Source organism: Ictidomys tridecemlineatus, chromosome 2, assembly GCF_052094955.1.
Source record: "Ictidomys tridecemlineatus isolate mIctTri1 chromosome 2, mIctTri1.hap1, whole genome shotgun sequence".
In the NCBI taxonomy this organism is placed as follows: domain Eukaryota; kingdom Metazoa; phylum Chordata; class Mammalia; order Rodentia; family Sciuridae; genus Ictidomys; species Ictidomys tridecemlineatus.
Window position 1 is genome coordinate 61,134,371 of NC_135478.1, and position 143,444 is coordinate 61,277,814.

The 143,444-nt window shown below is 36.9% G+C and overlaps 1 protein-coding gene across 1 annotated transcript; it reads right to left on the reverse strand.

Annotated features, from left to right (window-relative positions):
- Positions 1 to 23,874: 23,874 nt before the first annotated feature.
- LOC120891377 (uncharacterized) lies at positions 23,875 to 107,268 on the reverse strand. The gene is given in 12 exon segments (XM_078038661.1): positions 23,875 to 24,091; positions 29,349 to 30,340; positions 32,655 to 32,813; positions 36,586 to 39,419; positions 40,623 to 40,687; positions 51,228 to 51,392; positions 51,394 to 52,119; positions 56,161 to 56,239; positions 61,030 to 61,156; positions 100,847 to 100,902; positions 101,403 to 101,463; positions 107,095 to 107,268. Coding segments are annotated over 9 exon segments (1,329 nt in total). The 5' UTR covers positions 107,098 to 107,268; the 3' UTR covers positions 23,875 to 24,091; positions 29,349 to 30,340; positions 32,655 to 32,813; positions 36,586 to 39,372.
- Positions 107,269 to 143,444: the final 36,176 nt, after the last annotated feature.

Sequence of the window (143,444 nt, forward strand, 5' to 3'; positions counted from 1 at the left end):
ATCATTGATTACTAGCATGACAAAGGGTGGCATAACACAAGCTTGTGCATAGCGGGTATGTGTATAATTTGGCACAAAGGCAAATCTATGGTCAGGATCTGGACTCAATGTAGATTCATTCATTTAGCTCACTGCTTCCCATCTGATAGGTCTAGCAGCTAGCAATATTGGCGTGATAGCCATCATGCCATACTGATATCCCACAAACTGGTTGGTAGTGGCTTGTCCTGTGTAGCAGTTACTGCAATAGCCCTATGTTTTTTGGACACATCAGATACATTCCAGGGAGCTGTGCCTGCCCAGGTCACATAGATGGTATTCTTCCCTAGAGAAATTCCTCTTATTAAGGAGATAAGTTATGGAAGTGACACATTGATTCCATGAGATGCTATCATTATCTGAGAAGGGCTTTCCAAAAAGTGTTGTTGGGCATGTTGGCAGTAAGGGTTTCTTGCATTTGCCATGGAAGAGTCTATGGCTATAGGTATCATTAACTATAACTCAAGGTCAATGAGAGACAGCCCACTGACATATATTATTTGACTTATTATAGTTAACATATGACTTATTATAGTTATCTACATTAGTTTCATTGTCAAGAGCAAAACAGAGAGGACTGCCTGGATTATAGGTTCAATATCTACTATAAAGAAACAAATGGGCAGAGTAGGTATGAAAAAGCTTGTATTCCATGGTATGGCTACCTCCTGGATGGATAGCTCAGGATCAATAATGTTGGAATTATTGGAAAAGAGCTTAGGTAAAGCCCTGTCCCAATTAGCCACTTCTAAAGGTGATGGCCTAGTGATCAAAGCTCAAGTAAACTCATGGGAGGCTTCACTGTTAGCAGTGAGCATTGCACACACTAGGACCATTGTCATAAGCCCAGGGATGGGGGTGCCACTGGGCAAAGGAGCCAGTCTCGTGGCTTGTTCAACAAGACCTTCAATATCACCCAGTTACTTTTATTTGAGGTCCATTTGCATCATTGAGTCCTTTGTTTGTGAGGTTTCTCCTCCAGAGTTAGTTCCTTCAACTTCTTGGTAGGTGGTTCTGGGGTGCAAGTTGCATGTGATTAAAACACTCAGGGGTCACTCCAGGGGAACTAGACTGCACAAAATAACCACACAAGAGACAGAAATACCTTTTTCTTTGGGGGTGCTGTGATGCCTCTTCTGACTTTAAGGTCTAAAGAGAGAGAGAGAGAGAGAGAGAGAGAGAGAGAGAGAGAGAGAGAGAGAGAGAGAGCCCACATGTCTGACCCCTTTTATTGAGGAGAAGCTATTCAAATGAGGCAAGGGGTCATGTTTCAAGGGGCTGAGTCTAGCTTCATGATGTCTGCTGTCAGCAGGTTGACTGACATTTAGGAAGGCCACACCCAAGGGCAGAGTAAGAGAAGGGGACACACAAAGGGTGTTTCCATGGAACATTCTATCCTCAACAGGGCAAGGGGTAATATTACAAAAGAACAGGTGAGTGTAGCTTTACCCCAGGGATGTAGGAAGGCAGGCCCATGAAGGAAGACACAGTTGCTATACCTAAAAATAGGGGCAATCTTCTGGGTTACCTAGGCAACTAGATCACACAGTGTCTGATAATGCCACACCAATCAGAAGAGGAGACAAACGTTGTCAGGTACTATGTCGGCCTCCCACACTGGGATTCCAGGACTTGACTTTCAGGCAAGCACCCAGATGGGGTGAGTCTCCTGTTAACATATGTAAACTCTCCACCCATGGTTAGGAGGGGCTCCAGATCATCCCATGCATTTGTTACAGGATTCTTTCATGAGACCATAGGTAGATGGGAGGGCCCCGAGAAGGGGGCCCAATGCTTATGGGCTGCTATGTTCTTACAAAATTTTGGAATTGAAAGAAACCTTAAAGCAAATATGATTCTTTTCAAGGCATCACGAGGCAACTTGTTATAATTTCCTCCCTCTGTTTTGTAGCATGGCCTTTAATTCCTTGTGTGTTCTTTCTATGATGCCTTGAGTCTAAGGGTTGTAGGGCATCCCAGTTAAGTGCTGTATTTGCCAATCTGAAATGTCTTGCTAGTATAGGCTGGCCCATTGTCAGTTTTAATAGGCATGGGAACATTAGTAATTCCAAAACATTTAAGTAGATGGGAGGTGAACCTTTTTGTGCTTTCTCCTGTTGAGGCTGTGACCATTACACAACCTGAATAGATATCAATGATTATATAAACATATTTTAAATTTACAAAAGGAGTAAAATGTGTGACACCCATTTACCATAAAGTATTGGATCTTAATTCTTGGGGATTTACTCCAGCAGGTTGTAAAGGGCCAATAGGAAAAAGGGTGCTCATATTTTGTAATCTCTGACTAGCTGTTTGCAAGCCTCCTTAGTCCTGCTTTTATGCAACTGCCATGGCTGAGGCCAGCAGAGAGGCTTGAGCTACTTGTATTTGTATATCCTATGTGGCCAAAATCCAGTCATCCAGTGTGCCATTGTACTGGTGCCACTCCTGCTTTATGTTCCATATTTACTCTATTCCAGATCAATCCCTTGGCTGAGGTTGCCCTAGTTTCTTCATGAGATACCTTCCCTTCTACCACCTTGTTTACCCTGTCAATAAATTGTGGCAAGTTCTCAATGGCTTTCTACCTTAAGCTCTGTATAGAAACTGTGCCTCCCCTAGCTGGTAACTTCCTCCAGGCTCTCAGAGCACAGAGCCGCACCTGTTTGAAATAATTTGGTGGACCTATAGCCTGTACCACAGGGGAACTGTAGATTCCCTCTCCCTGCAAGCATTCACCTGGGAGGTCAACATTCCTTGTGTGGTTACCGTCCCACTGCTGTTCACATTCATCTTAGAATAATGCCTTCCACTTCAAAAATGTTGCAGGCTCAAGAGCTGCTCTGGCTAGGTCTTTCCAGTCTTGAGGACAATTAAGTTCAAGACTGAGTGACTCAAGCATTTGCTCTGCAAATGGCCTCCTCTGGGGCCCATCCTCGTTTACTGCCTTCTTTATCTTCTTCAGGGAACCCAATGCATGTGGATACCAATTGGCAGGGTGCTCTGAAGTGGGGGCCATGTCGAATGGGAAGGCTTATATTCCCTTACTCTACTTCTAATCTCTTATCTTACATAGGTATTCAAAAGGATCTCTGGCCTCCTGGAATGAGTTTCTGGGAGACCATGGCTTGGGTCTGTCCGGAGGCAAAATTTCTAAATGTTCATAGTCCTTTGCTGGCTTTGGCATTGCCTTATAAGGAGGCAGTTGCCATTGACTCAGTGAAGAATATAATCTTTGCCTATCAGTAGAAGGCACACCTGCACCGTTTCTGGTCACTTTTTCCTGTACCATGAAGGCTATAGGTACCATTTCCCATCTGTCTCCTTCCTGAAGCTGTTGTGGTTGCTTGCTTTGAAGTAGATTCTGGCCTCCACTTTCCTATGCCTGCTTTAGTTGCTTACTTTGAAGTAGATTGTTGCTCTCACCCTTTCCCCCTATCTGTCTTTTACAACCTTATCTTCCCTCAGGGCCATCATTATATGACAAGGGTCTATTGCAGGGCCCCCTAAACTTTGCTGAATGGCCGTCAAAATAGAAAAAAAAATGTAGTGGATCAGAAACATCAGTAGCACTTATCCATGGGTTAGGGTTTATATCCCAGAACTTCTGGGCTTCTCTTTTATTCTGGATTAAACCTCGTATCTAAGAGAGTGAGAATCTTTGGCGGAACTCACTAAGTTTCCCATTTGCCTTTCCTCACCACTCTCTGAGGGGCCATACCCTGTCTTATAGGCTTATCTCAGACCCCTGCTCAGGCGCCAGCTGCATGGGCTCTCTTTTGTGCAGCGAGGAGGTCCACAGAACAGGGAAGAGGAAAGTGTGGCTTCAGAGTCACTGATCAAGACCTCTGGAGACCAAGCAGGAAGCAGGTCTGATTTTATTGCACAGTTACTATATATATACACTATACACACACACACACCCACACACACACACACTCGGGCAGTTATGGGTTACAGGAAGTCGGGCTAGCATGTTACAGGAAGCCACCAATGCAATTCTGCTAACTGCCCTTGCAGCAAACAATCAAGGAGTGGGCCATGGAGCAAGCACAGGGACTGCAACACATGGCCTCATGCCCAGGGCTGTGCTTCTGGGGTAAGCAGCCTGCTGCTCACATGCCTAACCTGAGGGGAGTGGCCTGCCGCTCAGATGCCTTTAATGTATGCCATGTATGCAGTACTTCATGCACTTGTCCTCACACCTCTGGTGATTTTCCTGGAGGGGTTCAGATTGAAACAAGCAGCCAATGGCAGGTCAGCCAAGGCTATCCTATCTTTCTGATTTGATGATTCCATGGGTTATTCCCATCCCTTCCCAGTGGAGTAGTATAGGTACTCACAGAAGTGTGAATGAGGGGACCAAATAAATTCCCTGCTTCACAGATCACCAGGATGCCATCCAAATCTTGCCCTCCTCCTACTTCAGCCAGCACTAGAGAGGGCATCACTGCCTACCTGCTGGCTGGAGTGCATCAGAGAGAAGTCTTGAAAGCCGGACCTGAGACATTGCATGTGCAGGTAGGTATGATGTCAACAGACATGGTGGTAGCTGAGAAGGAGCTGACCCCAGAGATCCACTAGTTTCTGCTAAAGATGGGGGCATAACAGGAAAGTCTGACACCAAGAAGGGAGTGCCTTGAAGGGAAGGGTAAGTGGTCACCTTCTGTTGACCACAAGGGGACTCAGGACATAGTACATGTAGATCTCAACTATTGTTTTACAGTATACTCCTACTTAAAAAAAATAAAGTTAGCTGTTCTGCAGCTTCAGGCAATTTCTTTGTGCTGTAATCCTTAAGTAACTATTATCATAGGAAATAACCTCAGGGGTTATACCCTCCACAAGGCTTTTAGTGGTATAAAATGTGGTGGTGGAAAGCAATGACATTGATGGTCCTGACCCTGTGTAAGCCAATGCTAATGTGTGTGCTTGTATTTTAATATTTCAACAGATTAACTCAAAAAGTAAAAAAAAATAATTAAAACTTGACAACAGGAAAAAGATTTTAGAATGAGGATATAAAGAGAGTAAACATTTTATATAATTATATTGATATGTTTTGTTTTAAGTATAATTGCAAAAAAGTCAAAATATTAAAATAACCTTAACATTTATAAGAAAATAGTTACATTAAACTGAAGATATTACTGGAATTAAAACAAAATGATGCAGGCCCATTGTTGCAGTAACTCAGGAGGCTGAAAGGCAGGAGGATCACAGGCTTGAGAACAATCTTCACAACATGAGACCCTGCCTCAACATAAAAGAAAAAAAGAAAAAGAAAAAGAAAAAAGAAAAAGGTGAGGGTTGTGGCTCAATGGTAAAGTGCCCCTGAGTTCCATCCCCAGTAACAGAAAAGTACCCTCTGATGTATTCATAATCACAAAACTGCAATACCATACATTTCTTTGAACATATCCTTGCCTCTTTTTTGTTTTAGTGGTGGTTGTTTGTTTTATGTGTGTACTGGGAATTAACCCAGTGGCAGTCTACCACTGAGTTACATCTTGAACTCTTTTAAAAACATTTTAGTTTTGAAACAAAGTCTTGGTAATTTGTGGGCACTGTCCTGAACTTTGAGATCATCTGCTTCAGCCTTCCAAGATGCTAAACTAGGCATGTGAAGCACATACAAATAAAATGTCAATGAGTTTGGTAGCACATGACTGTATGTCTTACAGCAACAAGAGTTTGCACAGTGTTTTTAGACTCACATGGAACAACTACCAACACAGAATAATTCTCAGCCAGAGAACACACCCTAACAAATTTATAAGAATAGAAATTATACAATGTGCTTGCACACCACAGTGAAAATAAACCAGACTTGAATATCCAAAAGGTAATTTAAAAATTCCCAAATATTTGGAGATTAAATATCATATATATAAATGAATAATAGGAGAAATAAGAGACCACAAGAAAAATTTTAAAATATTTGAACTGAAAATGCAAATATTTACTTTTATTTCTTACTTTGGGTTCTAGGGATTGAACACAAGGGTGCTTAACCACTGAGCCACATCCCTGGCCCTTTTTAATATTTTATTTAGAGTCAGGGTTTTGCTGTCTTGCTTAGAGACCTGCTAAGTTACTAAGGCTTTGAACTCACAATCCTTCTGCCTCAGCCTTCAAAGTCGCTGGGATTACAGTTGTGCCTGTCAGAACTTCTTACAGCAAAAGTAGGACTTAGAGAAAAAAATTGATAACATGGAATGTACACATTAGAAAATTTTAAAAATCTAAAATTAATACTTCAAATTTTCAACCTTGAAAACTAGAAAAAAGACAACCAAATTACATCCTTCCCAAGGACAACAGAAGAAATAATAAGAGAAGAAATCAATGAAATTGCAAAGAGAAACTTTGCAAAGCAAATCAAGTAAACAGCTGGCTTTATAAAAAGAGCATTAAGTCCATAGTATACAGCAATACAATGAAAGGAGAAATGAGAGAGAATATAAATTACTATTACAGAAATAAAGAAGAAACCTCACTATGAATTCTGTGGATACTGAAATGACCAGAAAGTGAGAGCATGAGCAATTCAGTGCCCACATAATTAATTGCCTAGATGATGAGACCAATTCTTCAAAAGACACTACATACTTACTCTCACCCAAGAAGGACCACATAATCTATTTAGGCCTGTACCTATTAAAGGGGTTAAAAATTAATCAAAAAATCTCTAAACAGGAATGACCATGTCCAAATTGTTGGGGTTTTTTTTGGTATGTTTTTGTTTGTTTGTTTGTTTGTTTGTTTGTTTGTTTTGTACTAGGGATTGAACTCAGGGGCACTGGATCTCTGATCCACAACCCTGGATACCCAAAACAGAGGATCAGGGTTGAGATGTTGTACAGACATATTTTCTGTGCCATGACTCTGCATGTAGCATGGACTGGAATGAATCACAAAGGCCTGTGAACATATTCCAGGCATGATTGAGATTCAGTGTCATAGACAAAGACCTGACAGTAAATACTAAAGCACAAATAAGCACTTCTTTGTTTGAATTAAGGGGGTGTAAAATGTGTAACACCAGCCCCCAAATCAGGATGCCTGACATCCACAAATCATGTGAAACAGAGCAAGTCACATTTCTTTATATCCAGTTTTTCATTTTTTAATACAGTATACCAATCTTGGGAAACCCTTCCTGAACTTCCAGAAAGAATTATCAGGACAGCTGTATCATAACCTATCTCTAGGTGCCACATTTGAAGACAGTGAGGTTAGGAGAGCAGAGGCACTGGAAATAATTTGGGAGGGTTGACAAAACAAACTGTGAATAAACACCACTATATTCAGACCTATCAGATGAGACAGAGTAGTTCTTCACCCCAGACCACACCTTCAAGCCCCTTCAATATGTAACAATTCCTTGGACACTGCCTATCTTCTTAGCCCAACTCACTTCTTTCCTTTAAACCTGGCCCAAACCTTCCAACATCACCAGAAATTGATGTTTAATAGCTTTTGGATAAGGCATTTATTACTCAATTATTTTCCACTACAGGGAGGAGGATCAATAATGGCTTGCATCATGCAGAGCTAAGATCTTCTAATTTCTAGTACTTTTCTGCCTCTGTTCTGAGGTTCTAGTGAAAGGGATCAGCAACAGAGGTATTCTTCAAGGTGGAATTTCTAAATATAGTGTACACTTCCTTAAACTTTTTACTATAAAGAAAATGAGATTGGTCAAGGCATCCCCCCTCCTGCTGTCTGACAATGACACAATGAGGATGAAAGTGCTGGCAAGGCCACACTTGTGGGAAACCAAAACCATGGGACAATTTTTTAATTGGGACTTTTTATTTTTACTCTCATAATGATAACAGGAAGCATGAGTATACATATTGTTAAACCAAATCAAAACCAGATGGCAAGAACATAATGGGTAGTTCATGCCTTAGGGGCTGTTCTATTATCTCTCAGGACATTGAGGACAAAACAGAAAAAAAAAATATTTATTAAACAAAATCATTCTGGGAAAAGCTACAGGAACTCTAGGCATCACAATTGATTATATCAACTAAGAATCCACACCCACATCTCAAGCCTCTCAGAAAGCTTAAACAGATAGTTATTATGACTATTGCACAAATCCCACCATATGTAGCCTATTTGATTAAGGGAAGGTTATGCTATCCATCCAGGGGAGAAAAGGATAATAAAAATACATTTCCCTCTCCAATAGACCATCCTTTACCTTACACAGAAATTTATGATAAGCATATTTAATATTGGCAGCAGGTGGACTGACGTAATAGAGCCTGCCTTTCAGTTAAAGATTACAAAGATTTAATACCCTTAAATCTTGTACCTCGGCTAAAAAACAAAGAAACTCTCTGAGAAAGCAGCTCAATCAGTTTTATGAGAATAAATGTAGACATTAATTAAAATAGGTTTTATAAGATACATTTTTCAAATAATGTTAAAAACATTTTTAGATTCTTAAGTCTTTAAGCTGTATGGGTTTTTCTTATAGATGATTTAAGAATAGTCTATATATTTAGGTTATAATAAGCATAAGACTTAAGGGGACTTTTAGATGGGAATCTTAGATTAGAAATAAAGTACAGGTGTGCTATAAACTTAAAGGTTAATGATAGGTTAGGAGACATAGAGTCTGGTTGCATAGTCTGGAACCTATTAAACAAAGAAATGTTACATTCTGGGAAAATCTGGAAATTGTAAATTAATGACTCATTTTATTAATGATTCTGTACCCATAATGGTAAGAAAAAGCTTAATACAGAAGAACCCAGAGAAAGCAGGATTAGCACGCTCTCTCTCTCTCTCTCTCTCTCTCTCTCTCTCTCTCTCTTAAATGGAACGACTCCTTGTCTCATTCCTTGTGCTGATGCCACTCATCCTTCAGGAATCCCTGGATCCACTAAGCCAGGACCTCATAATGAAATTATCAATATAGAGACCAATCTGCTTTATGGAACAACACTGCCTAGAGACCAAAAATGTCCCTGAAAATATGTCTTTTATAAACTTCTGTGAACTCAAAATAACTATGTCATCCAGTCCACAGGATGTGAGCAGAAATTCTGCTTGCTTAAGAGAAATAAAGAACACTCAAAGAACAATCATGATATAATAAGACTCTCTATGGGCTGACATTATGTTGGGTGAACTGCATGTCATATAGGCTATTGATAGAATTCTTCCATGGCAGAGCTGAAGCATAAACTCACACACATCTCCCATGTATGCATTGCCTTATACACCTGCCCCTTCTCCAGGGTTTCCTTGAACTCAATCACCAACTCATGAAACTTATTGAATGACTCTTTTTTTTTAGCCTAGAAGAACCTAGGCTGCTTCTGGCAGCCCACCAAATTGTGACAAAGAATATATTAAAGTAAATCCAAGTGGCCCTTCCCCAATCCCAGCAGATGGAGTCCAGCACCAATGCTGCCCTCCCATAGGCAGCCTAATTTCAGGTCTGACACCTTTAAGTCAGGTTCCACATACCTGATAGCCATCAATATTTCTGCCACATCAAGTAGTGAGACAACTGTCCTGCTTCCCAGAGCCCCCTAAATCCTTCAGGCCACCCTTTCACACTGGCAGCAATTGTCAAAGAAAAAGAATGCAAACCCTAAGCCTGCAGAAAAGAGACAGAATGACCACAGGGCCCAGAGTCTCAAGGGCAAACATATTGGATTGGGCAGATAAGCACTACAGAGGGAACTGGAAGAGCTTCTGCCATGGTGTTCTGCTACTGACACCACAGAAGTCAGATTACAGGTTCTGCAGTTCTGTGCAAGAAACAAAGGATGAACAATTTTGTCTATTTTCTATGTTGTAAGCAACACTGCCCAGAGACCAAGCTTTGTTACATCACCTAGTCTCTACACACCTGAGCATTACATCTAATTAGGCTTCTTTTTTAAAAAATTTCTGCATTGACAGCATAAAGGAAATAATTTATGAATGTAGATATTTGAGAGTGAATAGAGCATTTTACAGTAATAATTGATAATGGCTTTACTTGTTAGTTCTGGTCATTATATTAGAGTTTAAACCACCTCTAATTATCAGATGTGCTTACTAAAGCACTGAAAATTTACAGTGACTCTATTATCTTTAAGATACTTAAAGAATAAGAAAATATTGCAACTCACTTGTAGCCCTTTGAAAAGATGCTTGATGTCATCTACCTAAAATAATTTGCACACATCACTGGATCATATGCCATAGTTGAAAAATTATTCTTGGTGACCACATTGGGATAAAATATCTGGGTCTAAGGGTTGGGCACATTTCAAAATCTTTGTTCATGCATGTGCACTGGTGCATGAATGTAACCCCAGCAATTTGGTAGTCTGAGGAAAGAAGATTGCAAGTTTGAAGCCAGTCTTGGCAACATAGACCCATCTCAAAATGAAAAATCAAAAGGCTGGGGCGAACAGATCAGTTTAGAGCACTCCTGGGTTCAATTTTCAATACCATACATACAACATACCAATATGATACAAATTTAAAAGTCCCATTTTCTCTTAATTACTTATCAAAAATTACACATTTTTGACTCTATTTCTATGTGACCATCAGTCCATCTATCCATCTATCCATCCATCCATCCATCCAAAGGATTCTTTACTAGTTTTCTTTTTCCTGAGAGCTCTACCTGAACTTCATCTTCCACTCCCGGCATTCTTATACCTAGGCAAAGAGTTCAACATAATGTATTCACTGAACTTCTGCTTTCTATCACTGCTCCTCTCCAAATAGGAGATACATATGAGATGAACACTGAAGTGTGTTTGAGCAGTGGTGGGAACAGGGCACTGAGTTTTGGTGTATTATTTATTCCTGGTTCTCTCTCTGCCTGAGGTGTGACCTGCCTTTTTTAGTATCTTGCATCTTCTCTAATCATGTAAAGGCTTCCTCAGTATAATTATTTGGAAATCAAGGCATCTCTGCCTTGAACTTACTTAGGTACCTCTATCTCAGGACGGAGAAAATATTGTACTAAAAATGCACAGGTCTCAGGGTGTTGTACTGCAGAAATAAAGAAACCATATTGGCACAACGGTGTAGGTGTCCTCATATCTTTTCCATGAAGAAGTTGTTCTCATGATGATCATCATTGGGATCAAAGTACACAGCCCTCTACCAGAAGAAAGTGTTAACTGAGATGGAGATGTTCATTCCATGATGAGGACCCTGAGAAAAGGAAGTTGAGATCATAGTTACTATTGGGTCGCCTTAAGTAACCTATATTTTTTTTCCTCTGGGTCTTAGTTATAGTTTTTGTGCAGTCACTGATAATAATTTTCAGAACCTTTTCAGTGACAGGAGACCCCAAATTTTATTTGTACTGAAGGTGAATGAATAAATAATGTAATCCCTGTGGTGAAGATAAAAGTGGTTATGACAAGCAAGTAGAATTTAGGATTTCATAAGGTTTAGGACTTAGGGATTATCTTCTACTTTTCATTAGTACTGAAAGTGCATAGTTGGGTACCTGTGATATCTGGGGATTACTCTGTTTTTATTTATGTAATTAATTAATAGAGTTTTTAAAAGGCATGCATTTAACACTAATGTCATCTTTCTCCACAATCCTCTCAAGACCATCTCCCTGCTTTAAACCTAAATATTGATGTGGTTTACATGCTTCAAACATTTTCCCTTCCATTTATATTCATCTCTGCATATAAATATAGAATGTATAGTGCACGAGGAGAGTCACATTTTGTGTAGATTTGTGTTTGTCAGCAAAAAAATATATAAAATATTAGATTTGAAACTTGAAGTAAATTAGTGTGGACATGATTAACTCATAATCAGTATTAATCATGCTTTAACTAATTAGATAAACTGCTTCATCAAGATATAATTTGCTCACCCTGAAACTCAATGATTAAAGCTCTATAGTACAATAGTTTTAATATACTCACAGATTTGTGCAACCATCACCTATATATTTAAAAATAATTTTATCATTTCAAAATAAACTGCCTTTAGTTTTCTTCTCCCTATCAACAACCATCCCAATTTTAAGAAATTATTATGTGTGTGTGTGTGTGTATGTGTGTGTGTGTGTGTGTGTGTGTGTGTGTGTATTTTAGTGGGTTATGAGATCAAGGTGTTCTCAACAGCATTATGCCCAGGTATGCCAATCTCCATGGCAGTAGTGGGGTCTGGGTCTTACTTCTCCTATGCATGGACACATAGTTCTAGCAACAGGAACTCAGGGTCATGAGAAAAATGATATCATCTTGTCAGGGCAGGGAAATTAGTTCTCCCACAGGCAGGTGGCAGGAGAGGGTGCCCAGTGCCTTTGGAGGCCCCAGTGTGGACTCTTCCCATCACAATGAGTTAGCAAATCAAGATATAAAGCAGGCCTAAATTTTAATATCACTTAATTTCAATGTTCTTACTGAATTATAGTAAATATCCTTCATTTAACATTTTTTCATTTGCCATAAGTTTTTGAACTATTTTCAGAAAATTACTCTTCTGTTTATTTTTTGTTTGTTTATTTATTTATTCTGTTCTTCTGAGGATTGAGGCCATGGCCTTCAGCATGCTATGCAAACCCTTTGACACTGAGCTGTGCTCCAAGCCTCTTCAGGGACTTTAAAGGGTTGTTTTTGTTTCAAAATATTTTTCATAAATTTTGCCAGTGTGAGGGTTTGTGAAACTACTTAAGATGTAAAATCAGAAGTCTATCAAGAAAATGTACAATTGTAATGCCTGCATTCTCAGTGAAATTAAAATTGTTATTTTTAATTAGTAGTATTGACACATTAGAAAGAATTAAATTCTAGCATCAGTGTCCTTTTAACAAGGAACACTATTATTCATGTACATTAGAGGCTTTGAAGATGTTAACATTAATTGTGCAATTATCATTTTTTTAAAATTTTAAAATTATGTAAGAGTTACACACATGTTAATTAAATATATAAAGTTATGCAAGTACTTAAAAATTAGCACCAACAAAAATTAGAAAAAGTATTAGAAATTACAAAAGATTGATATAAGAGTGGGAAGAAAACACCATGATTCTCTATAGAGCTAATTTAGTAGATAACAATAAAAATATAAACATTAAATAAAATAGCTAATGCACTGTTGATAGATTTATGTTTTCTGGAAATCTGTCTTTCCTTTATGTCACACAGTCCTGAGTACAGTTTAGAGAAACATTAATATAAAATTTGCAAAAATTTTAGCAAAACAAAACTCATGTTGACAGGTCTGTATTGCTATGAGTTTTGTTTTGGCTTCTCGTTTTTGATGGTTTATCTTTAAAAAAATAAAAATATTAGATATCACACAAAATCTTATGGAAGTGCATTCTTTTTGTTTCATGATGACAATTTAAAAACTATAAAATCCCTCTTTTTTCCTATCATAATTTTTAATGTTTTCTGGTTTTCATGTATGGATTCCTGACCTGACTGATTATTGATTTTGCCTGTATACTACACTCAGACAATTCCATTCTTGATTTTGTGTGTGTATTCATGCATTTGTGTGCACATACATGTGGTTGCACATGTATACTTTGAGGAACTTCCTCATTTCAAGAACTAAGTTCTTCTCAAAGATGACTGCCTAGAAAACACAAACCAAAACTCTTTCTCCTTTTATGGACATAGTTGTGTCTCTCCAAAATTAATCTCTTGAAGTCCTTACCAGCAACGTGTAGAAATTTGGAGATGATGTCTTTAGGAATGTAAATGAAGTCACATGAGTTCATAAGGATGTACCCATGATCCAAATTCCTGGGTTCTTATAAGAAATAGAGACACCAGGGATGCACATGGACAGAAGAAATATCATGTCAGAATGGAACAAGATGTCTAGGAGCCAGGAAGAGAGGCCCCGGGGCAAACTAAAACTGCTAACACTTTGACCTCAGACTCCCACCTTCTAAATATGTAAGAAACAAATTTCTGTGGTTTACATCACCCTGTTTTTTATGGTAATTCTATCCAACTTCCATGTTGCATACATACATTTCCTACAGCTACCTAGATGACTCAAACCAAGAATTATCAGAAAAAAATAAAAACTAAAAACTGGCTTCAGGTGATAAAACTACTAAAAGAGAAAAAAAGAAAAATATTTGAGGCCATTAAAAACTCAGATACACAAATAAGGAAATTAAATATATATATATATATATATATATATCATATTATATATATTTTTAAAGGTCTATAAATTTCCCTGAAGGTACAGCACTTGCTTAGTACATGTGAAACCCTGGGTTCAAGGCCTAGTACCACAAAGTAAATAATTTTGTTAAAAAATACCTTTAAACTTAAGTGATAAAGTGACAAAAGAGAACTAATTTGACTTTATGGCAGCACAGAATAAATTTAAAAATATGTATGTGTGTGTGTGTGTGTGTGTGTGTGTGTGTGTTAAAATGCACTAAGCTTTATAGCTATAGTAAAAATATACCTCTAATAATAATAATACAATGTGTCCCACTGTTGATCCAGCTGCTCCAGGTTGCAGCAAATGAGTAGAATATGGTCTCTGAGGAAGGATTGCTCCAGTCCATGAAGCAGCATACTGGGATGAGAGAAGAGGGCAAGGCAGGAATCTGGTGAGTGCCTTGGGTGTGTGGTTGTGGTCCCTGATAAGTCACAGGCATTGCATGCATACAGGACTATAGCTGCTGGTCAGGCATTGGTGGAGAAACCTGGGGTGTACTTCTAGGTTGACTTGTAGATGCCACTGTGTCTTGCAACTGTAGGACAAGGTAAGGTGTTCTGCACTACCTGTTGGAAACCGCATACCACAAGCCAGCAACACCCTCAGGGCTAGGTTAACAGGTCACTTAGATGCCAAGGACAATTGTTTTCCTGATTCAGAAAGGTTACAGGGTCTCCAGGATCAGTATATTTGGGAATAAATGTGAAGTCTGGAAGTACACAAGGGGCACTTGGTTTCTATCTCCACCACTGACTATCATGGTGACTGGAATGAATTACCTCACTCCTATATTACTTAATGCCTAATGGTTATAAATTTATTTCTCTCTGAAAATTGTCTTGTCTTTTTACGTATCTTTATTTTTAATTACTACATACTACTGGTTTCTGTCAGTATTTATTTTATTGAAATTTATATATAGATAATCACATATGTACATGTGTGTGTATATGTGTGTGTATGTGTGAATGTGTATGTGTATACATGTTTTTAATCTGCGTGATTTTTTCACCAAAGGTCATATTTAGAGATACTTCTCTATTAACATATTTAGATCATCTTTTTGTACTCAAGTTTGACAGTGTGTTTCAATAACATGTCCAGGCCACAGTTCTGCAATATTCTAGTTGGTGATAATTATGATCCCTCTAAGCAGAAGCCAGATGCTTTGAGCTTCACATGCCTTTGTAGATATGTTTTTAAGTGATGTTTCCACATGGAAGTTTTGGTGGGTCAGGTCTCACTATATGATATCCTAATATTTTCTTATTAAGTGCTTCAAAATCTCCATTTTTAGCATTGCTGTGACAAAGATGCATCTTCTCTTTGCAGTTTCTGTAGTGTGCTTTTTTATCACCATGCCTGTGGATGCATTATACCTGTTTTCAAGTTCCTCCTGTGATGAACAAATAACATGTTGTTGTTTCTGGGTTTCCTAAATTTATTCCTCCATCAGTTCTCCAAAATTTTCCAAGAACTTCCAGGAGCTCCAGAAGCATTCACTTGAGGATATTCTTCCCACTGGAGAAGAGCACTATATGTTGATGTAATGCTAAGAAAAGATGAATCCTATGGTTTAGTGGAGGCATTCTGACTTTGCATTCAGGCAGAGTGGATTCTAATCCAGCACAAGTGTTTAATACTCATGGAACTTTGAAACATTCCTTTACATTAAATAGCTACATAAGCCTCATTTATAAGATAATGCAGAGTGATAACAAGTGTCACAATGTAGGTAATTCTTCACTCTAACCTTTACTGACAATCTTGATGGTGTGCGTTTACTCCTATACCTGTCAACATGCAGAATCTCTTTCCCAAACCTTGAATCTGCACTTTTCTTACTTGCCATGGTCCATATAAAGCTGTGATTATGACAGTGTGTTAGTTGGGTCCCTAGGAACAAAATTCCCTGAAAGATTTTGCTTTTACTTTCATAACCCTGTCATAGGAACAATCCACGTAAGCTTTTTGGAGGATGAGATATCATGGGAAGAGAATCCAACTGCTCAGTTAACAGCCAGCTCACTCTCTGAATCAGCTACCTTAGCAGCCATGAGTTAATCACACGCAGAATTAGGACCTCAGCTGAGCCAGTCTGAATTTATCACCAACTTAATCATGAGCAAATAAATTTGAGTATTTTTATGCAATGATCAATAATAAATCATTCATTTTAGGCAGGATGCCAAGATTCAATCACTTTTGGCTTGGAAGTTATAGCACAAACAAGAGGTGCCTGACAGGTGCTGATTTTTTTCTCTCCTAAGTAAATTTAAATTCAGACCTCTTATTAGATGGTGATGAATTACACAGAAATACATGCAGACATGTAAGCATATGATTGGTACTATAGCTTTCACAGTAATCCTCACCACAGGAGGAAACAGACATCACAGCTGAACCATTATGTCCAAGTCCAAATTACAAAATAAGATTTATTTTAATCTGTTTAAAATATAATTTAAACTGTTGAGAGAATTAAGTACATGTGGTCCCTGCTTCCATGGACATCCACCTTCATTCGGGGATGGCTCTGTGCCCAGCATGGGTGAGAAACACTAGTTGACTTCTGGACACCTCCAGGTTGGAGTTCCTGCTCACTCTAGGCAGCATCTCTCCCGGTCTTTTGACCTGGGTACAACTAGTAGAGAAGTGCCCCCACCATCTCCTGTCAGCCCGAAAAGGAGGGCTTTAGGTCTGCCTTCTCCTGAAAGTCAGGATAGTCAGAGCTCTTCAAGCTGGAGTATCTGCTGTGACCTGAGTTGTGTTGGAGGCTTAGAACAAAGTGAGTTTTCAAGATATACCTCCAAAAATATACATACTTCATTAGGGAGTTTATATTGGTAACATAATAATATTTTGGATGTTTGGGTTAAGTTATTGCAATTGATTTCATGGTTCTTTTTAATATTTATTGTGAATGTTTGAAAATTTTAAATTATACTTGTGACACATTTTATCAGTATTGAAAGTTGCTGCCTTAGGCAGTTGTTTCCCTGTTCAGAGCTCAAAATTCATCCTGATAAGACCAGAAAGCAGAAAATTTAAATTAATTTTAAAATAATGGTCATTGTGTCATTTATATTCATGAATAATATATACACATGTAATAAAGAAATTTACATAACCAAGGTTTATATGATACAAGGTTAATGCAAATATCCTCCTGGATGGGCCAGATCTCACTAGTCCGAGGAAGCTATGCTATGCCTTAACTGTCAAAAGCATGAAGCTTTGTGTTCATTTTTCAGAACCTCAGAAAATAAAAATAAATATAAAAATAAAAAGACAGTGGGGTATGACTGACAATCCAGAGACTCCAGAGGCAGCTGCATAAGGATTTCAAGTTGGTGGCCAGCCTGGGAAAACTAGAAAAAATATGTCTCATAATTTTAAAAAATGAAAAGAACTGGGGCTATTTATCAGGGACAGACTTCCCAGGATTCAATCCCAAGTACTGAAAAAAGGAAAAAAAAGAAACAATAAACAAAAAGAAAAATCAGGGATCAAGAACCACTGTCACTCAGTCCTCATTCACTCTTGGGTTGTATATACTCTACTGTCCTTAATACCTTGGCTCAATAGGCTGAGATTCAGGGGGCCTGGCTGAAGCCCTGTTAAGTAAGAGTCACATGGGTGAGATCTGTTTATTTCAGCACATACCTAGTGAGGAGGGGGTGTGCTTTGCCGTCTGCTGTGACTTTTGTCTCTGGAGCCTGCTATTCTTCTGACTCATGTCTAGACTCGCCTATGCTCAGGTCTTTTGGGTTGCTCTGCCACGTAGGTGCTAGAAAATTCACAGAAAGAATGTTAGCACCCTGACAAATGGGAAATGCTGAGTGTTGGTGGGCATTTTGAGACTTAGGAGGCTATTTGGAACTGGAAGGACCCACAACGGTGAAAACTGGAGATGATGGACAGGGACTGCACAGTTCATCTTCAGAGTTCGCCAACCTGAGCCCTCCTCTGGGCAGCTCAGCTCCCAGGCCACTCTGCCTGATAACTGAGTGTGGGTCTGCATTTGGGACTCTGCACACCCTGTCCAATTACTGCATGATTGTTTCAGTCCCCACCTGAAGCCCTGTCTGGGATCAACATGCCCATAGAGATGCTGAGGTATCTCTACAGGTTGTGTGGTAAAAATTGGGCTGTTCATCCAGAGAGGATCCCAGCTCTGTGTGTGGGGTTTCTGCATGAGAAGAGCTGTTGTCTTTAGGGACCCCAATTCCTCCTTCCTTCTGAGCTTTCTATATGTATAAGAAGCAGTGTTCAGGTCCAGAAGAAGTCAGTCCTGTAGTCTAGCTCTACATTGTCTATGAATAAATTCCTCAATTTCCAGCTTCCTGTCCATATTGTCTCTGCAAAAATTCCCCTCTCCACAATATCCACTCTTTGTTTCCCATACTGCATTTCAAATAGATGCAGTATTTTTCAATGTTTTCTTCCAAGTACTGGGTGGCACTTTTTAAATATTTCATTTTCTGTTTTGAGCATTTTGCATGAGAGGAAACCAGAGATTACTTGACCATTTGGGGAAAAAGGTGTGTGCCTTCTGGTTTTCTTCTATAGGCACAGAAAACTCACTACAATGACTTTGAGATTCCCCTGCAGACTTCACTATGTGACATAACCTCAGTTCATTCTCCCATCTTTTCCTGGCCCTGGATTTCAGAACTGCCTGACACAGGTGTCCAAAGTTTATGTCTCAAGCCTCTTGGAGTGTCTAGTGAGTGCCATTCCTGGGTCTTGTCCTCCTAGAGAGCAGTTGAAAGTGTGGGGCGGGAGCCTCTCAGGGGAATGGCTGGAGTCCCTGCCGAGATTTTCCTTTCATCCAAAAGGCATTTCCACTGTTTGTTTGGTTTTTATAAGCTACTGTGAATAGCAGAAACGATGTCAGGTGTGTAGCCATTTGTTTGACACACCGATTCCAATCTCTTTAGCTGTATACCCAGAATTATTACTACTGGATTAAGCAGTAGTTTTGTTTTGACTTTTATGAAGAACTTTATACTAATTTTTAAAAATCAGTACAAAAGCAAGCCTCAACTCCAAATGTTTCTCAGTAATGGGTGTGGGTGCCTAGTGATGGGGCTTTCTGCCTGATGGTGTGGGGACATGAAGAAACCCCAGACCCAATTCATCTTATTCTCACTTTGGAACATGGTGCCCAGCTGACTGGAGAGAGAGAGGGATGTGGAGACCTCCTCTCTTCAGGCTGATGTCCTGTGTGGTAATTGTGGGATCATAAATGCCTTTTTGAATTTAGGTCACTTCTTATGTTTTTTCAGTTTTTTTATTAGAGGATGAGAGGTGAGTAGAAGAGAATGAAAAAGGCCCTGTTGTGAATCTCATGCTACCCTCTGGTTGTTATGGTTACTGCCTAGTTGTACCAGTGCCATTGGTCACTAGGCCAGTGACTCCCTCCAGCTCTGGGTCTCAGTGCTCTATTGTTGGCACTTCATCTAGTTACTGAGCTCATGTAAAGTGTCTGAAGAAGGCAGTTTCTGAGGTTGTAGGTCATGGTGGCTGCTGAAGCTTCTGCTCCCCATTTGAAGTGAAGGCGTGCTCAGGAGACCCTCAACACTCCAGTCCTGAGAACATCAAGGAAGGGTGTGAAGGCTTTACACCAGAACCACAAGCTCATAGGAAAAAGCTAAGGTTGGTGTGAAATCTGCTGGACAGGTTACTGCAAAAATAGTGAAGAGATCACAGGAAAACAAAGTGAGAAAGAAGAAATATTACCAGTTAGATGAAGCAGCCTGCACATAGTAATTGACAAAGAAACTGACTTTCTACAGGAAACTGCCTCATTGTGCTTGGAGAGCAAGCCGGGCCCCACCTCCAGGAGTTTAGACTCAGAAGAAGGAATGGGTGTCCTGCAGTAGAGGCTAAGCCTCCCTTGGATGAAGTGATGAATGGATCCCAGACCCCACTCACCTCAATCCCACTCTCATACTAGGTGCCCTACTGACTTGAGAAGAAGAGAGTTGTGAGACCCTCTTGGCCCAAGACAGTGTGATATACTGTGTGATTATTGAAATCCAGCGATCCTAAAGACCTGTGTCACTTTTTTTTTTCACATTTGCACTCAGAGGATTGGAGGTCAGTAAAAGAAAGGTCCTCTTGAGAAACCCACTGTACTTTCTGGTGGTTATAATCACTCCCAGTTGTACCAGTGCCATTGGTCACTGAGCCACTGCTTCCTTCCAGATTTGGGGTTCTTTGGTTCACTGTTGGTTAAGGGAGGAGATGGGGGACCTTCAAGTATGGTGTCCTGGGCCAGGGTGTCCTGGGACCATGTCAGCAGTTTGGACTCATTAGAGGGTGTGGGCAGAGTTCTCTCATTTCTTGAGTGTGAGCCTAGCTCCTGTAGTTGATACACTTTCACAGGTGGTGTCCTGAAAAGCGAATGCCTTTTGCTTTCAGAGAAAGGAGAGGGAAAAAAGAAGAGACCTCTCTAGAGGCATTTCTGGGGTAGAGGACCAATCTGTGCATCACACTTGCCATAGAAACCTGATGTCATTATGGCAACCATGGAAACTATGGTGCCATTCTTTAGGAGGAGTTGTTGTGGTGAGGGCAGCAGGGCCCTGCCTCCAGGAGTTTGGACTCAGCAGGCTGTGAGTGTCCCACTGTGGGGGCTGAGCCTCCCTTGGTGTTGGAAGAGAAAGGGATACTAGACCCATGTCACACAATTTGTGCTTTGTGACAGGAGGGGGGTGGGGAGAGAGGGAGAGGGAGAGGGAGAGGGAGAGCGCATGCGCTAGGTCTGGTGTGTTCAGCATCAAGTTCTGTGGCAAGTGGGGGTGGAAAAGAAAGTGCTTAGTCATTAAATAGATCAGTCTTCTAAGGAAACATTCTGAAATTTATACACAGAGTAAATTCAGAGGATTTTCAGGAATTATAATTAAAGAGGCTATGATGTAAAATCATACATCAGAGATCATCACAATTTTTAAGTATAATTTTTGTTTCGATATTTCAATATGTTTAGATGTCTTCTGGGATTTAGTGCATGGGCTCTCTCTCATCCAGTGAAGAGGACTACGGAATAGGATAGAGGAGAGTATGGCTGCAGAGTCACTAATCAAGACCTCTGGAGACCAAGCAGGAAGCAGGTCTGACTTTATTGTGCAGTTACCATGTATATATATTCAGGAAGCAGCTAAGCAGATTATAGGCAGCCACCAATACAATTTCTGGCCAACTGTCCTTGCAATGACCAATCGATAAGTGGGCCATAGAGCAAGTGCAGGTACTGCAACATGCGGCCTCATGCCCAGGGCTATGCCTGTGATGTAAACTGTTTGTTGCTCACATGCCTAGCATGAGGGAGTGGTTTGCCACTCAGACACCCTTAATGTATGCCATATATTCAGTAGTCCATGCACTTGTTCCCACAATTTAGTATGAAATGTATTTTTTTCTTATTGGCTGAATTCCAGATGTATCTGAAAACCTCATTTTCCTCTTATCTTAGCTGTGATATGTCTTCAAGTTACCTTTTGTCTATTACCTTATCCACATCTTCCTAAGAAGGTGAAGTGTTGGTCTTAATTAGTCTCCAATATTCCTATGTGTGTTTGTGTTAGACATTCTCTTGGGTGTCTTGTAATGCTGTTGTCAACTGTTCCATTGCCCTGTGGATGGCATAAAGATCTCCATATGATGGTACTCATATACATTATTCAGATCAAATTGTTGGGAATGACATTACTGGGAATAAAGTTGACAGTGAGTTGATGCATACAATAGATTCCTGTTGCCAGTGTAGCAGGGAATTAAGGTATGGACACCAAGATCTGAAAGCAACATTTTATTAGTGGTTCCATGGGCCAAAGAGATGGTTCCCAAAGTCTGAGACCTTAGGACCATATTTAAACATAAGCATGTTTGGGGTACATCAAGGAAACAGAGTTGGTGCAATTCTATTGCAGAGTGTAGTCTACTTTTCTTTCTGGCATGAACTTGTTAACAGCCTCCAGACTCTTTCTCAAGAAGCTTAGGGTCTTTTACTGCACTAAGCCTAAAGAAGGAATGTCGCCATAGCTTTGTCTTTTGCCTCTGCTACTGTGGTTTTCTTTTGCAACTACCTGTTAACCATCGCATGCCTCTATGGGTAAATGTTAGTAATCAGAGCTGCTGTGTTAGCATACAAAACCAAAGTCTGTCACCTCTTAATCTGCTGAAGTTCCTATTTCTTAGATGCTTTGTTTTATTCTATTTTTTCTGACTACATTAGAATAATGGAGCTAAAGTATCTGAATACTGAGAATGAGTAATAGGAAAAAAAGGTAGATTTGTGGGAAGTGGTAGTTCACACAGTTTCATGACTTGGGACACAATCAGAAAAAAATTACTTCTTTGGGAGGTGAGTGAAGGGTGGGGGGAAAACAGTCCACTAATACTCAATATAGGAGAGAAAGTCCTGAACCTTGTACACCAGACAAAGCTAAGGAGCTGTTTAGAAGCTGAATTCCTGGTGGGAATTTGGAGTGGGATGGGAGGGAAAAGTATGTGTGTGTGTGTGTGTGTGTGTGTGTGTTTGTATATGTGTGTATATATATATATATATATATATATATATATATATATATATATATTCTTTTTTATAACCATTTTAGAGGGTACAATTTTATATACACACACACACACACACACACACAAACACACACACAGAAGACCTAAAAATAGCTGTAAGTTCTGGGATATTTGGCATGGAAAACCCCAGGACTGGAGGTGCAGATTGTCTTGGGTAGATCCAGAGGCTATTTGACAAAACAAACTGGTATTCGGACAGGCACAGTTAGTCACACACAGGATGCTTAGACTCAAATACCTCAATGTAAAGTGGCACAAACTTAGACTGGGTGCTTTGATTCATGAATTAAAGGCAAAAACCAGCACATAAATTGAGCAGATGCAAACTGAGAGATCTAACCTGAGCCTAGAGAATCTGGCACAGAGACAAGGTCTTGCTGAGTTGCTTAGGACCTCACTACAATGCTGAGACTAGCTTTAAACTTGCTGTTCTCCTAAATCAGGCCCTGCAAACTGCTGAGATTACAGGATTGCATCATCTTTCCAGCACAGATATTGGATTTTAAGAGAGCAGAATTGGAAATAGAAAGAAATAAATATTAAGCTGATATAAGTTTGATCTTTGTTGTTGGCATGTTTTTGTAACACTCATAGCCAGTGTGTAAATGACTCATGCTGGGTCTTATTTTGTTCAGGTTCTTCATTCTAGAGTTTGTTTCATCTAGCAGTGAGTGCCATGTGACTTACTTCTTAGGCATCTGGCTGTCCCTTTCATCAGTTGCTTCTCTGTAAAAACACAGTTGCTTCTCTATAAAAAGATGGATCCTCATTATTCCAACAAAGTCCTCTGTCTGGAGCGCTAGATGCAATCACACAACCTGCACTAGCACACGAAAGAGAGCTAAAGCAGGAGCCGGGAAGCCAAGGCAGCCAGGGAACTGAGCTCCTGGGGTGCTAGAGCACACTGGTATTCAGGGACTGTAAGGTTAGACTACAGATGAAATACAGAGGAGCGCATCCATTAACACATGAAGCCTGTGTGTGATTTCCAATCTGTCAAGGAAACAGCCACAGCAGCAGGGATCACCATCACAAAATGCCACTAGGATGTGACAAAGTTTTATTTCAACCATAAGAAATATAAGAAATATACACACTAAAAATTAAAAAAAATGTGGCATTAGATGACCTTTCATAAACAGACAACTAATCAGGACTAGAGATCAGATTCACTCCAAGTGTGGCTCAGCGGTGAAAGGCTTGCGGTACTTGTGCCTGCCCCTGTACTTGATCCACAGCTCTGCAAAACAAAGAAACAATGCATATTTAAGTATACTGAATTATGTAAATATAGTAAAAACTTGGCAAGTTTCAAATATTGGTCATGATAGAGATAATACTTGTATGTATTATAATAAAATACACACTGAGGAAAAGAACAATTAACTGACTCTCATACACATATAGCAACAGCATGTTCATGTAAATAAATGTACTTACATTCAGCTCAACCAGCTGCCATCATTTATGATTTATTGCCTTATTTTATGGGTTGGGGCCTTGACTGCTTTATTCTTTAAAAACTGCATGATTTTTTTTTAATTCTGGCAAAGAATTTAATTCCTTCATTTCTTAGGTTTATTTATTTATTTTTTAATAAAACTAAGTTTACTTTTGTAACCAACTTTAGAGGGTACGATTTTGTAACTTTTTATATTTTACATGCAGATCCACCAGTTCCCACCAGCAGTTATTCCTTGTTTCTGCTCCACTTGGCTCCTGGCATTTTTCATCAATTGATTTTCTTACTCTCAAAATAGTATATCACATATAAAATACATGGCACTTTTTTTTTCTCTGATTCATTTCCCTTAGTGTACCGTTCCCCAGCTACATATCCATTGTAATATTTTAGTGCTCTCACTAACCATGATTGCTGGATGTGACTGAAGTTGTATCTCAGAGGTAAAGTGCTTTCCTAGTAGGCACAAGACCCTGAGTTCAGTTCTAGAACTGCCAAATAATATTGCTGAATAATATTACAATGCAGACATACCAATTTTCTATTGTCCATTAATATTGTGTTGTTTTCACCATTGAGTCTCATTCAGTTATAAATACTCATGTGTTAATGAGAACTCATCTGAGCACATGCTTTCAGTTATTTATGGAACTTTTTAGGGGAGGGTTCTGCTTATTTTAGTATTTTATCAAGAAACCATCAAGGTATTTTCCATTGCGAATGCAAGATTTTATGTTGTTATCAAAGGGGTCTGGAAATTTTTCTACAATCTTCACATTTTTTTCCCTTCATTTCTTAGGTTTATTTATTTATTTTTTAATTGGACACTTTATTTGTTCTCAGGACCCAACACAATGACATTTGTACAGACAAAAGTCACCCCTACTTGTAAGTTATGATATTGAACACACAAGATTTCTGCCAGGGGGTTTTAGCCAGTGACAGGGTAAAACAGATCTGTAGAGGAAATATAGTTTGTAGGAGGTCAGCTAGTCAGTAGGGCTTGTTGTTGACTGATCAGTCTCAATAATTTTGTGTGTCCTGGGATGTACACAGTTTCCCTGTATGTAGGGTTCCTTGCTCTGGGGCGATTCTGGCGGGTACAAAGTGGCAGTGCACTGTAAGAGCCAGAGAAAAGAGGAGGCTGGGCTTTGAACTCAACTGGCTTCTTAAAAAACGTCAGTGAGTGCTAAAAAGTGAGTATAAACAGATCTTCAAAACCACACAAACCAAAACACCTAATGTAATTGTCTTTACTTTCCTTTTTCTTTCTGCACAGAAAAAAATTGTGTATTGCCCTGATTTAATCATTACACAATGTATACTTATGCCAACATATCAAACTGTATGCCATAAGCATGTTCAATTGTTATATTTCAATTAAAAACAAAACATTTGAAAAACAGAAAAGCCTTAAAAGAACAGACCTGCTAATGATTCAATTATATTCTCTAAGTAATTTCTAGTCATTTTGGACTCCAAATAAAATTGTAATGCTATTCCAATTTTCTACTGAATTGATTAAGAGAAAATAGCAGTTGAATCTTATGGAATATTAAGTGTCAAGTTTTCCTATAAAATTATAATTGTAGTTTATATTTTATACAATGAACTGTGAGTAGGAACAATCTACAGTATCTTTAAATAGAATAGGAACAATCTACAGTATCTTTCAGAGAAGAGAATTATAGCAATTTGACAAATTGGGAACCTGAAGCAAGGAAATCACATAACTTATTCATTCTCTGAAATCTCAATGATGGTACTACAGGAACAACTATATTAATATCATTTAATCTGCAGCTATTTTGATTTATATCACTAATTTAAAATCTATGCATTCTATTGTTTAGTATAAAATTTCACAGAAAATTTTTAAAGTCAAATTTATTTAATTATTTGTGTGTATGTATTTTTGAAGCATATCTAAGGCTCCACTGGTCAGTCTAATTCAAGAACATTTGATTCAGTACTATTTTTATTTTTTTAAATAATTTTAGCTGTTATATTTAAGTCCAGAATGATTCTGAGTTAATTATTTATATAATCCCATGTAAAATACATTATCACTCTTTTGCATTAAATATGCAATTTTATTCCTATCTTATTTGTGGAAGATGCTATTCTCACTTGAATTAACTTGAGAACCTTGTGAAAAATAAATTTGCCAGAGCTGTACTTTGTGATGCATGCCTGTAATGCTAGTGGCTTGGGAGGCTGAAGCAGAAGGATTATGTGTTCAAAGCCAGTCTCAGTAACTTAGTGAGGCCCTAAGAAACTCAGTGAGTCCCTGTCTCTTAATAAAATATTAAAAGGGTCTAGGGATGTGACTCAGTGTTTAAGTTCCTCTGGGTTCAATCACTGGTATAAAAAAAAATAACAGAGTTAAGCAGCTTATTTTTCCACTGCCCATTTTCTTCCACTGATAGATTTCTAGAATTTTTTTAAATCAGGGATTTAACCCACAGGCACTTAACCACTGGGGCCAAATTACCAGTTCTTTTTAGTGTTTTATTTTGAGAGAAGTTCTTGATAAGTTCCTTAGAGCCTCATTGTATTGCTGAGGCTGGTCTCAAACTTGCAATCTTCCTGTCCAGCCTCCTGAGTCTCTGGGATTAAAGGTGTGCATCACCACGTCTGGCCAGGCAATTCTTTAAAACATTTACTGAGGGTTAAAATAACTGTTGTGCTTAAGGTGATAAGATATGCTAATATCACTAACTTGCACCATATGTTATAATTGTAGTTCAAATTTCATTGTTTTGTAAATAAACAGTAATTAGCAAAACAACTAAAAGTAAAATTTTTAAACATTTATAATGTTTCTATTGCTTATGGAAATATATATATTTTTTTCCCTAGGATTTTTTTTCCTTAAGATTGTTTTGAGTAGATTCTTCAAGTATATGATTAAATATCACTGCTATCATTATGGCCTTCTTGGAAATTAATATGAGTTTCTTATAAATATTTTTACTGTGGTTAACATCAAATAATGATGAATTATGTCACACTCATCTCTAAATCTTATTATTTATTTAATTTTGTTGTGCTAAAAGAGAAATTCAGGGCCTTGCACAGGCTAGGCAACTGATCTACCACTTAACTACACCCACAGCTTCATGAATCTTACTGTTCAAATATTGGTAAGTAAAAAATTATTCAAATGTACAATTAAAATAATTTGGTATGTTTATTTGTAAGTCATAAATATATATATATATATATATATACACACACACACACACACACACACACACACACACACATATAAATGCATGCATGCATGCATGAAATTCCTATATTTTCTTGTGGTAAAGTTTTTTTGAGGGTATATAAGTAAAAAGTGGAATTGAATATTACATGATACTATTATATATAAAATATGATATGTACACATGTAATATTAGCAAAATATGTAATATATACTACATGTAGTATAATATAATCTAATAAATATCAATGAATTTTATACATTGCATATGTTACATAGTATATCTATTTGAAAGCATATATAATAAGTAATGTGATACATGTTATAATACTGAAATGCATACATTTTAAACATTGACTCAAAGCTTTAATAGAATTAGAAAAAATGAAAAATAAATTTTATGAATGTAAACAATGGATTTTAGAAATCAAACAATTTGTTAGTAAGCAGCAATCTTTCTCCTCTGATGACAGTTGGTCAGTTGGTAGTACTTGATTAAACTTGGGCTTGATTAAACTCTTGAGAATTAACAGCTATCTTCAAATACGAATTTCAACCTACAAAGAGTCTCTGAGGTAGATTGCAGAAAATATAACAAGGCAACCCACACTGTTAATTTGTGAACAAAATAGGCAAGTTTTTCAGTATGTTAGACACCAAAATAAAGTATCACAAAGGGAAATTTTTGAGATTAATTTTGAAAATTTACTATCATTCTCTCAAGGCACACATAAAAAAAAAGAAATCAAACTGGTCATTGTAGCACTGATTCAACAATTGTATGTGTCTGTCCTCACACTATTTAGCAACTTAACTCTAGGTTTCTATCAGTGGAAGCCTGGGGTTCAGCTGCCCTCTCTGTAGGAATAAGGAAATGAAATCCTCCTTCCCACTTCCTAATTTCTCTGTCTGTTATTCAAAATCCTAATTAGCTAACATTGCTTTTTTATCATTCAAGGTAATATTAGAGAAGATGCCAAACTGCCATAACTAGGACAACATTTGTATAAAATTTATTAAAGTTCAACAGAATTATTATTTCCCATTCATCTAACAAGTAATAACTTTATGGAAATAGTGTTTTTGTCATTTTGAAGGAAGAATTAGGAAAACTATTTTTAAACAGGAAGAAGTTCTCCTCCCAAGTTACTGGAAATTATTCTCACTTATTAATCTAAGAAATGTCCTCAAACTATAATTACATGCTTTGGTAAAGTCATCATATTTGCTTTATAAAATTCTGAGTTTAAAATATTAGTAAAATTAAATAATATGAAGAATTCAAGTGCATTTCCAATTCTTTCTGATATGAATCATAATTTTTTAAATCTAAAATACAAAGGGAAAAATAATTGTCAAATATACAGTATAATATTTTATTTCATCATAGAAAATTCAAAACAGATAAAAAGCCACCATGGTCATTGATTTAAAATTCTACTATCTTAAAAAACAAAACATTTTAACATTTTTTATTATATCCTTCTACTTCCATTTTCCACACATTCCTATGGTATGCTAATTATTATAATTTTAAAATAAATTTATTCTACTACATGCATGTCACAGAGAATGAGAATAAATCAATGTGAAATATTCTCTAAGTGTGAACTCCTTCTCTCTGAGTCCCCTCAGTCATCCTCAGTACTTCACGTGTCTGCTTCTAGGGATCACATTCAGCTCTGTTTGCCCCCAGGATTGATTTTGAGCTGAACTGGAGGCCTCCTAGAATCCAGTTAGAACCGATAGGAAACATTCACAACCACAAACATTTACTCCCTTTCCATGAAAAGTGCAAGGTGTCCAAGGCCAGCTCCGTACCTTGCCAGTTCCCCTTGTTTTGAGGGTGTGGAAAGCTGTTTAGATCTGGGCAAAGCTGGACTGGGATTCTCCCTCTTTTTTGAGAAAGAGGGAGCTGGAACACTGGGCCCTTCAAGCTGCAGAGCTGGAACACAGGGACCACACGCTGAGCACATCCTTCTGGCTTTGGGTGTGGTATCCATAGGAGACTGGATACCTCTTGAAGAACACTTCTCCCACAAGCAGGAATAATCAGCTTTGTCACATGTCCTGCCTCATATTATCAGAGTCCTCGCATGGCTTAAAGTTTTTGCAAGCTGGTATTTATTCATTTAAAGTTCACACATCTATGCATTTCTTCAATCAGTCCTCATCAATTACTGATCTATTCATTTTAGCTTCATGTAACCTGATGTACAAAAGCTTCAGGAGATTCAGCATATGAGTGCAAACTACCATGTTAGTCCATGGCAGAGCTGGGCTGAACTGGTACCATCTTTTTTTATTTTATTTTTTTTTCCTCTGATTTCTCTCTCCTTTCCATACATACTCTCTTTGGGGGAAGCCTCAGGAGTCACAGATCAGTTGGATGGGTTGTTAGTATTTGCTTATCAACTGTTTTCCCCTTGGCCTCCTTTGTGTTGGATAATACAGTGAGTCTGAGCCAATGATGTGGGAAGAAGATTTGAGCTTCTTTACATACTGGCCCCTAAAATGTCCTGTGTGATGTACACACTGCATATAGGGGATCCCAAAGGACATTAAGAGGACTCAATGACTGAACCAAGTTTTTTTAAAAACAAGGGTCTCACACAGGTCAAGATCACCTCCTCCAGAGTTCAGGGTTACTGTGGTGAGAAGATCTTCATGGTGGATACCTGGCCAAGGAGAAGAGTCAGGTGAGGACAGGGCCAGTAGCAGGACAAGGCTGGGTGAGAATAGAACTAGCAATGCTTCCATTGCTTGGAGAAGTCCCTTAGAAAATGTGACCAGGAGCTGGTGTACACAGATGCCTGGGAATCATATGGAAAGAACACCCTGTTGTGAGTTATGAGGAAGAGATGATGGCAGAGAAGAGATACATGTCCAGGATTCTGACAGCAGTCTTGAGAAGAACAAGATATTGCCCGAGGTCTGCAGGCTCTGCTGTCATTCACCATGGTAAATCATGACAACAAAGATTCCTCTAAGCACAGGGGCTCATGGTAGAGTTTGTCCCCAAGAATGATTTAGGTGCTGCTTTGTGGGATTGCCAGAGATTTCCAAGCATGAGCACAGAGGTAGAGTGCACTCAGTGTTTCATGGGAAAGTGGTCCCTGAGGATGAGGGTATAGACTTGGGGGAGAAATGAGAGAGAGGGAAAGAAAGTGCAACTAGACACTTTCACTGGAACCTGAATTACTTGAACCTGAAGTGTACTTGGAACAGGAAAACATCAATCCTCACCCACAACATGGATATGTAAATTCAGAATGGATTTTCAAAGGAAATAATGAAGAAAATATGAAAAGTTTCTAAAAGGACAATTTTAGTAGTCTCAGCATCATATTTTAACATTTCCTTAAAAATACACCAACTGTATAGATGACAGATTTTATTAAGATTAAATTTATTTTATATAAAAGCATACACATGTACAAAGAGACAGCAGATAAAGACAATATGAGGCAAAAAGAAACACACAGTATGAGACAGAGAAACTGAAATGATAGGAAATGAGACACTTGATTATGTTAGGTCTGGAATTTAGATTTTTCTATTTCCATTTTTTATAGTTATGGTATGTCTTCTAACAGATAGGGATGAACCCAAGGTTTGAAATTAAAGTCTTCTCAGTCTCTCCTAAGATGGTGCTTTATCCATGCATGCACTATTTCACTATATATGCAAGTGGTCTGGAATGTTCTAGATATTAAAAGAGTGATGAGAAAATAGGAGAGGGGGAGAAAAAATGCAGAGTTAAAAAAAAAAAGACATGAAGATTCGAAAAGGAATCTCTGTGAAGTGAAAATGATAACTACTTTGTGATGATCATTTAATATATACATATATATGTAAACATAGACATATATGTGTATATATGTATATATACACATATGTGTGTGTGTGTGTGTGTGTGTGTGTATATATATATATATATATATATATATCATTGCATTCCTTAAACACACGTTAATGATATTTCAATAAAGAATAAAAACTAAAATGGCACACAATATTTAAGCTTTATCAGCTTCAATATCTATCTATCCATCCATCTATATCTACATATATATAATATTATTATAAAAATAAAAGACAAGCTAAAAGTGTAAGTCTAATCCACCACCTCTGTTCTTTCTTTTTTTTTTAAAAGAGAGAGTGAGAGAGGGAGAGAGAGAGAATTTTAATATTTAGTTTTTAGTTATTGGCGGACACAACATCTTTGTTTGTATGTGGTGCTGAGGATGGAACCCGGGCTGCACGCATGCCAGGCGAGCGCGCTACCACTTGAGCCACATCCCCAGCCCCGCTGTTCTTTCTTTTAGTAAATCATCACAGGGATCATCTATGAGGGTTCTGTGTTTGGGATTGGGGTCTCTGATAAACTTCATGATTGTGGCATGATTGCTGGGTAGAAAGTTTCTGTGCAAAGGCACAGAAAGCCTGGCTGCTAGGAAGTTTCTCTGTAAAGACACAAAATGCCTGGCTGCTGGAAAATTTTGTGTAAAGCCATGGGATGCCTCTCTGCTGTAGCAATGTCCTTTACGAAGAAGCTCTGTGTTAGAGTCTGTTCAGTCTCAACCTTGATTTTAGGCATATAATTCCTGAGAATAAAGGAATTTGCTTGCTGGGATAACTACAATGTTTCAATAAGCTCCCTTGTTCCTGGATCTGCCCGCTTAAAAGTTACTTTGTACAATGAATTTCTTAAGAGCTGCAAAAAGCTCCTGACTTTGCATATTGTAACTGTGGAATATAACTGCAGAATAAACTACGTTACTGGTACTCTAAGCAATAAAAATGTAATTATGGTCCTAATTACCTAATGTAACCTATCGGTGTAAATAAATATTGTCACTTGGAAAAGCAGCCATTTTTCTTCCTGCCTCTACATCTTGTTTCTGTGTCCTCTTATTATTTTTCCTAATACTCATTAAGGGTAAATTTTTTGTAGGTATATTTACAATTTCTATGGTTTTTAAAATTCAAAACATGCCATAGAAAATTCCCAACCCCAGATATTATTTAAAGCACATTCACTTTGGACTGGAAATCAACTTCTTTTAGTCTGATGAAACAGAACATCCACACACCCTGGGTACATGAGACAGGTTTGTTACTTACGGACAGGGAACAAAGGCATGCAGAAGCTTTGGATTCATTCCAAGCTTGTCCCTGGCAGTCATGAAGGCTCCACACAGAGGATTCAGTTTCATCCAAGAATGCTCCACTTACACCAAAGCTGAAGGACCCCAGGAAGATGTCCACCTTGGGTTTTATGCCCTAGAACCACAACACTCTCTAAATCATTAAAGGACATACTGATTCTAGGAAAACTGGAATAGAAGTTATGTTGTTCCACTTAGTTTCTTCCTAGCTTATGGTGTTACTTTCTCAGTATATTTTGCAGTTGTCCTGAGAACTACAAGGGATAACGTGGGACTGTGAACAGGGTTGTTCCAAGACGACTTGGAGAATGCTCTTGCAGTCACTCCTGAGGTCACATTGGGTTAACTGGGGTTTAAAGACGATGCTAAGACTGCTGATTGGCAGATCATAAGAGAGGGAGACATTTTTCTCATATACACTGGTGTACACACTGGTGTCTGATTGTCCTACTCTATTTACATGGGCCCTTAAAGCAGAAGACAGAGATGCAGCAGAGGACACAGTCAGAGATATAGGGTATAAGAGGTTCTTTTTACATTACTGCTGGAATTGAAGACAGTAAGTATGTGAGCCAATGACACTATGAAACAAAAGGAAAGTTTTAATTGATTAATTTACTGTTGTTATTACTGGTAGCAAGGATTGACCCAGGAGCTGTTCACTACTGATCTGCAGGCCTTTTTATTTGTAGACAGGCTCTAGCTAAGTTGCTTAGGGCTTCACTTATTTTCTGAGACTAGTCTTAAACTTGCATCTTTCTAGCTCAGCCTCCCAAGCCACTGGGATTATAGGCATGCACCACTCTGGCCAGCCAAAAGTATTTATTATTAAATGATACTAAAAATTGTACATATTCATAGGGTATCACAAGATATTTGAATACAATGTGCACATTAGCAATCTCCAAATCAGGTTAGGCATACTTGTCTCTCAAATAGCTACCATGTCTTAGGGCAAAACTTCTCAAAATATTTTCCCAGATGTTTTAAAATATAGAATATATGATGATAAATGAGAGAAAAAGTATCTATTGTACATTTTCAGAAAACATTGAAATTTATTGTTTACTTTTTAAAAAGACTTAAATAATTACCAACACATATAAAAAGCTGATTCTGTATGGTTTTCTGATGTAAATTTTTAAGTTATTAATTGATGTCTTTGAAGAAAATGAAGAGAGAACCTCCCTATGCATATGTCTTACTATATGCATCTATGTTTAACAGAACCTATGTTATTAACATTAAATAAAGACATATAAAAGTATTTCTATTAAAATAAGAGCTTCTACTTAGTTGAAACTCATACAAACATTTGATAAACTCAGTCAGTATATTCTAAAGCCAAGAAGATGTAAACCTATAATCAATGAATCAATCACCTTTACACACATAGCAGCAGAAACTCTTACAATTATCATTAAAAACACACTGTGAAACTACAGGTGAGTCCTCATCATGATACTTCAAACTAAAAAATGACCATGTCATGTTATCTTTTTCTGTTGCAATAACCAAATACCCAAGACTGAGTATTTGACAAAGAAATTTAGTGACCTACAGTTCTGGAGATTCAAGAGTATGGTGCCAGCATCTGCTCAACTCTTTGAGGAACTAAGAGTAGGTGAAATCACAATAGTGGGAGCACATACAGAACAGACCACAGGACAGGACAGGGAGCGACAGAGCAGAGACACCAGAACTCTCTGCAAGACAGCCCAATTTCATGGGAACTGATATACTCCAGACATTACCATTTATCCCTTTAAGCATGACCTCCCAATGACCCAGCCACCTTGTACTTACATCCACACGTCAAAGTTTCTACCTCCTCCAAAACCTTCACACTGGGTGCAAAGCTTCCAGCACATGGAACTTTTTTTTTGGGGGGGAGGACTTATCCAGAGAGGAAGGCATGAAGTAATTAATATTCCTGCAGTTGAATTCTATTACCAACCAAATATAAAAATACAAACTACGATGAAAATAGAATTTTCTAAGTCAAATATAAAAATTGAAGCTGATCATTTTCATTTATAGAAAGTACAAATGAAAGTGATCTATGGTATTTAATGTCACATACTGGTCCCTGTTGAATATGATTATGGCAGAGGCACAAAGAGGAATCTTTGAGATGGACAAGCTTGTATTTTGATGTAGAAGAAGCTGAAGGCAAAAGTGTATATACTTTATAAAATTTTACTTAGTAATTTACTTTAGTAATTTATGACTGCTTTGATGGTTTATAGGTGATTTAAAAATCATTTGTAACAATAAAAAATTATACCTAATGTATATTATCAAGGTGGACATTAAATATATGAAACAGAGTAGGGGTTTTTAGTGGACAATTGCTTCCCATTCTGTCCATTTCTATATTGTAGGGATTCTGACCATGGAAATATCATAGAGAAACATTCCTCTGGTGAGCAAACTCCTGGGGAGTAACAAACTACTTAACTACTACCCATAGAATGTCCTGCAGTTTTTTACTAGGAACTAGTAAGATAACTAATACATATGAACCATCTAGCTGTAATGGCAATGCCATTCTCTGTTCTATAGTCTTATCAGCCTTGACTTTGATCTCAGGCACATAGCTCCTGTGAATAAAGGAACTTGCTTGCTAGATAACCACAATGTTTCACTAAGCTCTGCTGATCCTGGATCTGCCCACCTAACAGTAACTTCAGACAATGGACTTTCTTGAGAGCTGCACAAAGTTCCTAACATTGCATATTGTAACTGTAGAATGTAACTGCAGAATAAGCCACTTTACTGATACCATAAACAATAATGTAGTTATGGCAGTAATGACCTAATGTAACCTATTGGTATAAATAAATGCAGGTGCTTGGACGAGCAACCACCTTTCCGCTGCATCTTGTCTCTGTTTCTCTTTTTACTTTCCTTATACTATATTAAAAATAACTAAATTTACCTGCTAAAGGCAAATATCATTGGAGTACATTAACTTGGAAAAATCTTCAAAGACACAGAGCTAAGACATAAACATGAAAGTAGACAAATGAAAAATTCTTTCCACATTTTTAACACGACTAATCTATCAGAAGAACAAGAAAATATGAAATTATGTGAAATCAGTTTGAAATAGTTCTAATTAAGTATAAAATTTACATATAATTTTTCAGAATTACTATTGACAGATCATAACAATCAAGATATATGCATGTGTGCATGCTCATGTTCACAAACACACATATAAAACCATACACACACATTTATAAATACAAGGGTATGTGTCTAAACCACCACTCACAAATGATATGACTGATATTAACTGTGCTTAAATTTCTGTAGGTAAGAATTAATAAAAAACTATAAATTGTACAAAACCTTATAGAGTACATATTTTACATTTTCCTCATGAATTAGAAATTTAAGATTTTTTTATACATGCAAAATAGCCTGAATGCTGAATGTGCTGGTGTCTTTGATTATTAGCAAAAAGGGGTTGAAAGCTGGGAAGCACCCAGAGATTATTGCAGCCAAAACTATCAGGAACAATTTGGGATTATTTAAGATACAGGAAAGTGTATAAAAATACAAAAGAGCTCACTAGGACAAGAATTGTTTTGTTGGCTCTGTACTCAGGGTAGGACCTGGGCAAACATGCTGCATTCTCTGGTAATGCCTGTGCAGAATGAGCACCATGGAGCTGCTGGCCTAGAGCATGAGCACCCCTGCTTACACACACACACACACACACACACACACACACACACACACACAGCATCAGGGAGTGACAGGATTGCTGCAAGCAATGATTCTAGGGCTTTGTCATTAGAGCACCAGAAAATCTACCAAGATCTTGACATTTTTGGAGCTCCCTTTCCCAGTCATGTAAGTAAGAAAGGCATACTTACAAGGAGTTACAGGATCCGGCCCAGGTATACGGAGGTACCAATGTACCTGGGAGCTTTCATTTTAAAGCTCTGCCCATCTGAATTCACTGGGCTGAAGATGGTGGCCTAGAAGACACTCAGAAGGCATATGGTAACAATGGACTCATCACTGCCCATCCTGTTAACATTGAAAAGCAGCTTACATCCAAAATCACCAAGGAAAACTTCCAAACTGAAAATTGCCCCTGTCTGGGGACTTTCTTTATGCAGAAACAAATTGACCACAATCAAGTGCTTAAGAATCAAATTTGTAGGCCTTAACCTGCACCCAGTGAAGAAAATAACAGGTAATAGAGAAGACAGGAATTGCCCAGAACTCCAACCACAGTCTGTGACAGGAAGATGATTCCTACAGCCTCATCACTGGCTGCCGTCCTGCCAGTTCACTGTTGTTCTAGCCAGAGGGTCCTGCAGGGGAATGGGAGTTCTGGGCTACCTGTGTCCTGTAAACTAAAATCCAACATTGCCCTCTCTCAAGTGGGAACTGCAAAATTGAACTTAAGGTTTCATTCTCACTAGCAGGTTTCATGATGCTTAAATTAAGAATTAAACCACAAAGTGTGTAAAAATCCCTGCTCTAAATGCAGCACATGGTGATTTTCGAATCTTCTCAACATGAAGCGGGGGCTGAGATTACTTTCATGATTACAAGGAGAATTTGGGTACACAGAGGTTAAGTCTCAAAGTCTTACTCTGATTAGGTGCAGAGAGGGGTTTTGAAATTGTCAGTGTTTAAAGAGAGGATGCCATGAACCACCATGTTTCCCTAAAGCTAGTAAGTGGAGTTCTTCTATTAATCAAGTTTTTTTTTTTCCTATTTGTTTTTCTATATTCCTACTATCTTCTAAACTAGAAGTATTTTGGAATTTCTTATTGAAAAAAAAGGTTCCCATTGATTATAAATATTTATTCTACATGTGTAATGGTTAATTTGAATTGTCAGCTTCATCAGATTAAGAGATACCTAGGATTAAGAGGATTATGGGTGTGTCTATGTGTCTAGAAATGGTTAGCATGTAGGATAGCCAACTGAAATGGAGACCCTCCCTAAGAATGAGCTGCACCAAATATGATGATGACTTGGATGGAATAAAAGTTGGAAGAACAAGGAAGCAGCAGCAGATGCATGGTTGACTTTTTCTTGAATGGGTTCTTGATTGCTCCTACCATCATCTGAGGATATCAGACTCTTGCTTCTTTACTCTTCCAAAGGTGATTCTCCAGAAACCTTTGGTTTCAAACTAGAGTAGCACTGCTAATCTCTCTTGTTCAGGCCCAGGCTTCAGCCTCTTGGACTTTGCACCTACTGATTCTTCCTTCCAGCTGTCTGACCTGCAGATGGCCATTGTTGACTATCCAGCTTCCAGTAATATAAGCCAATCTTATAAATTCTCCTTTTATAATTGTACTTCCTGTTGATTCTGTTCCTCTAGAGAACCCTGACTAATACAATATGCAATATCAATTATATAAAGGAACATTTAAATATTTAATAACTGCAAATGCATTGAGTTGGAACTATAGTCCGAGGCACATGTCCCATGGTAAGTTATGTGCAATGGGGCAGGACTGGTTCCACATCTGTAGAGCTATACCCTGACTCATTTATTTGTGTGTTAGGAAAACAAGTACTATCACAGTAATTGTGCCACATTCCCAGGTTATATCCTCAGCTTTGGAACATAAAACATGAAAGATTGTATGGCAGAAGCAAATATTCACTGATTTAAGAAGATAAAAATGTGAGTTAATTAATACCTAAGTAAATTTGTTTCAAGGAAGCAAGGTTAGTGAATAATATTTATAACAGGAGACATTCATGCAAACTGGCACATTTGTGGCATTTGAAAGTTGAGATACTAGGATTTTTTCAGTCATCTGAATTCATTTATTACATAGAATTTGTTGTTTAGAGAAATTTAGGTGATGCTAGTTGTTCACTTTGAAAGTCACTGAATTCATCTGCACAAATATGAGTTAATTAATTGGATTCATTTGCATAATTGGATGTCAATTCATATCATAATTTTGTGAATAAATATGCTCTACCAATATTGACCTCTTACAGGAGGGAGAAACAAAACAATATCCATAAAAAATGTAGAAAAATTCTCACTCACCAATGACAGCAACAGGATAAGATGGTTTGACCTGCTTAAGCCAACATATCTAACTCTAAGATGTGCCAGGGCTGCTAACATTAATTCCACAGCAAGTATGATGGGTGAACACAGTACAAAAATCCTTTCAATTATTATAAATCCCTCCAATCCTGCAAGAACACTATTTACAATATGTCACCTTAACAAATGCTGTGAGATTTATCATACAGGTGAAAATCTGTGGTATGAATGCAGGTATGTTTTGTGTAATGGTATTAGATTGAAGTGGTACTAAATAAGAACATGGGGAATGGGGGGATTGGGAAATTTGATCGTGCAAATCCTGTGATGTAGAGGACACAGACAAAGTTCATTAAGTATCCAGGAAAAGCTCATTGGCATGACTAGGTGTAGGCACACATGGGCAAAAAGCCAAGGAACATAAAGACATAGGGCCCAGAAGGTATAAGATACATGGGGTACATGGTTTCACAGGAATTAAGGTGGTCCTGAGGATGAAGAGTGAACATGAAAAATGTTGAAGCTCACCGGATTGTAAAATTTGTAGAAGATTCAATGCCTCAGAGGCATTCATACATACGTGTGGTGAGAAGTTGTGAATAAAGCTGGGGTAGCACGTCCTGGATTAAGTACTTGTCCAAAACAGGCCCAGAATATGACAAAGAGGTGAATCTAGAGAGACACAATGTTTCTTGGAAGAGACAAATGACACAAAGAGTATTGAGGGAGGGGGGCGGGAGGGAGGGAACAAAGTAGGTAGAGAGCTAAGGAGGCCGTGATGGCCCAAAGTGCAAGAGAAACACCAGGAAAATAAAATTAAAAGATGAACACTTCTAGATATTAAGACTAAGTATGAGTCTTTACAACCATGTGGTATAACTAAGGGACACAAAACAATACCAGTGGAAAAAAGGAAAAGTGTCTTGATTTAAAACCAGGCACACAGGAAAGAAGTGATATAAAGAGGCATGTAACCAGAAGAAAGGTGGAGGATGGTGGGGTTGGTTGCAATCAGTTTGGAGTTTGAACTGTGTGTTGAGAATGCCTGAGAGTTAATCTTGGACATTTGGTTGTGTAGGACCCAGGAGCTATGGGGATGGACTGAGGTAATGGAATTGAAAGAAAATAAAAAAGAAGGAAGAGCACTGATGATGGGTCTTGGGGTAATGGGAGGAAGAAGGACTGTCCTGAGGTCCCTAGGATAGGCACCACAGAAAAACGAACATTAAATGTCAGGACACAGTTGTGCATGTGGGAGTTGGGATGTGGAATGTCTTCATGGCTGTGAGGGATGGGTGGAATTTCAGTGTGAAGGCTGCAGCTCAGAATGAAGAACCAAGCAGGCCTGAAAAATAGGGTATGTGCAGACTCAGTCCTGCTCTGCTGAGGTGTGACTGACAAATACATTTGTACACATACATGTTGTACAACACATAGAGCTTACATAAGTAGATATTGTAAACTGCTTACCAGAGCCTCTTAATTAACATATCTATCACTTAAGATGTATGTGTGGTGAGGATATTTAAGATCTCACAGCAAATATCAAGTATACAAAAATGTATTATTAACTTCATTCTCCATGTTACACAGCAGATCCCCCAAATTTATTGATGTTAGAATGGAATTTTGTGCACTTTAAACAACCTTCCTGTGTCCCTCACTACCCACCTCTTTACAACCACCATTCCACTCTATTTCTATGAAGTTGACTTATTAGATGTCACATGAGAGAGATCAAACTGTAATCTTGTCTGATTTATGTCACAATACTGCCCTCAGTGTTCACTTACATCAGCACAGAAACAAAATTTACCTATTTAGAAGGCTCAATAACATCCCATTGAACGTTAGTGGACGTTCCACATCACTTACACACAGTCATCCACTTGTGGACACTATGTCTTTCCTTGCTTCTGTCTTGCTTGTTGTGAACAGTACTGCAAGAAACATGGAGATGTAGATGTCTCTGTGAGAGATAAATTATTTTCTTTAAGATGCATTCCAGGGAGGGGGATTGCTGTATCACATGTAAGTTTTACTCTCAATTTTCCAAGGCACCTTTATGCAGTTTTCCATGGTGGGTGTGCCGATTTACATAATCTCCCAAATAACCTGCCCAAGGTTCTCTTTGCTCTATATTACTGCCAATACTTGTTATCTCTGGTATTTTTAATATTAACCCGCCCAAAATAGTGAAGTAATATCTACCCATATTTTTGAGCATTTTACTGATTATTGTCACTATGAGCATATTTAATGTATCTACTGAGCACTTTGTCTTTTTTGAAAATATATCTACTCAAGTACATGACCAAATTTTTGAAAACAAATTTTACTGTGCATTTTAAGGTAGACAAAACAATACCATAAGATAGAGTGAAATTGTCACTAGAATTGAACAAACTCATTTATCTCTTATCTTACATAGATACATATATTCCCCCATGTCAAGAAGAGTCACGATCTAATCATGCAACAAAACTCCTAACTGGAATACAGTACCTTTAACATAGTCAATATATCATATATAAGATTTTCTGAATTGTTTACCCTGAGTATTTACTATTTGGTGTGTTTTTACCTACTGCCATGGGTAGGTAGATTTTTATATGGATTTCATGTGGAGCCAATTTCTACCAAATTGATGTCTCCAGGAAAGTCAAGTCTTCCCAAGTTTATGTGCCAACTTGACTATTTCCAAAATGTGCATGTTTGAGCAGTACCCTAGGCAGCTCCATATGCCCAGGGAGTCATATGTGACCTGAGGGCAGGAATAAAAAAATGCATAGGGAGAGAAATCTCTAATAGTACGAATGTTTGAAGAAGCACTCAAATCCCAGACCTGGGATTAAGCTGTCACAAGACTTTCTGTCACAAGAAAGTTTCTCCATGGTTTCTGCCTGGGTATGTTGTTCCCTGTTTGCAGTCTAAACCTACAACCTTATTTCTCCCCCTGCATTTGTCTAGTGACTTCCCATTCTCCTGAGTACCAGTATGCTGTGTTTATCAGAAATACTTGTATGAAGCAAATTTAGTCTATGCTGAGGTTCATGTTTAGGTTTTCTGCAAAGGAATTTCTAGTTCATTCTTTTATGGGTCAAGTTCACTGCTGCCTATGCCTTTATGTCCATTTTCATAAAAATTTGAAAGTGTTGACCCTGTTATAGAAATGCATTAGTTCCCATTGGATGTGGTGTGTCTCCCAAGGTTTTTCTATTGGAATCCTGATGTCCAGTGTTGCAGTGTTAAGAGGTGATGGGGCCCTTATGAGGCGAGGCCTGTTGGAGGTGACAGGCCTTTGAGAAGTTTGCCAATTGAAATGATCAAGATAATTCTTTTGGGACCCTGGCTAATTCTGAAAGGGGTGTTATAAAAGACAGAACTTCCCCTAGTCTACTCTTTACCTTCCAAACTCACATGTGATTTCTCTCACACACATTTCTACAATGATGCCAGTCACCCCACAGGTGGCACAGGGCCACTCAGGAATTGAGCCCATGTGGGTGGCATACTTGTGAGGGCTCAAAACTGAAATAATGTTCTTCTTTCTGTAAAGTACCCAGTCTCCTGGGTTTTGTCATAGAAGAAGACAACAGGCTAATACACAAGCCTTTCTCCTACATTCAAGTAAGATGAGTAGACTCTTGCCTCTTCAGTAGGAGGTCCCAATTCCATACTCCCTCCACGATTCTGATTTCAGCTTCCTCACATCATATTTTATTTCACTTTGATCTACATTCTTATTCTGTATTTTTAAACAATAAAGTTTGGGGTACAGCTGTCCCAATGTCAATATGAACAAACACAGAACCTAGATCTTTTACCAATCCTACAGGCACAATCTGGAGATAAGGTAGTGATACATTACAGGGCACAATGTCTGTGACATGGTCATCAGAATGCAACAAATTTCCTGGGCACAGTGGTTCACACCTGTAATCCCCACAACTCAGGAGGCTGAGGCAGAAGGATCTGAATTTGAACACAGGCTCAGCAACTCAGTGAGGCCCTAAGAAACTCAGTGAGACACTGTTTAAATAAAATACAAAATAGAGTTTGGTGTGTTGTTCAGTGGCTAAGTACTCCTGAGTTCAATCCATGGTTCAAAAAAGGGGGGGGGACAAGTTTAGAGTTGGCTTTAGCTTTAAGTCATGATGTATTTCAGAAAAGAATTATCCAGGATGTTGGCAATCAATATTCATCATGGATGAAGCATGGAATGATTAATGAAACCCCTCAATGGCCCATCCATCACTTCTCTTTTGAAGTCTGTACAATTGGCTTTAAGGGCTTCTCTCCATGTAGGTTGAAGACATCAGGCACAGTATTTTCCTTGGATCTCCAAAACCTTTGATGTTTTGGGTGTTGCTCTTCCCTTGCTGAAGTCTCAATTCCCTCTGCACTAAAATGTTTTCTTAAAGTTGATGTTATCCAAGGCTCTTCATTAGCATAAACCACCTTGAACCAACAGTCCATACCAAAAACAGCAAATTCATTCTCCTATGTTTGCATACATGGAAAATGAAGAGAATTATCTTTGAACAAAGCCATCATTTTCTTTCAAAAGTAAAATGACACTAAAAAAAAATGTTCTTTGTTTGGGCCACTATTGTCCTGGAACATTTTTAAAAAATCCTTATGTGCCTTAATTCTGCCATAAAAGCACATACAAACCACACCCCCATCTTTAAAGTACAAGCCATGTGGTTGCTGTCATGTTTCGGGGCTGCAGCAGGAATATATTATGATTGGGGAGTGCCATTCCTGAGAGATGGATTCTGTTGGTTTATTGTTTATTCAGCCTTTGAATGTACCACATGTCCAGTTTCTTCGTACAACTTTTGATATTTTTGGTTGAAAATTGGATCTATAAATATATTAATATGGCAGCCCTTCAGTCTCAGAATGAATTCCTACATCTCCAGTTTTCTGTTTATATTCACTTTTTTTTTTTTGAGGGGTATACCAGAAATTGAATTCATGGGCACTCAACCCCTGAGCCACATTCCCAGCATTATTTATATTTCATTTAGAGGCAGGGTCTCACGGAGTTGCTTAGCCCCTCACCCTTGCTGAGGCTGGCTTTGAATCATTATCCTCCAGCCTCAGCCTCCCAAGACAATGGGGTTTCAGGTATTGCCACTGCACCTGGCTCTATTCATATTCTGAATACCAGAATTACCTCTTTGCTTTATCAACTATTTTTCCCCATGTTACATTTTTAAATGGTCGCAGTATTTCTAACTTTTCTCCAAGAACTGGATGGAGTTCCTAAAGATTTTGCTTTCTCTATGTGATCATTTCACAAGAGAAGAAAGAAGAAAAGTGCAACTTGACAAATAAAAAAAATAACAACAAAGATGTAATTTTAGATTTGTAATAAATATCTTCTTAGGTCTAAAATGTCTGTTATCACCATCTATCCTAGCTGGTGACCTAATGCTGGCTTCACAAGATCTGACTATTAAAAAAATTAAGAAACCAACAAAGAAGCATACAAACACACAAAAGTACCATCTCAAAATCTGTGATGGCTCTCTGACTTTAAAGGCCCATGGGAAGAGAGAGGCATTAAAATTGTTTATTCTTATATAGGAGGCATACAAGGGAAGATTCCACAAAACATTCTATCCCCCAAAGGGCAAAGGATTAAGATTATAAAGGAACAGATGAGTGTAACTCAACCTCAGTGGATAACACCTAATTCTGGAGCCACACCTTGTTTTCCGAGCTAGGGTAATGCCCAAATTACTGTGACCTGGCACTACTGTGCCAGACTAAAGACAATATGTTCAGAACCTGGTGCATCAGGACTGAAAGGGATCTTGTATCCAGGGCAGGTCCTGACATATTTCCCTTTTCTTAAAATTAAAAAAAAAAAAAAAGCAACTGGGAATTTATGTTGTAATCACTGGATTCTTGTTCTGAGAAGACCATGACCTACTCTTGAGATACAAATAAAATTAGTAGAAAACATATCATCTCAATAATATACTATATAGAATGTTTCAGCATATTTAGGATTAAGGCCATTTAATTAGCTTTGGAAGATCCAGGCTATTATGATTACTCTGCCAAACACTCATCAGAAGATTCTTAATCTTTTCCCAATTTTATTTGGAAGCATTCTGTTTGGCCACAGTAACACAGACATTTTTATTTGGCATAGCATTTAAGCCTTTCTGCAAACCACAGAGCAGAGGGGTCATTTACATTACTCATTACAGTGGCTTCTAGAGCATTTAACTTAGTTTCAATCCTTCCATTAGCACTTACCCGACTATGAAGGTTCTTGGAAGTAATTTAAGTCAAATTATTAAGAAAATTTACATGTTGTAAGTTTTAAAACATAGCCACAGAAACTGTAGTATAGGAACAATGAATAATATTTTAAGTAGTCAATTCATTGATCATGAGATCAAGAACTTGCCTAGGTCTGGTTAATTGGCAAGCACCTGTTTCAAGGCCTGAATTTAAACTGCAGCATCCTAGCTGGCAACAGGACAAAGAGACATTGATGAGGATCAATGTCCTTTTTATCCTACTATAAACAGTGATAAAATTAGGCAAGTTGTACCTTTTATAGGTTACAGAATATTTAACCATCTTTCCAATTCTCACATTTAAGGAGTCTTTTAGTTCTATCAGTAATGTAAACACTCTGAAGGTAGAAATAAACATCAAAACATCCTTTTGAGTGCTGTCTCACTGAAAATTCAGGTTTCTAAGAGTTATGTCATCTTCATGTAATTGTAGGAGACAATTTCTAGACACCTTATGTTATATTGACAATACATAGGCCAAACCTATCCATTTAGAAAATGTGTCAATTTCTATTACAGAATTATTAGGGCAATAATACATTGTTGAATATTTTATGTAAATAACTGGCCTATATAGAAAATTTCTATTTCAACTATCTTTCTATTTTGAAAATTATCCATATATATAGTCTTAATTTGTAAGGATCAGCATAATTGGCTTGTTTTGGATTCTCATATACTGTCTTTTTCTCAAAAGATACTGCCATACAGCCTGATTACCATAAAATCAACATATAGCTATAACTGACCATTACAGTGAGTATAATTCATCTAGTTGCATGGTTAGACTTTCTAGTCTTCACTGCAAGGAACATCAAAAGTGGACCTGAGAGGCTGTGTTTGTGGGTCAGTGGTAGAGCACTTGCTTAGCATGTACAAGGCATTGGATTCAATTCTTAGCACCACATAAAGATAAATAAAATAAAAGTATTGTGTCCGACTACAACGTGTGTATGTGTGTGTGTGTGTGTGTGTGTGTGTGTTTCTTTGAGGGTGGACTTGAGAAATGGGTCCATGGATATTTTTTCATAATTTTTACTTACCTGACAAGCCCATGAAGCTGCATGGCTGTAAACTATGCAGCTAGAAATTTATCTTCCTGTGTGAGGTTTTTCAACCTTTCCACAATGACCAGTTTAAACTCTTTTGAAATTTGATTTAACTTACTAATCATGTTCAGTAGCAGTAAGACTCCCAGATTCACAATTAGGAAAAATTTAAAAAATATTTTGCAACATCTATTATGTGCCGTGGGGTTCTCTTTTCCCATCTTTTTATTTAATAAAATTAAGTAGAGGCTTGGCATAAGCCATAGTATCATTAGTTTTAAGCAATGTTTAATGTAGTACAAGTATTTAAATAATAAGAAAAGATTTATTATCTTTAGCTGGTTGTGAAACTTGACAGAAGTTATTTAATGGGAACAAGGTAAATAGAAACTTACCCTTTACTAAATGTATGACTTGATTTTGACTTTAACAGAATTACCAAAAATAAAGAATACAATAAGTTGTATATAAATATTTGCAGGCTGAAATTAGCTCTAGATTAACTTAAATATTTATCTTAATTTGGAAAGAAGCAAGAGACAGAGATATTAATGTAGTAGTGGTGGTCTTTACTAGGGGCATGAGAAATATATAGAAATCTATCCAAAATAGGAAGTACATGTTAAATAAGCCTAGAGAAGATATTTTGTTTATTACCATTAATAAAGAATGAAATAGAGAAATGAATAGTCTTTTATCTATGAATCCATGAAAAACTGGCATTATGGTTATCAACTTAATGTTCACCTAAGTAGGGGGAATTAGTATCTCAAATGTTAATGGGTAAAAACAAGTCCACAGTGTGGTTTAAGACAGTGATCTAATTTAGAATTTATATGACATTGAGCTAGCAATAACATTTTTAGGGATCTATTACAAACAATCTTTGTGCATTAAAAAAAAACAGTTGTATGAGCACCCTTAATAACTTATTTAATGTAGTAAAATTGGCTAATAATTATGGTTTTATTCATTTTAAAATATCAATGTATGTAGGACATTGTCAGATATTATTAAAGTTGAGAAAAGGTCTATTATGTTAGTTTTTTATTGAAATATGCTATTGACTATTGAGCTGATTTATTTGCATAACTATTTTCAGACTTTTTTTTTTCCCTTTTTTTTTTCAGTAATAAACTGTTGCCAGGTGCTTGAAGTAAGGCCCTGTTTTAATGTTAAGGGGGTTTCAAAATCTGTAACTTAGGAGCAAACATTTTACCCAGGAAATTTATTTCTCTTGGAGCTTTGACTAGCATTTTAATCTCTGTGTTTGCCTTTCTGTTTCTTCATTTGTGCTGCATTTAACTATGCTGTAACATCTAAACATGGCTAGAATTATGTTAACCTTTGTAAATCCCTTGGAATGTCTAGGGCTAACTGGAGATAAACACATCTTTTCAAATGGGTGGCCCCCTATAATTTTAAGGTACTGTATTGTCCTTTTTAGGTCTCTCTATGAAAAATATATTTTTCCTAAAGACTTACTAAAATTATGATTTTTAAAAACTCTTTTAACTTTTTTTTTTAGTTGTAGTTGGATACAATATTTTTATTTTTATGTGGTGCCGAAGACTGAACCCAGTGCCTCACATGTGTGAGGCAGGCACTCTACCATTGAGCTACAGCCCCAGCCCCTAAAATTATATTTTAGGCATTTTGTTTATCTGTTAGATACCAATCTGTCCTGGGGAACTGTCTGCTCCAAACTGTCAGGCCTGTTGTCCCTATTCTGTGTTAGTGGGACATGGTTAAGATAAATCTCCTTTAAAACTGTTTTTAAGATGGCCTTCTATTTCATAGTTTAGCCAAGTAATAGCATAATATTTCTCTAGGTAAGATTAGACATCTGTCATACATTCTGAAACCCTACAGTACATTTATTTGGACCTTTTAAAAAATCTCTCTGAATTTGTTTTGGTCTATATTAAGTTTTAGAGGTTCCTTTGATCTTTCAATTTTTTAGGCCCTTTTTTGATGACAGTAGTTGAGGCTAGATATGAAAATTAGATACTTTTTATTGATTATTGTAATTTTCCAGAATATAGACTAGCTGATTCATCCTAACAATTTAAGTAGAACCCCCCAATCTCTGAGAGAATGTCTTAAAATATCTCTATATCTATCTCAGAATATTATCCTTTAAGTAGGTGTCATGTACAACTTTAATTTGGAGAACACTAATCCTTATAACCTCTTATGATTACTATAGTACTTCTGCAACTTTTCTTAATAAAACATCTATAAAAAGTTTCTAAGAGAACCTGGTGAAGGATAAAGATCAGATTTTTTTTTTTTTAAGCTCGAGAACACATTAGGATACAGGCAGGAACATGAAATTGAATTTTGCCTGAAAAGGATATCTTTTGTTAGTATTTACAGGTGGGCATTCTTAAGTAAAATGTAGGCTCTCTGTAGCTTCCGGAGCAGCTGTGGGTGAAACAGAAAGTATAGGTTAATGGTTGCAAGCCAGGACCAAAAAGCCCTGTTTGGGTGACAATGAAATGAACAATAGGAAGACTGCTAGAGGTAGGACTTATCTGCCAAATTTCTCTCTTCGTTGGGCTACAGAATTTTTTGTGTAAAGGCATGTAACCACAATGTACCACGAGGCTCTGTTTGAAACCTTGTGTAATCGCATGTGTGATTACCAGCAGTCCTGGCCAAACCCCCTGGTAGCTTGGCGTGTACTGTCTGCTTTTGCCAGTGGTTGTCATGGTGAGAAAACAGCATATGGCCAGTGGGCATGGCCATTGCCAGCAGCTGTGGCTGCACCTCACACTGTGGCAGTGCAAGACATGGGTTCTCCCTACTGGGGCGGGCTTTGCATCCACATTCACCCCGTGGGGGCTGGGCTTGTTGCCCACCATAGTATCCTGCTCGGGGTAAGTGCCCTGGAAACTTCTCCAATGGTCATAATTCCTTCAATCAGTCTGCCTTCCCCCACCTGTAGTCCCTCTGCGACCCACATCTTGCAGCACTTCGTCATTCCCCCAGGGTCCGGGAGGTTGAAGCGGTGACCTTGTGTTCCCCTGGCTGATGGGCCAGTTGGCATGAGGCAGGAGAAGCGGGGCTGATGGTCATGGCTGCAGCTGCTGACTCCAGCTTGGGTTTGCCCTGTGACCCCGCCCTTGTGTTTGCTCCCCAAATTTCCCCAGATGTCCAGGTCTTACTTGGTCTGTTCCTGCTTGGGATACAGCCAGGGAAGTGCCAAGAGTTTATGCTGGTGCTAATGTGCCTGTGCTTGGATGGCCATGCCAAAATTTTGTCATTTCCCACTCTGTGAGCTGCGCAGCCAGGGTAAGCGGATAGTTTTCTCTCTCCTGGGAGCACCTCAAAAACTCTTTTAACATAAAAAATGGGCCCCTCAGCAGATGATGCCACCATTACCAAATTCTAAGGCAACATGTGCCCAGTTAAACTAGGGTTTTCAAGTGGCAGAATTATCTGCTGCTCCACAGGGGGCAGCGGTCAAAGCCCTGTATGTGCCCCAAAACAGCTGGAAAAAACAAAAAAAAAGTCTCTTTAAAAGTAGACAAATCCACCCCCCCACCTTGTAACAATTTACCATTAAACAAACAAAAACCAACAACAATAAAAAACAACTTTTCTTTTGTTTTCTCACTCTCCAAGTGTGGATTCCTGACATATAACCCAGAAAATCTTTACCTAATATTTCAAAATATAAAAATTAAAAAAAAATCTATAAATCACTTTTCCCATGGAAGAGGGCAAAACTTAGCAACATATTCCTTATCATCGTAATTTCTGTGGTACTTTGAATTTTCTAATTTCTCATTTTGTATGTCTATTAATTTTACCCAGAGTTGCAGAAAATTTTTGCTGTTTCTAAAGGAAAAAAAAATGCAGATATTATACGTTTAATGTTACATTGTTTTTCTTCTAATTCACTTATTTTCTCCAACTTAACTGATAATACCCTAAAATCGTAAGTGGGCTTAACTTCTGGAGAAAAATACCAAACCCACTAAATTTCTAAAATTTATGCTGGAATCCCAATGGGGCCTTCATTTATTGCCATGTACCCTAACTGGAGACCCAATTGTGGCTTCACAAAATTCGACTATTCCAATAACTTAACAACAACAAAAAAAATCACAACAAGCACACAGTAGTAACTTCTCAAAGTCCGTGATGGCTCTCCAACCTTAAAGGTCCATGGAAAGAGAGAGCCACTGGAATTATTTATTCTTATATAGGAGATACATAAGGGGAAGTTCCATGGAACATTCTATCGCCAAAAGAACAAAGGGGTAGGATTACAAAGGAACAGGTGAGTGTATCTCAACCTCAGTGAGTAACACCTACTCCTGGAGGCATACCTTGTTATCCTAGCTGGGGTAACTCTGAAGTTACTGTGACCTGGGACTACCATGCCAGACTAAAGACAGTAATTATTCAGAACCTGGTGCATCAGGAATTGAAGGGATTTGCATCCAGGGCAGTTCCTGACAGTCTGTACCATGGTGTGATCTAAGAATTTCTTTACTTCTATGACATTAACTAGTTATGCCAATTAAATTTTAAGATACTGCAAAAGTAATATCACATTCTTTATTAATATATAATCTCCCTGAAAATTATTATATTCAGAAGAATATGCAATATAACACCTTGCTATATTTCTCATAGATCAAAATTTTCCTCAATAATGTATATTTTCCTGATATGCAAGGCATGCAAGTTACAGGGTTTTCTGCACACATTGTATGCATTAGGTTTTGATAGAGTATGCTTTTTTAAAAAAATTGACTAAAGCTCTGATGTATCATTGGCGTTTATAGGGCTTCTCTTTAATACTCAATCTGTGGAGATTTTTTTAAGACGTGAACCTTCATTAAAAGCTTTTTCACATTGTTTACATTTGTAGGGTGTAATCACTACTATAATGTCTTTGATAATTTTTAAATGGTGAATTTTGATTAAAACTTTGCCACATTTCTTTTTAGTATAGTAAGTTCCTTTCTAGTATAAAATGTCTGGTGATCAATAAGGTGTGATTGTACATTGAATGACTTTTCATTTTATAGATTTCCAAAAATTCTCAACTATGAATTCTCTGGTACTTCATAACACTTGAAACATACTTAGAAACTCTGCCACATTCTTCACATTTGTATGGCTCTTCCCCAGTATAAATTTTCTGGTCAACATTGAGGCTGGAAATTTGACTAAAAGTTTTGCCACATTCTTTATATTTATATGGGTTCCCTCCAGTATAAATTCTCTGGTGACCTATAAGGCTTTGCCAAGAATGTAGGAATATAAGAATCTTTGCATTCTATGTCTTCTCCAGCATGAATTCTCTGGTGTTGTATAAGACGTGATCTTTGATTAAATGCTTTGCCACATTCTTTACAATTGTGTGGCTTCTCTCCAGTATGAATACTCTGGTGTTTATTAAGATGTGATCCTCGATTAAAAGCTTTGCCACATTCTTTACATTTGTATGGCTTCTCTCCAGTATGAATTCTCTGGTGATCAGTAAGGGTTTTCTTGAGAGCAAAAGCTCTGCCGCATTCTGTACATTTGTATGGCTTCTCTCCAGTGTGAATTCTCTGGTGACGGGTAAGGGATGATGGTTGATTAAAAGCTTTGCCACACTCTTTACATTCATATGGCTTCTCTCCAGTATGAATTTTTTGGTGATGCATAAGGTGTGATTTTCGATTAAAATCTTTACCACATTCTTCACATTTGTATGGCCTCTCTCCAGTATGAATTATTTGGTGACGAGAAAGGTGTGCTCTTTGATTAAAAGCTTTGCCACATTCTTTACATTCGTAGGGTTTCTCTCCAGTATGAATTATGTGATGTTCAGTAATGCTTTCAAGTTTATTTAAAGCTCTTTCACATTCCTTACACTGATAATTCTTTTCTTGGATATGAAAGTTTGGATGGATACATTTTGAGTCTTTCTCACTTTTATTGTGTTCATAAACCTTCTTTTTTAAATGGTCACATTGATGTTTTCTAGGACTTAAAAAAAAGTATTAAATTTTGATGAGTTTCACACAATTATACTGATTTACACAAAAATAAATATAGTGCTAATTACTTAGGGTACAGACCTGTCAAAAGATCTTGAATGATTTATCATAAATGTAAAGATCTAATTATCTATATCTGAATTTATCTTAAGCAATAGTAGATAAGTACAAATCTTCCCACATTCATTAAAATTCCATGTTTTAGCACAAGGAAAAACTACACATCAGTCTTTTTCTAAAATAAGAATGACATTGATCACAGTAAGAAATATGTTCTTTATTTTTTAACCTCTTGTCTATAGAAATGTTTAAGTGAATGTTTACTCAATGCTATATTTCAAAGTATTCCAGTAACTAAATGAAACATAAACCGGACTAAGTAGCAAATATTGTCATTTATTTAGAGAAAGGGTATAATTCTAAGTAACTCTGTGGAGAAATATTTAAAGGTACACATATATCCTCAAAAGTGACTAACATATTTTCGGCTGCTTTCTTGGGTTCAGGGGAAGTTTCACGTTCCCATAGCACTGCCACACACACCTCACCCACTAGCACCTGCTTCAGGCTGGTGGGGGCCTTGTTGAGCATGAATATGCTTTGGGTCATGGTTATGGCCCCATGAAGGGCCACAGCCAACTCCATGAAGCAGAGTATTGATCCACTGCTGAGTCGGGCTGATGTACCCCCCTGTTCATGGCACTGATGGTCAACCATGCTCAATATACAGAAGAGCTACAGCTACATATTGCAAGACCTGCATTGCCTAGAACTCTAGGACAACCTGTACCTGGACATTCCTGAATGCTTTTGTTTTGTTATTGTCTACAGCAGAATCACTGTGAACTACCCAAGCTACTTGTCTTCCACCAAAGAGTGCTTTATAAATGAGAATCTGTGAAAACCACATTTAAACAGTGTTGCAGGTTGTAATACCAAGTGATAGTTCGTATTATACTGCCACTAAAAACGTGTCAGAGAAACTTTTATAAAAGCTTTAGACAAATCAGGAAGAAAAACTGATTTTTGAGTTGGAAGATGATTGCATGCCCTTCCTTTAGGGACTGAAGTAGTGGAAAGCTGTGCATGACTGGGTTGCCCAATCAGGAAAATTAAAATACTGTTTTCTTGTATGCATGAACACACACACACACACACACACTGTTGGGTTTGGCCCCTGGAAAGAACAATCCTATATTACATTGGCTTTAAGAACAAAAACATCAATAATTTTCAGAGTCTTTCTTACCACTATGGATTATTATTTCTGAGTAATCAGGTTAAAGCCATCCCAATGACAGTTGTTGCTTTTGGACTTCAGTTGTTTGCAGTGATGGCACTCACTTCTGCCTTTTGTCAGACACTACACTAGTAACTGTTGAGTGCCTCCTGCCTTCAACCTCCTGGAACACAGCCAGGTCTGTGATGCACAATAGTCACAGAAACAATTTATATGCTGCTATAACAAACAAACAAACAAACAAACAAAAAAACTGGTTCCCATAATTAAAGAATGTTTTGCAAGTATCTTGGTTACTTTCCTAAGGACTAAGTAAGCAGTTTTGCTATATGGTAACCATGCTTTCCTGTCCTAGTCTGCAATCTGGAGAGAGGTTCTATTGGAAGGAAGTACCAGGCAATGCTTTTTTTCCAAAGACAAGGTGAATATATGGGGAGAATTGTATGAACAGAGCTTCCTTTTCTTTTGCAGTTGGAGTAAGACAGGATAAAGTCTTCTACCTGAAGAGAAATGTGATAGGAACTGAGGGCAGTGATCAGATACCAGTGTCTTTAAATACATTTCTTTCCCCAGCAGGCTATGAGGCCATCCTAATGACAGTTGTTGCTTTTGGACTTCAGTTGTTTGCAGTGATAGCACTCTCTTCTGCCTTTTGTCAGAGAGTAACACTAGTAACTGTTAAGTGCCTAAGGATTCAGTTTCAAAATTCTGGTGACTAGATCACAGGAAGCAGTAGTTTTCTAACCCTGGAGGATAAAATACCTAAAATCTGGGTGGAAGGTGAAACACTCCATTTGCTATGTCATGCTGACACAATGTTAACCCCTTGAGCTATGCCCAGGAATATACTATTGTGTCTCAAGTCCACCCTTGTAAAGGCCAGCTCCTCCCTAACTAGCCCCAGTGGTTGCCAATCCACATGTGCATCTGAATCAGGCTTTTTCCTTTACCAGAATGAGTACATGTGCTGCACACCTTGGCTCATGCCAAGTTTTGGCCCCTCCTGGTGGACAAGCCAGTTGGTATCTTGGCCAAAACCTTTAGTAACCACAGTGCTTTTCTCTCAGTTGCCTTTCTGTGTTGGATTCTTAACTTTCTAGCAAAAATCATTATCACTATGACTCTTGCTAAAAATCCCTATGTTTAACTAGCTAACCAAAATGAGAAAGAAGTCACTTTGCATTTGTTGAAGGCACATTCCTTGGGATCGCCAGATAATTAGGGCTATGGACTCAGAAGAATCTCATAACAACAGTATTAAGCTTACTGGAGACATGGATGTGATCCAGGAAGTCTCTGGATTTGACGCTTCAAATATTTTCCTTCCTATGTATAAGAGCAAACCCCATCCTACAAAACAAACAAACAACAACAACAACAACAAAAAAACCAGAAACCAAAAAATACGCAAATCTTTTCAGATTCCAACTTGGAGTTCTATTGAAAATGTTGTTGCTATGGAAAGTGAAGCAATCAAATGGAGGATTTTGCTAACTTATGAGCCTTTAAATAGCACTGAATGTACACCAAGATCATTTCCAGTGGAATTAAAATTAGAAATGAATTTATACATGCACTTGACTCAAATTATCAAAAGTCAGGGAGAGTCCCAGAATGGAGTGTCTTTAAAAATGTGCTTCTGAAAGTGTAGAAACACTCATGATATGCCAAAGAGAGACTAGAACACTGTTCCCTACAGGAGAGATGGTTGACGGTGAGCCATGCCTCCTTCAAAGGTCACCTTACCTGCTAAGTATGGTGGTTTTAATTTTCTGCAGAATTTTCCGATTTACAACCTTTAGTCTTTCACCTCCCCTAATCTGCCCCAACACCCATCCTGCTACTCCTTACCCAGAAGTGTTTTCTACCTCTTCGCTTGCACCCAGACTTATCTCAGAAGCCTTCCCAGTATTTTAATAAGGCCCCCAAGTCTGCTTTTGGGGCTTGATGCAGACCTGTAGGCCACAGGGACTCTGGATATTCTGGGAGCCTTGTGCCAAGAATTCCTTGAGTCTTTCCTTTGCTTGAATTGCCATCCATGACAGATAAAGAGTGCACTATTTGGTGTTTTCTAGAAAGACCTAGTTGCTTCTCCTCCTCCTCTTCTTCGTCTTTTTTTTTTTTTAATTCTCATTTCATTTAAAAAGCAATGATTATCAAACTTCCACCTAAAAAATATTTAATTACTGAATAGTTCTTGTCAACTGAAATGAACTAGTGAAACTCGCTGTTATTCTTCCATTTTTCCATAATCTGAGTGTTTTCCACGTCTGTAAGTGGAAATACTATAGGTGTGTTTAAAACAGAAACAATTCACCTATACTATGCAGAAAATTACTTTTTTATCACACCATAGAATTTTCAGATTGGAGTACTGCAGTATTATATTAATAATTTGCAGACATTAGTCTAATGTGAACTCGTACAGATTAGTAATCATTTTAAAAAATAACTAATTAATCAGTATTTAATCATTGTTTTGATTTTATTTAAATAAATATTTCTAATCATATTCTTAAAGCTGAGAGAACTGGCTGAATGATTATTTTTTTGAAGGTATTTTGAAGATAGTTTCATAATGGCCTGAAATGTTGCTTATATACGTAGACTGACACATATTGTCACTCTGAGGAGTCTTCTAAGATGTTATATAATAAATAAACTGACTTCATTTTAAATAATCATCATGCATTTGTTACGTTCATTAAGATAAATTACTGACCTTCCCTCTGTCCCACAATTTTCCATTTCTTCTTTAAAAGTAAATTTTTATTGTCATAGTTTCCATACCTTTCATTTTTCATGGTTTGCCATAAATAGTTTATTCCTTGGTCTGCTGAAATTTCTAGTATTTGATGAGGAGACATTCCTGAAAGAAATTAAAATAACAAATTATTCCACTTATTAGACTGTGTTGAATATACTCTGCAAATATATAAAATTTTACCAAGGTCAGGAAAATATCCATAAGCAGTATAATCTAAGCCCATTATTACTAAAGAAATATAGAAAATCCACACTGAAATGGTGACAAACTTGTGAGCACTTCCAAAATGATCTTGAGATTTCACAGGAACACAACACTCAAACTTTGACTATACTGTGATAACACTGTCAAATTACAGCCTCTCAGACCAACTTTTTCAGATTCCACATGTGACTCAAATGTTGCAGAAAATGACTTTCTCCTTTATTTCTTTTATGTTTGGGGGAAATGTAACTTAAAATAAAACACAGGGGTGTTTTATCACTGAACTACATTCATAGACTTTCTATATATACATTTTTATATGTTTTGAGGCAGGATGTCACAAAGATGCAGAAGCTCATTTTAAAGTTGCAATTCTATTGCCTTAGCCTTCAAATTATCTAAAATTACAGTTATATATCATTGCATCTAACCAATTTTTGTTTATTTAGTAACTTTCAAACCTTTTGCAAAACGAGTAGAATCATGTATTTTTAAAGGGATTTTAAGTGGAAAAACATCAATGAAACTAACAACACACACACAAAAAGAGAAAATTGACTCAAGCAGAGACACTATATAACACTATAAATTGACACTTGGGAAATTGAGAGTTGTTAATTATCTAAAGAATGCCAAGTAACCAACTGATTGATAATTATTGAACTAATTAACAATGAAGAAAAGTGACTGAAATTTAGTTTAAAAAATTAGCAATAGAAAAATGGAAAATTGTGTATTAGAAATATTCTTTAAGAAACAATGTCTGATAAATTAGAAATGTGGGAGAAAAAATATCAAATTTAACAATCTTAATTAAAAGATTCAAGATAAAGCATTTATACTCAACTTTTTAAAACTCTTCAAGAAAAATTTTTGATAGAACCCAGAAAAATAAATGTCATCTGTAAAGATACTTCTATTTGTTTAATAGTTGAATTCTTAGCAGACGTCTTCCAGAAAGGAATTGGAGCATTTAGTCATGTGTGTTTAAAGACAAAAGACTCTAATCTAGAATTCTGTATACACAAATACTATTTTTTGAAGCTAAAGAAACATACATGTTATCAAGATATGTAAATGCTCAAAAATTTCCTCAGTTTTAGACCTGTTCTAAGAGAAACACTAAAGGAAATTCTTTCAATAAAATAAAGTTACACAACAGTATAAATCATAAAAATTTGAAAGGGAGAAAAGCAAAGTATACACAAATATAAATTCCATTTTACTGTCATGGTAGTGCATAAAACATTCAATTCTGCTACAGAATTTGAAAGACTAAAGGATAAAAATTATCATAAATCTCTGTTAATTGGTATAGATTATAAAAAACAGCTATGATATCAATAACAAATCATGACAAGACATATAAAGTCACTGATTTTTATAAGAAACCAAAGTTAGTTCAGTTTAGAATAAAGTGCAAACTAAGTAGTTTTATTTCTTATTTGTTTATTTTTGTTAATATGACAGTGTAATGTATCTTGACATATCATACATACATGGAGAATAATTTACCAATCTTTTGGTTGTACATGATGTAGAGTTACACTGGTCATAATTCATACATGAACATGAAAACATTATGCTCAACTCATTCTACCATCTTTGAAGAACTTTTATGTGACTTCAAATTTATAAAAAAAATTGTCATAGAAGATATAAAGAAAAATAGGGAGGTATCAAAACATTACTCTAAAAAAATATATAAACCACAAATTAAAGTGTTTTTTTAAAGTAGGAAAAACTATAAGAAATAACCCAAACTTCAAAAGCTTAAAGTAGTAAGTTCTTCCTCATCAGTAATTTAAGTACAAATAATCTATTATAAAAAACTAATCAGAACACATAATGTAACCAATAAGATTAAACCTAAATATATGTACTTATGTCAGATCTAAGTCTACAGGAGTTTTCCTTTAGATATAAGGTCACAGATATACTAAAACCAAAAGGATGAAAAGAATATTACATTCAAAATTATGCAGATGATAATATAAGAAATAATTAGAGGCAAAGTAGAATATTATATAATGGTAAATGTGGTCAATTTCTAGAATACAATAGTAGTAAGTACACATGTAGCACAAATCATATTTTCCAAACATAGAAGGCAAACACTGAAAGAATTCAACATGATTGAAAGCAACCAAGTAATACTAGGGGACATCCATCCCCAATTAATGCAAAGGAATAAAATAGTATTGGAATAGTAAACAGGGAATAGAAAATTTAAAAAAGTATTTTTTACATTAAGAGTCAATTACATTAAGAGTCAATCTTGCTGGGTGTGGTGGTGCATGCCTGTAATCCCAGTGGCTTAGGTGGGTGAGATAGGAGGACTGTGAGTCCAAAGCCAGCTTCAACCATAGTGAGGTGCTAAAAAACTCCGTGAGACCTTGTTTCTAAATAAAGTACAAAATAGGGCTGGCAATATGCCTCAGTGTTTGAGTGCCCCCAAGTTGAATTCATTATACCACCAAAAAAAAAAAAAAGAGAGAGAGAGAATCTTTTCAATAGTTTATGGAAATATACTCCCAAAGGGACCAGGTAAAAAGAACAAAAAAAAAATGTTAATAATTATTAAATACTGAAATTTTTTTCTATTATAATTAGTTGGGACTCCAAAGGAAATTTGTAACCAAAAATTCATCAATGTGACTTCAAAGCCAGATTTAGAAACTTAGCAAGACTCTGTCTCAAAAATAAAAATTAAAATGGATTGTGCATGTGACTCAGTTGTTAAGCATCCATGGTAGAAGAAAAAAGGCCCTATACCATACAAAGTGATTTAATAAGCTAAGAATAACAAAAAACAACTATCAAATACTCAATATTATTTTAGCAGGAAAAAATAAGTTACTTTAAAAGTTGTATGGAGTATCCAGGGTACATAAATAACTAACCATTCAAAATAAAGAAAATGTATCCTGATATAAAAATAATGAAAGCTACAATATTCAATAGTTTTATTTCAACATGAAGTTAGATGAGTAAGACATATGTAACAAAACTGAGAGTAATTAGCCCTCAATTTTAGGGCAAGCAAGAAGGAATGGTGTCTGAGATGGAAGGGTGACAGACATGTGAGCACTTGTTTTGGGGATAAATGAATTTTATTTTTGTGTAAAAATAAACTTTCTAGAAATATGTTACAAAACAATTTGAATGTAAGACTATAGGTTTAAGTATAAGTAAGTTAGTTAATGGTTTTGATCAAAATTAAAATTTGAAAAATATATAAAAGATAAACAGAATTGTGGAAATCTTTGTAAGCTACCTTTGAAATGCTTAAGTTTTACTCTTACATAAAAGAACAAATTCATTTATGTAGAGATGATGAATATGCTAGTAATTCTAGCTGCTGGGAAGGCTGAGGCAGGGAAATGGAAATGGAAATATAAAACCAGCTTCAGCAACTTTGCAAGAATCTGTTTCAAAATAAACCTATAAAACTGGAGATGTACCTCAGTATTATAGCAACCCTGATTTCAATCTGCAGTATCCATACACATTTATATGTACTTATATAATAAAATTTAGATAAATTATATGAATAGTCAAATAAACAAAGTAAACAAAGTACTGTATATAAATCATAAACAAAACAGGGATAATAACTACTACTTAAAAAATCTCTTTAAATTACAATTCTCAGCTATATTTATATAGCCACAAGGAACAGGCATTGTGAATCATTGCTATTAATAAAATGGCAAAAATATTTCAAAGAAAATGCAGTATAAGCCTGTATAAAAATCTCTGATAAAAAAATTTGAATAGATAAACAATATTAGAGAAACTGTTCTACAATATTATGTATTACAATGGATTAACTTAGAATTATTCAGACATATGCACAGATTTTTCTAGTGATACCCCCGTGCACACCCCCACCCCGGGAAGATCAATAAACTTCTGTCAGATTATGCAAATCCTCAAAGGCATTAGGGAGTACTTTGTTAATTTTAATGTAGTGATATTATTGGAGAACAAGAGGAGCTTCTAGAATTAGGAAGCATGGTAAATACAGGGCAGGATATGCTCTTAACTGATTGCAAAAAAAGTAAATAAATAAACCAAGGTTTGTATAAAGCATTTCTGTTGAATTTTAGCTTCTCAATTAACATTTTAAACTGTGGCTTCCTCTTTGACAGTTTATTATTTTTTTCATTGATTTCTACCCATTTGGATATATCGTGTCAATTTTCTTTCAAATTCTACAGTTACTTCTTGGGACAGAACATTGACCAAGGCAGACTGAAATATAGCAAGATGGCTTTATTGGAAAAAGGAATATGACACATTTTGGTAATCTCATTGTAACTACTGATGGGTCTTAATGTTGTCCTCATTAGGAATTAAAAAAAAAACAAAAAAACAGGAGATTCCAGAAAATTATTTATTTATAATGTTTTTCCTGGGAGAAGCACTAATATACTTTGGAAGCATTTTCAGTCTCTAGATTATGAGGACTGCTTTGAACTATCAAAACTGTAAAGAAAATATAGATTAAACATAAAAAAAATCTTTAACATTTTCTTTTCTACATCAATGCCTGATCTTTATTCTAAAAAGAAGGATCTGACATTTTATCATGTGGAATGGAAGCTGCCAAGATATATTCTGCAAAGGAAGAAAAATACCTATTGATAATGAAATTAGGGATTCAGAAGGAAATTTATGCTCACCCAGAAAGACCAGGCTTCTATAAATCTCTAACATCACATCTCTATATAAATTCTGCTGAGCAGGATTCAGGTATTTCCATTCCTCTTCAGAGAAATCAATGGCCACATCCCTAAATGTTAATGGTTCCTGAAATAAAAATGAATAAATACATATAACATCAACCTTATGATCATGGTTGGCAGAGTTTTAATTTGACAAAAGTTGTAATAAATTGACAGTTTTAACTTGTCACAAGTTGTGATAAATTGATGATTTTAATTTGACACAAGTTGTAATGAGAGTTAGAAGAACTGGCTCTAACATAGGAGAGTGACCTCAAAATTCAATATACTTTTCAACAGAGTGGTATACTCTAATGTATTACCTATCTTTGAGGAAAGAAAATGCATTCAAAAGAGAATGAAATAAGTACAAAATAAACAAGCAACAAAAACATCAGTGTATATACTATACTTCCATGAAATAAAATGCAAAATTAAGGCAAACATCAGAATATATATCTTAATTGTTATGTTTATATTTTATAAGAAATTATGCATATTTCTCAGAAGAGAATTTTATACTGAGTTAGAAGAGTGCTTCTCAATTTTAATGTGTACAATCATGAATTGAAGAATTTATTAAAGAACAGACTGTGATTCTGTATTTCTGGGGTGCAGTCTAGGTTTGAATATGCATCAAGCTCTCTAGTGATGTAAATGCCAATGGTCCCAAAAAAGCTGATGAATACTACTGAAGTAGAACACTAAAGAAAAAATATTGCTCATAAATTCAAATTTTTAAAGAATTTATGCATTTTATTATTATAGCATGTTGCAATAAGAATTCTTTCTGCATTCAAATATACACATAACAATACAAGAGTTTTTCATACCTTCATGCATAAAACGCAAAATAATAAATGAAACACATGCCTATAATTCCAACATGAGAGGATGAGGCATCAAGATGGCAAGTTCAAAGCCATCCTCAGCAACTTAGTGAAGCATTAAGTAACTTAGCAAGATTCTGTCTCTAGATAAAATATAAAAAAGGGCTGAGGATATGACTTAATATTTAAGCATCCCTGGTTCAATCCCTGGTAAGAAAAAAAAAATCTATGAAACCAGGAATACTTTTAATTTTTGAGGACATTTTTTTTCAAACCTCCAGTATATGGTAGTTCCTTGGGTTTGCCCAAGTTTATCTGACCTATAATTTATCAAAAAAAGTAATACAAAGGTTAAAATAAAGTGTGAAATTAAAAGAAATTTCAGAGCAGGGTGGTCAGTTATTTTAACTAAGAAAGGAAATGGATAAACGTTAAAAAAAAAAGCAGGAAATCAGATTGATTGAACTGATTAAACACATGTGGCATATGACTGCCACATTGCAAGTGTGTATCTGAGCATTCTGGTTCCCATGACCTCAGAAAATGAAATGAAACCTCCATTCCTATCAGAGGTGAGAAAACATGTCTTCCTTCCCAAATTCCCTTCTTTGAACCAAATTTTAAGTAAATAATTTGTATTAGACACAGCACGGTGCTGAGATGAGAGTCCCCAATGGCAGGCAAAGTATCCCAACTGCTGCCTGGTAAGATTCAACTCCTTCCAGATATTAAACTATAAACAATGTGTGATGTGAACCCAAGGGAAAGGACTCTCATGTCTTTAGATCTGTCTATGACTTGACACTAAAATTTAGATGTGAAAGAAGAGATTAAAATTTCTTACTTTGCCATTGGACCTTCACCCTAGATGTGTGCTATGGTTGTCTGTTTTTGTTGTTGTTGTTGTTGTTGCTGCTTGTTTGTTTGTTTTGTTATAGAGTATGATGTGAGTTTAAATACCAGTAACATATTTTCATGTATATATACATGTCTACATAATTAAAAATCATTTAATAGGACTTTCAACATTAAATCAGGAAAAATAAAATTAGTATTTCTTGCATTCCTATTTCTACTCAGTTAATTTGAAATCAGCATGTATTAAATTCTGGCACCCTTTTTTCCATTGGGTATATTTGTTGATGAGCTATCAAATATTAGAATTTATCCCAAATAGAATAATTCAGGATTAAAATGATCAGTAAGTGGGTAAGCCCAATTTAGACTTGGGTTTAGCTGGGCTATACTTCTGATTTCATCTAGGCTCCTTTAGGCATATACTCTGCTACTAAATATGGTAGCCCTGTGGTCCACTGTGGCATTTTCATTCTCATTCATGTGAGATCTTCTCCTTCTTAAGCCTAATCTGAGCTTCTTCACCTTGAGATGTTAGGCTTTACAATAAAACATCAGGGAGAATTCAAGAAATTTTAGGCATAGGCATTATATCAGTACATTTACATACTCGCTCTATTTTGCTGGCTGAAATATATAAGCCATTCTAGATTCAAGTCTTGGCAAACATATACTTGTCAATAAGAACAAATACAAAAGAACATTGTCAATGGCCTGGATAAAGGGGAGGATGAAAAACTGGAGCTATTTTTGCAGTTCATATCCTTTTTCCTTTTCTTTTTTTTTTTCTTGAGAGAGAGAGAGAGAATTTTTAATATTTATTTAAGTTTTCGGCAGACACAATATCTTTATTTGTATGTGGTGCTGAGGATAGAACCTGAGCCGCACGCATGCCAGGCGAGCACACTATCTCTTGAGCCACATTCCCAGCCCTTTCCTTTTCTTTCAGATGACATTTATGTAACTATTCTAAATTCATAAAATTTTATAAGACCATATGTTCTAAGAAGCTAGCCAGGTTTGAGATTCAGAATCACTACAGCCTGACTCAAAAACTCAAAAAAGATTTTGCTAGGCCACAATAATCATGCAACTTTTCTAGGAATTTGTGGAACTGAAGAACGACAACTTTGTAATAGAAGCACAATTCTTTTTAGCTTCAAATCCTTTACTACTTTTTAATATTAAAAAACTTTCAAGAGAACATTGAAGACTCTTTTAAAATAGGGAAAAGTTTAGGATCATGATTTGAAAGCCAGCCTCAGCAACAGTGAAGCACTAAGCAACCTGGTGAGACCCTGTACCTAAATAAAAAAAAAAAATAAGGCTGGGGATGTTACTCAAAGGTCAAGTGCATTGAGTTCAATCACTGGTACCAAAAGATATGTGTTTGGGCGGGGTGAGAATACACCATGCACAGGTGCAGTACTTAATGCCTTTCATGAACAATATCATTGCAGAAAAGAATTTTATTGGAGAAAATTATTACAGAAAGTGTTTTAAGTGATGTGTTATGATGCATGCTCGTAATTCTGGAAACTGAAAAAGCTGATACAGGAGAATTGAAAGTTCAAGACAGGCTTGGTAACTTAATGAGACCCTGTCTCAAAATAAAATGAATAAATAAGTAAATAAAGCTATAACTTGGTGGTTAAAGCACCACTTGATTCCATTTCCAGTATGGAGAAGAATAAACAAACAATCAAACAAACGAACGAACAAATAAATAAATAATAGAATGCTTACCAAAATGTGACTGAAATAAAAAGACTTACATCCAAGTGTTAGAACACGGATAAATGCCTGAGAATATTAAAATATTAAAATCTAAAGTGAGGGCTGGGGTTATGGCTCAGTGGTAGAGTGCTTGCCTAACATGTGTGAGGCACTGGGTTCCATCCTCGGCACCAAATAAGAATAAATATATACAACTTGAGATTTGAAACAAATCACAAATTGTGCTGTTATTCTGATATACCTAATTATTTGACAAATATAACATTCAAAATTTTCACTGAAATATGACATACATATAAAAAACATACAAAGCATTTATGTAAAGGTTCAGAAATTATCTAAAATTAAACATATTTTGAAAAGACAGAATAAATCACTTTCTCCATCTATGATATCCAAAATCAAACAGGATCTTAAGAACCAGCACAGAAATGTTTTCTCACATAAATATAAAATGTATATAAATAAAGTGAATGTTATAACAGTTATCTAGATTCAACATCTGCTTATTACAATGACATATTTATTTCTTCTATGCTTCTAATCATTCCCCAACCTAGACCAGTCCCAATCCTTGTATATTCATTCTTTGGTGAGATCATATGTACATATCTTGAATGTTGCAGATATCAACTGTACAGTTTTGACAAATACATTAATAAAAACCTTCACTGCTTTTTAGCACAGAATATTTACATCATCTCAAGAAAACCATATTCTTTCCCACAAAACTTTTTGTTCCCTAGAAGCAAGTTACTATAGTGGATATTTAACCATACCTTCATTCTTCCTGAAACCATGTAGTATAATTTTAAATCCAGCTGCTAAATTATACTGTTTCTACAAGAATCAATCGGGGTGTGTGTTTCAATAATGTGTTCCTTTGTATTGATTACTACTATTATATTTTATAGATGCACTACAAATTGTTCATTTCAACATTCAAGAACATTTGAACTATTTCTTATTTTCGACTATTAGGACTACAGGGCCTATGAAACTTCTTAAACAAATAACTATACTACTCAGTTCATTCTTTACTAGTCTTTCAGTGACCCTCTATTCTATTTTTAGTTGTTGCTATGAGGATTATAATTTGCATCTTAACATTTCAATTTGATTAGAGTCAATATTATATGAGTTTTCTAAATACAAAAAATAAAAAACCTTACCACAGACTGTTTATTTTCTTGTATCCTTTGTGCAACTACTATAAATGTCTACATTTATCTATGCATTGTAAGTCCCAAAATACACTCTAAAGTTTGTGTTCAAATTAATCGTAGGTTATAAAAAAAAAAATCCTAAGAGAAGGGCTAGGGTTGTGGCTCAGTGGTAGACCACTTGCCTAGCATGCATGATGCACTGGGTTTGATCCCCAGCACCACATGGAAATAAACAAAATAAAGGTATTTTGTCCATCTACAACTAAAATATATATTAAAAAATCTAAGAGGTAAAAGTATTAATCATAAGATTGCTAATATATGTCAGGCATGGCAGCACATGTGTAAGATCCCAGTGACTAAGAAGGGAGGAGGAGGATCATGAGTATAAACCCAGCCTTAGTAACTTTGTGAAGCACTAAGAAACTCAGCAAACCCTATCTTTAATAAAAATATAAAAGGGGCTGGGGATGTGGCATAGTGGTTAAGCATCCCTTGGTTCAATCCTTGGTATCAAAAAAGAAAAAAAAATGCTAACATATTATAAAACTTAGGCAGGGAAGTAAAACTGTGAAAATGATATGCCAGGAACGAATTTAATAAATAATACTGAGAAATAACTATAAAAATGTATTAGTGATGTTTTTGCTACAATATTAGATGGGTACTTTGGAGAAGATTTTCTATCCTATATGCCACATATTCCTTAGAATAAATTTTAAATATCATTATTTACAGGGTTAGAAACCATTTAAACAGTGGGATATATTATTGATTATACTGACTGTATTATGTTCTACTGAATATTTTGGTTACATCTTTTTAAAGTTACAGGAAAATTTTACTGTGGTTTCAATGTCACTGAACACTACACAGTAAAAAGTGCAGAGATCCATGAATACCCACAGTGACAATACTCAGACAAATTAGAAATGAAAAACAGTTCTATCTGGACACAGACAAATTAATACTTGATTCAAGTTTTTATCTACACAAATGATAGCTCACCTTAGAGATCATCCAAGTAGAAACTCACCACCTTATTCAATTGGCCACAAGACCAAGAACACACACTTGGGTGGCTTTTTCATTCCTTCCCATTTTTCCTACTTTTACACAGTTCAATTTTGGGACCTTGAAAATATCCACTTTTCAAACTATTATTTCTCATTTGGGAAAAGAAAAAAATTAATACAGCAAGAGATATAAGAAAGCTAAGATACCCCTTACTTTGACCAAGTTAAAAACATTGGAAGAAATCTCAAATAGCAGTACCTACAATTTAGAAACAAAAAGACAAAACCACCAAAACATACAAACACTTTCATTCATAACAAGAGGTGAAAGAAACATAAGCCAGCAAATTTTATGTTCTCGATCAAGTAGAACATGAAGCCAAAAAGAAATCTGCCAATCTAAAACAAATAAATAAATAAAAGTCTGAAAAATTTCAATCAGGTCAGTCCTACTCTTCTGCTCACTTCAAATAATAAAATGTATTCCACTTAGTTTTAGAAAAAAAGATTTCATAAAAACCTACCACCTTAGCATGATTCAGTTTGGTCATATGGTCAATTCAACTTACAAAATAACAACAACAATAAAAAAACAAAAAACCCTGGATTCTTATTGCTACTAAATAACAGCTTAAAACAATAGAAACGCATTCTTACATGATTATAGATGTTTTCATTATCATGACAAAGGATTAATATCAAAGTATTAGCAAAACCACACTCCCTCCAGAGGCTCTTAAAAAGAATTATTCTATCTTCTGGTGGCTGCTGGTATTCCTTGCCTTGTGATCACAACTGTTTCTCTTCTAATGGTGATATAGCTTTCAAAAGCATAATGATAGACAAATTAACTTTTTATAGAACATGGTGATATTGCAACAGATTGTAAGTTCTAAACACCACAGAATCTGGGAACCATAGCACAAAAGATGGCCAATCCTCCAATGAGCTTATCCTTACACACTGTATTTGACAGAATCACAGAAAAGGAAATTTCATTCACAGAAGAATAAAGAAATAGAAGGGACCCTGGGCCAGATGAATAAAGGTTAAAGATTCACAAATGTGAGATGAATAAAGAGTGGCATCATGCACTGCCTCCAAAATCCTGAAGAAACAAAATTCGTGGACAACCAAATGTAAGCAAGCTCATTAGACAGAGTCAAACCCAGCTGTGAGCCATGTCCAGAGAGCAGGTCTTATCTGGTTTTTGCCTCAAACCATGAAAACTATCCCAAGCCCATGGAGCTTTGGATTTTTCCAACTAATACTTCATTCAACCTTTGTGCATATCCTCGGTCATCCTCTTACAATACATATGGTTGTGCTTATCTGAATACTGTGAATGGGTAATCTACAAATGTCAGTTATCTCATTTATTCAATTTCTAAGATATTTCTCTGTACGTTTTTTGTACTGATATCTTTGAAGGCCACTTTTTAAAATTTTAGATCAATGTATATCCAGTGATCAAAGGTAGATCATGAAGTGGGAAACTACATATGTAACAAAAGGTTTACAAGGCAAAATCATGTTACATTATTGAGGAAAAAGGACATACCAAAAGAATAAAGCACAGTCAATGTGTTTCTAAATCCACTTCACATGAGTAAATATTTAACTGCCACATAAATATATAAATAGAAGTATAAATCAATACAACTTAGATAAGTTAACTCTAAAGGCAGTACACTGCTGCATACTCATCAGGAAGAAAAACAGCAAATAAAAAGGCAAAATGTCTCAATTTTTAAAAAGATTAAAAATTACAAACATGTTTAGTGAATGAATTGTCAACCCCTTCTGTAGGCTATGCAAAATTCTTTAGCCACTTTGAAAATTGGTTTGGTACTATCTACTTACTTATACCTTATAAGCCATCAATTCTAATCTTTGATAGAATAGACATATACCATAATATTCTTAGAATGCTCCAATAGGTAGCTGCCACTGCTGCTTTTATCATCAAACTAGACTGCATTTGCCACCACCTTCCAAAATACAGGCCTCCTACATCAAGGTTCTGGTACCTAAGATTCCCACAAGCCTATGTCAGTAAAAAGCATAGAAAAAAGTGGCACACTTGAAAATCAAAAATCTGAAGGACACAGTGGAAGAATAGGCAAAATGGACAAAGTAGAAGAAAAACTGATGAAGGAGAAGGAGAATGGATATGAGGAGAAAGAAAAAACTGCTAAGGAAATATAAGATGCAGAGATGAGATAAAGATGGATCCCAAGTGAGAGAAGAAAGGAAATATTGTGACAGCTTGTACAGTTAATGGTACAATCAAATAACTATGCCACACATTTGGCTCTCTACTCTTAGAGCTCTACCAGAGGTGCCACACTTTTTGTTTTTTTATCCCAAGCATTGTAATTTCTTTCTCTCTAGGCACTGCTCATGCAACTTAAACCTGTTATTCTACTTTCTGATCTGTTCTATCTGAGCTCTCCAGCTTGTCACCAGTAACACATATCCACTCTTTTTTCTTTCAACCCATTAAACCAATCCTTTTTTCTCAGGTAACTTCTCATAAGTGCACTCTTAATACATCAACCCTGACATTCTGAGCTATCCCTTTGTAATAATTCATTGATCTGTATAGTTTTAATTCTGGTCGAGTATTAACATTGGTAAATAAGATCAAATTCATTAAATAAAAGGTGGTATAAAAGAGCAGGAGATAGAGACATTAAAATGGTACTAGAAAATACTTTGGGGCAATGGATATATTAATTGATTATTGAGCTAGTTTATGGATGTGCTCATATGTCAAAACATAAAATTATGCACCTTAAATATGCATAGTAATTATATCAATAAATCTGAAAATGTGTTACGTGTTTAAGTTGAAGTTAAAAAGAAACCATAAACTATTAAATGATAATTTTAGAATGAAAATAAACTCTTCTGATAGCTAACATCTCTATTAATAATTGAGAATAATTTCCAGTAACTTAAATGAACAATATCTTCATCCTTAAAAATGCATTAATTAGGGATAGAGATATAGTTCAGTTGATAGAGTGCTTGCCTTTCATGCTCAAGGCCTTGGGTTCAATACCCAGCACCTCAAACACACACACAAAACTGATCATGGTGGCATAAATTTATAATTCCATTGGCTTAGGAAGTTCAAAGACAACCTCAGCAACTCTGTGAGGTCCTAAGCAACACCAATGCATTCTGTTTCTAAAGAAACATTAAAAAAGGTTAAGAAGGTGGATCAGTGGAAAAGTGTCTCTGGGTTCAATCAGGTTAAAAAACAAAACCCTCCCTTTTTTTTTTCATTAAAAATTTCATGTTTGTCTAACTAGTTGTTTGTCTCATAAAATTAAGTAAAAAACTTTCTATTGTGACATAGACTATGTCAGTGATATTGACATATCCTATCACCTTAAGTATGATGATTATTTGAATATTCAGTTAATGTACATGAGAATAAGATCTACCAATAGAACAATGGAAGAAAAGTGAAAGTATAAAAGTAAAGCTCACCTTTTTGGTCAATTTAATTTTGACAAGTTTGTCAAGAGAAATTAAATGAAGAATAAGTAGATTCTTGCACAAGAATAATAGGTAGACTCTTCCACAATAATAATAAGTAGCCTCTTCCACAATAAGATTGGTATAATTGCAAATTCATGTATAAAGAAGTGATATTAGTTATACATGAAATTATGTACAATAGTTAACATGAATTGAATATTACACAATAATGAGAGCTAAAGTTGTAAATATTAAGAAGAAAACTATAACACATTTATGAATAAGATTTACCAGTGGATTCTTAGTTATGCTTCAAAACACAGAAAAATTCATACCTAATGCTTTATTGCATAAACAAGCAGCAAGAATTTATTTAAAGAAGAGTAAAAGATTCAGAGCCATAGATGGTGCTTTAGAGGGTCCTCAAAACATAGGTTGGTGGTTCTGACACCACTTTACCATTGAAACATCTGGATTACATTCAAAGTTGGACACTAGTACTATTCTTGCACTGAAAGTGATTTGTTGGTTATGGATATCATTCCTTCCCTGCCTCCAATAGTCTTGGAAATGTGAGGAATGGATGATATGTTTAGAATCATAATTTTGAACACACTTAGCATAGACCCATTTGATAACAGAAGACACTGATATTCTGAAAACAAAGAAAAAGACACCTCATCAAGCCCTAAAGAGCAGACAAAATAAACCCTAAGGAAAAAAACAAACAAACAAACAAACAAACAAACAAACAACAGCAGTCATTCATTAAATAGGTTTTTAAAAAATATTTTAGTTGGTAATGCATTACTACATTAGGAAAGAGTGATGTAAATGTGATTTTAATTTTTACATCTGTGACTGATTTCTTTAAAGAGAATATAAAAAGCTGGGTAGAAAGGTACATGCCTGTAATCCTAGAGTCTTGGGAGGCTGTGGGTGGAGGGTCACTGTGGTTCAAAGGCAACCAGCCTCAGCAGCTTAGTGAGGCTCTAAGAAACTCAGCAAAACCCTGTTTCTAAATTTATAAAATATATATTTTTTAATGGGTTGAAAATGTGTCTTAGTGGCAAAGCATTCCTGGTTTCAATCTGTAATACGAGAGAGAGAGAGAGAGAGAGAGAGAGAGAGAGAGAGAGAGAGAGAGAGAAAATAAAAGATAAAAAAGGTAATCAGTGACACTCTCAGTGTCAAGAATGTAAACAATTTAAAATCAGTAGTGAGTCTATGGAAAACTCATCGAGGTTTATTAACTGATGTTTGGAAAGTTAGTCTGCTCTCTAACATAGAAAAGAGAGATGCCTAATAAAAGGTGTCCCCTAAGACACAGAAGTTTCAACAGTGGTTATATTTGACCTAGAGGTCCACTTTAGTGGTTGATTGGGGTTATGCCAAAGTGATAGACTCTTGAGCTATTTGAAATGGTATGTTTCCATCAAATCTTCATAAACCAGTATTAAGACTTAATAAAGCAGGAATGTAAAATCAATGACACCTAAAGCAAAAGTGAATGAAAAAAAAAATAGAATGAATGAATGAATAACAAACTGAAATTGTCAAAGATAGCTTGTAGCCATGCAAAAGTGTAAAGGTACTTGGAAATGGTGTTTTACTACCTATTGAGGCATACCATATGAAGTATAAATTCTATTCCTAGGTGTGAAGAGATAAACAAAGAACCCATTCACCTGGCTGTCTCAATTGGGAACTGTGGCACAGTTACATTTTTCTTTCTCCCTAAATCTTATTTCTACATCCAAAGACACTGCTATTCTACCCTCATGCTCCCATTTTAGATTCATTGCATCTGAACTCCTCTACTGCTCATGTTTTTCCTTTTTCCTTCATTACTCTTTTCCTCCTTCCTCCCATGTATTCCACCAATAGTTTTTCAAGAACAGTGGCTCCTACATACTCACTATCCACTAGTCTTGCATCCTGCTCCATCCATTTCCTGTCTTATGCATGGATCAGTTTGAGATCCCCTCCACTTATACATTAATAGTCCAGAGTGGTCAGGGTTGGGGGTTAAATATGCAGAATATTATAAGTCCATTCCATAATAATAAATCTATAAAAGAATAATCCATCTAAAGCTGAGGTTAAAAGTAAATACACACTTCACTAGTTAAACTAAAGCATCTAGAACTCATAAATTTCAATAATTTGGAAAAGGCAATTTTGTAAAAAAGAGTAAAGAACAGAGCATCCTAAGTTAAAGTGAAAAATTTCAAGACATACAAAATGTACATATACACAGAGTGTCATATGTTGGTGCTTCTGAAGACAAATTAAATTGAAACAGATACGATAAATTTGAGATGTAGCAATCAAATTTTAATTGCACATAACTGTTGAGAGCCACAGCCAAAGGGGCCCCAGCAAACTTCCAGCTGCCAGCAATCTTCAGACTGCCAGCTGATGATTGGTTCACAGTGGCCCCAGCAACATCTAGCTGATTGGCTCCTCTGCGGTGATGTTCATTGGGCTGTTTCCCTGCCCTTCAGACTGCCAGCTGATGATTGGCTCACAGCGGCCCCAGCAACATCTAGCTGATTGGCTCCTCCACGGAGCTGCTCATTGGGGGACTTCTTTGGCTCCGCCCACGCGACCCAGCCAATCGGCCTCAAGAGCAGGAGGATTGTGGGAGGTTGGGAGGTTGGTGTGGGAGAGAGGCTTGTGGAAGCCGGTGGTGGCAGTTGGGCTCTGAGGGTTTTTCCCTGGAGCTGTTTTGTTTGGCGTTTGTAGTTCTAAAAATAAAGTTAGTTTCTTTTTGACAAGTGGCTCCTGATTTGTGCCAAGCCAGACTTCGGCATAACAGTAATATATATGTATCTGTACAAAATGTGCCTTATTTAATGATGGGTATACATTGCAAGAAATGTATACTCTATTTTTTTTTAATGCCATAGTGAATACTGATAATTTTTGTATTATAAAAAGCTTAGGATGCATATTATAGTTACTTGAAGTTCATCACTGACCAACAGATAATTTTACCACACATTGCTGCATACTATGAAATTATAAAAATAAGTATATACCTAATAATAATATGAATAAATAGACCTGTATAAGTAACACAGAACATTTATATATTTAAAAAAAAAACACTTGCCATTTAGACAAACTATAGAGCTTGCACACTGTGTGGAAATAGGATAATTTGATTTTTAAATATTTCTTCTACCAAAACTGGTTATTCAAGTTTCTTCCTTTTCACTTGGTACCTCTATTATTTTCTTTTTATTAAAAGTGCTTAATTATATGTGAGGTTATTAGTTGTCCCACCTTGTCACTTCTCTTTGTACCTTTTAATAGTATCATTTAGAAATACAATTTTTATTTTAATGTTGCCCAATTTATAAATTGGAAAGAATGACATTCTTTCCAAAGAACAGTGCTGAGACAAAGGAATATTTGTGGAAAATATTATTATATGCTTTTTTTAATTTTTTTTTTTTTGACCAGGGATTGAACTCAGGAGCACTCATCACCTAAGCCACATCCCCAGACATATTTCGTATTTTATTTAGAGTCAGGGTCTTTGTGAGTTGCTCAATACTTTACCATTGCTGAGGCTGGCTTTGAACTCTGGATCCTCAAGTTTCAGCCCCCCAAGCCTATGGGATTACAAGTGTGTACCACCATATCCAGCTATATATTTTCTTAACATCAGATATAAATTATTTTCAGAAATAATATATTCTTCAATGTAAAGACAGAATACAGCTGGAAAGGGTATTATGCTTGTAATTCAAAAGACTTGGGAGGCAGAGAGTGAAGGCTCAGGAGTGCAAAGACAGCCTCAGCAACTTTGCAAGGCGCTAAGCACCTTGAGGAAATGTCTGTATCAAAAAAACCAAACAAACAACAACAACATCAAAAAAAAAATTAAATGGTCTGGGGATATGGCTGTGTCTTAAGGGTATTCACCCCTAAGTTCAAACCCTGATATCTATCTTTCAAAAGTTACATAACAAGGAATTTATGCTAGGTGCATTTGTACTTGCCTTTTATCCCAATAGCTCTGAAGGCTGAGACAGGAAGATTGCGAGTTCAATGGCAGTCTAAGCAAGATGCATTGCTAAGCAACTCAGACACACTCTCTCTAAAAAAATAAAAAATAAAAAAAAATGTATAAAAAAGGGCTGGGGATATTGCTCAGTGATGACATTTCACTGAGATAAATCCTCAGCACCAAAAAAAGGGATTCATAGCAAAAATGTCATAGTATATGCATCTAATGCCATTTTTGAGAGATTGATACAGGGGGACTGAAATTTCAAGGTCAACCTGGGATGCTTACTGAAAAACTTGTTTCTACATAAGATTAACAAAATGGCTGTAAATGTAGATCAGTGAAATGGCACCCTCAGTTTAAATCTCAAGAACCACAAGCACAGTAGTTATTTACTTTAAAAAAGTTACACAAATATGTTTAAAATTATAAATTGGGCAACACTAAAATAAAAAACTTTATTCATAAATTATACTATTAAAAAGTACAAAGAGAAGTGACAAGGTGGAACAATTAATAACCTCACATATAATTAAACACTTTTAATAAAAGAAAATAATAAAGGCACCAAGTGAAAAGGAGGCAAGAGACTTGAATAACCAGTTTTGGTAGAAGAAATATTCAAAAATCAAAACTCTCAACATCTTAGAGAAATAGAAAACAACAGATACAAAATTTACATAGTATTGATGATGAAATGAAATAAATTCTCATGAATAAAGATGAAACATAAATTTCTATTATATATTTGTGAAAATTGTTTATTTAATATGCATGATATGAGTTGGGGTTTTGGCTCAGTGGTAGAGCACTTGCCAAGCATGTGTGAGGCACTGGGTTTGATTCTCATATAAAATATAAATATATGAGAATATAAATAAATGAATACAATAAAAGGTTCAGCAATGTCAAATACATATATACATATATATACTTACATACATATACATATGTGTGTGTGTGTGTATATATATATATATATATATATATATATATATATATATGGGCTATGCTACTGGTTTAGGAATATCATATATATATATATATATACATATATATATATATACACACATATATATATACACATATATATATATATATACATATATATATATATATAGAGAGAGAGAGAGAGAGAGAGAAAGAGAGAGAGAGAGAGCAGAATGTAAGGTACTCAGTTCCAACTTTAGCAACACAATAAAAGGCCAATATTAAGGGGGAATGATGTTGAAAATAATACAGAATACTAAAATTATGGACTCTCCCTGAATCTATAAATATAGTTAATAAAAAGCTATTCGTGTTATCAGTGTTTCTTTGACAAAGTCATAAATACATAGAGAGACTTAGAGAGACTATATATATGATACTCCTCAACCAGTAGCATAGGTTATAGAAACTACTGTACTTTTGAGCCAAATACATGGACCTAAATTTCTACTACATGGACCAACATAACTGTAGCCTTATGCTGTCATATAACTGCTACAGTTACGTTGGTCAATGTAATAGAAATTTGGGTGATAGGAGGAAAGTGGAGGTACATTCAAAATGAAATAAATACTCAATTTTGAAAAAAACTGTATTCTACGGACCAGACATGTTTTTAGTTTCATTTCATCTAGTTTAACAGAACAAAATATCAGATGAGTATATTATATAGAATTGATATCTGTGTAACACATAACAGGCATAAAGGCTTTCCAAAAAAATGTAGAACTTATCACAAAATAAAAATTAACAGAGAACATAAAATACTTCATTATACACACCATATATGAATAAAATTCATAAAGTTTCAAAGACAACCATTTACCTCAGTTTAAGTATAATATTCCTGCATGAAAATTTTAGCATGCTAAAATAATTTTTTCTACAATTTTTTAACTTGGGAAGCAATATATGTAAAATACCCTCAAACCTCTAATTTAGAAGCCCAAACACAGTAGTTATTTTTATGTGACATTTATATGTATTTTGAAACTATATGGCAATACTACAAACCAATGCATCATAACATGAACCAAATCTGAATCCATATGCATGTCAATTTTTGACATTTGAGCAATAAAAAAGTCTACATAAAAGCAACCATATGAAAAATATAGTGGGGAAACTATCCAATCTAAACTTAGAATTTGGAACTAGTGGCACAGTTCACTGGTAGAGTGTGTGTGCAGAATATGCAATGTACTTGTTCCCAACCTTAGCAACACAATAAAAGGGGAGATGATGTTGAAGATAATGCAGAAATCTAAAATTCTGGACTACCTCTCCATCTATAAATATAGTTAATATAAAGCTACTCATGAGTGTTTCTTTGACAAACTTATAAATAAGTACAGAGACTTAGTTAGATACATTTGACAATTTAGAAAATAGTTACCTTACATCAGCCGAAAAAATTGGGGTACAATGTCATTAGTTCTGTCTCGAGCAAAGTACCACATTTGGAACCAAATCCCTATGGCCTAACATCACCCACAGTAAACAAAAATGTGGGAGAAGTGATACACAAGTATCTACACCACAGAAATGTGGTGATTTTTAGGGACCATGAAAGTCTTTGCAAGTGTTCCATCAGCTGGGATCAAGGCAGAGAAATAGTCAAATATCAAGGCTTTCAGTTTATCTGAAGAAGACATTTGCCAGCATATTTTCCCAGCTGCTGTTGCTGGCAAATGAGCTTCTCACTAGCTTGTAGTATGGGTGTAATAGACAGAAATACAGTAGACCACTAATATACTGAGTGAGATGTTACCAATTCCTGAGTACTGCCCCACATCTGCTCACCTCAGTAATAAGGCCAGAACTACCAATTGCTCCTAGAAGGAGCTTCTGCACTGAGCGTCTCAACTATAACATATTTTTGTTCAAGTTACTATCTCCTGAAGTTCCAAGCTCTGGAAGCAAAGGTGCAGATCTCCTGAGATTGCAAACAAATAAATTTACATTGCTTTTCCAAAACTTTTATGAACTATGATACCAAACAGTGTTTCAGAAAAAGGATTAGAAACCACAGATTCCTGTTTATTCCAACAGATGTTTACATAACATTCCTACACTGGCTCCTTCATATAAACTTGCCTCTCAGATTTAATGCATTAGTCAAATAGATTTCCTGCAGACTGTGCAGTGGTTTTAGAATGCCTATTATAAAAAATTGAGACCAAGGTCAGGTGGCACATGCCTGTAATCCCAGAGGCTTAGAACTGTGTTTTAAAAGACAGACTCAAAACCTTAGCAAGTCTCTAAACAACTTAGTGAGATCCTATCTGAAAATAAAACATATAAAAAACTGGGAATGTGGCTCAGTGGTGAATACCACTGAGTTCATTTCCCAGTATCAATCCAACTAAAGCAATTAATATTTGAAAGATAATAGGAATGTCTGTTGGTAACATTATAAAATTAATAAATATATTTTGGAAAAAAAGTGTTAAGGGTTTTCAAACTCAAAATAAAAATGACATATAATCCCCTAATAATAAGTCTGTACATGCCTGTGCTCCCAGTGGTTTAGAAGGAGGAGACAGTAGAATCTTAAAACTTCAAGACAAGTCTCAGCAAATTGGCAAGGTCCTAAGGAAATCAGTGAGACCTTCCCTGTCTCATAAAAAGGGTATGTATGTGGCTGGGGTATAGCACAGTGGTAAAGTGCACATGGGTTCATCTCTAGTAGCTAAGTAAATAAAAATAGATAAATAATAATTCTAGATAAGAAAAAAGTCATAAAATCCAGTAATATTATTTCTGGCTATATATCTAAATGAATTGGAAAACTTTTGTCAAAAAAATTACTGCACTTCCATCTTCATTGTAGCTTTATTCACAGTATCTAATAAAAGAAAAAAAATAAAATAAATTGCCAGGTGGCAGTGGTGGCAGACGCCTGGAATCTCAGGGGCTGAGGAAGCTGAGGCAGGAGGAGGAATTCAAAGCCAGCCTTGGCAATGGTGAGCTTCTAAGCAATTGAGTGAGATCCTGTCTCTAAATAAAATACAAAATAAGGCTGGGGATGTGGCTAAGTGATCAAGTACCCCTGAGTTCAATTCCTGGTACCCTCCACCGCAATAAACTGCAGTTTAAAAAATACTTTCTTAATTACAGAAGAACACAATATCTTTATTTTATTTATTTATTTTTATGCACTGCCTCCCCCCAAACTGAGCCTAGTGCCTCATATTTAAAAGGCAAGTGCTCAGCCACTGAGCTATAATCCCAGTTAAACTACATTTTAGATGAAAGTTATATCAGAAGATTCCTTCCACCTTGCAGAGCAAACAACTGTTCCCCTTAGATGCTACACACTAAGAGTTCAAACTGTTCCCTAAGAGGCAAGGCTCAGATACTGATATTTTCTAAATATTCCAAGAAACTTTGATATCTGTGGGCACTTTGTCTCAGACTGTTCTGTAGGGACAAGTGCATGGAGTCTGCATACATGGCATATGTTAAGGGCACCTGAGTGGCAGGCCACTCCCCTCATGCTAGGGGTGTGAGCGGCAAACTGCTTACCCTGTAGGCACAGTCCTGGACATGAGGCCGTATATTGTAGTCCTGGTGCTTGCTCCATGGCCCACTCCTCAATTTGTCACTAGCTACTGTCTGAATATATATATATATATATATATATATATATATATATATATATACACACACACACACACATATATGTGTATATATATATATATATATATATATATATATATATATATATATATATACACACATATATACATATGTATGTATATATATATATAAACTTCACAATAGTCAGACCTGCTTCCAGACTGGTCTTTGGAGGTCTTGAGTAGCAATTCCGCAGCCAAACTCCCCTCTACCCTGTTCTATGGACCTCCTCTCTAAATGAGAGAGAGAGTCCACATACTGTTCTAAAAGTGAGGACTGGGTAATATGGAGGTTGGAATGAGAACACAACACACTGCAAATTCTTCAATGAAGAATCTTAATTCAGACATTGTGATAACTGAAACCAGAGTTGGATATAAAACTAGATTTTCTGCTTTACTGATTTCTGGGTTATTGACTTAATCCAAACAGATATTGGAAAAATGTTAAGACTACTGGTTAAAATCTATGTAAAACAAGTATTAAGACTGTACCAGGTTATTCAGTGGCTTTTGACATTCAGATTCACTATGTACTTTAGCCCTTGGGATTGAACTCCATTAACTAATTCATGTCCAATCTCTTTTTTTTTCCTGCCACATCAGGACAAAGAAGTTTGCTAGACAGTCAGAGAAATGCAAATCAAAACCACCCTAAGATACCATCTCACTCCAGTAAGATTGGCAGCCACTATGAAGTCAAACAACAACAAATGCTGGCGAGGATGTGGAGAAAAGGGTACTCTTGTACATTGCTGGTGGGACTGCAAATTGGTGCGGCCAATTTGGAAAGCAGTTTGGAGATTCCTGGGAAAGCTGGGAATGGAACCACCATTTGACCCTGCTATTGCCCTTCTCGGACTATTTCCTGAAGACCTTAAAAGAGCATGCTACAGGGATGCTGCCACATCGATGTTCATAGCAGCACAATTCACAATAGCTAGACTGTGGAACCAACCCAGATGCCCTTCAATAGATGAATGGATAAAAAAAATGTGGCATCTTTACACAATGGAGTACTATGCAGCAATAAAAAATGACAAAATCATAGAATTTGCAGGGAAATGGATGGCACTAGAGCAGATTATGCTTAGTGAAGCTAGTCAATCCCTAAAAAACAAATACCAAATGTCTTCTTTGATATAATGAGAGCAACCATGAACAGAGCAAGGAGGAAGAGCAGGAAGAAAAGACTAACATTTAACAGAGTCATGAGATGGGAGGGAAAGGGAGAGAAAAGGGAAATTGCATGGAAATGAAGGGAGACCCTCATTGCTATACAAAATTACATATAAGAGGTTGTGAGCGGAATGGGAAAATAAACAAGGAGAGTAATGAATTACAGTAGATGGGGTAGAGAGAGAAGAAGGGAGGGGAGGGGAGGGGGGATAGTACGGGATAGGAAAGGTAGCAGAATACAACAATTACTAATTGGGCATTATGTAAAACTGTGGATGTATAACCGATGTGATTCTGCATTTGGGGGAAAATTGGGAGTTCATAACCCACTTCAATCTAATGTATGAAAATATGATATGTCAAGAGCTTTGTAATGTTGTGAACAACCAATAAAAAAAAAAAAAAAAAAAAAAGAAGTTTGCTAGAATGACTGGAATGTTTCTATGGGTCATTTGAATAAAGTGGTCTTATATATGGGAAAAAAACCACAAAAACAAAACAACAGTAACAAAAAAAAAACTCAATTAAGGACCAATTACATTAAAAAAATCTTTTAATTGGGAGACATTATACTACTTTATTTAGAAGACAGTCCTTTTTGTAAATGTCACCTAATTATTCCCTGCTTTCCTCTCTTGTGAAAGACTCACAAAAATAAGACTCATAAAAATAAACCAAAGTCTTTTAAAACTGCACTCCAGTTCCTGGAGAAAAAAAAATGCAATTATGTATCTGTCTGAAATGAAACATGATGAAATAGTAATTGATAATGCTGAAACTGGAGTTTTGAGATAAAATCAAATTCCCCACTTTGCTAATTTTCTCTTGTCTCACAAATTTTGAAGAATAAAATTTAAGAACACTCAGGGAAGGTAAGAGTGAACATAATAGAATTTATTTAAGCAAGAGGAGCTAGAACTCTAACCATGTGGGAGAGGACATGATAGCAAAAAAACACATTTTGGTGTGCCAGCTTCCGAGTTTATATATGGTTTGTAGAGCATAAAGCAAAATCTATTTAAAATAAGTATTGAGGGCTGAAGTTGTGAAGTGCTTGCCTGGCATATGTGAGGCCTTGGGTTGAATCCTCAGCACTGCATATGAATAAATAAAATATCTATTGACAACTAAAAAATATTTAAAAAAAAAAATAAGTATTAAGAAGGCATCCTGGGTACCATCTGGTTTCACTTCCATTTTTTCGGTATCTCAACCTCCTTCCTGTAACTTTCATCTGGGTTCACTTTAGGAAAAAGAATTTGATTGAAGGTATTCCCCAAATTTAACCTCAAAGTTTTTTACATTTGAAATAAGCCTTATTAACATATAAATATAAGCTTATTAACATATAAATCCATTAGCCTCCAGGTGTGGTTGAAAGCTGTCCATTATACTGCTGTCTCCTCATTTTACTATCCTATTTTATCCTCATTCAGAATGAGCAGGGCACCCTGACTTTGGGAATATAAACAGAGAGCTGGAAATTTAGGGATTTACACTCAGAACTATGGAGAGCTAAGCTGGATTTCTGGATCTCAGGTATCAAATCAAATTTGAGATACTGCTTATCCTACATTTAAAAATCTCAAGAGGCAAGTTCAAAGCTAGCCTCAGCAACTTAGTGAGGTCCAAAGCAACTCAGGTAGACCCTGGCTCTAAAAAAAAAAAAAAGAAAAAAAAAATATATATATATATGAATGAATGAGCTACGGATGTAGATTAGTAAATAAACACACCTGGATTGAATTGCTGGTACAAAACCAAACCAAACAAATAAACAAAAAACCTGAGCAAGAGCTAGAACAGGAGTTCCTAAAAAACACAGCTTCTTTCATGCAGGAACATAACTAATAGAGCTGGGATTCTCTCCTGAAAATTACCCAGTCTTCACCACACAATCAGGGGACATGGTGAGCTAATGACACATGGATGCCCACAAAGGGCTTCAGGAAGGGGGTGAAAAAACCATACAATGATGGAACAGAATGTCCAGGGTCTCATTTGCTGATCTAAGTTCCACTAGACTATTCAGAAAGGACTGAAGCCTGAGTTGCCATAGAGGGGTCCTCTGGTCAGCAGACTCTGGAGAAACATGAGGAGTCCCTGGCCACCAATTATAGTTCCTGCCACTGCCAGTCATACTGGCTTCAAACAGTTTCCCTAACACAGTCTCAAATGATAAGAACATACATTTACCACTTCCTGGCTTTCAGGGTGCTGAGTGTTCTCCCTATAGTTTTTTCAGCTCCTAAGCAGCACAAAAATCTGGGGCTCTTGATGAAGGACTGGAAGCCTAGAAACAGATTTAAAGAATGGCAGGTTCCAGACACAAAAAGGAACAGAAGATTATAAAAGCCTGCCCTCATCATTGGCTGTGTGTGGAGTGGAGCATTCTCACCTAAGAGACTGATTGGAAATGGCTTTAGGCACTGCCTCCCCCAAACTGAGCCTAGTGGGCCTACTCTTTGAGAGTCAGTAGATTGCATCCAACCCAGAAATAAATAAGGTCAGAAAGACAGGTTCTTGGCTGCTTGCTCCCTTTTTGTTGACAAAAGACTGGGGATCAGACCTATACACACTCACTATAGAGCCCCAGGACCACAGATACATAGATAAATGGATAGATAGATAGATAAATGAATTCATGGAACAGGGTCTCAAATTCTTCTGCGATGGCTTTTCAAGTAACTGATATTAAAGGCATGCTCCACAGCCCTGGAATTTGTTGTTGTTTTAGTTGCTGTAAATTACAGCAAGTGTCTCAGAATGGATTTATTTTATGACAGTTTCCTCCCAACACTGAGATCTAGCCCAGACAGAAGTGCATTTACATTTAGCACTGTAGATAAGGTTAAATCAATTTGTGATATGTTTGTGCGTGTGTATGTTTGTATGTATGTACGTATATATAGAGAGACACAAATATTTATTTTATTTTTTTTTTGTGGTGCTGAGAATTGAACAAGGTGCCTCACATGTGCTAGGCAAGCACTCTACCACTGAACCAGAACCCCAGCCTATGTGTACACTTTTATTTAAAAAAAAAGATATAACAATTACTTTAATATTTTATTTAACATTTTTGTTCCCTGGTGTTATGAGAAAAAACTTGAGGTTTTAACTCAAAAGCAATTCATTGAGGCCACAATATCTCCAGCCCCACACAAAAAATAAGGCACAAGTAAGATTTTAAAGTTACTAGTATTAATATTCAAAATGAAAAAGAAATGGAATGTGCCAGGTCTTTAGATCTGTCAGTAGCCCAGACTCTATAGAGTATAAAAACATAAAGAAGAACTTATTTGCAATTTTGCCTTGAGGCTAATGGCAGGGCTGTGATGTCTGTTTTCTTCTTATGGGATACTGTGAGAATATTAGAACAAATCACAGGCATTTATGTTTACACATATTTTTTCTATAATTAAATACAGCCCATCAAAAGAGTCAACTTTAAATTTAAAGAAAAATTAAATCACTATAAAGAAGACACCAGCTGTTTTCCATATGACTTCTGTGGAACATGTGATCGAATTCTGGCATCCAGCCTATAGTGAGTGGATTAGTTATTGGTTACTGGATAACAAGTCATTCCAAATCTTATTAGTTCACTTGACCCCTGAGCCACATCCCCAGTCCTATTTTATATTTTATTTAAAGAAAGACTCTCACTAAGTTGCTTAGCACCTTGCTCTTGCTGAGGCTGGCTTTGAACTCATGATCCTCTTGCCTCAGCCTCCCAAGACACTGGGATTATAGGAGTGCACCACTGCTCTCTGCTTTGTTCATTTTTAATGCCAGCATTTCCCTCTTTGCCTTATCAACTATTTTTTTCCATGCTACCTTTCAAATGGAACCAGTATTTCTAATTTTTCTCCAAGAACTAAATGACAGTTTAAAATTTTTGTTTTCTCTTTGTATTTCACATGAGAGGAAAACAGACAAGTGTAACTTGACATTTTGAAAAATAACAACAATATATCTCTCTCTCCTCCTTTTGTCTTCCCAGGCACAGACTCCTTATCATAATGTCTGATTTGAAATTCCTCCTTGAAAACTTTACTGTGATGTGTCCTCATTATAACCTCCCATATTTGCCTAGTTCTGGGTTTCATAACTGCCTGATACAAGGTGTGAACAGATACCATGTCTAAAGTCTGCTGGAGTTTCTAGTGAATATTCTTCTCTGGGTCTTTTCCTTCTGGAGTGCAGTATGAAGTATGGAGTGAAGGCATTCAGGAGGTCTCTGGAAGCCCTTCAACTGGCACAGAACTTTTAGTGAGGGCTTAAAGCCCTCTGGGGAACTGAGGTTATGTGGAAACCACCTCTCCCACTTAAAATGCAGATATTTTTCAATCAAAAAAATAAAGTTTTCAAACTTACTGCTCAGAGTGGCAGGGAATGAGTTCATTAGAATTTTTGTGAAAGAGGGAAAAGGGGACAATCTGAAGGGAGAGAGTGGATCCTCTCTGAGAAGAACAGCATGGCTATCTTGCACTACAGTTTTATTGGGGATCTAAGAAAAAATTCCAAACAGTCCTGCCCAAGTACACTTCTTGACTTGGACTGACAGCAGGATAAAATCAAACTCTCAAGTATCCACTGCCATGACTACTTTAGGTTAATTAGGCTCATGCTCACCATTTCTAATTGGTTTCTTAACCATAAACTCTTGTGAATTTTATGGTTAGTATGGAATACCCTTATTCCGAGTTTTGGAATTTGGTCTGTAACAGTATCACAAAAGTCTCACCTTCAGGGTAACTTGGATTCCTCTTTTTGAACATTTTTGGATATTTTTTGAAACTGCACTTCTCCAGTAGCTAACAGTTTGTTAAGAAATGTGACATATCCTATCAGACAGTACACCAGATAAGGTGCAGGTAAATTGCTTTTTGGAATAGAAAGCATGATAAGCATACCCTTGAAAATAGTGGTATTAATATAGGCTGTGTCCACACCAAAGCAGGCAGCAATCATGCACAGTCCCAGTAAGCAGATGACTGATACTTATGTGGCCAAGAAAAATTATGCTGCCGATAGGGCAACCAAAAGAACCAGAAAGAAAACAAGACAATACAAAACTGTTTATCAGGGCCTTGACTATCTCAGCTTGAATCAAAGCAATTATAAACCTTTTCATACTGAGGACAATAAAAGAGGCAAATCATGGAGTTTTGACTTCTGGGATAACACTGCCAAGTGCAGATAGAAATCGCATGGACTCATTCTTCTGCCCGAAACATTTGTGTGGTCTTGATGAAACACTTCCATGAGAGTGTTCACCATGTGAAAGGTACATTGGTATATTTCACCAAGCTTCCCTTGTGAGGGCCAGGCCTCAAATGCACTACTCAGCAAGTGATTCAGAACTGCTATTTACACTCAAAACAATCCAAATATTAAAAGGCAGTCTACCATAAAAAAGATTTAATATGTAAAAATATAGCTTTTTGATGTTAGATGACTGGATTTTACTCAAATGCCATGTGTCATATAAATCTGTAGATATTTTCTTGTACTGACAGACACCTTCTCTGAGTACATCAAGCTTATTCACCAGAATGAAAAAGACTTCAGAAATAACCAGAGTCCTCTTGAAGGAACAGATCCCAAGATATGGGCTCACCTCCTCAAGGCAAAAAGCCAATGAACTCTTCCACTACAGAAGTGGCCCATGAATTATAAGACAAAATAAAAACTCAAAACTATGTTTTGGTGGCCAAAGTTAAAGAGAAGAAAAAATGGACCCCCCAAAACCCTGATGTATAAGGAAGTAGAAAGTAAAATGTATAGAAATATATAGAGAGAAATATAGAGAGAGAAATTTATAGAAATATGTGTGTGTATCCCCCCACACACACCAGTACTGGGAATTAAACCCAGGACTTTATGTATAATAGACAAAGACTCTGATACTGAGCCACATCTCCAGCTCTTCATATATTTTTGAAATAGCCATAATTTCATCCAATTGGAAGCCCAGAATTTTTTTAAAAATCTTACACATTAGTCCACTAATTAAAATAACAATAACAATAGTGGAAGATCAGCAAAGTAGAGGAAGTGAATCAGGGAAATGGATACGGAGAGGGAAAGAAAATGCTGAAAAAGAAGATTAAAGTATTTCTACATATTGTTAAGCATATGTAGAAATAGTGCTTAATATATCTGACTATTGTATATTTTTATAATGCTCCAATAAAAGTCTTAAATAATTAGGTAGTGAAAAAAAGGGCACATATTGCATCTTGTGATTGTACTGTATAACTTCTAAATTAACTTTATGTTTTTAATTGATTTTATTGTTTTTTAAATACACGACAACAGTGGAATTCATTACAATCCTTATTACACATATAGAGCACAATTTTTCATATCTCTGTATATAAAGTTTGTTCACGACAATTTATGCCATTATACATGTACTTTTATATATATATATGTGTATTAAGAATTGTAATGCTAAATTAATTTTATTATCTGATGAACTGTAGCTATCAACAAAGCTTCACTGAGATAACCAAAATGTAACTCAAATAATTTCTACATTGGCATGTCCCACTAAAAATACACAGTAATGACATTACTAGAAACAGGGAGAGCAAGAAATGAAGGAAAAGGGAAAGTACTAGGGACCAAATTGAAGCAAATTATATTCCATGCTTATATAACTATATCAAAATGAACCCTAATATGTATACATCAAATGAGCTAATAAAATTTAATAAATAAAATTACTAATATAATTTATTTATTATATATACATCATTTTGCCTATAACCTATAACCTCAATATAATAGCATTAGCATTATACCCATTGCCTTAAAATAGCCCATAGAAGCATAAATGAACTAACACAATGAGTAACAAATTATAATTAAAGATTTTCATGGTTATAAACTGGCAGTTAAAATGGGAATTCAGAGACTATCAGCTGAAATAGAAAACATGGCCTTCAATATAATTTGAAATTATACTTTCAAGAATTGAATCCTATTATGTAAGACCTAATTAAAAAAGGAGTGATTACTACCACCCTACCTCCGTTTGACATCCCAATTTTACCTATTCACAAACCTGGGAGGGAAAATGCTATTGCATGTAAGATCATAATTGTAACATTCTATCTTATCAATTAGGATACTCCATACACAATACCTAATATTATTAACAATACTGATCCCTTTTATAAATGAGTATATATTTTTTCTGTATCAAATTTGGTTAAAATGTTTCATTCAGTGCATATTTCAACAAACTCAGCTTGCCTTTATCTCAAAAAGATATAATCTGCCTCTTATGGGGTACACTCAATAGTTTTGCACACACAAAATTATTCTTGCCACACTCATAAATCATGTAAAAAACCTAAAAGCCTTTATTATGGGATAAGGTAGAAATCTGTGCTTCAAAATCGAAGCAAATTATATTCCATGCTTATATAACTATAAACAAAAAAGTTTGTTTGTGGTGCTGGGGATTGAACCAAGGCCTTACGCATTCGAGGCAAGCACTCTACCAACTGAGCTCTATCCCCAGCCCTATTTACAAGTTTTAATTTCACTGATGCTGCGTTTTAAAAATCTTACATATAGCCTGCTCAAACCAAAAGAATTTTTAGAATCTATTAAGATCAAAATCAATATACACTGCCCATTGTGACTTCAGAATATTCTTCACTTTAGAGGCTCTGGAACAATCCTTTCTGTCTTCTTGGAAACTCTGGACAAATGATGATGTACATAAGTTTCTTAAGAGATGACAAACACAAAACACATATGCAGAGGGAAGGAAGAGATGGAAAAGGAAAAGTACTGAGTTCTGAGTTACAGCAAATGTTATCCATAAATGTTAAAATACACCGTAGATTATATATAAAATTATGTATAACTTCATTCAGGCCATAGTGAGGCCTAAGGATGCTTCTCTGCTCAGAGAAGAGAAGACTCTCAAGTAAGATCAGTGAACATTGCTTTTTTGTTTTGTTTTTTTGGTACCGGGATTGAACTCAGCAGTGCTTAACACTGAGCAACATCTTCAGCCTTTTTTCATATTTTATTAGAGACAGGATCTTGCTGAGTTGCTGAGGGCATCATTAAGTTGCTTTGAATTACTCTGAACTCGAGATTCTCCTTCATCAGCCTCCTGAGCTGATGGGATGATAGGTATGTGCCACCATGTCTGGCTAATAAATACATTTTTAATGCAACTATGAACCTAGCTCTGGGAATTCAGAGATGAACAAGACATAACCCCACAATTCATACTGTGTATAGTTATTAAGTTGACTGACAACACACTATTCCTTTTGGGAATGAGGAAACTCAGTTAGTGGGAGACCACAGAACATCCTCAACACGTTGTTTCTCTCCACCCTGAACAGTGTCCAGTTCTCATTTCTCCTTTTCTGGTTGAGTTTCATTTATTTTGTTGGCTTAGAACGATTATTTTGAAAAATTTGTTGTGCTTTATTTATTTTTTTTAGATGTAAATGATCAGAATACCTTTATTTATTTTTATATTTGTTACTAAGGGTCAAACCCAGAGCCTCACAAATGCTAGGCAAGTGCTTTACCACTGAGCCACAACCCCAGCCCACCTCATTCTGCTTTCTTTAAGTTGTAAATGGACACAATACCTTTATTTATTTTTATGTGGTGCTGAGGATCAAACCTAGTGCCTCACACATGGTAGGTGAGTGCTGTACCTCCAAGCCACAACTCCAGACCCTCATTCTCCTTTTTGGCCTGTGAAGATTTTCTAGCTTACTATTCTATTCATAACAGATATATGTATATGAACATATATAATATTAAAGTTTACACTATTTTATATTAACATACTCTGACTTAATGAATTGTAAGATAATGAATTACCTGAAATAAGTATTAATTTATAATGTGGAAATAACTGCATCCACATTAATTTTATAAGGCTCTTTTTATGTTATTCTCTCAATTTTTATAAAGAGAATGTTAAAAAAAAAAAAAAAACTATTTTGCCCATACCTGGGTAGTTTATGACAAAATTATCAATGACACTGACACAGGCAAGCTTTTTCTCTTCAAACTTTGATATCAATACTGGGAGTTGAATATAATAATCAAAGAGTTCACCAATGACTCAACAAACTTGTATGTCATCCATGGCTAAGAGAAGTAACAGTGGCCTTTTGTGATGATACCCACACATTTAGATTTCTGAGAGAGTTATACAGTAGTTGCACTACTTAAAAATCACTCATACCACCTCTATCCTTAAAAAAATATTAATTTTTCTTCTTCATTTTTAATGTATATCCACATTAAAGCACAAATTTGGTGGTTACACCCATGCTTTAGACACAATATTTTTTGCTTTTATACCTAACTTTATTTTATGCATATTTTAGCATGAAAGTCTTAAACTTTCACAAAACTGTACTTTCTGGTGGTTAGCTGCCTGATTTATTGACTGATAAGTAAATGTACTCTGAGTTCTTGGAGAGTATGAGTGCAAGACACCTTGCAAGGTGCTCAGAACATAAAACCTCAAGAAACTTAAAAAGTTAATGAGGCATCAAATCAACAAAGAGAGGCAACAAATAAGATAGAAGAATATGGGCGAAAGAGGGATGCACTAAGAAAGGAACAACCTTTATAACCAGAAATAATCATATTGAACATATACTGGAATGCATCATTGAGTGCATCAGTCAATGCAGTAAGCCCTTTATATATCCCCATTTAATTTCTATCCTATATAGTATATATTATTATCATCCCCACTGTACCAACAAGGAAACTGAGTCTCAAAGAAGTTAAGTGACTTATCCAAGACCACAGTGCTATTAAAGGGAAGAATAGAAATTCAAACTCAGATCTGTTTGCCTTCAGAGCCCAAACCACCAAACACAGGGCATACAGTGTTCTTCCTCATTAATTTTTAATTCACCCATGTCTTACCACATTCCAAGGCCAATGACATCTCCTTTAGGTTTGGCACTCACCTCTCAGATCAGCTCTTTCTTCATTGCCTGCTTTCAGTGTAATGGGGAGATCAGAAATCACTGACTCTCTCTTTTCCCATATCCTCTGAAATTTGTTGAGGGCCACAACCAAGTTAAGATGGCGCCTGGCAGTTTGCAGGAGTGGTTTGTGAGCCAACACCACCAAGCCATTAAGATGGTGGAGATTCCTTATTGGCTGACTGCTGTATCTAGATGATACTAATTGAATCAAGCTGTGTGTAATCAGTTAGGTATATATACCTCTGCTGTCTCGAAATAAAGCGGCTCTCTCCCTACCTTGAGTGCCCGCTCAGTTCCCACTGAGTTTCCCTGCAATAAAGCAGTTCCCGCATCAACTTTCAAGTTGCGTGTCACCTCTGGCTATTTCGCCCAGCCAGACTGCGGCAGAAATTGAGTTTACATTTCCTATGAGTTTTATAGTATTGATTCCTTCATTTAGGACTTTGATCCATTTTCAGCTTGTGAATATGGATTGAAATGAAGTTCCAAATTAATTATTTGCATGTAGATATCTAATACTCCAGCACCACTTGTTCAAGTACTATTTATTCAAATTAGTTTACAAATGGGCTTATTTGTAGACTCTCAGCTCTATTCCATCATTCCACATTTTTATCCTTCTGCCAGTCTTGATTAATAGCAAGTTTGGAAGAATGAGTCCTCCAAGTTATTTTTTTTCTCTTCCCATTCAAGATTGTTTAGGGTTATTTTGGGGCCCTTATGATTTCATGTGAATTTTAGAATCAGACTGTCAATTCCCAAAAAGAATTTTGCATTGGAATTTTAGATCAATATTGAAATAATGGCATCTTAACAATATTTGACTTCCCAATCCATGAATATTAGATTTTTCACATTTGTTCAGATCTTTAATTTTTTTTAAACAGAGAAAGAGAGAGAGAGAGAGAGAGAGAGAGAGAGAGAGAGAATGAATCTTTTTTGTAGATGGACACAACACAATGCCTTTATTTTTATGTGGTGCTGAGATCGAACCCAGGTCCCGCCTGTGCTAGGCAAGCACTCTACCGCTGAGCCATAATCTCAGTCCCAGATCTTTAATTTTTTAAAAATGTTTCATAATTTTCATCATGTAACTTTTTCACTTGTTTAGTTAAATTTACTCTTAAACATTTTATTGTATTTTTAGGTGGACCTCTCTCTATGTTATGTACGCTGGTCTTGAACTCATGGGCTCAAGAGATTCTCCCATATTAACCTCCCAAATAGCTGAAACTATAGAATGTGCTGCAATGGGCAAGTAATATTTTATTGTTTTGATATTACTGTAAACACAATTTTATTTCAGAAAACACTTGGACACTCTTGCTAGAAATATTAACTAGTACAGACACCATGATAGGGCGAGGGGGCTGGGATTGTGGCTCAATGGTAGAGCACTTGCCTAGCTTGTGTGAGGCGCTGGGTTCAATTCTCAATACCATATATAGATAAGTTAATAAAAGTCTGTCAATGATTTTTTAAAAAATTCAAAAAAAGAACAATAAAAAACAATATATTTTTTTAAAGAATTATAAGTAGAAATACCATATGACTCAGATAGTTTTCTAAGAATATGCCTTTATTATTCAGGGTCCTTAAGAAAAACAGAATTGATAGAATACATAGATGCATATAGAAGGGGACTTATTAGATCGACTCACATGATCATGGGATGAATAGTCCCCAAAAATGTTGGCTGGGAAAACAGGGAAACTCAAAACAGCCATGACCAAGAACCGGGAAGCCTCATAAATCAAGGAATTCAATGAAGCAGCTATGGTAAAAGACTGAAGGCTTCAAAGACCACTGGCGAAGCAATGGTATATGTCCATATTCAAAGACTGAAGAATCTGATGGCAGATGTCCACAGGTGACACCATCTGAGAAAAGAAATGCATTCAAGGAGACTGGAGCACAAGTCAGTATCAGCTTTCCCTTCTGCATTTTTTCAAATCAAATCTATTGGATGGTCCTGTGTACAATCATGACAGCTCTTCCCTACTGCTTTATGACCCAACCTTCTGGAAAGATACTCAGAAAAACCTAGAGGTATTGTATACCAATTTTCTAGGCATATCTCAATCCATTCAGGTTGACCACCCAAAGTAACCATTACAATAATTACAGAAAATAAAATCCACTTTTAGGAATATCTGCACTCCCATGTTAACTGCAACACTATCCTCCACAATAGCCATTTCATGAAAACATAAATGTCCATCAAAAAAAAAAACTGGATATAAAAAACTAAATTTATATATAAAATCCACTTGTACACACTTGTTATATATAAGTATAGACATATTTGCATAAATACATACAAATATATAAACAGATTTTTTGTTTATTTTTAAAAACCATCTTAAGAAAGGATCATTTATGTTGGAGAGGTTGTAATTATGATGAGGCAGCCACCATACCTAGGTTTTAAAAGAAAGATGCTGGCAGATTTTCAAGGCCAGGCTCAGTAATTTAGCAAGGTGTTGTCTTAAAAATGAAAACTACCAAGGATATACCTCAGTGAAAAAGCAATCCTAGATTCAAACCCCCAAAATTTTATTTATTTTTTTTTATTGCCATTTACAATAACATGGATGAAGCTGGAGAACTTCATGTTAAGTGAAATTATCAAAGACACAGAAAGAAATACATTGTATACTCTGTGTGTGGAACCCAACCCCCAACCAAAAAGATAAGATGAATGCATAGAAAGAGAATGGTATGTATTAAAGGACTATAGTTAACAGTATTGCCTCACATCCCAAAAATACCAAAGACAACATAATTTTAGATATGAAGTAATTATGTGAGATGATGGACTTTATTAACATTTCAAAAGTACATATTAATGGGATTCAGTGTGATATCTTCATACTTACATTTGCAGATATTAATAATATTTATATGCCCTTATTCCATCCTTGATGCCCCAGCACCCTCCCAAGCCATAGTAATCAATATTCTATTTTCACATAAATCTTATTTTAGTTATTATATATAAGAGATGAGGGCTGGGGATATAGCTCACTTGGTAGAGTGCTTGCCTCGCAGGCACAAGACCCTGGGTTCAATCCCCGGCACCACAAAAAAAAAAAAAAAAAAAAAAAAAAAAGAGGTGATATATTTCTTTCTGTGTCAGTTTTTACTCAGCATCACATCATTCAATTTCATCTATTTTCCTTAACATTAAAGGATTTTATTTCTATTCATGTCTGGGTAATACACCCAGTACCACCGACATACACAGTATGAATATATAATATACTTTCTGATTATTAAGTTGCTCTGCTATATCACTGATATTTCTCTTTATATGTAATACTAAGCACAGTTATACAACTTAAATTTATACAATAAAGGAAAGAAGCAACAGCAATAAAATATAAGAAACTGTCCTTTGGCCCAATTTTATCAAACTGAAAAGAAGCAATCGAAAGTATGGGGAAAAAATACATGTCTCTTTTAAATTTATTAGTAAACAACAAGATAAAAATATTAATTCTCTTTGTATCTGTAACACACTAAACTAATTTTGCAGTGTTCAGTACATTATATTACATTACATAGAAAAAAAACTGCTTTTGTGAAAATAATGAAATAAAACATCAGTGTGATAGGAAATGTGTCATTCATACTCTTTCTGCACATGTATACTTTCAAAATTCCAATTATTTGGCCCAATACTCCCAAGTTCATGTCATCCATCAAAATATTTATAATTAAAATCTTCAGTTATTTGTGTGTGAGAGAGAGAGGGCGGGGGAGATGCAAAGACAGAGATGGTCCTGAACTTTGTGATCCATTCTGATTTCTACCTTAGGCTAGGCAAAGAGTTCTGCCCATGGTGAACAGTAGAGTACCACTAACACACATATTTCTCTTCAAGCAAGGTGTGATGTAAGTTGAGGTGAAAGGGGTGTGATGTTTGTGGGTATGTGGATGGGGTGGGAGAGTGAGTACAACTGACCAAGTTCTACCCATGATCATCTTTTAAAAATGTATCACTGTATTGTTTACATTCTTATATATGTTCGGCGGCTTCTACAATTAAATCTCAGGGACTCTATTCTTCATACCCCGGTAGCTCAGCACTGTTTCTTAGAGTACTCTTCCGGACACTTTGAAATACTGGTTCCCCTTCCTCACAGCCCTTGATCTTTCTCAAACGATTCTGTAGTATCTGTGGAAACTTTAAATGTTGAATAAGGGGAAGAGGGTGAATTAATACTTGGTATTCCTGTTCCAAAGATGTGGAAAGCCATATCCTCTCTCTGTGGCCTCCATCTTCTGCCATAAAAATGGCAAAAGAACTACCTAAATTTTATTCTGAGCCAATGTGTAATAATTTTAAAGTCAAGAACAAAATCCCTGCCACATTTGTGGCACACATACATAATCCCAGTTACTTGGGAGGCTGAGTCTGAAGGATCACAATTTAGAGTCCCTTCTCAGTAACTTAGCAAGACCTTACCTCAAAATAAAATAAGAAGTGATGGTGATATAGTTCACGAGTAAAGCATACTTAAGACCACTCCTTAGTACCACAGAAATAAAACACAATTTCTATTCTCTTTCTATAAATTTAAAACCCTCAAAAAGAAGGAAGGGACTTAGGAATGATACTAGATCTTCTAAAAACAAGCCATATACTCTTTATTTTAATGTTCAAGTTTTCACAACATTCTAAAAAATATTCCTAAGTATTTTGCTTTTGTCATAATTGTCACTAGAATTGTTTTTAATTTCCAATTTGAATATTTATTTTCTTTTGTACATAAACAACTGATAAATCTTGAATACTGTTAGTTTTCTGAGCACAGACCTGTAATCCCAGCAGCTTACAAGACTGAGGCAGGAGGATCATGAGTTGGAGGCCAGCCTTCAGAAACAGCTACAGGCTAAGCAACTCGGTGAGACCCTATCTCTACATAAAACACAAATTAGGGCTGGGAATGGGGCTCGGTGGTCAAGAGCCCCTGAGTTTAATCCCCAGGACCAAAAAAAAAAAAAAATTACTTTTGTCATTTTAAGTCAGTGTGTCTCCAAAGTTGAAAGTCAAAGATGTTTTAGTTAACATTTTTAGTAAAGTGTTTATAGTGCAGAATATATGAAGTGTTATTCATTTTTGGGGGGGAAGAAAGACATGCCAACAGAGTACAGCACAGATGAGAAGTTTCAAAAATAGATTTCACAAAGGAGAAAACATTCAAATGATAAATAAATATATATGTGACTAACGGCCACAGAGATGATAATTGATAGGAATTACCAAGCCTGCCATGGCAAGGTAAAAGATAAAGCCACCTGGAACATGGTGTGGTGCTATCTATTCATGCATACACTATGAATCATTAATTCTACCCCTAAAGAGAAGAGAAGTGGAAAACAAGATTCTCGGACAATGCTCTAACTGCCCCCATCACTGCTGCCTTTATCACTGGGAAAGGTCCTTCCAGCTGCCACCACACTCTGAAGTGCAGGACCTTTCAGTCTGGACACTGGGACCCAGTTTTCACACCTGTCCCAACTTTGTCCCAGTATCAACTCAGAGAAGACCAGGAGGCAGTGAGACCACATTTAGTGCCAATGCTCTGAAAAATAAAAATAAGAAAGAAAAGTATAAGGCAAGCTGGAAAGAGCAAAATAAAGACATGGAAGAGGAGGATGAGGGGGGCTGAGGGGGAAAAAGAACCTGCAAAGGATGGAGAGTGAATAAACAGGATGCAGAAGATGAGGAAGAAGATAAAGTGAACGCCAATTGGAAGAAGACAGAAATTGGGGTGACAGAAGGAAAATCTTTCCAATGAACTTGGGATGGGATGTCACTTGGGAAGTGAGAGTGGGAGGAAAAAACTAGGGTGTGAACCTTTCACCTGCTTGTAGCTTGGAGAACTGCACCAAGGATGTCACTCTCTTTTGTCACCCCTGCCTTCATATTTTCACCTCTCCAGATGCTAACACTCCCCCCTCACTGTGCCATTGTTACACCTTCTTTTCTGCTTCATTTGAGCTTACCACTGGTCCCCATTTGCCCCCTCCTCTTCATTTCTCTTTTCTTCCCTCCTCCCTCTTGCACTTTGGTAACCTCTCTTAGTAGCCCCCGCCTCACATCCTGCCTTAGCCCTCTCCTTCATCTCTGGATTTGCCTCACATCCCCTCCAATCATCGAGAAGCAGCCTGGGGTTGGGTCAATGTTGGCACCACAACCCTCAGTTGCTCCTTGTCCTCCCTTTTTTGGATTAATGAGTAAAGAGGGAGTCACACTTCTGTTTTATTACAAGTTTGCTCATTTTTTTTTAATGCTTTAAGAGTATTAGATAGGAAAAAAAAATACTTACCACTGGGGATCATGGAGTAGTAGTAAGAGGAAGAGGGCATGAAGGGGTTATTGGAGTACCATTAACGTTCTTTTTCTAGTAAGCAATAGAACATGGAATGTTTTTTTTTTAATGATAATTCAAGAATCTATATAATGTCAATATCCTCTTCTTATTGTGCTAAGTAAGATCAAATTTATTATGTAAAAGGTTGTGGGGAAGAGCAGAAAAAAAGAATGTAAAAGGGAACTAGTTTGTAATAATGGATATGATAATTTTTTGATTGTGGTGTTGGTTTCTTGGATATGTACATAAGCCAAAAGATAAAGATAGATAGATTCCTAAGATGTATACAGGTTAATGTGTGTCTGTCAAACCGCCATAAATGTAAAAAAGGGAGATGCATCTAAAGCTGAGGTTAAAAAGAAAACATGCAGTCTTAGATCAGTAAGCCATAATAGTTTGGAAAAAGTATACTTTATAAAAATAAGACTAGAGAAAAAAAATCCTAAGAAAAAGAGAAAATTTAGCAAATATTGAAAACGAACATACCACAAAAAAGAATCACCAATGTCAATGCTGGTGCTTTTAAAAAGCAAATAAAATTAAAAGAGCACTGGTAAACTTGACAAGTAAAAATCATGTCCATTATATACTATATAATGACATATATATGTATGTATACAATGATGCACAATTTTGAGACTAATCCTATCAAGTGAGCAAATCTGTCTCAAATAACTTTTAATTGAGAGACTGAGGCAGGAGGATTGTGAGTTCAAAGGCAGCCTCAGCAAAGGCAGGGTGTTAAGCAACTCAGTAAGACCCTGTCTCTAAATACAAAAATTGGGCTGGTGGTGTGGCTCCGTGGTTAAGCGCCCCTAAGTTCAATCCCTTGTAAAAAAAATAAATTGATAATAATAATAATAATAATAACAATAAATAATAATCATAAATAACGTTTAAAAAAGGGTGAAGATATAGCTAAGCAATAGGACATCCTGGTTTCAATTCCCAGAATCACAAAAGGGAAAAATAACGAAAAATTACACAGTTATTTATTTTCAAAGTTACACAAAATATTTTTAAATTAATGAATTACATAGTATTAAAATGAAAATTCTGTTAATCCAATACCATTAAAGGGTGCAAAATGAAGTGAAAGAGCAAAAGTAACTAATTTTCCTCACATATGATCAAACTATCAGTGGGAAAAAATACTACCAGTGGCGGGGGCGGGGGTGGAAGATTGCAAAGAAAATGCATGCAAGAAAATGAATAGCCAATTTCCATGAGATATCTAAGTGTTAAATAATCATAAAAAAACCAACATGGGTAATGTAAAATAAAATAAAATTATATACCCCAAATTAAAAATTGTGAATGAACATATGGAATAAATGAATAATCATGAAGGGAAGATGGAGTTTGAGTTGTTGCTATCCATGTGTGCAAACTGTTTTGCTATTGAAGAATCTGATATATCCACACCAGAAATAAACTAAAACTACAGCACATGTATATATAAGAATACAGCAGTATTTCCTGATTAAAGAGAATGAACATTAGAAATTGATAAATAATAAACTATGGGAAATAATGATTTCTAGAAGAAGTCACATTTTTTTTCATATTAAATCTAGTGGAAAAAATAGTATAAAGCACCATGTAACTTTTTATATGTGTCACATGAATGTTATATGTCATTTATAAGGTTATAAGTGACATGTTATATGCTATATATTACTTATAAGGTAAGCATATTTTAAAAGAAAATCTTTAGAATTTGAGAAAACAAAAATACATAGAAGCACAGAAAAGACTCAGTTACACACCCCATTTGTAGATGACAAAACCTGTCATTATAAAGATGACCATTTCCCCCAGGTTATTCTATAATAATACCTCATAAAAATTTCAACATGCTTTACTTTAAATTGAATAAGAGACCAAATCAAAAAGTTCTAAAATTCTGCTGGAAGGTTAAATATATATGAAATTAGCCCTGAACTCTGAACGTGAGAGAAAAAGCAGCAGCTCTCATTACCTGACACTACTGTACATTATAAAACTCTAATATTGCAATAATTTGAAGACCAAGAAATTATAATGCAGAAAATTTCATAAACTCATATGTATGAACAAATCATTGTTACTGTTAAGTGCAATAAAAGAGTCTGTACAAATGCAACCATATGACAAAAAATATTTGATATGAGTGAATGATACAACCCAACATAAATATAGATGTTAGAACCGGAGGCACAGATCATTGGTAGGGTTTGGGTGCAGATTATGTTTGGTACCAGAATTATACCCCAGCCCCCCCAAAAAACAGATGTTAAAAGGGATGATTTTCAAAATATAGCAGAAAAGGAGGCTCCTGACTCTCCCTCCAATCATGGATACACCAAATAAACACTTACTCTTGTTTTAAGTCTCTCTCAAATAAAGGCATAAATAAATTGAGAGACTTGTGTACATTGGACAACTGAGAAAATATCTACCACCAGATGAGTAGAAAAAGTTGATGGACACCTGGACACTAGTCCTGCCTTAAGAAATGTGCCACACAATTTGGACATTAAATCCTGTCACTCTGAGTAGAGGAAGATTGATTGGGATGATAAATACAACACATTTAATGCTATATTTCTTATAGGTTGAATCTTAGTTTATCTGGTGCATAGAGAGGAAAGGACTATATATATACAAGTATCAAGACCAGAGGAAAGGAAAATGGTGTCTTTACATGTCCATGCAAGATCAATGAATGGGCTACATTCCCTGGGACCAGAGCAGAGGAGGACTGAAATCTCAAGGGTCCCACTTCATCCCTGGAATGAATTTGCCAGCATACTCTGCAAAATGCTAATGCTAACAGTTGAGCCTCTATCCTGCCAGTACCAAAGAGTTAACACGGAAAACACAGTCCACCATTGGCAACCCAAGTGAGAGTTCAGCACTGCCTGAGCCCTCTCTCCTATCTCACTTCAATAATAACTCCAGTCCTAATCAATTGTTCATACAGGAATTTGCTCTTGCACTCAGAGTTAAAGTTAAAAACTTTATAACTTTTTTCATTCAATGCACTACATCCTAAACCTCCAAATTTTTGGAGAAATGGCAACTGTGCATGTGCAAATCTCCCTAGATAACAAATGAGGGGCTTCACATTGATGTATGAGTATTTCCATGGGCTGCAATCCCCACCAGGAGTAAAGAAAAAGGGCTAAAAATCCAGATCTCTGTTTCTTTCTAGAATAGGTTTACACCACCTTCTTCTAGTGAGTACATAGCAGCCTAGATTCTAACAAACTTCAATCAGGAATTTAGTCACCAGCCAAGTATGAGAACTTCTGCATCCTGAGCATAGCTATTAGAATGGCTACTATCAAAGAGTTGAAGGATAACTAGTACTCCAATTATATGGATACGGAAGAAAGAAACACTTTCACACTGGGCTAGAATATAAATTCAATAACAGTCATTTTTTTTTAAATAGACTTAGAGTTCTTTAAAAGCTAACACACTATTTCCAATGGAATTGGAATCAGTATGTTAAAAAATGGCTACATTGTCATATTCATTATAGCAGTATTCATAGAAGCCAAGATAAGGAAACAACTGAAGTGCCTTTTGGATTAAGGACACAACAGGAAATTAAGGAGATTCCTTTCAGCAGGAGGCCACTCAGCTACTTACTTCCTTAATAAACTGTACTTCCTAAACTTAAGACTGCTGTTTAACAAGCTAGGACCCAAATACTGACATTCATTAGTCACTCTAAGAGACCTCAGTTGTACCAGGTGTGGGATCCTCATGTCAGGCAGTTCTGAAACACAGCACCAGGAAAATAACAAAGACATAAATTCCATAAGGGGACTCTCAGCCCAAAGACATCCTGTCAAGGTTTCTGGCCTGGGAGAGACAAAGACAGGATACATATACGCACATTTTTACAAAGGTCAAGTGATTCTTCTCTACTTTTCTCTTATGTGAAATGCTCATAAACAGAAAACAAATCTTTTGCTTTTTATTTTTCTGTGGTACTGGGGATTTAACACAAAAGCATGTTAAATATGAGCTATATCCCCAGACCTTGTTTAAATATTTTGAGACAGGTCTTGCTCACTTGCCCACAGTCTACCTAAAATTTCGAGGTTGACATTGAAATTGCAATCTCCCTGCCTTAACCACCAGTCTATGGAAATATAGGCATGTGCTACTGCATATAGCCAGGAAAAAAAAAAAAAAAATCCCTTAAAAAGGTCCATCCAGTTCTTGGTAAAACAATTAAAAAATACTGTACCCATTTGAAATGTAGCATGGGGAAAAAATAATTGACAATACTGTGGAGAAAGGAACAGTATAATTGAGAATATGGACATGAAGCTGGCAGTTTAGGAATGTACTGACAGATGTACAGAGGTTTAGGCTGGGAGATGGGGTTCTGGATTTGATACTTTGCTTCCCATAAATTTAGAATATTCAGGGGAATCCAGGCAGGATGGCACACACCTGTAATTCCAGAAACTCAGGAAACTGAAGAACAAGTTCAAGGCCAGACTCAGCATCTGTCTCAAAATAAAAATAATAATAATGAAAAGTAAAAAGGATATAGCTCAGTGATATAGGACCTCTGGGTTTAATCCACAGTAACCCCACCCTCACAAAAAAAAGAAAGAATAGAAAGCTCAAGAGGAAGGAAGAACTGAGACTCCTGCAGAACCATAGCCCCCCTCATGCAAGAAGACACACATGGAGCTGTGACTGATGATCATCCCACTGCTCAATTCAATTCAATACACATTCTGGGAAGGTGCTGGAATGCTGCACCTTCAGATAGGATTTCTCTGCAGGAATAAGACAGGACTCTCAGGTTCCTCATTGCTGATACATGCCCCACTTGACCGGCCAGTAAGGACTCAAGGCTAACCTGGCCCAGGGAGGACCTAGGCCTGCAGATTCAAGAAACTACCAAAGGAATTCCAGTCCACAATCATCAGTTCCCATTGTAATCCAGCCAATTTCAAGTAGCCATGCCCCTTGTCTCAGGAAGTCACTGTACACTCACCACTTAATGGTTTTTGAGGTGCCCAGTGTTCTCTCAGTAGATCTTTTAGATCTTTCAGTACCTGCACAGCAGAGCAAACATGAAAAAGGAACATAAATAAGAAGATTCGAGATGAATAACAACGCTGGCAGGCTCAAGAGACAAAAGCCACACGAGATGGTCAAAGCCTGCTCCTAGTCATTGGCCATGTGCTTGATTTGACCTAAGGACTCCTAAGTGGACAGGGCTTATATCTTCACCCTCTCAGGCTAAGCATAGTGAGTCTTATGTTTGAGTTACAGGAGGTGACACCAAATGCTGAAAAGAATGAGGTCAGAATGACCTCTTGGCTGCAGTTTTTTTTTTTTTTTTTTTTTTTTAGGTATTGGGAATTGAAATCCAGAGCCTCAGGATGCAGCTGATTTAAGGTAAGGTTTCCTTGTAGTAGAGGGACCCAGCCCAGTCAAGAGGGCATTTGCATTTAACCTTTCACAGAAGACCGTTTCAATCTGTGGGTATATATGCCCGTATATTATTTATAAATGTAAATAATAAAATGACAATACTGTAAAATTTCATTTAACTTTCCTGCTCTCTCCTCTTCTGAGGAAACAGACTGAACATTGAACTGGGAAGCAATCCCATAAGGCAGCACTTTCCAATGATAAGAATATGTGAGTCACAAGCCTAATCAAAATTGTTCTAGTATTCACATAAAAAAATAAATTGTAGGACTAGAGTTGTGGCTCAGTGGTAGAGCACTTACCAGCACTGAGTTCAATTCTCAGCACTGCATATAAATAACAAAAAAAATAAAGGTCCATCGACAACTTTTAAAAATAATAAATAAACAGTAGAAATTGATTTTAATAACACAACCCAATATATTCATTATGGGAATATTACAGTTATGAAACCAATAAAATATTACTAAAGAAATGTATGTATTTTGGGGACTACACTCTCAAAACTGATATGTCAAGCCTCCAGAATATCTCAGTTCACAGAACCATATTTCAGATTTCAGAGCTATAATTCTTCTGACCTCAAGGAGACGAAGGTCCTTACTACTCCTTTTTATGCTACAGGTGAGGGATTCAATTCCTCAACAATATGTCTCCTCAAGTCCAAAAAAATAGAAGAGACACTGTCCTGGGTGAAAGCAGAAAACTTTAACCAGAATATTTCCAAAAGTAGATTTTTTATCACCAAATGCTGGCCATAGTCCCTTCCATTCCAGATATCAGATAGCAAGCAAAAGGTGAAGTTCCAGAAGGTGGGGCCCATGTCTTCAGATCTATCCACAGCCTTGAGTCTATTATTTAAACGCATTAAAGGTAAACTCCTTGGGGCTGGAGCTGTGGCTCAGCCTGAGCACTCGCCTAGCACATGCGACCCTGGGTTCAATCCTCAGCACCATATAAAAATAAATAAATAAATTTTTTTTAAAAAAAAGTATTGTGTCCAACTACATTAGACCTAATGGCCAGTCTGTGACATTCTTTTTTCCTCCAATGACCAAAGCCCCTTCAATTAATAAGCAAGTATCACCAGGTGTGGTGGCATATGCTTGAAACTTCAGTTAACAAGAAAGTTTCTAGAAGTAGACTTTTTTCCTCCAGAGGCTGAGGCAGGAGAAACACAAGTTCAAAGTGAGCCTCAGAAATGTAATGAGGCCCTAAGCAACGTAATTGAGACCCTGTCATTAAATAAAATACAAACAAGGGTTGAGGATGTATCCGAGTGCCACTGGGTTCATTCGGTGGTACCCCAAAATAAATTACAAATAGAAATGAATTGTATTTAATTTGAAAGCCCAAATACCTCCACCACATTACATAACTCATATAACTTTTTTTTTTTTAATTTTAGGACTTGGTTAGTGATATATATTTAAAAAAACAAGATTTCTATGTGTGTGTATATGTGTGTGTGTGCATATATAATGTAATGTGTGTGCGTATATAATGTAATATATCTATCAATCTATGTATATTTTTACAATATATTTACACTACATATTAAATATATTATTTATATATGTGTGTGTGTGTTTTTTTTTGCTTGCTGTCTGATATCTTTTTTTTAATACTTATTTTTTAGTTTTAGGTTGACACAATATCTTTATTTTACATTTATGTGGTGCTAAGGATCGAACCCAATACCTCCTGTGTGCTAGGCAAGCACTCTACCACTGAGTCTCAACCCCAGTCCTGTCTGATATCTTAAGTCTTTTTGTGTATGTGAGTGTGGTGCTAAATATTGAACCCAGGGCCTTCTGCATGTAAGGCAAGCACTCTACCAACTGAGTTATATCTCCAGCCCTGATATCTGGAGTGGAAAAGACCATGGCCAGAATTTGGTGGAAAAAGTCTACTTCTAGAAACTTTCTTGTTAAAAAGTTCCCTACTCTCACTCAGGACAGTGTCTCTACTGTTTTTTGAATCTGAGAAGAAATATTGGTGTGGAACTGTATCCCTCACTTCTAGCATTATATAACATCTATGCTATTATATACACAAATAAATTTTATGACAAACATTCTCATAGCTAATTTGTCATGGGGGCTCCCATTGCAGGACCCAGAGAAATTCCAGTTCAGACATAATCTCAGTCCTCCTTTAAAATCAGAAAATGATCCAGGTTTCTGTCATTTTCTAAACATAGGTGAACATATTCAAAACAGCAGGATTTCTGTGTGTATGTGTTTGTGTGTATTACTATGTATTATATATGTATGTATACTAGTATATATAATATGCACGTATAATTCATAGTATATACACACATATTCTATACATAGTATATATGTACTATGCATACACATATACATAGTATATATTTTTATATACTAAGTATATATGTTTATATACTATGTAATATATATATAATTTTATGCCTCTAAGCAAAAAAATCTTTTATGGAGGACATAGAGCAAATGGAGGGCAAGGAGAAACATGCAATTAGTTGCACCACCTTGAATCACCTGAGAAATGGAATCTGGAATTCAGATGAGGAGGACTCAACATTTTATATTTAGTCATGTGGATGACATGGGGGCCTATAATGAAAAGGTTACCACAATCTTTTGAAAGAAAATCCATGTGACTGGCAGATGATGGTTAAACTGTTAGTATCTGCAAAGTGTCTTCCAGATGCTTTGTCAGCTCTGGGCCACGGCATACACATGTATTAGTAGGCTCCCTGAAGTGCATAATCCATCTGTGTCTTCTAAAATTATTCCCATTGTAGACATGAGAGAACATAAGTTTCTGGACATCTAATGGCAACTCAGCAGCACATAGAGAACTACCCAGAAACAGAACTATATGAAATGCCTTCAAAGCTCCACAAAGACTAGTTTGCTCCTGATAGAGGGGAAGTTAGTCCAGATAAATATTATTTCCTCCCACATTTTGAAGAGAGTGCCTAGAGAAAATGTCCCAGGAGTGACACAACTATATTATCTTCCTTCATGTTAAAGGAACTTTGGAGAAACAAGACCTATCAACCCAGACTCCTGATGGGGGCAAATGCTTAGAGATTACAGGGTACAAATAGCACACTGAAGTCCCAGAGTCTGAGTAAGACACAAGGAAGAAAATAATCTAAAGGGCTTATAAGATATTGGGGGAAAAAAATGTAACTATTTCTAAAAATAAAATAAGTCTGAATATTTCTAGGATTGGCCAAATCTTATCCCATATGATTTGTATTAAACTCCAAAATCAAAGTAATAGGATACAAGATTCACTGTCAAAAACATTCAAGAAAAAAAAAAAAAACCTTCAAGAAAGAAGAATGGATGTTTTAGTGACTGTGTCATTCAAAAATTTACTTATCAGGTGTTTTGGGGAAAATATATTCATTTTTCTGCAGTCATAGGGAAGAGAGATTTGCCTTATTTCTTTTTCTTGTTAGAATTTCCCAAAAAAAAGCCCTAGAATTCCATCTGAAATAATCTCCAAAAATAAAGACAAGAAACCTACAATACATACACAAGAGAAGGAAAAAATGGAAATAAAAATTTTTAATAATTAAAAGTAAATTCATTTTTTTCCTGAAATCAAACTCCAGCTGCCTCTTTCAATCTATTTTCTTATCTTTTTAAACAAGAAATCACAAAGGAAATGCAGGCAAGAAACAAACTGCCAATTTATACAGGAGACATCTAAGTATTCAGTAAACATAAAAAATTCAACATTTTTAGAAATTAGAGAAATTTAAAATGAAATCCCATCCTGGACAAAATTAGTATTGATGAAGATATGAAACAAATTTATTCCCCTAAACTTTTTTAGAATTATTATCTATTGGTGGAAATTCTTTTGCTAATAAAGATACATAATACTCACCCACAGAAACACTGAAATTATAGTACATCTGACCATGATAACATGTAGGAAAACAGTACACATTCAAACACTTGAAACCCAGAGTGATGGTTCAAAAGAATGGAAGTGATGAGTAATAAATTGTGGGGAAACTGGTCACTAGGGGCAAGTCACATTTTTGGTCACAGTACATCCATTAAAAAATAAAATAGTATAACACACCATGTTTAGGTTTTACATAGGCTCCATATGCATGTGGTGATTCCCATGTAAACAGGTTTAAAAAGAAAGTATATAGAACTTATGAAAAAAATTGAATCATCAGAAGTACATAAAAGACTCAATTACACACCCCATGTGTAGATGATAAAACTCATCACTACAAAGATGATAATTTTTCCAAAATTAACTTACAATATTTTCCCATCAAAATTTCTATGTACATATATGAATATATCAAAGTGAATTTTACATTTATGTGCATCTATAAAGCAGTAATTTTAAAAACTCTACAAATAAATTGAAAACAGGGAAAGATAGGAGAGGGAAAAGGGAAGTACTGGGTACTGAAGAGGAACAAATTATATTTCACGCTTGTATAATTATACCAAAATGAACCTAAATATTATGTATAACTATAATGCGCTAATTTCTTTAAAAAAAAAAAAAAAAGCATGCTGGGCTGGGGCTGTAGCTCAATGGTAGAGTGCTTGCCTAGCATGCATCAGACACTGGGTTGGATCCTCAGCACCCCATAAAAATGAACAAATAAAATAAAGGCATTCTGTCCATCTACAACTATTAAATTAACAAGGCCAATCTCAGCAACTTAGCTGCAATCTGTCTCAAAATTAAAAAAATAAAAATAAAAGATACCAGAGATTTGGCTCAGTAGTAAAGCACCCTTCTGTTCAACCTCCAGTACCAAAACAAAACAAACAACAAAAACAAAAATTGAAAAGTACCTAGCTTGGGAATAATCAAGGACCCTGTACACCACAGCTCTCCTCCTAGAGGAAAACAGCATTTGGAGATAGGATTCCAACGCTCTTCACACGTGTCAAGCACCACAGCCCCGGGGCAGACGCTGGGCTGCGGCGAGCTGCCGCGCTCCTCCGCCACAGAGGACTTGAGCTGGGGCTGAGGAGGTCAGGAACGGGTGGGAGGCTGCGGGGGGGGGGTCTCCGCCACTGACACGTTCCCCATCTGGCTAGCCAGTGGGACTGTGAGGCAATGCCCCCAAGGAGGGCTAAGGCCTGCGGGGCAGAAGCTGCCCGGAGTCCGGTTCTACCAGCTCCGGTTCCCTCCACAGCCAGTCCTGCCTGAAGGCTCCTTCCCCAGCCTCCCTGCCAAGGCTCCAGGTACCGCAGCACACTCACCATTTTCTGGTGCTCAGCAGTCAGACATGCTCCCTGGGGACCTTCAGCACCTGCGCCGCAGAACAACCCGAGATCCTAAGTACCGGACCAAAATCTGGAGCTGAACTGCAGGAATGGCGGACTCCGGAGGAAAAGCCTGTACCGGAAGCGCAGAAGCCCGCCCCCTCCTCGCTGGCTGCGCTCTGGATTGGACAATACTCAGCAAGACTCCTGATTGGACGAGGCTTCAGTCAGTTTCCTGCTCCCCAGCCTGAGCCGGTGAGCCTTCTTTTTGACTGCCAGGGGATGATATCCACTCCTGGCAAGAATGAGGCCAGAATGACAGGTTTTCTTTTCTTTTCTTTTTTCTTTTTTCTTTTTCATTTTAGACTTGGGAATTGCACCCCAGAGCCTTAGGCTGCTGCTATTTTAAGGCAAGATTTTCTCTCAGAAGTGGGATCTAGCCCAACTACAGAACATTTGCATTTAACCTTATATATAAGGTAATTTCAGTTTATGGGTTATATACACCTGTATATTATTTGTAAATGAAAAAATGACAATTACTGTAAAGGTTTTCATTTAATTTTTCTGTTCTTTGGTCTTCTTGGGAGACAGACTGAACTTTGAGCTGGGAAGCAACCTCTAAAGCAACAAAGTCAATAAAACAAATTAATAAAAAAATAAATAAAGCAACAATGTCCAATGAAACAATACATAAGGCAAGAGTAATTTAAAATTTTCTAGGATGCACATTAGAAAATGAAAATTATATATATATTTCAGTTGGTAGAGTGCTTGCCACGTATACACAAAGCCCTGGGTTCGATCCCCAGCAACACACAAATATACACACACAAAAAAGAAGTTGAAAAATTTTTTAATAACATAATCCAATATATCCATAATATTACCTTTACATGACATAGTAATGAAGTATATGTATTTTTGGAATGATACATTCAAATCTTTTCTCTCCAACATATGGAAGCATAGCAGCCAAGTTCCAAATTTGTGATCTGTGGAAGCCCTTACATCAAAGAGGTAAGGGACCTGGTCTAACCTTTTATGTGCTAGAGTAGAGGGCTACAGTTCCTTGCTAATATTTCTCCTCAGGCTCAACTAGCAGTAGAGACAATGTCCTGAGTGAGAGCAGGGAGCTTTAACAAGGAAAGGCTTTCCCACTTGGTGCTGGTCAGAGGCTCTTTCCCATTCCAGATATCAGCAAATAAAAGAAGATGGGTTCCCAGGGGTTTAGGGACACATACCTTGTAATCTGTCCACAGCCTTGACTCTATTGTTTAAATACATTAAAGGCAAACACCTTATTTGACAATTGGGCCTTAGACCTAATAGCCAGGTTGTAATATCTGTTTTCTTCAGTGGACAAAGCCCCACAACTAATAAGCACCTGGGCTGGGACTTAGAATGAGCTGTGTCTGATTGCAAAGCCAAAACATCTTCACCAGATCACAAGACACAATATTTCTTATTCTCTTCCAATTTGGAAACTGAAAAGCAGGATTTGTGATATATATATATATATATATATATATATATATATATATATATATATATATATATATTCCAGTCCAGTGAATTACTTAGTATAATATGAACAGAACAATCTCATACATCTGAGTCATCTTGGGCCTCTCATTTCAGGATCCAGGTAATCCTGGTTCAGTTTACACAAGGGCAAAAAAACAACTCTAATTCATCATGTCCCCTTTGTACACAACAAAAATATATTTGATATCAAAAATGAGGTCAGTTTAATCAGGGTTTATCAATTATAGAAACAGGTGATTTAGAAGGATATAAAGGACCACGAAGTCCTATGTTTTCAAAATAAAGATGGACATGGGCTAAAATGGGAAGTAGCAGAAAATTGTATTATTGAAGACATAGAGAAAAAGGAGGCCACATAGAAATAAATAATTTTGATAGTAACATGAATCATCAGGTAATTTGCATTTGAACTTCAAACAAGGAAGAGGTGACATAGTGTATTTGGGTATGTGAATGACATGAGTGTCCATGGTGTCAAGGTTATAATCTTCTGAAAATTGTTGTGGAATGTCAGATAATGGTAAAGCAGTAACTTCAGAGTATCTTCAAGTTGTTCTGTCAGCTGTGGAAGCACAGAATCTATATATATCAAGAGAACTTATGAATCCATTATCCACCCGAGTCCTCCAAAAGCATCCAATTGTGGAGGTGAGAAAACACAGGCTTCTAGATACCAAATGGCTTCTCAAGAGCATGTGTCACAACTGAGAACTGTCCAGGACAGAACTGTGTAAAATTCCTTCAAAGCTCCTCAAAGTCTGGGTTGTTCCTAATATAGAGGATGCCCATCTGGAGAAATATGATTCCTTCCCCATTTTAAAGACAAAGCCTAGAGAAGACAACCCAGGAAGTCCTTTGACTTGAAGACTATTGGTTATCCTTCTTTCATGTGAGAGAAGTCTTCAGAAAGAGGTGTCTGTGGTAGAGGAAAATGGAAACTCAGCAGTTTAACTCAGACTGTGTTTTTCTATGTTTTCTAACAGCAGCTCTTTTTACTGACATTTAACCATAGAGGAGTGCAGTGGCTAATAAGTACCTGTAAAAGGTAATCACAGTACCAGAAGCAGGAAATAAAGCAATGGGGACAGAACAATCCCCTTTAGTTTTAATGCAGTAAAAGTACCTAAGCTCTGTGAGCTAAGAGTCTCCTACATTGTTCACAAGTTTGCATCCATGTAAGGAATGTAGACTGCACCATCCAATGGTATTGCACCAACTCTGTTGCCTTGATGTACCTCAAACTTGCTTTTGTATAAAAGTAGAAGTTCCAAAGTGCTCAGGGCTCAGACTTTGGGAATCATCTCTCTGGGATGGTGGTCATACTAATAAAGCAGTTTTCTCAGATCTCAAAAGTGTTCTGATCCTAAATTTCCCCTACATGTCAAACCAGGTTCCTCACAGGGGCAAATGTTTGGAGACTACAGGTTGCAAGAAAGCACATCACAGGGCCCAAAATCTGAGTATGGCTCAGGGAAGAAAAAATCTAAATGGCTGATAATGAACTGAAAGGTAAATCAAACTTGTCATTTGAAAAACTGGAAAAAAATGGAACAGTGTGATTTTATTTGCTACAAGTACAAGATATTAACCAATTTTATTTTCTTAAATCCAACCCCTAGGGAATCCTGGCGGCAGAGAAGCAGCTACAACCGGAAATTCCTTGTGATAATGTAACTTTAGCAGCCTTTCTGTGATATAATCTGATGGTAGCTATTAAAATGTTACATGTGTGTGTGTCTTTACTCACTATTTCCTTTCCTAAGAAAATGACTCTTTGAATATATGATTCTTAAAGGCATGATTAATGTTAACTCAGTTAATTGGTGTAAAGTCTAATCCAATGAACTTTTTCTCCTTATAAACAGCAGCAATAAAGATACACAGAAGCCCATGAAAATGTCATGGACACATGGAGACAGAAGATGACAATCTACATATCAAAGAGTGGGCCTCAAAGGAAATCATTCCAGCAAGCACCTTGATATAAGAATCTAGAAATAGAACAAATAAATTTTTGTTTAATTCCATCTGTGGCATTGTCTTATGATAGCCCTGTAACACTGATACAGCCCATTATGATACAAATACACTGTTCCTGCACTTTGGCTAAATGAAATTATAATGGAGTCTCCAATCTGGGTATTTGTTCTGGCATATTCCAGCCATCTCCAGTTCCTTCCTGTGGAGACCCTTCTCCAGTAAGCTCATCTAACCTCAGACCAGAGATACCTTTGTGGGTTGTGTGGTGCACTTGCTATTTCCCCAAGAAGATGGAATTAACAAGTAGCTCCTTGATGATATACATGGAGCTCAGCAAAGTGATTGTCTTAAATGTAGGCAATAATTAACATGTGATAAATCGCTCTTTCCACAAAGGATACTCCCACTGAAAATTTTTATGCACAGATCAGATATAGATAAACATATGTATAGGCCTCCATATACTGGATTAGAGAATAATGTCTTTGGATAAATATTTGAGTAGAAATACTAGAATCCAATATTTAAATATCCACCCTATTACCCATTTTCTGAAATAACCTAATTCTGCCATTTTAGGTCCCCTGCAATTACTGCCACTCCCCCCCACCCCAACACACACACATACACAGAACAGGAAGGTCAAAATATATTCCAGATGTGATCCCAGATGAGGACTTGCCTGGATTGGTCTTCTCTGGGCTGCTCCCTTTTACCTGTAGATGTCTCCTGATAAATGGCCATAAGGGTCTGGTGTGAGTGCTGAGCCAACATGTAGATGTGCTCTGTACATTTTTGTACCTAGAACCTTGGAAGGTTTGGCTACATCATGAAAACATCTTTTTATCTTGCATATCTCCCTTTAAATGAACTGAATAAGGCACTCTTTCTGGAATGTGTGTGCCTAGTTACCAGAGTTCTAAGTTCTGTTGAGTTCTAATGCTAAGAAATTGAGGTCAATTCTTCAAAGTTTCGTTACCTGAGTCTCTTCCTATAATAAGAACTCCCCAAAGCATTCTTTAGGGTGCTGACTTGTCATATCTTTATCTGTGCTATATTATACAAAAAGAAATAACCTTTCAGACTCTTGGGAAGTTGTCAGTGTATTGCTGCCCACTTCTGTGGAGGCTCACAGCAGGCTTGGCAGGTGCCCTGGACAAGATGCAGATGTATATGGTAACATTAGAGCCTAATTTTCCTTGAACTAAGTTTAATCTACATTTTGAGCCTGAATTCCACCTGGAGGCAAAATAAGAGGATCAGCACAAAAGAGATAACAGAGAGCACTGACCTGTGTAAAACCCAGGAGCACCTGGGCTCCTTTGCTCACTGGAAAGACATTTTTTGAGAGAAGTATCTGTGGTGGCCTTTCCCAAACCAAGGCCAACCTGGGAGTTCTCCCTGGTTTCCGCCCCTCGCCTGAATTCCAGGCAGTGGGTGCTCACCTGCTGTTTTACAAAAGTCTTAAAGGCTCTTCCCAGGTGTGCATCCTTAATTGCAGCTGGACACTCTGCATTTTACAAGAAAAAAAAAACAGCATAATTAACTGCTCACCCCTGCCTGCTTGTCTTGATACAAACTGAGCAGATCTGATTCAAAAGAGCTATGTTTCTTGCTCTCCAAATATCAGTGGAACCAGAAGTCACATAATACAAAGAAGACTTATTGTTAAGAGGGGCTAAAGCGTCTGCCTCTTCAAGAAAAAAAAACACTTGGTTTTCATTGTGAGTCTAGGAAAGCTGACTCCACATTTTCTTAATTCTATAAATAACTCCATAGACATGCCAATAAATATATACTCACTGATCCACTAAAATGCACCCTGCTTCTCTCTGTCCTAGTTATACATGGGAGGCCTGCACCCTTGGATTCCTTCACCTGCAGGTGAATGCTACAGGTGTGGGGGTTTTTCTGCGCTTCTGTGCAGTGCCCTGGACCTCTACCTTTCTCTCAGGCTCCAACACCTTTGGCAGCCACCACTGAAGAGAGATGCAGAAAATACTGGAATGCACCTTGAAGACATTTCATCATTAGGCTATGATGCCATCAATTTGGTTGCCTGTTCCTATTCAGTATTTTTTATATTTTATTTTATTGGTTCTTATTAATTATACATGATGTAGAATCCATTTTGATAAAATCATACAAGCATAGGATATATTTTATTCTATGTAGGAATCCCATTTTTGTGTTGGGCATGATGGTGGAAATCACTTATGTATTTTCACTTGCATACATAGGAAAATTACGTTAAATTCATTCTACTGTCTTTCCTTTTTCTGCTCCCTTCCTTTCATGCTTCTTTGGCTTATCTACTGAACTTCTCCTTTTTCCCTCCCTCCTTCATGGTGGTCTAGCCTCCAAATGTCATCAAGAGAGCTGGGGATATAGCTCAGCTCGTAGAGTGCTTGCCTCACATGCACAAGGACCTGGCTTCAATCCCCAGCACCAAACACTTAGCATGATAGTCTTCATCTCCATCAATTTACTGGAAAAAAGTAAAGCCATTCTTCTTTATGGCTGAGTAATTATATATATATATATATATATATATATATATATAACAATTTATTTATTGTTATTGTGTGTGTATATATAAAACAATTTATCCATAGTGTATATATATATATATATATATATATATATATATATATATATATATATATATAACAATTTATTTATCCATTCATCTGTTGATGAGCATCTAGATTGGTTCCATAGCTTAGCTATTGTTAATTGAGCTACTATAAATACTGATGTGGCTGTGTCACTGCAGTATGCTGATTTTAAGTCCTTTGGATATATGCTGAAGAGTGTGATAGTTGATTAAAAAAGCTTGTTTTATTCCTAGTTTTTTTGATAAATTTCCATACTGCTTTCTAGAGATGTTGCACCAATATGCATTCTAACCAATAATGTGTGTTTCCCCTTTCCCACATTCTCCTCAAAATTTGCTGTTACTTGTATTCTTGATAATGGCCATGATGATTGGAGTGAGATGTAATCTAAGTGTAGTTTTAATTTCCATTTCTCTAACTCCAAAATATGTTGCCTTTTTTGTGTTTTTTATTTTTCCCTTTCAACAACAGTATTCATGGCATTTTTGGGATCCATTTTGCTCTATATATTAAGTCGAAACAATATTTCTCTTGAAGAATGACTGGGAAGCTTAAGGCACATGACCATGAGTCCAGGGATGCTCAGTATCCAATTGTCCTGCCCATGATGATGAGAGAAATGGATATGGGATTAGGTGAGAGAAGAGATCCAGGGATCAGGAAAGGAATAAAACATATTGGGACCAAAGCCACACCTTTCCCCCATGAAGTGTAGGTGAATGGGAACCAGACTGTGTCCTTAGATCTTGGTAAGAGGGATGGGCATTTCCCTAAAGGCCAATTCCCTAGCTAAGCAAGGCTTTGACTGGTACCAATGTGCCCAAGATGCTCCCAGCTATGGTGTGCCATGTGTCTGTGGGAGTCCCAACTTGAGATTAGTATACTCTTGGATTATCGAGGTTAAATTAATGCAGCTGTCCCTTTGGGCATAGAGGACCAGATACTGTGCTCAATGTTGACACTGACTCTTTCATAGTAGACATGGCCCATGTTCTACTAGGATTTTCTGGCCAGTGCAGGTAGCAGCCCAAACAAGGAAGTGGACCAGGGATCTAGTTTCATCCTAGTGTTAACAAGCAGCATGTCAACATATGGCCTTAATCAGTGCTGATGAATGATCCCCTCTTATAGGATCCTGCTGATGAGGGGTGGGCAGAAGGGAGAGAGACAAAGAAAGAGACATAGAGACCTGTAACCACTGTTGGTGGAAGAGTCTGGTGACTTTGAGTTTCCTTACAATTCTAGAGGAGGAGCAAGATGTAAAGACTTCACTTATGAATATTTACCCTAAATTTTAAATTCGCTGAGGTCAGGGTGAGGTCTCAATAATCCAAGCAAAACTGACACATTCAGTCCAATATGAATATCCATTACAAGCCTTAAAATTTAGGGAAAAATTCCTCAAGACTGCATGTATTCTGTAAAATTCAGTGCTATTCCTCTCATGTGGCACTTCTCATGAAGCAGGAATGGCTAGTGTAAAGAATTATAATAAAGAGGAAACACAGACAAGGTACAGGGGCAGGGAAGGTGGCAGAGTGACTCTTTGTCCAAGTGGAAATGTTATATAATTATATGAATAGGTTACATTAGGTTATTAGTACCATAACCACATTATTGTTTATCGGCAAAGTTGCTTATGCTGCAGTTACATTTCACAGTTACAATATGCAATGTGCAATTCTCAAAAAAAAAAAGTCCATTTTCTGAAGTTACTATTAGGCAGGCAGCTCCAGGAGCACTGGAGCTTGATGAAACATTGTATTTGTCTGTCAAACAAATTCTTCTATTTCCAGGAGCTTTGTGCCTAAGATCAAGGTTGAAACCCTGGTGAAGAGCACTGCTACAGTGGTCAGGCTTCCCATGTCTTTTACATGGGAGTTTCCCCATAACCAGGCATTCTGCACTTTTTCACAGAAACATCCCAGCAGCCAGACATTCTGAACCTTTGCAAAGAAACTTCCTAGCCACCAAGCACACCACAATCACGAAGACTATCAGAGACCCAATCCTAAATACAGAACTCCTACAGGCTAGGCATACCTGGATGAGCTTCCTAACCTGACATTTCAGGGACAGCTGTGTAGGGCATGCAGGCCAGAGATGGGTGCCCCAGGCACCTCTGAGACTCTGCATGGGGACAGAGAGTGTATTTGGGTATTTATTTATTTATTATTACATACATGACAATAGTGGAATGTCTTACATTCATTATGAACCATTTACAGCATAAGTTTTCATAACTCTGCATATAAAGTATGTTTATACCAAAATTATTCCATTATACATGTACTCATTTTTTTTGCATTACAATTCTTAATACACATATATACTACAATTTTTCATACCTCTGTTTGTATATAAGATATGCTGACACCAAATTCAAATCTTCATACATATATTTTGTATAATGATGACTATCATATACCTCCATCCTTACTATTTCTACAAACTGCCCCAGAAGTTCACTAGCACCACTATAGTTGTATATGGGTTGAAACAGTTTGTTCAGGAAATGCTGCATCACATAGCACACTTGTAATCTCATCACATATGCAATTTACTATTTTTTTTAAAGAGAGAGTGAGAGAGGATAGAGAGAGAGAGAGAGAGAGAGAGAGAGAGAGAGAGAGAGAGAGAGAGAGAGAGAAAGAGAGAGAGAATTTTTTAAATATTTATTTCTTAGTTCTCGGCGGACACAACATCTTTGTTGCTATGTGGTGTTGAGGATCGAACCCGGGCCGCACGCATGCCAGACCAGTGTGCTACCGCTTGAGCCACATTCCCAGCCCTATTATTTTTTTAATTTAAGAATTATCTGTATTTAATATTCAGGTGTTGCTTGTTAGCATTTTTGGAACAAAACATTGCATGTTTTAAATCATTATTCTTAAGACTGCATAAAAGCTGTAGAACAGCTGTACCATGGTGACCCAGCCACTTTGCTCTTTTTGAATATTTGCATTCCTACCAGTCTTTAGCTATTATAAAAATAATCTGTAAAACATAAATATCTTACCCAGCTGGATGCAGTGGCCCACGCCTATAATGCCACAGTAGCTCAGGAGGCTGAGACAGGAGGATTGTGCATTCAAAGCCAGTCACAGCAATGGTGAGGTTTTCTAAGCAACTCAGTGATACCTTGTCTCTAAATTAAATACATAATAGGGCTGGGGATGGGGCTCAGTGGTTGAGTGCCCCTGAGTTCAACCCCCAGTACCCTCAGCAGAAAAAAAAAAAAAAAAAAAAAAACACCACCACTAGGTTTTCCTAAGTTAGTTGGTTTTGTCACTTGGAACCAAGAGTACTGTGCTCTGATCTATTGTTTTTCTCAATTTCCTTTAATTTGTAGTTGTGGTGTGACAGGAAATGGTAACAAGCAACACCTGAATATTAAATCTCCAAAAATGTCAAACAATCCAATTAATAATGGAACAATGAATTAAACAGACCCTTCTCAAAACAAGAAATACAAATGGCCAACAAATATATGAAAAAAACATTCAACATCATTACCAATTAGGGAAATGTAAATCAAAACTGCACTGAGATTTCATTTTTCAACAGTCAGAATGGCAGTAATCAAGAATATAAATAATAATAATATATGCTGGAGAGGATGTGGAGAAAAAGAAGGAACACTTTTACACTGTAGGTGTGAATGTAATTATAACTGATATGGAAATCAATATGAAGACTTGTCAAAACACTAGGCATGGAACCACCACATCATCCAACTATACAACTCCTCAATATATATATACTGAAGGATGAAAGTTGTCATATTACAGGGATATATCCATACCCATGTTTATAGCAGCATAATTCAAAAATCCCTGAACTATGGAACCAGCCTAGGTGTCCATCAAAGGATGAATTGATAAAGAAAATATGGTAGAGATACGCAAGGGAATTGTATTCAGCCATAAAGAAAAAAGAAATTGGTTATTTGCAGACAATTAATGGAACTAGAGACCATTAGTTAAGGGAAATTAGTCAAATTTACAGGGTTAATGGTTGCAGGTCATATATGGAGCTAGAGAGGAAAACAAAGCTGAAGGTGGAACTCCTAAAAATCAAAGAGATCAGTAGAGGGATCAAAGGGTGGAAGGTGGGGAGGAAGGGGGGAATGCTGGGGATGATACTGGCCAAATTATATTGCTATGTTGTACATATTGTATATATATCTATAATTATGTAACAACAAATCCCAGCATTATGTACAACTCTAATGTATCAATAAAAAACATGGAGAAAAAAATTAAGTCCATACAAGCCATGAGGATGACTTAATTGTGGCCATAATTTAGAGCATGACTTTTGAGAGGCCTAGAGAGTTGATTTTGCCTTCATGGGACCATTGCTATGAAAAGAAGTTTGAAAGTTACATTTTGCTCCTGGGTTGGTATGAAGATTAAGGTACTCTAGGACAGATTGTATTTATTTATTTTTTCTTAGGATTCCAAAGTAAAACATTTCCATGAAAAAAAAGACACTCTGTCTATCATGTCCAATCGATAAATTAACTCTCAAATTTCTTGCTTTTTTGCTGTATTATATACACATTTTTGTCAGTTGACATGCATTTGTAACCAATAATTTGTTTATAGATGCAGGCAAATTATTTTTTACTAGATCTACAATGCTTATTATGAATCATATCAACTGAGGTATATTTCTTGAATGAGTATAACAAGTAGAGCCAGGTTGTGGATTCCAGTTGATGGATTGTCAAAGCAGTGATCACTTTTGATTGGATAATGTACTTGTGGTTTTATTAGGCTGAACAGGATAGGAGGGAGGAGGGAGGAGCACTGTTCATTTCTAATTAGCTAATCTAAAGGTGGTCTTATCGGGCCAAGCATATACCAAAATCCTGGAGACTGTAGGCTGGAAATGGTCCTCTTATGAAATCCTGCTGTTTGTCCAGTACAGAGGCTTTCAATTTGTGTTGGTAAATCTCTAGTCTGAAACACATCACATGCGAGTTTTTGTGTAAAAGTGATGGAAATTTACATCTATCCTCTGGAGACATTTAAAACCTGGCCTCACAGACTGTGGATGATGACCATCCTGACCATTTGGATGCTGCAGTAGGAACCAAGGGCCTTTGCTGCTCAGGAACCAGATACGACTTTATTTCCTAGTGGACCTACCCACTAGAGTGTGAGGAGAATGACATTCACAGTGTTTAGATCTAGTTTAGCTTATCTTAGGTCTGTATATTGGCTTGTCCTAAAAGAGCTGGAGAGAAAGGCCTTGCGAATATGGACAGTGTAGCTGGAGCAAACTCAATGTAGATCACAAGAACATTTCAAATGTTTAGTGATACAGGGTGTTGGAGTCTGTAAACAAGTCAGGATGGCGCCTGGCATTTTGCAGAGGGAGTGGTTTGTGAAGTAACACCAGCGAGCCATTAAGTGTGGAGATTCCTTATTGGTTGACTGCTTATCTAGTTTATGTTAATTAGATAAGCTGTGTGGAATGTATATATACCACTCCTGTCCTACAATAAACGGCTCCCACTCCTGCTGTATCAATGTACACAAGTTGCTCGTCATCCCCCAGTTATTTTGCTGAAACCGGACTGCAGCACATAAACCGGGCTTATGCTTTCTGGAAAAATGAGACAGCAAGAAAACTTCCCACTTAAAACTCCAATTCTTGTAATCAGGTCAGAAAGACTTCAGATGTAATAGACAGGAGTTTATTGACAGAATAAACAGAAAAAGGGGACACTCTCAAAAGAAATAATGGGTCCTCACATAGAAAAAAGAAACAGTGTGCCTTTCCTGCACTGTACTTTTATTGGGGATCCAAGAGAAGATTCCAGAGATTCCAGTTCTACCATTTGAATTTGAACTGACACCTGGATGACATCAGACTATCAAGTCCCCACTGCCATTATAACTCTAGGTCACTTTGACCCTTAATGAGTAGTTCTCATTGGATTCTTAACAATAAATTATCACAGATTTTATGGTTAGAAAAAATTATTTTTTGTCTCAGAGTTTTTGAATCTGGTGCATGGAAAGAGTCACAAAATCTCCCTTTTCAGTGTAACTTGGATTCCTCTTAGCAGCATTATTTCAGGCCTGCTTTTCTCCTGCAGATAACAGATAGTTTGGTGAGGTATGAGTCATACCCTGTCCACTAAAGCCAGGCAGAGCTGCACATAAATTGTTTCTTGGAAAAGAAACACAAAGTGGGCCCACATTATAGAATTATTCCCTGAACCTCATGCTCCCACCACTCACATCTGTTCTCTATCATTTAGGAAGAAGCACTCCAGCCTAAGTCATACTATTGCTGAGCCTGGGTTCCAAAGAGTGTGCCCCTGACCAACACCAGTTTCACTAGAGAACTGGAAAGCAATGCAGATTCACAGGCCACACCCAAGACCTTCAACATTAGGCTCAGAGTGGCTCAGGAAACTTAATTTTAATAATACCTTCAAGTCCATGCTTGGGGCTGATCACTGATGCCCTGATTTGGTCTCTCCACCAAGAATAAGATCTTTTTCACAACTTTACAAAAATTCCTTCTATGATGACCTCACTGATTGACACCCGCAGCATACAGAAATCCAGAATTAACCAATTTCAGGCCAGATGGAAAGACCCTGAGATCCAAGAGGCTGGGACACCACATTTCCTAGTATTCAGGAGCTCAGTGAATCCTGTTGCAATGTCCCCTTTAAGACCCTCAACCACAACACTTATAGCTAATAGTCAAAACCCTGTAAATCTTTTGACCTTTATTTGTCTCCTGGAGATGGAAGCAATACCCAATCTATTATTTAAGAAGCTCTGAAACCCATGTTACATGAGTCTTGATCACTGTTCAGATGACCATGAATTTCTTTTATGACATTCTAGATCATGGTGTGCAGATCCCCGAAGTTGCCGGGTAAGACTACTAAAGGGTGAGCATGCTTTTGAAGCTTTAAAGTGTTCATTGGGAAGATATCTGGAAAGGTGGGACAAGAACTAGTATTTGAATATTGGGTCCAATTCTAGCTCTACTCTTGACTATTGTGGGCTTTTGTCTGCTCCTGGGTCTCTTCTGTGATTCACATTTACAGCCATGGCAGAAGAGAGTGTGTGTGCAACTGGAATAGTGCTTGCACACTTTCTATTTCCCAAGTTCAGCAGACTTCTTCCCATACCTCCTCTGACAGCCCTTTCCTTTCCTCAGCATTAAGATGCAGAGGGTCTAACAGAAAGCAGAGGGCTGGTTTCATCCTCATGACTCAGGCCCAGTGGTGCAGGCTATGGATCCAGTTGCCCTGGCCCTTTTGAGAAGCTTTACAGGTTTTGTGTTGTTGTAAGAGTGTCTTGGGTTTGTTTTACTCAGGTATGGGAGGCTCACAGAAACAGATTTTCATAGAGAGCAATGTTTTCTATAACCAGTAGTGCAGCACCATGTGGGAAGCACAGGGTTGGTCAGGAGGCCTAGGGTATAAAAGGTCAGGGAGAACATGGGAAAGAGGCTTTACTGTATTTGTACAGAAAGAAAAGATGAGGCAGCATAAGCAGGGTTAGCATTAGTATTTTTTTAATCATTTCAGTGGGCTCTAGGGGACAGGGGCCATCCCTGATTCTCTGGTACCCCTTCTTGCTGTAATTAGAACAGGCAGAGAATAGACTGGGAGGGTGGGAGCCCAAGAGGGAGGGGATTGATAGTGTGGGAACTAGATTGGTTAGTTTACATAATGTGAACATGATGGGGAGATGGCTGAATACCTGTAGGAGTTAGCTATTTCCAGGAGGGCATGCCTGGGTTCAGAGATACATGCCTGTAATCCAAGTGACTCAAGAGCTGAGTCAGGAAGATTGCAAGTTTAAGGTCAGCCTCGGCAATTTAGTGAGACCCTGTCACACAATAAAATTCAAAAAGGAGCTAGAGATCTTGTTTAGGTGTAGATCAGTTATAGAATACTCCTGAGATCAATCACCAGTACCTCCCGCCACCCAACACACACACACACACACACACACACACACACACACACACACACACACACACAAAGCCTAGGAAGTCATGCACTTTAGGGTCAGTAAAGTACCATTGTCAAAAAACAAAACAAAACAAAACAAAACAAAAAACAGAATCCCAACAGTAAAAAGCCTCGGCAATACATGCATTTTCTGTCCCCAGAAAGTGAGAAAGTCACTCTGCAGATTCTTCTAGCAGCCTGATCTCTGATCCCTCAGGCGAGGGCCTGTGTTTATGGTATTTCAGGTCACATGCTTCATAAACACTAAGCAGCCTTGTAGGTGACAGCAGAACAGTGGGACTTCTTGTTTTAATGAAGTATCTCCCAGTGTGACATAAAGTTTGGCCAGCAGAACAGAGAATTCAGTAAGTCAACAGCCTCTCCTATGTTCCTGGAAAGGGCAGTGGCCTAGCTTTGCATGACATTGTATTTCACTGGGGCTTTTACTCTCTCTGATGGCACCTTAAAAGGGGAAGTGAAGCATGGCACAGAACACTCTGGAGTGCAAAGGACCAGAAGTCAACAGGTTTTCACTGCAGCTGGCATGAGACTTTTCCAGGCCAGCAGCTTTGCCATGGGGCCATGGATTTTGATGCCTCATGTTAGTTTGTGTGTGTGTGTGTGTGTGTGTGTGTGTGTGTGTGTGTACATGTGCATGAAGTGTCAAGTGCTCAGTGACTAATTGTGCATGCTTGGGACAGAGAAGGAGAAAAGAATACTTTCTGAATTGGGGGTTGCTTCTTGGGAGGAATCTTGCCTGATATTCAAGGAGCAGCATCTGGCTTGATATCCACAACTGACCTTGAGCTGGAGAATTTGGGGAAGAATGGTAGAACTCTTGACAGAGAGAATGTAGCACCATGATCATGCCCAAATTAGTAATTCTCCTCCCTGCAGGTTTTAGCTTTCTTCTGATAATATGCTGTGTGTCTCCCTCTCCCCCCACTTTTTTTTGTTTCTTTCCTCCTTTACTCACTTACTATGAGATAATCAATGTGCTTAAATCACTGGGGACAAAGGGATGAACTAGAAAAGACCCAGTGCTTTCTTATGCAGCATGTATGATCTAGCCCAGGATTCTTGTGCCTCAACATAAGCAACACAAGGGACCAACACAAGGGGCTTGTCCATCAAGATGATGTGTAGCCATCCTGTATCCTACCTACTAGATGTTCTAGGACCACTCCTTGCATTTTTTTGACAATCAAAAATGCCTCTAAAGAGGCCCAGTGTCTCCTGAGCATGGCCATTTTTCTGGCTGAAAACAGCTGAGCAGTGAGGCAGACAAGTAAGTCCATGCCTGCAGTGGAGTTTGCATGGATGTCTCTTTGCCTGCTTGGTGTTTTCTCAGGGTCTGCTACTGCTCACAGAATCTGAGGTAGTGAGACTTTCAGGGGCTATTAATACATGCCTGTTGTGAGACAGCAATTGACCAGACACTACCAAATAAAACCCTGGTTAAGAGAGGCACCATCTTAATATGTTAGGATTATCATGAAGTTATTTCAGTGACAGCAAATATTAGCAATAGTCAGTGAAGGTATCTGCAAATAAATTAAAGATTAAAATGGCCTTCTCTGTTACTCCCTTTCAGCCATTTTTTCACCTTGAGATAACTTGAGCATGGGAGAATAAGTGGGTTTGGTGGCAGGTCTGCATCCTGAAGTTTTTCTTCTTTTCAAATAAAACTCCAATCCCCTTTGTGTCTTTGTGGCCCCTTAAAAATGAGGCAAAGTAAATAGTGTGAATGGCTTTCTTTGTGCCTGATACTTGGGACAGCCTCAGCTTTTGCCAAATGTTTGATCTTTCCTAACACTTGTTGAATACATACACGTGTGTTTCCATGGCAACTGAAGACACATACCATCCCACTACAGAATCCAGTATAATTTTATTTTCCCTGAAAAAATTCAGTTTGTGGCTGGTTATATCTGTGGATGCAGGGCTAGTGATATCAATGATCAATTATAATATGAATATAGTTGACCACTAAAGAGAACAGGAGGAAATTTGAGATTCTCATGCTTTGATACATTCAAAGCAAAGCTGTCTTCTGAAGTGACCTCTCTTGTATTCTGACCCACTAGAACTTGTGGTGTGACTTCTTTACCTTTCCTTCATTCTCATGGCCACTGTTTTCCCAGGATGCTTTGCATAGAGCTTCATGGATGTCTCTTTGTCTAGTGGTGTTGGCAGACCTTTCTTCTCATTCTGGTCAAAAAGTGGCATTGCATTTCCAGGATTCCTCATGATTGGGTGGTGCTAACTGATAAGTTCAGGCCAGTCACTATGCCTGGACCATCTCACCAACACAATGGCCATTTCACCACCAATAATAAAACATTTCCCCATACCACTGGTGTTTGGTGCCATTCAAGATGAACATTGTTCAGTTAACCAGAATCTCTCAGGGAAGTCCCCTTGCTGACCATCAAATGGCATGTAACATGCTTTTCAGCCCTTGGAGATTTGGGAGTTGCTTGTTTCTACAGCATCACCTGGCATACCTGGTGGTGTCATTTTTTGTAGCTTAATATTTACCATAATGTTACTTACTAAGAAGCAGAGAAATTGCCTTACATGAGTAATCATTCCACCTTCCTTGAGAAATTTTTTATTACTATTAGTTTTGTGATAGTGGAAGCAAATGTGACTCCATTTTGTTTTATGACTTCATCCTGTAAAACAACCATGCTAAGTAGAAGGGTCATGACTGGGGCAAGATGTTCTTTTTCTTTTGCTATATAAACCTTTAAGAACATGGAACTATCTAATGTAGCATTGTTTCTGTAACTAGGGTAACGGGGGCTTTATTTCTGTAACTGGGGTAATTGAACTAACTGTGATTGGTTAGGCTTCCCGCTGCTTGACTGCACTCTCCTGCTTCTGTAACCTGGCTTGCTTGCATTGGCTAGACCCCCCGAACATCCCTTTGGTAGTTTTCAGGCTTATAAGGAGAGCCCTTGCAATTGTTCAGGGCTGAGCAGGGGAACAGCTTTATGCTCTGGTCAGTGGCCATTAGTGTGCTTCAATAATGTCTTGATTTGATTATACATGAGTGGTCTGGAAGTCAGTTTATGAAACCCCTGGATGAAGCTTTAACTATAACAGTTTAATGAGGGGACAGAATATATTTTTAATGTCAATGTTGAGATGAATGCAGTTGTGGTCCAATAGCTTTGGCAGCTTAGTCCAGTTTTCTGATATCTGAGAATGACATGGTAAACTTAGTGAAATCAATGCTTCCTGCCTTGAAAATGGGTGCCTAATCTTGGACCACAGTATTTAGTTTCAGGACTTGGTAATAGCCACAACCTTACTGAGCACCAACTATGTGACAGAAATTGAGTATACCCTAATTTTGATAATGACTATAACTCTAAAGGGTTAGCTATATAATATTTCTATTTTCAGAGGATAACACTGAGGCACAAAGGGCTAAATTGCCTAAAGTCACCTTGCAAGTTGAGCCAAGTTCTGAATTCAAATCTAGATTGCAAAATTCCATGTTATTTCTATTGATCCAAACCAATTCTCCTTTGCAAATTTCTAGGAATGGGACAAAATTTTCCTGCTGGATATTATCCTTGAAACTGTTAGAAACTAGATATTCTGTGTTTGTTTAGATTTCACACTTTTATTTGTTCATTTCATTATTCCAAAATGCACTCATTCTTATAGTCATTCAGTCCTTCAGAAGGCCTTGTTGAGAATCTATTAGATTTTGAATTTTGTTTGGCACTGGATTTAGATGTGAACCTATTATGATTCCTGCTTTCATCTTTAATAGATTTATAACATTGAGGGGTGAAGCAACACACAGAGACACTCAAAAACACATGTTAAGTGTATTTCTAGGGAAATATTGCATACTGAGGAGGTAACTTCTGCTGAATACAGGATGTGGAATGGTAGTAGAGTGAGTTCTAGAGGTTTCTGCCTTCTATTTTTTATTGAGAATCTTAAACACAACCCCCTCCCCCATCCCACTAAACCCACAGTCTGGGGGTAAATGCCATTATACCTGCCATAGTCCTTATTTCTTAAGATAAATGTCATGGCTTCAATCTTCTATCCTCTTTCCTATAGGGTACTCCCTTATTTTTGTTCTCCTCTGTCCCTGTGAAGTCATCTTTCCAATTTTTATTACCCATCAGATTAGTGGTCCCTCCTAAAAATAGTGAGATAAAATCCTAGGTCTTTGAAGGGCATAATCAGAATTCCTCAAATTTGGGCCTGTTACTTGCTCTTCAAAACCTGGGGTTGTTTACAGGACTGTACAGCAGGGAAATGGTGAAAAGAACCCTTTTATTATGTGCTCCTAAGATGGATAATTTGAGTAGAAACAGCTCTACAGCTCTGGGGATTAAAATAAGCACATGTCTTATGTGTGAAAAGTGTAAGCCAGAGTTGCTGTAGTCACTTCATTTTCAAAGTCCTCACAGCAAGCTATTGTATGAGTCAGAGTGTCTATTGAGTATCTGTCAGGCCTGAGGGTAGGTGATTAACCCTACTAACCTACAGGAAAGGTGCCTCCAATGAAGGAACCCCATGATATTCACCATCCAGTTCTATAGTCTATAAGCCTTCTGTGAGGAAGTCAAAGTCAACTAGACCCACAGGTTCCCCAAATGCTTATGGTGCTTCTACAAGCTAAGTCTTTGGAAATGTCTGACTTGAAAGGAAACAAAGGCAGATTTTCCATGGTTTCTCTCAGCCTTGAAAGTGGGACATGAAAGAGGGCAAAGAAAAGATAGGAAAGGGGTATTATGACAAGAGATTTCCTGAGGAATAGAGCAAACAATTCTGTCAGGTGGTCTTAAGGATCATAACCTTGACCTGATATTAATGTTTAATCGGTTGCTTAGAGCAGAGCACTTGGGAAAAATTCTGAGAATCCACATGACTGATAAAAGTTCTTATGATGTAGGAGACTGCTGTTGCCCAGATGGATCTGCTTATGAAGCTCCCCTTATGAATCTCTTTCTACAGAGCTATCACACTGTGTTTGCTACCTTCTACTTGTATCTGCTGCATGGTCTTGTGTGAGGTTTGCATTAGCAACAGTGTCTGTCTTGAGAGCTGCAATAGCTCCTAGGGACATCAATGCAGTATCCAGTTGCCCTTTCTTTTTTTTTTTTAAAGAACCTGATTTTTATCAATTCTCCAATGGTTCAACTCTGGGAGATAGAAAATATAACTAGAAAAATCTGCACATTGCAGTCTGTGTTAAACTGAGTCCAGGGTGAGCATATTATCTACTCAGGTGCAATCAGAAAAGTCCTGAAAGTCTCTGGATGTGGGTGGGGTTCTATGTTCTTTGAGGTGAGAGTAGTTTACCTGCTTGCCCAACTGGATGATGCAGCACACCTGTTAGATGTGAGGCTGCTTCTGACAACTCTTGTTGGACCTCCAGGGCACCAGAATTATTGAAAAGTTAAGACAATTGTTGGCAGAATACTACCCTTTGAGACAATGTTGGGTTGACAGATCAATACCCTCCTGGGATGCCTTGTAATGGTGGTAATCAAATTCTGTATTTAAAACCAGATGTTATTGGGTTTTCTGTTCCTTATAAACTAGACCCCTGAGACACAGCTTATATGCTTCTGTCTCATTGAATCATATCCTAGAATACTATTTGAAAGGCTAATTGACCTCCCTGTGAGAAAGGGATTGTTGTGCAAAGAAAAGATTTGTTGTGCCTATGATGTAATCCTGGGGCATTATGCCTGAGGCAGAACCTTGGTCTTCCCTCCTAAGAGGATAGTAAGGGATATTTCATGTTGATAGCATCTAAGGCCCCTATCTAGTGAGTGGCTGCTTCTACATAAATTTTCTCAGCTTTCCCACCCTGCTTTTCTTGTATACACCAGCAGATTCAGGGAATGTTCATAGATGCTGGAGTTAGATAGCCTGGCACTGAAGTGTGGCCTTAGGCATGAAACTTGACTTCTCTCAGCCCCTGCTCATTTTCGATCTTCAGAAGGTAACCATGAGAAATACATAGCCAACAGAGAGTCTGACCAATCATAAGCACTCCTTAAATGCCAGTTTTCTTCACTGTCCTCCAGATTATAGTCATAAGGTTAAGATATTACCTGATTTGGGAGATACACACACATGACAAACATTGGACATTATCACTCTGGCTAGTCTATCTCCCCCTCACATTATCCAGAAAGTTGGGATGTCTCAAAAAGTAGTCATGGAACTTCTGTGTATGACTTCTAATTACATTATTCAGGAGTGCAATGAGGTCCCATGTGACTAAATCTTGTAGCATTGGAAGCATACCTATAACCCCAAGTCTGGTTGGTTGACATCTCAACATCTATCACACAGTTTTAAGACCTGCATGAGTTTAATCCTGCCAAGAAAACAGTACTAATTATTGTCCATGAGTTCAATGTCGTTGTTGGATCAGGTTAAACCAGTGTTTTGGACTGGCATCCTTACCAATTTTACAGTTGGCTAGGAAGTAGCTTTTGCACGGTTTATAAAGAAATTGTTCACCTTAAAAATGCCCTCATGGCCACCCACTGGAAACAAGGCTCCATCTCAATACATGTGGGACATACTGTCAAGTAAGGAAAGCACTAACAACCCAGAAAGCACCAGGGCATCTAGTAGAAGCTACGGCTCACCTAATGCAAACATCTGGGGTCCAGAGCACCTAAGAATTTCTGTTGGATCATAATTAATACCTAGGTTCTCCTCCTTTCCCTTGTAACCATCACCCCCTGCTGGACAGCCCATTTCCTACCCAATGCAGTTCTGTTTTTTAGAGCTTGGGTCCATTCATGGAGTAGAACACTATGATGAGTAATAGAATTATTATATGATTAGACTCAATTAACTTCAACTAACCCTTGAAATTTCCCTAATATTAGCCATTGACCTTCTTTGAACTGCTAAATAGTGTTCTTTGAATTTATCCTGGAATGAACTGATTTTGGTGTGTTACTTTGTATTCTGTGGGGGCAGGTGTTATATCTGGGAATTCAGGGCAGAAAATGATGGCCAGTACTGGGGCTCTGGGAACTGATGGGGGTTGTTTGGGGAGACACTGGCAATTGACTCAGGCAGCCTGTGACTCTCATGTGAATTAGTCCATGAAGTGCTGGTGAAAGCATTGAGAGTAAATTTTATCTGGGCTCAGGCAAGTTTGGTCATGTCTTCAACTTTGAATTTGGAGTCTGTTGTGAGCACTGTATTGTATGCTCTTAAATTTAATATGTTGCATACCAGGTAAGGTGGGGAATGCCTATAATCCCAGTGGCTTGGGAAGCTGACACAGAAGGATATTGAGTTCAAACCAATCTCAGCATTTAGTAAGGCCCTCAGCAATTAAGTAAGGCCCTCAGCAATTTAGTGTGATTGGGTCTGCCCCAGCAAGAATTCAGGGAGTCCTGAAGGATTAGTGTATCAGGACAGAAGAAATGAACAACAGGTTGCAAGTTTTTTGCAGCCTTCAAAAGGGTCTGCTGAATCTTGTGGGGGCCTTTATTTTTATACATTTTTTGCAGGTGTTTTTTTAGTTGGTTAATGGATAGCCTCAAGGCCTGAAAATTCTTTGGTTTACATAATTTTCAAGAGTTACAATCTTTTATGACATATATTGATTACTTAAGATATTGAGTACATTGTTTAAAATATTTTTCTCTAACCTTTGCCAATCGTGATTAACCTTTTACATTTTTACCTCAATCACTAGGTACTAGACTATGCCACTAGAATATATATCTTCTTCCTACCTATTATTAACTTTTAACTTTAAATCATATCTATGGTTATTTCATTAACCTTTAACTTTAAAGCATACCTATGACTACTGGTAAGCTTTCTTGCTTCTAATCTAAGTCCCACTAAAACACACTTAAAATACTAAAAGCCTGTTACTCTGAAGTGCCTCTAAATATATCTTTGTTAATTTTACATTATTCTGTTTTTAATCTCCAAGATAATTTTTTTTTCATATAACCTATACTGCTTTCTTAAAGAGTTTCTTTGATCTTTGGTTAAAGAACCCCAAGTCTTATATCTTTGTAATCTTTAACTAAAGGGCAGGCTCTACACCTCAACCCATTTGCCATTAATATGAACTATGTATTTTCCATTTTCATCATAAATTATTGTGTAAGACAAAAAAGGGTCTGTTAGTGGGGGGGAATGTATTTTTATTAGCCTCTTATTCTTGAGGGGGATACCATAATCTTCTTTTAAGTAAGCAAGCTACATATCGTGGTCCTTGTACTGTTGGCACAGCAATTGTTTTTCTGTAACTAGGCTATTGCATAGGTTGTTGCTTTAGAATGGGGGGCTTAATGTAAATTGTTAAGCTTGGAATAAAAAAATTCTTGTTGCTTAGGCTTTTCTCAGGAACCTTGATTTGCAGTCTTTTTCCTGTGAATTTCTTGAGAAATAACACTACAGTTTGTGTCTTGAGAGATATTGAAACACACCTTGGGGCATGTCTTAATCATGTCCTTATTCTTATTCTGGGAATTTTTCTGCAGTCACAAGCAACATTTACTTTTATTATAGACCAACATATGTCCTGTTATACATATCATGAGTATCATAAGCAAAACACACACACACACACACACACACACACACACACACACACACATATATATATATATGTTGGGAAAATTGCTCAGTGGTTAGTGCCCCTAGATTTATTCTCTGGTTTAAAAAAAGTCTTACTTCAACTTCTGAACACTCATCATCTCAAAAGATAGCTGTGCTGAAGGCGAGGGCTTTAAAAAATTAATGCTAAATAGTTGAACTCTAATCCAATATTACTTGTGTCCTTCTAAGAAGAGAGAGTTTTGGCAAAGACATGTACAGAAGACAAGAAGAAACAGGGAGAAGTAAAAAGGGACATGGGAAGCCAGGGAGATGCCTCTCTGCTAAATTCTTGGCTTTGGAGTCCAAGCTTTCAGAAGAGTAGGAAAATAAATTTTAGTTGCTTGAAGAGCTCAGATTGTGGTGATTTCTTAAGGCAGTCCTAGTTCATAAGTAAAATATGCCTCCCTCTTTACCTCTCTGTGAACCTTAAAGGATAGGCTGAGTGTTTACAACAGAGAAGGGAGGGAGGAACCCTCAGACTGATTTTGAACAGAAAGATGAATGGTGATTAAAGTAGCCCTTGGCTTATAGCAGGGAGACCAGCCCCTAATGTCCACTAATGATTAGAAAAAATGGCTAAGGACTAGCAAGGTGGTCAGTGGCTCCTCTTGCTCCCTCACAGTATGCCAGAGATGATCAGAGTGTGCCTTCAAAGGGTTGTGAGAAGCAATTAAGTTCACTGAACTTGCAGCTTCCTGGAAAAAGCACCAAGTATGATCAGTTTTATTCATTGACTGTGGCTGTATGAAGATTTGAACTGGTGGTTTCAAATGACCCATTTATGTCACCCATCATATAAGGGGTTGATCATCAATGGATTCAAACAACCTACCATGTGTCACAAATATTTGGAAAAAAAAACTGCCTCTCTGCTAAACATATGCCCACTTTTTTCTTGTCAGTATCCCATAAACCATATAGTATAAAACTATTTGTATGTAACATATGTCATTTTATTTATTATAAGGAGTTCAGAAATTATTTAAAATATATGGGAGGACCTATGTAAATATTATGTAAACACTATGTCACTTTATATAAGCAACTTGAGCATCTGTGAATTTTGGTGACTTAGGTGGGTCCTGAAATCAATTTCCTGAGGATTCTGAGGGGGCACAATGCTGTAGTTCAGAAGTCTGGATGTGGCATGGAGGGACTGTCTGCTCAGGCACTTTGCCAGGCAGCCTCCCTGCATCTGGGAAGAGTCACCTTCTGTGCTCTGTATCTAGTGTTTGCTGATTTTCAGCTGGGGAGTGCACTTATCTCCTGAGGAACACCCACATTTCTTGCCACATGTGGCCCCCTCCATCTTCAAAACTCTGAATCTCTTCATACTTGGAATATTTTTTGCTGAGAAGACACAGTCCCCTCAAATGTCCAGAGGAATAGGCCAGTCTCACACTGGACAATTTCCTTCCTTAAGGTCAGCTGTTCAGGGACCTTAATACTTCTGTGAAATTCCTTCCTCATAGCACCTAGATCAGTGTTGGATTAATTTTGTGGGAGAAAAAGTGAAAACCAGGGAGAAGGAAGCTTAAGATGATCTTGTCTCTTCATTGTCACAGCAGTTTCTGTCCTATGGTACCAACTCTGATGTTTGGGGAGCTCATCTCAGCAAAGTGCTGCTTACCTCTGAATATTTTCCCCACAACAAGGTTTGTGGTGACACAAACCATGACAGAGTTAGTCTCTTTAGCTCTTGTCTTAGTCTCTTTTAAATTGCTATGACTGAATTTCAGAGATAGACAAGGAAATTTATACAGAATAGAGGTTTTCTTAGCTCATAGGATAAGAGGATGGAAAGCCCAAGGTCCAGGGGTCAGCAAATGGTGAGGCTTTCATGCTGTTTCATGCCACAGCAAAAGGACAGGAAGTGCAGGGAAAAGAGAAAGTGGGAGGGACAGGAATTGCTTTATAAGGAATCACTCTCAAGATAATGAAACCACAGTGCAGGCACCTCTACACACTGTCACGCTGACAACCAAATTTCACATAAGTTTTTCAGTGGATACTGTAGCTGACATTTGTGTCAACTTAATGGGAAAAGGTTTATATATTACCTGATTTTAATACCAGCCATTCACCCCTCTCTTGATTATATTGTCCATTCCTGGCAGATTACGTCACCTCTCTCTCCTTTAATACACCATGCTGAGTGATTTCAATTGCCAAGTTTGGCCCCTAGTATCCTGCAATTGGATCAGCCATGGGTGTCACCTCAGGAACAAGTTCTGTGGTGTAGAAAGGAGCCCTGGGCTGGGAGTCAGTGGCCACAGACTGCCATTCTCATTAGCTCCCAGGTATTAACCCTTTGACCTCACTATTATAAAGAGGATACAATGAACAAAAATTTTACAACTGCTGTAAGAACTTAAAAAAAGGACAAAAACACATTTTGTGCATTGTAGAACATCAAACAGTTGTTAAATAATAGTTTCAACCATGTGCCCTTTTAGTCATCTAATAAATATACTTTACAGGTTTGATTAGAGGAATCCAGGCAACTTAAAAGTCCTGAAATAGACTTCATACTTGCTGCATCAGTCAATGTCTCTTTGCCAGAAAAGACCCTATCATCTGCATAAATTTTAACAATCTTCCAGATTATTTTCTTTTTCTGTACTGAGTAAAGTCTGCAATCTTCCCTAAATTAATGCTGAAGCATCAAGTTGGCTTATGAATGAAGTTGGAGAAATTTTCAATTCTCCATCTTATGGATAGGAGAGTGTGCTGCAGGTTGGGTCTGGTCCAGCTTCTCTCCTTCAGATAGTTTGGGCACTGGTTAGAAATAGTCCACTGTGTGCTAAAATGCAAGGGCCCTAAGCAGGCTTCTCACTGATCTCTTTGATGCCCCACTTTGAGGGAAAGCTTTGCAAACGGATCATGGAAGTCAGCCCCTGTTATAATGCCCTATTTCTTGGGGGACTCCAGGACACCTCCTGGCTCTGGCCAGGCAGGATCCACAGGTTCTCACCCATTTCTGCCTCCACCTTTTTTTAAATATTTATTTTATTTTATTTTATTTTATTTTATTTTAGTTCTCAGTGAACACAACATCTTTATTTTATTTTAATTTTTTTGTTTCTTTTTTATTAGTTGTTCAAATCATTACAAAGCTCTTGACATATCATATTTCATACATTTGATTCAAATGGGTTATGAACTCCCATTTTAACCCCAAATACAGATTGCAGAATCTGCCTCCACCTTCTGTTCTCTACAAGCTGAGTACATATGGCCCCAGGCTGCTGTGTTGATCCCATCTCCATTTTCTGTATGATGTGTCAACTTGTCAACAAAGATTTCCACAGGGTTTTCCCATACTTGAGAAAGGTTATATTACACCAGTGATGTGTTTTTTTGCCATTTCGAGTATAGCTATATGGTTAGGGCCATAACTGTACCCTGTTCCTGCTTGGAGAAGAGAGAAGTACTTACTTTTTTAAATGGCCCTGGATGTTCAGCCCATGAATTTACATGAAACAGGAACTAAGCTCAACAGTAATAAGAATACATCTCTGTCTTAAGAAAAAATCAGGTTTGACTTCCTTTTCTACAACCCACAGCACATCACAGCCTGATTTATATAATAGAGGAGTTTAATAAATTTGTTGACAGATTCACTGGGGAAAAGATAGTCTAGGTGTGCTTTCTGCAATTGTACAATAAGCCCCATTATTCCTGTCTGAAGTCAATTGGCATGCAATGAATACTTTGGCATTAATCCTGAAAGTGCATTTGACAGAGGGCTTTTTCATTGTCTTGTCTCTGGTCCTTCATCACATATATCTTTGCCTCATTTCCTCTTAGTTTATCCCTGGTGCAGCTGGATCTCTGATCCTTCATCACATATATCTTTGCCTCATTTCCTCTTGGTATACCCCTGGTACAGCTGGTGGATCTTTCTAACAGTCCCTTGATCTCCATTTTGAAAAATGACATTTGGGGGCTGGGGATGTGGCTCAAGCGGTAGTGCGCTCGCCTAGCATGCATGCGGCCTGGGTTCGATCCTCAGCACCACATACAAATGGAGATGTTGTGTCGGCCGAAAAATAAAAATAAATATTAAAATTCTCCCTCCCTCCCTCTCTCTCTCTCTCTCTCTCTCTCTCTCTCTCTCTCAAAAAAGAAAAGATAAGAGAGAGACACTTGAGCCCATCTTAACAATAAGTCTTCTCTGTATTATGTGACTTTTTTCATCATTGAAACCTGGGGAGCAAGCCAGCACACTTAGCTCCCTTTTGAAACAGATGAGCTCTGTTTGCATAAAAACAAGCAGGTTGGGGTGAGCAGTTCATGATGCTGCTTTATTCATTTATTTAATTATTTTTCTCTTGAAAAGCACAGAGTTTTCAGCTACAATTAAAAATGAACACCTAGACATTGCCTCTGCAGATTTTGTAGGAAGTCAGGTGAGTGCCTAGTGCATGGGACCCAGGTGACTGGCCTGAAATCAGGGCAACCACCCAGGTTGACCTTGGTTTGTGCAAGTCTGTCATCATGTGGCCACTGCATATATTTCTCACCAGTGAGCTATGGATCCCAGATGTCCAGTTGGGTTTTACACTGTCTAAACTCTCTGATTCATATCTTCTGTAATGATTGCCATTTTATGCCTCTAGCTAGAATGCAGGCTTAAGATGTTGATTAATCTCAGTTGAAAAAAAAATAAGATTCTAATGCTGCAATTCAGGTCCAAGTCTTCTCCAGGCACCTGCCAGGCCTGCTGTGAGCCTCCACCAAAATGGGCAAAAATTCATTGACAAATTTTCAAGAGGCTGAAATACCTTTCCTGTATGCATAATTGTGTATTGATTCGCATTAATAAAAGTGACATAAACATGACAAAGGTGAGAGATGGGAAGAAAACCTCTCATTGGCAAGCTTTTCTTTCTTCAGTATTCAGTATCAGAGTCCATCAGTGGAACACCTTGTTATAGTTAAAGCTTCATCCCGGGGTTTCATAAACTAACTTCCAGACCACTTATGTATAATCAAATCAAACCTTTATTGAAGCACACTGGTGGTGGCTGACCTGAACACAAAGCTGTTCCCCTGATCAGCCCTGAACAATTGCAAGGGTGCTTCTTATAAGCCTGAAAACCACAAAAGGGATGTTCAGGGGTCTAGCCAATGCATGCAAGCCAGGTTACAGAAGCGGGAGAGTACAGTCAAGTGATGAAGCCTAACCAATCACAGTTACCTCAGTCACCCCAGTTACAGAAACAGAGCCCTGTTATCCTAGTAACAGAAACAATGCTGCATTAGGGAGTTACATGTTCTTAAAGGTTTCTATAGCAAAAGGAAAAGAACATCTTGCCCCAGTCATGACCCTTCTACTTGGCATGGTTGTTTTACAGAATGGAGTCACAAAAGAAAATGGAGTCACATTTGCTTTTACTATCACAACTGGGAATGGTTTGTTTTGGGGGCAGAAAATGGTGGTTGGCTAAAGCAAGAGTCTGGGTTACTTAGGCTTCATTCACCATATCAATTTTCTCTCAGAAGCCTATAACCTTATCATGGGCACTCATGTCACCACATGCCTAAGTATAATATGTCAACTCTTTCTCATCTGAAATCCAGATTCCAATTCTCTGAATTTTCATGGTATTGCCAGTAATTATATGTCCCACCTTAATTTCCTTTTTCTCTACACCCTCTATTATAAAAAATCTGCTGCATGCCTCTATAGATAATGTGGTGGTATTTTAAATCTCTTTAGATCAGCCTGTTCTCTAATTAATAAATCTTAATTAAATTTCTCACATATTCAACATTAACCAATATTTTGATATGTAAAGTGGTGTTGAGACAAACTCTAGCTGGTGTTTGCCATTGACATAAACTGTAAAAGATATGGAAAATAAGTCCAAGCACATTTTCCCTAAGTTTTTGTCATTTAAAATTACAGGACTCAGCCAGAGAAAGGAACACAGAAGGAACAAGTACCTGACTGGTCCCTGACCCTGAACACTAATGAGTCTGTTGACCCCAATATGATAAGCCCCAGGGAATACCCTTTTGCATTCCTCTCCCATCCTAATGACTCAGCAAGACTCCAATACAATAAACCCCAGAAATTGCCTTCACAACCTAAAAAAAACCTACAGAGGGGTTGGAGATGTGGCTCAAGTGGTAGCATGCACTCCTGGCATGTGTGAGGCACTGAGTTTGATCCTTAGCACCATAGTATAAAATAAAGATCTTGTGTCCACCTAAAACTAAAAGAATAAATAAATAAATAAATAAATAAATAAATAAATAAATAAATAAATAATTAAAAAAGAAAGCCTACAAAACAGAGACCATTTATTTTATGCCACAAAGCAATTCTTAGCAAATACAAAGAAGTAGAAATTCTACCATTCATTTTTATCAGATCATAATGGAATAAAATTGGAAATCAATGACAAAATAAAAAATAAAAATCTCTCCATCACCTGGAGACTAATCAATATGTTACTGAATGAATAATGGATCACAGAAGACATCAAGGAGGAGATTAAAAAATTCTTAGAGGTAAATGAGAACATAATTACAACATAAAAAAAAATCTCTGGGACACTATTAAATCAGTACCAAAAGAAAAATTCATTGCATGGAGTTTATTCCTTAAAAGAAGAAAAACTCAACCTCACACTACATCTTAAAGCCCTATGGGTGGGGGTGGGAGCTGGGAATCAGCATCAAAAGCAGTAGAAGACAATACATAATTAAAATTAGAGCTGAAATCAATAAAATTGAAACAAAAAATGGAAAAATTGACAAAACAAAAAGTTGGTTCTTTGAAAAAATAAATAAAATTAACAAACCCTTAGCAATGCTAACAAAGAGAAGGAGAGAGAGAACTCAAATTATCAGCATACAAGATGAAAAAGGTTATATTACAACAGACACTACAGAAATACAGAGGATAATTAGGAATTATTTTGAGATTTTATACTCCAATAAAATAGAAGACATTGAAGGCATAGACAAATTTCTTAAGTCATACAATTTGCCTAGATTGAGTCAGGAAGATATACACAATTTAAACAGACCAATTTAAAGTGAGGAAATAGAAGAAGCCATCAAAAGCTTACCAACCAAGTAAAGGCCAGGACTGGATGGATACACAGCCAAGTTCTATAAGACCTTTAAAGAAGAACTAATACCAATATTCTTCCATTTATTTCAGGAAAAAGAGGCAGTAATTCCAAACTCATTCTATGAGGCCAATATCACCCTGTTCCCAAAACCAAGCAAAGATACATCAAAGAAAAAAAACTTCAGAACAATATCTCTAAGAAACATAAATTCAAAAATTCTCAATAAAGTTCTGGCAAATTGAGTACAAAAACATATCAAAAAGATTTTGCACCATGATCAAGTGGGATTCATCTCAGGGATGCAAGGTTGGTTCAACATAAGGTAATTAATAAGTGTAATTCATCACACCAATAGACTTAAAGATAAGAATAGTATGATTATCTCAATAGACACACACAAAAAACATTTGACAAAATACAGCCACATATTTTGAACATACAGTTTATGTTCAAAACCCTAGAAAAACTAGGGATAATAAAAACATATCTCAACATCGTAAAGGCTATCTATGCTAAGCCTCAGGCCAACACCATTATAAATGGAGCAAAATTGAAGGCATTCTCTCAAAACTGGACCAAGACAGGGATGCCCACTTTCACCACTTCCATTCAATGTAGTTCTTGAAGAAGTGGCCTGAGCAATTAGACAGTCGAAAAAAATAAAAGGCATATGTATAGGAAAAAACAAGAACTTAAATTAGCACTCTTTGCTGATGATATGATTCTAAACCTAGAAGACCCAGAAAACTCCATCAGAAAACTTCTAGTATTACTAAATAAATTCATCAAAGTAGCAGGATCAACACCCGTAAATAAAGGGCATTTCTGTATATCAGTGACAAAGCCTCGGAGAAGGAAATGAGGAAAACTATCCCCTTCACAGAGAACATAGAAACAACAATAATCTCAAAAAATAGTAAGATATTTGGGAATCAACTTAATAAAAGATATGAAATTATCTATACAATGAAAACTACAGAACTCTAAAGAGAGAAATCAAAGAAGACCTTAGAAGATGGAAAGTCTACCTTGCTCTTGGATAGGCAGAATTAATATTACCAAAATGACCATAATACCAAAAGCACTATACAGATTTAGTGCAATTCTGATAAAAATCTCAATGGCATTTGTCATAGAAATAGAAAAAGCAATCATGAAATTTATCTGGAAAAATGAGAGACCCAGAATAGCTAAAGCAATCCTTAGTGGGAAGAGTGAAGCAGGTGGCAGCACTATACCACACCTTAAATTATACTATAGAGCAATAGTAACAAAAACAGCATGGTATTGGCACCAAAACACACTGGTAAACCAATGGTACAGAAGAGAGGACACAGAGACTAACCCACAAAATTATAATTACGTTAGGCAAAGGTGCCAAAAACATGCACTGGAGAAAAGATAGCATCTTCAGCAAATGGTGCTGGGAAAACTGAAAATCCATATGCAACAAAATGAAATTAAACCCATATCTCTCAACATATCCAAAACATAACTCAAAATGGATCAAGGACCTAGGAATTAAAACAGAGACTCTGAGTCTAATAGAAATAAAAATAGTAGGCCCTAATCTTCTTCATGTGGGATTAGGCCCCAACTTCCTTAATAAGACTTCTAAAGCATAAGAATTAATATCAAGAATCAATAAATGGGATGGAATCAAACTAAAAAGTTTCTTCTCAGTGGGAAACAATCTGTGAGGTGAACAGAGAGCCTACATCTTGGGAGCAAATTTTTACCCCTCACATATCAGATAGAGCACTAATCTCTAGAATATATAAAGAACTCAAATAGCTAAGCACACACACACACAAAATAACCCAATCAACAAATGGGCCAAGGACCTGAGCAGACATTTCTCAGAAGAGGATATACAATCAATCAACAAATATATGAAAAAAAAATGCTCATCATCTCTAGCAATCAGAGAAATGCAAATTGAAACTACTCTAAGATATCATCTTACTCCTGTCAGAATGGCAACTATTATGAAGACAAAAAAAAATAAGTGTTGGAGAGGATGTGCGGAAAAGGTACACTCATACATTTCTGGTGGGACTGCAAATTAGTACAGCCACTATGGAAAGTAGTGCTGGTAGCAGGCCTTCACTGGCCCCCAGGGGCTCAGCCCCCAGTTCTTTGTTCCGCATGTCAATGTGGCCAGCTCACAAGGCCATGAAGCAGGTGGCCAGCTTACAAGGCCGTGATGCAGGCTTGCGGTTTCTTGTTTATCTGCCTTGAGCATATGTGTCTCTCGGAACAGCTTGACCTGTTGGAGCCTCCTGACAGGGGACGATGACAGTAACCCAAGGACGCAGTTATTACTCTTCCCTCCTCGCTTTTGAGTCATTTCCCCAGCTATCACAAAAGGTATATAAGGAGAACAAACTTGGCAATAAAGCGCTCACATGCCTCCTCCTGGATGAAGAACCTTGGTGTCCTGTGATTTTTTATTTTTTTATTTTTTTAACCTCGACATCTCTTGCCGGGCTCGGTTCCCATTAGCCAGACATGGCAAAGTAGTAAGGAGATTCCTTGAAAATGTGGGAATGAAACAACTATTTGACCCAACTCTTCTTCTCCTTGGACTGTACCCAAAGGACTTAAAAACAACATACTACAGGGACAGAGCCACTTCAATGTTTATAGCAGCACAATTCACAATAGATAAACTGTGGAGGCAACCTATATATCCTTCAGTAGATGAGTGGATAAAAAATGTGAAATATATACACAATGGAATTTTAATCAGCTTAAAAGACAATAAAATCATGGTATTTGCAGGTAAATGGATGGAGTTGGAGAAGACAATACTAAGTGAAATTAGCCAATCCCCCCCAAAAAATGCTGAATGTTTTTTTTCAGATATAAGGAGGCTGAATCATAGTGGGATAGGGAGGGGGAGCATGAGAGAATTAGATGAATTCTAGATAGGAAAGAGGGGTGGTAGGGAAAGAGGAGGCAACAGATTAACAAGGGTTGTGAAGTGTGGTAGACATAATTATCCAAAGTACATGTATGAAGACTCGAATTGGGTGTCAACATACTTTATATATAAACAGAGAGATGAAAAATTGTGGTATATATGTGTAATAAGAATTGTAATGCAAAAAAGTACATGTATAAAGGCATGAATTGGCATGAACATACTCTATATATAAAGATATAAAAAATTGCATTCTACATGTAATATATGTAATAAGAATTGGAATGAATTCCACTGTCATGTGTTTTTAAAAAATAAAATAAATTTTAAAAATACTTAAGAACTTATAGATGAATGTTGAAAAAGAAAAGAAAAGAAAAGAAAAAGAACCCAGACCTTGCCTCAGCCCACCACCTTTTCCTGTCCCAAAAAAGTAGCCTCACCAGTGTTCCACCCATTGACTCCACTGCTAAATACTGACTAAAGTAAAACTTGCTGATCCCAGATTTTCTTCCCCTCATGTGCCTTTTTCATGTGTGTTTCATTTGTCCTAACATTGGAACCAGGATTTCCTGGATACTGGAATTGGAGCTCCAAGATCACACAGATAAATGAGTGTTCTACATGTGTTTTACTATGTAATTTATAGGACTGTATTTATATACATATACCACAAATTATGCTTTCATGAATAATTTTTACTTTCCAAGTCTGAGGTGAATAAGAAATGTTGCAAGAGTTCTGTGATCTGGTAGAGGTGTTTTTGCTTTGGAATCAGACATAGCTAATCCTAATACCAGTCCATCTGCTTATTAGTTGTGGGAGTTTGTTCATAGGAGGAAACGGATACTACAGCCTGGCTATTATGGCTAAGCCCAAATTGCCAAATAGGTTTGTATTTTGTGTATTTAAACAATAGAGTCAAGGCTGGGGGAGATTATAGGCTATGTGTCCATAATCTACTGGGACCTCATCTTTTTTTGTTCTATCTGATATTTGCAATGAAAAACAGCAAACAAACAAACAAACGAAACTACATAACCAGCATGAAGATGGAAAAAATAATCTGTTTGGGGGCACTTCCTGTTTGGAGCTTCCTCCTCTCACTCAGTCCTCATACTTTGGGGGCTTGATAAGAAATGTTGATGGAAAGCATTATCTGCCAACTCTAGCATATAAAGAGAGAGACCAAGCCCTTTAAGTCCCTAATGTCAGGTTACCATGGCTCTCAAAACTGGAATGTGGGTATTGTGAACTGAGAGAATATGGTTACTGTGATGAAGACAGTCAAACTTGAGTGTGTAGTATTTTATTAGTAACATTAAAATTATTCTAGATAGGCTGGGTTATGCTGTTAATATAAGTTTCTTTTTATGTTGTTAATGTGACTATTAGAAATATTTAAATTACCCTTGTGCATTATGTGTTGTTTTCAGTGCAAATTTTTGCTTTAGGGTATTTCTTCCTAGCTCAATGATCAATCTCTCCCCTAACAAGAACAGAGAGCATTCACTCATGTTGGTACATGTCTGTAATCCCAGAAGCTCAGGTGGCTGAGACAGAAGGATCATAAGTTCAAATCCAGCCTCAGCAAAAGCGAGGTGCTAAGGAACACAGCGACACCTTGTCTTTAACTAAAATTAAAAAAATAAAATGGGGAGTCCTAGGGATGTGGCTCAGTGAAAAGTTCCTCTGAGTTGAATCTCTAGTACCTAAATAAATAAATAAACAAATAAACAGGAACAGAGAGCAGAAAAATGTTAAATGAAATTTTATAATAATTGTCATTATGTTTATTTCTGAAATATGCAGGCATATATAATCTATAAGTTGAAATTACCTTGTATGAAAGAGTAAATGTAAATGTTCTGCTATTTGGGCTAGATCTCACTTCTGGAAGAAAATCTTGCCTTAAAATAGGAATAGCCTGAGCCTCTGGGGTGCAATTCCCAGACCTCAAAGGAAAAAATAAATGCAACAAACAACCTGTCATAACCTTATTCATGCCTGCATTGGATACTATTCGCTGTCACTTAAAAAGAAGGCTCACTGGCCTCACATTTGAGGGGCAATGTCCAATCAGCAACACTTAGTGAGAACAGTCCCATCTTGTGTGATGCCAGAGAGAAAGAGGCAGGTTTCCTCAATCACTGTTTTTCTACTGAGTCTACCATTTCTGCTATTCAGCTCTGGACTTCACTCTCATTCTTTGGAGTTCAGGGTTGCTTTGCTGTGCAGGTGTGAACCTTCCTTGGGAGCAGGATTGGTTCTTGAGCACCAGGAAATGGTGAGGGTGCAGTGTCCTAGGAAAGAAGGATGTGGGAGGAATACTTTTGGAACTGCAAAAGTGGCTCTGGTGGGAACAGAAGCTAGCACATGGGACTTTGAGGAGTCTCTGGAGACTGCACACCTAAGCCCTCCAATGGGACAGTATGCCCTCAGTTCTATTGGCCATCCAAGTGGGGAGCATGTCAGTGGAAGAGACTTCTCATTGCCTTATCCTCAAAAAACATCCTCATCCCCTGCCTAAAATATTATCTGGCAAGTATGTATCTGTAGCCCAGTGTATTACCAGATGCTGGTGATTGACAGGTGGGATGATTATCATAATCAAATCTTCACAGGCATTTTTCCTGCAGGTGAGGAGCTGTGGTCTAGAGGGACCTCACATTCTCCTGAGCTAGCTAGTTTTCATTTTTCTATCTTGTTTCCTTACTTTCTTTTTTGTTTTTATTTTTTTAACTTGTTTATTATTTATTTATTTTGTTAATGGAAGTTGAGCCAAGAGATACTTTACTGAACTATATCCCTGGTGCTTTTATTTTTATTTTGAGACAGGTTCCAGCTAAGTTGCAGAGATTGAACTTATTATATTTGATTTATCCAGACTTATCTATTGCAATTAACTATATAATGGATTTATATGTGGATTTTGTGTATATTGTGATGCTTTCATGATTATTGTAATAGTATAATTTTGCAATATACACAAATTCCAGATAATTATAGTTACTTCTTTTAATTATTTTAAATAATTAATTAAAATAAGTTATAAAAATACTTTTAATTACTTCTTATAATTGAAAAGTTTTTTAGCTAAAGTTATATATAGGTTTTTTTTTGTGTGTGTGAGTGTATTGTGTGGATTTATTAGAAAATTTGGTTCCTCATTTAATTTAAAGTAAAGCATGTTGAATTTTTTTATTATTGCAATATACTTATACTTAATATTCAGGTTTATTTTAACATAACCATACAAATATAAAATATAATTTGCTCCACTTCAGTACCCAAAAGTTTCTACCTTCACATCTCTGCCTTTTATTTAGAGATTTTTTAAATTACTTCTTTATAGAATACACATAAATATAGACTTCACTGTATATATATTCATATATGTACATGAAAATTTTGGTGGAATAAATTGTAGGTTAATTTGAGAGAAATTGTCATCTTTGTAATGATGAGTTTTATCATCTACACATGGGATGTGTAATTGAGCCTTTTATTTGCTTCTGATTATTTATATTATTTCATAAATTCTATAT